The sequence below is a fragment of the Elgaria multicarinata genome, chromosome 1 (genome assembly GCF_023053635.1).
Source record: "Elgaria multicarinata webbii isolate HBS135686 ecotype San Diego chromosome 1, rElgMul1.1.pri, whole genome shotgun sequence".
Lineage (NCBI taxonomy): Eukaryota > Metazoa > Chordata > Lepidosauria > Squamata > Anguidae > Elgaria > Elgaria multicarinata.
In genome coordinates, this window is record NC_086171.1 from 100688760 (window position 1) to 100806600 (window position 117841).

Below are 117841 nucleotides of genomic sequence, written 5' to 3' on the forward strand. Positions count from 1 at the left end.
TTTTGGCATTGCAATTTATTTCCCTTCCAATTTGGTTCAAAGATACTGAGAAAATATCAGGCTAACGAACAACAGATTTAAGTTTTCAATCTAGATTTATCACAAAGTGTTAGAATTGTAGGGTTGGAAGGAATACAGTGAATCATCTAGTCTAATCTTACTCTGATTCAAAACATCATGTACATAAAATATCTAAACTTGTCTGGTGCTTGCCCAAAGATTATGCCCATGCTTTCTAAAGCATCCAGGCATAGGGCGGCTGCAGGTGCTGTGCCTCACACCCCACCCTACAGTTCTAGCTATTTATAAAACCAGCATGTCAAGTATATGGGCACGTTCAGGCGACACAGTAGCCAACCCTGCCCTCAGAGACCACTCCACAGATTACTATTTGCATAGCACACCTGGGCGACATGCAAATAAATCCTCCTTTGAGTAGGCCATAAGGGCAGCGTTGGCTATTGTTCTCTCCCCTCCCCCCTCCTCACGGAATGGCGGCGTTGGTTCCCCTTTACCTGATCAAGGTACTGCCATTCTGTGGGGAGGGGAGGAGGGAGAGAGGTTCTCCCTCCATCTTGCTGCAGGGGTGCCCGCAGGGTGTGTTCCTCTGTGGGCACCGCCGCAAGGACCGGCAAGCATATCTCCTCAGGAGGAAGTTGCCCCGCCTCCTATTTGCTGCAGCCAAAAGGAGGCAGGGCAGCTCCGACTGGGAAAGGATGCTGCACTATCAGATCATGCAGCATCCTTGGTTCCCCCCTCCTTCTGGCTGCAGTGGGCACCTATGGCGCCCGCATCAGCCGAAAGGAGGTGGGGAAGCTCCTGCCAGGGATGTACGGGCTGCGCGGAGCTTGAAACCTTTCACAGCCTGTGCCTCTCCCATTAGTTTTGATGCCGAGACCAAGAGGAGAGTTGCCACTGACAGCTCTATCCTTGATCTTGGGTGTCAAAACAAATGGGAGCTGCATGCAACGCGGAAGTTTACAAGCTCAGGGCTTGTAACCTTCCACGTTGCATACAGGTTCCATTTGTTTTGACGCCGAGATTGAGAGAAGAGCCATGGACGTCACCGGAGAAACCAGGAGCGGATGAGGCATCCCATCTCCTGTCAGGAGATGGGCTCAGATCAATGCTCTGGCAATGGTGGGTGAACTGGGTGGGGTTGCTCTCACCCAGCTCTGCCCTCCTGGGTACTCGGTGCAGCACCAGCACAGACTCGAGGGCCGGTGAGGGGGGGTTGCCGTGGTCTATAGGAATACAATCTCCCTCTCTAGGCTTCCTGTTCAGTCGAGTGCTGGTCTGGAGTGTTTGTACTGTGTGTTGGGTACTCGAGACAGATTAGGGATTCTGCTGGTGTACCGTCCACCCCGCTGCCCAACAGTCTCCCTGCCTGAGCTGACGGAGGTTGTCTCGGACCCGGTGTTGAGGACCCCCAGGATGGTGGTTCTGGGGGATCTCAACTTCCATGCCAAGGCTGCTGTATCCGGAGCGGCTCAGGACTTCATGGCTGCCATGACAACCATGGGGCTGTCTCAACATGTCATCGGCCCAACACATGCAAAGGGACACACACTTGATCTGGTTTTCTCGACTGGACAGGAGGATGGTGATCTGGAAGTGGGGGAACTAACATCTACCCCCTTGTCATGGTCGGATCACTTCCTACTGAGGTTTAGACTCTCGGCGGCCTTTCCCCTCTGCAAGGGTGGGGGGCCTATTAAAATGGTCCGCCCCCGGAGGCTAATGGACTCCGATGGATTCCAGAGGGCTCTGGGGGATTTTCCTGCTGATATGGCCGGTGCTCCTGTCGAAGCCCAGGTCGCTCTGTGGAATGCAGAGATGACTCGGGCGGTCGACACAATCGCGCCCAAGCGTCCTCTCCCTCTGAGCAGAGCCCGGTCAGCTCCTTGGTATACACCTGAGCTGAGGGCGATGAAGCAAGAGGGGAGACAGCTAGAACGCAGGTGGAGGAAAACTCGTGCTGGGTCTGATCGAACATGGGCTAGAGCTCACTATCGAGCCTACTCTGTGGCGGTGAGGGTGGCAAAGAGGCAGTTCTTTTCCACCAGCATTGCGTCTTCTCGGTGTCGTCCGGCGGAGCTTTTCCGAGTGGTTTGTGGCCTGTTACATTCTGGGCCAGGGCGTGAGATAGTTGAACCCTCGGTAGCACGGTGTGACGAGTTTGCACGGCACTTTGAAGATAAAGTCGCTCAGATTCGTCATGAATTGGACACCACACTTAATGCAGCACCACTAGTAGAGGCGTTCAGAGCGCCGTCCGGCTCAGTTTTATTGGATGAGTTTCACTTATTGAGGCCCAAGGATGTGGACAAGGTGCTTGGCCAAGTCCGGTCGACCACCTGTGTGCTTGACCCTTGCCCCTCGTGGCTCATTACATCAAATAAGGAGGGGATCGCCGGCTGGGTCCAGGAGGTTGTAAATGCCTCCTTGAGAGGGGGAGTGGTGCCGGCCTCTTTAAAAGAGGCGGTAATTAGACCACTCCTGAAGAAGCCTAATCTGGACCCGGAAGATGTTAACAACTACAGGCCGGTGGCTAATATCCCTTTCCTGGGCAAGGTGCTTGAGCGGGTGGTTGCAGGACAACTCCAGGCACTCTTGAATGAAACGGATTATCTAGATCCATTTCAATCGGGTTTCAGGCCTGGTTTTGGAACGGAAACTGCCTTGGTCGCCCTGTGGGATGACCTCTGTCGGGAGAGAGACAGGGGGAGTGCGACCCTGTTGGTTCTCCTGGACCTCTCAGCGGCCTTCGATACCATCGACCATGGTATCCTTCTGGATAGGTTGTCTGAACTGGGAGTTGGAGGTACTGCGTTGCAGTGGTTCCGCTCCTACTTGGATGGCCGATTCCAGAAGGTGGTGCTGGGGGATTATTGCTCTGTGCCGTGGCTCCTAAGCCATGGGGTTCCGCAGGGCTCTATTTTATCCCCTATGCTGTTTAACATATACATGAAGCCGCTGGGGGAGGTTATCCGGAGATGTGGACTGAGGTGTCATCAATATGCGGATGACACCCAGCTCTACCTTTCCTTTTCATCAAACCCAGGTGAGGCAGTGACTGTTCTGAACCAGTGCCTGGGCACGGTAATGGACTGGATGAGGGCTAACAAACTGAGACTCAATCCAGACAAGACGGAGGTACTGTTAGCGGGTGGTTCATTTGTCCGGCGAGGTGATGTTTGCCCTGTCCTGGACGGGGTTGCACTCTCCCTAAAGGATTGGGTCCATAGTTTGGGGGTGCTCTTGGATCCAGAACTGTCACTTGAGGCACAGGTGAACTCAGTGGCAAAGAGCACCTTTTATCAGCTTAGGCTGATATACCAACTGCGCCCTTATCTGGACAGTGATAGCCTAGCTACAGTTATCCATGCTCTGATAACCTCTCGTTTGGATTACTGCAATGCGTTATACGTGGGGCTGCCTTTGAAAACGGTCCAGAAGCTTCAGCTGGTACAAAACAGGGCAGCCCGTTTACTAACAGGGACTGGCTGGCGAGATCACATTACGCCAGTCCTTTTACAACTTCATTGGCTGCCAGTCCAGGTCCGGGCCCGATTCAAAGTGCTGGTATTGACATTTAAAGCCCTAAACGGTTTGGGGCCAGGTTATTTGAAGGAACGCCTCCTCCCATATGTACCTAGCCGGACCTTAAGATCATCTACAGGGGCCCTTCTCCGTGAGCCCCTGCCAAAGGAAGTGAGGCAGGTGGCTACTAGGAGAAGGGCTTTCTCCGCTGTGGCACCCCGGTTGAGGAACGAGCTCCCCAGAGAGGTCCGCCTGGCGCCTACACTGTACTGCTTTCGTCGCCAGCTGAAGACCTTTTTATTCACTCAGTATTTTAACACTTAATTTTAACTTAAATTTAAATTTTACTGTTTTAACTCTGTATTTTAACCTTATATCAATTTTGCTGCGTGGTTTTATCCTGGTTGTGCTTTTTATATTGTATTTTGTATTTGTATTTTTAAATTGTTGGTTGTTTTATGATGGTTTTAATTTTTGTGAACCGCCCAGAGAGCTTTGGCTATTGGGCGGTATAAAAATGTAATAAATAAATAAATAAATAATAAATAAATGGTCCCCACAGCAAGAACCAGTGGGCGGATCTCCTCCCCAGGGGAGGCGATCCGCCCACAGGTTCTTGCTGTGGCGTGCCGCCTCCTCCTTCCCTGATGGAGCCATAGCAACAGGGAAGGGGGCAGCTATAGCAACACCACCCGCTTCTTTGTCTCTATGGCCCTGTCAGGGAAGGAGGCATTGCAGAACACCTCCTTCCCCATTTGCTGCTTTTAAAAGAAACAATTTTAATGTGTTTTTAGACTGTTTTTATCTTATTTTATCTTGTACACCGCTCTGAAATTTTGAATGGGGAGTGGTATATAAATATGGTAAATAAATAAATAAATTTGTTCCTATGCTGAGGGTGGAGATAGACGCTAGCAGGAAAGTCCATCCTGACAGCATCCTCCTGCCCTTGGCATAGCAACAAATTGCGAATGGAGGGTGGGACACAGGAGGATGAACTCACTCTTCCTGTGCCCCACCTTCATTCGCCGCTAAGTGCTGGGGACAGGGAGCAGTGGCAGGAGTTAGTAGAACCCTCGTCCCCAGCACTTTGTGACAAACAAGGAGGGCGTGGCGGGAAAGATATCTTCTGCGGTTTGATGTTACCCATCAAGCCATGGGAGACATCCTTTCCCCCTTCCCTCCCCCCTGCCCTGAGAACCATTTGGAGATCAGCTGGAGGAGATGGAAGGAGCTCCTTCCATCCCCTTGAGCCGATATCCAGATGGATCATGTGGTGGGGCAGCAAGGGATGTGCATGTACCTGGGAACACCTGGGGCGCCGTGATCAGTGGTGCCCCACCCAGGGAAGGCATGTGCCCATCCTGGGAAGCGCATGAGATGCCACCGATTGTGGCACCCCACCAAAGGATGGCACGACTGGCGGCTCCCCAAGCACTTCCCAGGACAGATTATTTCCCATGCCTATAGAGCCACGCTGGGCAAGAGCACCAGGGGGTTCTGCTGCTCTTGCCTTGTGACTCTGTAAGCATGTGAAATAATCAACGCAGCCTGACACACAGGACAATAATCAGCAGTTGTGCACATAATCAACTCTGCAAACCGTTGGTTATTTCATGGAAATAACCAACTATAGCACGATTTCCGCCCCCAACAGATGACACAATAGTCAACAGGGAGCTATTTAAGCACAGTTGTTTAAATAGTTCACCATTGACTAATGTGTTGTCCGAACCAAGTCTATGAGTTCTTGGCTAGCCTTCTCCCTTTACTTCTTCACACAGTGCTGAGTTAAACTATGGAATTTGCTACAGACCAGACACCTGTTTGCATCCTCATTTGCTGTTTGTGAAAAGGTGTTTTTTTTAGTAGCAGAGATGTCTTCAAAATATTTTCAGTTCGGTTCACATGCTTTATTTAAAGAGTTTGCAAAGACCCTTAAACTAGATAATAAAAGTGAGGGGAAATTATGAATATCTAGCAGTCTCTTCCAAAGGGTACCAAACTTTCCATGAAGTCTTTGGTATACTCCCTAGTCCACCTATTTTAATTAAGCCTTGCAGATAAGGCTTTCATTGTGCTATTTCCTAGTCTCATTTATAGAAATGGTGTGTGTGTGTATGTGTGTGTGTGTGTGAGAGAGAGAGAGATTGTTATCTTCCATTTATAACCAAGTAATTTTTTCATTTTTTTCCCTTACTACAGAAAATGATTTAAGGAGGAAAGACCTGTACAATGCCTTTTGATTGTTAGCACTAAGAGCTGCCTGTCTGAAAGTATCCTTACATTTAACAGAGGGTGCTTTCAGATGGAGGGCTCCTAGAGCTAACAATCTAAAGACTTTGCGCAACTATTTCATTTTTTCTTCCTTTATGGTTTTTTTCTCATAAGAAAAAACATGGAAGCAGCACTGGGAAAATCATGGGACCATGTCTGGACGCCCATGTTTCCATGAATGAGGCAGGCCAATTGCACATTAAAAACCATGTCAGGAGGCAACCTGAAAAAAAGGATGCTTCCAGATAAGGTTTTTATTGTGCCGTTGCCCTGTCTCATTCACAGAATGTTACAGGGAGTCTAGACATCATCATCTCCCACTCATACCACTCCCATGTTTTCTCACCAATTTTCCCATCTTTTTTCTTAGTGCGGAAAATTTGTTATGGAGGAAGAAAATGGAATAGCTACACAATGCCTTTGGATTGCTAATGCTAGGACCCCTCTGTCTGATACCAACCTAAGTAAGTTAACTGAAATAATTGTCCATTCTTCCTTTTTACCTTTGCCTCCATTTCCCTTCCCTTTCTCTGTTGACACCCTTGTGTTGACATCTAGAAAGTAAGGGGTGCTTCCAGAAACCGTGCAGCTATTCATTCTTTCCATCCTTAAAAGATTGTTGGGGTTCTTCCACTCACAGAGCTTTACAGGATGCTCAAATTATGTTGGTATCTTCCATTTGTAACCATTAGTGCTTTTCTACTGCTTCCTCTGTCTTTTTCATATCACAAGAGGGCTTCTCTAAACAACCAATTTATAGCATGCTTGTGACTGGTCACTCACTGAAGTTTGTAGGTCTATTTCATGACATTGTCAACAGCCAGGATGTCTCTCACAGTTCTCTCCCTCCGTCCCCGGCATTCTGTTTTTAAAAAGATCAGAGATAAGCTGGAATAAACCCTTAATGGCATGAAACCGGCAGTGTGTAAAGCTGGCAAAGCACTATGAATTTGCTGAGGAAGGACTTTTGATTTTCCATGTGTGCAATCGGAGGGAGAAGCAGGTAAAATGCCTCCCTGTGACAAAGGGAGGTAGATCTGATACCCTGACCCCACCAAGAGCACCCCTTTAAATTCAATGGGGCTTATTCCCAAGCAAGTGTGCCTAGGGTTGCAGACTTACAGCACAATCTTACATCTACTCAGAAGTAAGTCCTGGCTTTCCTGGGGGCTGTGAGGAAACAGTACAGCACAAGTTAGCCAAAAGAAACAAAACTACCTCCCCATCTTTTGCACCCATGCCAGGGAGGGAGGAAGGCACTCCCTCTATTCAAACCCCATTTGACTGCCATATAAGAAGCCATCCTAATACTGCAAAAAACCCGAAAGCAGAAAGCCATGGTAAGGATGAGAGTTTTTTGCTTAATGTAGAGACACCCAGAAAATCCATGAAGAAGGAAAAGAATGGAAAGCTGCAAAATGCCTTTTGACTGGTAGTGCTAGGAGCTGTCTGTCTGGGGGTGCTTTCAGATGGAGCAATTAGTACTATTAATTAAAGGCATCCTGTCTTTTTCTCCTTAATGTATTCTCTGGGATAAGAGAAAAGATGGAAGAAGTGGTGGAAAAACTCAGGAGTGTTACAGACTGAAGACAATGACGTCTGGAAGCCCTGTAAAATTTCACGGATGAGGCAAGGCGATGGCACCAAAAAAGATACATCTGGAAGCATCCTCGAAATAATCCTTGTACTAAAGTGGGAAAAGACAGAAAAGTTACAAATGGAAGACAACAAGGTCGTCTGGACACCGTTCCCAACTCCCCAAAATTCTGTGAACGAGGCCTTCGATTGCACATTAAAAGCCTTCTCTGGGAGGCTTCTCTTTGTCTGGAAACAAAGCCCTATGAAGAGAGGCTGAAAGAACTGGGCATGTTTAGCCTGGAGAAGAGAAGACTGAGGGGAGACATGAGAGCACACTTCAAATACTCGTTTTTGTCTTAATTTTAGAATTTCTGTAAACCGCCCAGAGAGTCCTGGCTATGGGAGTGGTATATAAGTGTAATAATTAAATAAATAAATAATAAATCAATAAAAGGTTGTCACACAGAGGAGGGCCAGGATCTCTTCTCGATCCTCCCAGAGTGCAAGACACGGACTAATGGGCTCAAGTTAAAGGAAGCCAGATTCTGGCTGGACATCAGGAAAAACTTCCTGACTGTTAGAGCAGTACAACAATGGAACCAGTTACCTAGGGAGGTTGTGGGCTCTCCCACACTGGAGGCCTTCAAGAGGCAGCTGGACAGCCATCTGTCAGGGATGCTTTAGGGTGGATTCCTGCACTGAGCAGGGGGTTGGACTCGATGGCCTTAAAAGGCCCCTTCCAACTCTGCTGTTCTATGATTCTATCCTGGGCCCTTTGGAGGACCTGACTTCTCATTCTTCGCAAAGCGACGTCAATATGGATGGTGCTATATAAATAAGTTCCGGCTATTGGGCGGTATCGAAATGTAATAATAATAATAATAAAAAAAAAACCGAGAGTTTTGTCCCAAAGGACCAAACTGGAATAATTGGGAATCATATTATCCTACCTGGCCCTGTGGCGGGATTAGGGTTTAAAAACTCTCCCCCTCTTCCCCCTCCTCAGCCCGTTCAAACCAGACCTCGTTCTGGCCTCCTCCGCGCTCCCGGTCTCCATAGCAACGGCTTGAGTTAGCGAGGCCGGAACCTTGGCGTGGACGCTCGGAGTTGCTGCACGGAAAGCTAACGGAACGGGGCTACTTCCGGGTGGTGGCGAACACAGTGGGGGGGTGGGGGGCTGGCTATTGGCTGTTTCCGGGACCAATAATCGCTGCCAGAATCGTTGCGGTCGTAGAAGTCGTTCCTCTCCGCCGCCTCACAAGAATGATAGAGCCCCCGTCCGGCTATTTTACCCTTCAGCGGCCCCCAGCCTCATCGTGGAGGCTCCCTTAGAACCAGCGCCCCATCCCCACTGGGAGGTCAGTTTCCAGGGTCAGTCATAACGGTGGCGGGGAGAACTCGGGTTGTGGGTGGGGTAGGAGAGAATATGAAAGAAGCCATGGGTGGCAGAGAAGCGGGGCCGGAGCCTGGGGCCGAAAGACGTACTGGGGCCGAAACACTAGAAGAGCCCCTCTGGCCCGCGTCCTGTTTCCAGCAGTGGCCAGGCAGAGGCTCCCAAGGAACCTGCATGAAAGCAGAAGCCCTCAGCTCATCGTTTGTGCCCCTCCCAATACCTGCCGTTCAGGGCTGTACTGCCTCCATTTAGCAGTCATGGCTAATGGTTGTTGATGGACCTCCCACACTAGAGGCAGCTGGACAGCCACCTGTCAGGGATGCTTGAAGATGGATTCCTGCACTGAGCAGGGGGTTGGACTCGATGCCCTTAGAGGCGCCCTTCCAACTCTGCTATTCTACGATTCTACGACCTGTCCTCCATTAATATTTTGTATAATTCTCCTTCTCTCCCCTCTCCTCAAACACCCCCGTATAAAGATAAAGGCTATCCCTACGTTTTGTGGCAATGCCATAAGTTGATCTTTAGGTTAGAAAGTTGCGGGTCGGGGTGGGGTGGGGGAGAGAGAGTTGGGAGAGGTGTCTAAGCTGTGAGGAGGAGAGGGCTACCATGTGAGAAACATCTGGCAAAGGAAGCACTGGCTGTCAAGAGAGGCTTGAAATGAAGTCCATGGGATCAAAGGCAGGCTTTGGGAATGCATTAATTTTGAATTAGTAAAAGGTCTGCTGCCTTCCCTGCCTAACTTCTTCTCCAGTGATTTGCAGAGAAATCCTCTATGCTGGTCTACCCAAAAATAAGCCCCATTTAATCCATTGGGACTCTCAGGAAACTGGGAATAATAATAATAATAATAATAATAATAATAATAATAATAATAATACCCTATTTCTTCGATTCTAAGACACACTTTTTCCCCATATAAACATCTCTAAAAATGGGGTGCGTCTTAGAATCGCGGGTGTGTATTAGGGTTTTTTTTTCTGTTGGTGGTACTGAAATTAGTGTGCGTCTTACAATCGATGGCGTCTTACAATCGAAGAAATGCAGTAATAATATATTTATTTCTTACCCGCCTCTCCCTTTGGATCGAGGCAGGGAACAACATTAGAACAGAAATCAATACATCTTAAAAAAATTCTTGATTTAACATTGATCTGGATAGGCCTGCCGGAAAAGGCTAGTCTTTAAAGCTGCCTTAAAATCACACAGAGAGTTAATTTTACGAATCCCCTCCGGCAGGCCTATAGGATAGGATTGCCTGTGAATGTGCTCAGTTCTCTGGGATACTGAAATTCACTCTAGGTGTTCAGTATCATCATCGCTTGGGAATTATGTGATATATTTTGAAAAGCCTGAACAGAATTTTATTTCCGTGCTGGAAAAAGCACAAGTAGCTTATTTTGAGGGCAATATATTTAAGTGTAGGATATGGAAGACATTTCAAATACTTAAGTATTACAATTAAAATTTTAGGCATCAGGATTTTTTTTCCAGCCCTGCTGCTCTCAGTGGATAAAATGAGTTGAAGGCAGGGATTCTTGATGATTCAAGGCTTCTGACTGACTTCCACTTCATCACAGGGTGAGTGACTAAACATTTTTTTGTTTTTAAATTTACCCATCTCTTGTTTGTTTATTTATTTTTATAACCTTGAACATGGCATTTTTGCTTGGAATGTGTTGATGAATAAAATTAAATCATATTTGAGGAAGACTTTGTACAAAGGATTTGGCAGCTAGATAATTGGAGGATTTAAAGTTTTAAATTACTTTCATTTAATGTTATATTGTGCTTTTATAGTGAAAATAACATTCCAAATAACAAATGATTGCAAAACATTTGTTTACTTAAACATATTTCTATTTTAAAACACTCAAAGTTTCAAAATCGTATGTTAAAATTACAGAAAACAACAAAAACAATAAATTGTATATATCAGGTGCAGAATCTTTGCTACCAGACAGGGAATGCCCAAGCAAAGTCAGGTGTTTTTAATAGCTTTTGGAAGCTCACTACTGTTGGTGGCTCACGAATAACAGAGGGGAGGGGAGACACCACCACATAGAAGGCCTGTTTCTAGATTGCCACCAGATGAGATTCCGTTGATCATAACACAGTTGTCAAAGCCTCTCTGAAGATCTTAGAAATCTAAGTGGAAGGCAGTTCTCCAAGTAACCTGGACCTGAGCTCTTCAGGACTCAGCACGTTATTCATTATGTAGTCACAGTTAGAGGTTGAGTCTAGTAGTAATATTTTAACTCTACAAATTGATTGGCCCAGCGGTGTGAAACTTATTTTGATTAATGTATATTGCAACCCTCAGAACTCAAAGTACAAGGGTGTTTTTAGATGGTCTGATTTAGACCAAGTGCTCACATTTCTATTTGGCTCTTTGCACACTAGTAACACAACCTTGAACACGGCACAGTAGCTAATAGGCAGCCAGTGCAAGTCTTTCAGTGCAGGTGTAATATGTGCATGGCTGAGCAATCCACTCAATATCCTGGCTGCCACATTCTGCATCAGCTGCAGCTTCTGAGCCAATCTCAAGGGCAGCCCCACACACAGCACATTACAGTAATCCAATTGTGAGGTTACCAATGCATGAATTACAGTGGCTGGGTTATCCAGAAAAGGGCACACCTGTCATATCAACAAAAATTGGTAATGGGCACTTTTCAACACCAAGGTTACCTGAGCCTTTAGTGACAGAGCTGGATTCAGGAACACCAGAAGATGCATACCCATTCCTTCTGAGAGAGTGTAACCTAGTCCAGAATGGGTAAATACACCTCCATCCCAGACCTGGGAAATATTCAGCCACAGATTTTCTGTCGTATCAGTCTCAGTTTATTGGCCCTCATCCAACCCCTTATTGCATGGGTGGGGAACCTCAAGCCCATAGGCCAAAACTGACCCTCTGGGGTTCCCCATATTGCAGTGCCCCCTTTCCCCTGATCACTTTGTAGTTTCCAGCTTTTTGCATGTTTTTCTCCCATTGTAAAAAGTTGAAAGGCCTCTCCTGAGGCTTAGGGCCTAGCTAGACCTACCTGATAATCCGGTGGGGAGTCGGGGCGAGGCCACGCTGCAGCTAGCGCGGGCCATCGCCACTAGCTAGACATTTTTTTTACTAAAGGGCCATGTGCGCAGGAGCGCACCAACGGAAAGGTAAGGCTTTTTTTAAAAAAATAAAGGGTTCCCCGCTCCCCCTGCCCCCGATTCCCCCCAATGTCTGATGCCCCCCCTGCCTGCTCGCCCGTCCTCCCCCCGCTCGTCATGTCCGCCCCCTGCTCACTCATCCGTCCCTGCTCGCCATGCCCGCCCAATCGCCGGCCCGCCATGTCCAATGTCCCCTCCACGCACGCCCCGTCCGTGATCTCCTCACCTTGGCTCCGCTCTTCCCCCCCATCTCTCCTGCTGGGTCCGCTCTTTCCCCCCTTTTTCTCAGCCCGGGGCTGCGGAAAAACCAGGCCACAAGCGGATCTGGTTATCCCAGGTCAAGGGAGGATTTAGTCCAGCTTGCCCTTGGGATTCCCTGTGCATCATCTGCACGCACAGCAGGGAGCCCGGGCCTCGCACTGGGCTAAGTCCTCGTTTAGGAACAGCCCCAGTTACTGGAAGTAAGAACTTTACATTAAAATATGCTGGCATGTTTGATACGTTTGCCCACCTCTTTGCCTTTGCCCCTGCCCATTTGCCCACACCCACCACTAGAATACAGTCTCTGAAAGCTTCTCTGAAATTGAATTCATCCCTTGGGTTGAAAAAGGTTCTCCACCCCTGCATTACTGTATCTAGTAATCCGCTGTGGAGTAGGATTTAAAAACTTTTAAACAGGTTTCTGAGACTATTTCCTGAGCACTAATCAAGCACAATCTTAAACTGGTTTATTCAGAAATAAGTCACACTTCAGTGGAACTTACTCCCTAGTAAGTGGCTTATAATTGCAGCTTTAGGTGTATTGATGGCAGTGGTAAAACTATATCAGGCTTAGAGTGCCATTCAATGCATGTTAGTAAGAAATAAGTTTCCAGTAGGGCTTACTCTGTAGTAAGTGTATTTAGGATTGCAGCCTTAATTCCTAATTTCAAAGGTTGCAGCATTTGGAGAAAAGGCAACAGAAACCAAAAATTGAAAATTTGCTAGCATTCTGGCTTTCCATCTAAGCATTTATTTTGCTCCTACTGCAGATCTTTGAATCTAACTGTCGCATAACTATATGGAGTATGGCTCAGTAGGATGGATTGTTGCACAATCTTATTTTCCTTTTAGGATTGGCCCAGAAGTTTAAGCTGAAGACTTATCTTTGCGGTGCATGGACGGAAAGCCAATGCGCAGGTAAGACAGAGAAAGATAATATAAATGACTTTTTTCTTTCTAAACTTGCACAGGATTGCTGGTTTTCTAATTATAAGATGATACAGTCTGATGGGAGACTGTATAATATTAACTACATAGCATCAGTTCGTGGATACCCAATTGAACCTTCCTAACCCCAGAAACTGTTTAGGTGAATGGGGCTCTGTGTGGTAAAACACCCTTTGGGTGTTTCTAGCCATGAGTGGTTTCAACACTTGCAAACAATCTCTTTCCAGTTTGCTGGGTTCTCTCTCTGGTTGTTCGGCTGTTTACTACAGTCACCTAAAAGCCTTGCACCATGTGAAGTATTATTCATGGGCTGCAGAGTGAACTGGGGCTATAACACCGTGACTTTCCTTAATACAAATAATGAAGGAGAAGCCATTAATAATGAAAGAGGAGGCTCAAGAAAGAAAGAAAATTTATTGTGCTCTATGTGTTTCAGAGAGGATGTCTCCTTCAGGAGCTCTAAAACAAACAAATTAACCATAAGAGTAGTATCATATAGACAACACCCTCATTCTGTATGCCATTGTGAGATCTTAATGATATAGGGTGGGATACAAAAGTTTTAAATAAATAATAAATAATTATTTTTAACAAAGTTTTAGGGGCTTCTCAACATAAGAATACTACGTTTTCTTAAAATCTTTTAAATGATTTTAAAATAATAATAATAATAAATTCCCACTTCCCATGTTTTTTCTCTTAGCTGATTTTTAACAGTAGTGAAAACAATGCCTTTTTATAGTCACATATCACTTTCAACAAATACACTCCTTAAATGAACCATTATTCTCCCATTTCTACAAACATATACATGAGCCATTACCCTCCTAAGACCCCCAAAACATAAGCTAACCTGTTTGTAGTTCTTTTTGAAATTCCTTGACTACCAGAACAACAATATTTTCTTTTTTAGGTGCTTGTGAATGCTTTTTTTGAGCATTTATAACTTATAGCATTTATAACTCCTATATACCACAGCTGGTTCTTAAGTAGACTACACCCCATTTAAGCGCAGGCCCTGGTCCTGCTGTTACTTACAATCAGCATTCCGTGTCTGTGTTACCATTTATTTATTTATTTATTACATTTCTATACCGCCCAATAGCTGGAGCTCTCAATTGATGTTAAATATACATTGTATTTTCTATATTAGCCCAGAAAAATCTAAGTCCTCATTAAGCCCATTCGGACACATATTTTTTAAAGAAATAATCCAAAATAATTCTCTTTAGCTCAGTATTTTGTCATTCCTATTCTCCTTTTCAATCCCCCCAAAATGAAGTCATTTGGTTTATGATGTTATTCACTGAAGTGCTTGATCATGGCTCATGTATATGTTTGTGAAAATGGGAGAATAATGATTAATTTAAGGAGCATATTTGTTGAAAGTGATATGCGAATATAAAAAGGCATTTTTTTCACTACTGTTAAAAATCAGCTAAGAGAGAAAACATGGGAACAATGCATGTAACATTAGAAGTGGGATTTTATTATTATTTTAAAATCATTTTTAAAGTTTTTAAGAAAATGTAGTATTCTTACGTTGAAAAGCCCCTAAAACTTTATTAAAAAGAATGTGGGTGTTGTCTATATTATACTACTCTTATGGTTAATTAGTTTGTTTTAGAGCTCCTGAAGAAGGAGACATCTTCTCCAAAATGTGTGGAGCACAATAAATTGTCTTTCTTTCTCGAGCACTGGAGTTTGCCTTCTCCTTCATCATTAGTTTATGGTGCCTTTCCCTCCACATTTGTGCCTGTTTCCCTAATACAAAACAGAGACATGTGGTGTACTTGCACTTGTCCTTCGCCTATGGGTGAACAGTGCACTGGTGGTGGTGGTGGTGGGGTGGGGGGAATTGGCCCCTGTACAACTGAAGAATCTTCAGGGAGGAATACAAGAGAAGCAAAAATGTCTGAAAAGTCCAGCGTGGCTGATAGGGCAAGGTGAAGGTTCTTCTGGAGATAATCAGTTCAAAGATGAATTAATTGTACTATGCCTACTTATTTATTACATTTCTATACTGCTCAATAGCTCTCTACCTCTCTGGGCCATTCACAAAAATTAAAACCCTAAAATACACCATGTTAAAATGCAATATAAAATCTTCAGAAGTTTTAAAACAAAATAAAACCAAGTAAAAATCAGCAGTAGGGTAAAGATTTAAAAATGCAATAACACATTTAAAAACAAAAATACCATGAAGGACTAAAAAGCTCTTCCGCCAGCCCCGGAAAGTCTGTACTGTATGTGCCAGGCAAGCCTTTCTGGGGGGGACATTCCACAATTGCGGTCCCACCACTGAAACACCCTCTCCTTAGTAGCTACCCTTCTCACCTCATTTGGCAGAGGCATGTAGAGGAGGGCCTCCCAGGAGGATCTTAAGGTCTGGGGAGGTATAAATAGAAGAAGATAACCCTTCAGAGTATTGGGCCCAAGACGTTCAGGGCTTTTTTACTATAAGATGACTTGATGCAAAAGAATACAGTTCTCTTGAATAAAAAATAGCTATGTTAGAAGAACAGATTTTTAGCCAGTACAGCTTTTCTTACTCCAGTGATGTGATAAGCACCACCTACTAAAATTCCCCTTTCTACTCAGTTATTAAAGGTACAGGATCTTTGTCTTTCTTTGTGAGACTATGGATTGACTCTTTCAGCTCGGGTAAAACACCTGTCTTGAAACTACAGATCAGCCCACAAGCCAGGCTGTGGGCCCCCAAGTGTGAGGGAAGACTTCTGTCATTTCCTTGACATAAAACAACAAGTGGGGCTTCCCTTTCCTCAGAAGCAATGTTGAATATGATGTTATATTTGGGCAGGCTTAAATATAATCGTGACCTGAGAGGAGGGTTACTCATTATGATATAGCTCAATATTCCCTATCTGAAAAAGCACTCCCTGGAGTGCAAATATATCCCTGATGCCTCCTTAACTTAACTCTTATAAGAAACACAGTAACAAAAACCACATTGGAAAAAGCAAAAAGGATTATTTGTTTTGTTTTACAGCATCCCCTTTTCAGTGCTTTTAAAGCACAGTTGTAATGCCCAGCCTTCGTTCTAATTTACATTGCCTCAATTCCCCAAGGGTCTGCTTGACTATGGCCATAGCTAGACCTAAGGTTTATCCCTGGATCGTCCAGGGGTCAAACCTGTTCATCTAGGTGACACACAGGGGATCCAGTGCTCAGGCAGGGGCGAACCCTGGATGATCCCAGGATAAACTTTAGGTCTAGCTGTGGCCTGAATCTCCCTCTTCACATATAACACTTCTCTTCTGTCTCTTACTTGACTCTCATCTCTGCTGGAATGTTCAGAAACTTCTCAAACTCAAAAGTGAGACAGATGTCCAAGGCTTCCATCCTGTCTTCTGTACCTTGTAACTTGAGTCAGGCCTTTCTTTTCTTTATGTTTACTGCTGACATGAGCAATTCAGTTATTTTTCTGATTGACAGTTGCATCATAGGATGGTTTCTCCTTGAATTCATCCTTGAGTGTTTCCTTCCCCAGTATGGACAAACCAGTCTATTTCCAGTCCCATGTTACACATTTGTATGTGTTCCATCCTTTCCTGTTTCTACATTACTCAGAGAACTTAAAAAACTTTACGAAAATGTAACCATATTTTTAAACATATTTCCTCACAAATGATGTGTATCTAGACATTTATCAAAATAAGCATTTTAAAATACATTTTGATATGTGGCCCAGAATTGCTTCCCAATATGCAGAGAAGTTCAAAATCCAACGGATAGCTAAATTCTGATCTGTACATTAGTCCGGGAAGTGTGGGTCAGTTCAGGTCATATCGGAATTAAAAAAGATGGAATTCCTTGAGTAAGCCTTCAACCCAGTAGATGTACAGAGGATTGCATTCTTATCAGGAATGTGTGTGTACCCTGTGCTAAAAATACTTCAGTATTCTATGCCCAGACAATACAAATTCGGTGATGATAAATACTGAACCCTGCAAAAACATTTTGAAAATTAAGCATATTTGCGTAATTTTGCGGAGTTTTTTCTGGCTTTGCTAGTCATGAGAAGGTGCGCAGAGCAATGAGTTTCCAGCTGACATTAGCGGTGGCCCTGTCTGACCTGGCATAAGATAGTTTTCTGTGTCTCTGTGTACATGAAATGGTTTGAAGAGGATGTCCAAAGACTTGAGCAATGGTGCTGGGCCATTATGTGCTTTTGACATCCTGGTCTTAATCTTTCCAGTTAGATTGTGGAGATGAACTGGATGTGGGCAAATGAACTCAAGCTCTACCCAGACAAGTTGGAGTTAGTATTGTACTATAAAAAAACCTGATCTAGGATTAGGGTACAACCTGTTTTAGATGGCATTACATTCCTGCTTAAGAATCAGATTTGCATCTTGGAAGTGCTCCTGGCTCCATCACTGCTACTGGCTGCCCATTTAGTGGTCATGGTCAGGAATGTTTATTATTATAATAATAATAATAATAATAATAATAATAATAATAATAATTTATTTCTTACCCGCCTCTCCCTTTGGATTGAGGCGGGGAACAACATTAGAACAAGAATCAATACATCTTAAAAATTCTTGATTTTACATTGATCTGGATAGGCCAGCTGGAAAAGGCTAGTCTTTAAAGCTGCCTTAAAATTGCACAGAGAGTTAATTTTAACCATCTTGAGCTAGTATGCCAGTTCTTCCCTTTGCTGGAGAGGTGGGACCTGCCTTAGTAACATCCAGATTAGATTACTGTAACACTCTTTTGTAAGGGGCTGCCTTTGAAGGTGTTCAGAAACTTCAACTAGTTAAAAATGCAGTAATTGGGACTTCCCTCCCACTTTGATTCCAGGCCCATTTCAGAATGTTGCTTTTTACCTTTATTACTCTACAGTCTGGGACTGGGACATCTGAAGGACTGCTTTTTCCCATATCAACCTACCCATGCACTAGCTTGTCATCTGAGGCCCTGCTCTTTACTCACTTATCATGAACTGATGAAGGGAGACAACTGAAAGGGATTACGCTTAATCATATTATGACTGAAAAAGATGTGCTCATTTGGCAGGGAAACTGCTAAGAACAACCCACATCCCCAGAACAGGTAGTCATATTAGTCCATTAGAACAAACCTCACAGGGTTTAAAGATAATTGGGCATTATTCATAAACTTTGTGAGGAATAGATATGAATTGGATATTAACTGTTAAAATTCATTAAAAAAATTAAAATAGCTTTCATGAGAAATTACTGTTCAATTGTATTTTTATAATTTTGTATTATTACTTTATTATACATAATTTTATTTTAGTGTACTTTATTGTATTCAGTAATATTGTTTGGTGCTTTAATAGGTATGCTAGAATATATTTAGATAAAATATGAAGCTGGAATGGCATTGAAATGGTAAATTACAGATCTGGCCAAGTGTTTCAGTGTTGTGTTGACTATATAATTACTATCAGTGGCTTTTGAAATGTTATGCATAGATTATTTTATTGTTCTCCTTCTGTAACATGACATTTTATTTGCAGAGTTAGCTAAATGAAGTCTGTAGATTTTGAAATTTAAAAAAGAGAACTAAGTTCCTACATAGATCTTGTTCAGACAACATGCTAAACCACAGTGGTTTATTTATTTAATTTAATTTAATTTATTTATTACATTTTATACTGCCTATCAGCTGAAGCTCTCTGGGCAGTGCACAATTAAAAAACATAAAATATAACCTTTAAAACATTAAAGGTTAAAAAGCCAATATAAAAACCAGCTAAGTTAAAAAACCAGGGAAAGCCTGTGTGAAAAGGTATGTTTTCAGGAGGCGTATAAAAGATGTGACGTTTTCCGCCTCCTGAACTGCACAAGGGAGGGTTTCCCAGAGGGCGGGTGCCACTACAGGGAAGGCCCATCACCGAGGCTCTTTGTGGCGGCATTCTGTTCATTGCGCAATGGCCGGTAGGACCTCCTCTGAGGATTGTAGTTGTTCCCTCATAGAACAGAGAGCAAAAGTAAAGAATAACATGGTATTGCTTAAATTAGGAGGGCTGGTTATTAATTTAGAAAGCACACTTGGTCAACAGAAACCAAATTAGATTCTTCTGCTTATATTTTTGATTTGACGTTGAGATATTGCACCCCCTTGGACAAAGTCTGACAAGATTTGGGTGATCAGTATTAATTTTCTTTCTCCAGTTTGTAAGCTCCCTTCTTAGACAGATACTCTACATTTTAAGGAATAAATGTATAAAGATGGCCATAATGAACTGCCAGAACTTAAACAGAGGAAAAAATAATTTTTATGAGATTAAACCCCCCCCCCACAGTATTCAGTAATAAAGGAAATATAGATTTCTTTCTCACCAAAGATATTACTGCTCTTCTGCAATTCATATTCTGAATTTTGGATGCTTTTTCTCCTGGCTTTTGGATGCTTGAAGTTCATCTGGCCCTTTATCTTTTGGAGCTTTTGTTCTCTAACTATTGGTGTCACTGGTATATTCCCTTGCCAGGTGTACCAGTAATCGAGCAGGCGAAACCGGAATGGATGTAACAAGCCGCTGCACTCTTGGAGATCCCAACAAATTGCCAGAAGGAGTGCCGCAGCCTGCTCGCATGCCTTACATCTCAGACAAGCACCCTCGGCAAACACTGGAGGTCATCAACCTGTTGAGGAAGCACCGGGAGCTGTGTGATGTGGTGCTGGTTGTGGGGGCCAAGAAGATCTATGCCCACCGGGTGATCCTATCTGCCTGCAGCCCCTACTTCCGAGCGATGTTCACTGGGGAGCTTGCAGAGAGCCGGCAGACTGAGGTGGTGATAAGAGACATTGATGAAAGGGCCATGGAGCTGCTGATTGACTTTGCATACACTTCTCAAATCACAGTAGAAGAGGGCAACGTCCAGACTTTATTGCCAGCTGCCTGCCTCCTCCAGCTAGCTGAGATCCAGGAAGCCTGTTGTGAGTTCCTGAAAAGACAGTTAGATCCTTCTAATTGCCTTGGCATCCGAGCATTTGCTGATACCCACTCTTGCCGGGAACTTCTGAGAATCGCTGACAAATTCACCCAACATAACTTTCAAGAGGTAAGTAGCCCTGCATTTCTGAGGTCTGGTCTACACGTGCAATGGAACGAAATCCTCCACTGAAAGTGGAGGATTTTGAGATACTCCTTTGCATTTAAAAAAAACAACAACACCCACATCTCTCCCTGCAATTAGAAAATGAGTATAGCAGGGAGAAAGATAGGCTAGAACTTTTTTCCTTGATGTGCTTGGCGTTCTTTATTTTGCTTTTTTACTTAAGGGTTTTTTTATTTTTTTAACATGGGAAGCATTCAAAAATGGTATTTCTCAATTTTCAGGACGAAGTACAATCCCAAACTATCTTGCCAAATTTCCCCGCAAACCTAGCCACCTGATCTGCTCCATGTGGGACTCTAACTTAGTTTCTAGATATTACTTTTTGTATTTTCTTCGTGCTCTTTTTAAACAGTTGGCTGGCTGTCCTCTTTCTGATGGGATCTGATTGGTGATAGAAGAACATTTTATACATTAGCTGAATGGAAATTTAGAGATGAGCCCTTAAAACATTATCTCATGTGTGGTGCCATAAAAACTCTGTCTCTCAAGTTCTACCATGTCATTCTTGTGCATGTGAAGACCAACCCTGAAATGTCTTTGCAAACCTTCTCAGATTATGGTGAACTTCTTTTTCCTTTCTAACCAATGCTGATTATATATCAGTTGGAGCAGCATTTTCACTAAGAACTGTTGTAGATTATTGCTTTGTTTGGAGGTTCTTAGTCTCATGTGGCGCAGAGTGGTAAGCGGCGGTTACTGCAGCCAAAACTCTCCCCACGGCCTGAGTTCGATCCCAGCGGAAGCTGGTTCTCAGGCAGCTGGCTCAGGTCGACCTCAGCCTTCCATCCTTCCGAGGTCGGTAAAATGAGTACCCAGCTAGCTGGGGGAAAGGTAACCACAACTGGGGAAGGCAATTGCAAACCACCCCTCTACAAAGTCTGCCAAGAAAACGTCAGCGAAAGCAGGCATCCCTCTAGGAGTCAGTAATGACTCAAGTGCTTGCACGAGAGGGTCCTTTCCTTCCCTTGGAGGTTCTTGCTTTTGATCATCTGAGAGCTCAAGAGTGTACAGAACTGCATTTAATATGGCTTCGAGTGTACAGAACTGCATTTAATATGGCTTCTAATGTAAACTATACAATATAATACTTGTTAAAAAAACACTCAAGTACACTGGCGGAACACTAACTATTGAAAGCAAGCCTAGATTAAGAAGTCTGACAATTCTTCAGTAAATGTTCATGTCTCTTACCTTGGGAGAGATAATTCTGAAATTGTGAAGCAACTATCAAGAATGCCTCTCTGTACTCCCATGTGGCAGGGTTTTGTCCTGTGGCTTGCTGTGGTACCCAGATTGTGCATGGGTTGTTTCTGGAAGTGGGGTTCAGCATATAAGTAGTTATGTAGTTTGTTCGTTTTGCAGATGGCCACATATCAAGTAAAGCATTCAAAATCTCCACAAAGCCACCCCCTGTCTGCTTGGATTAGGCTGTTGGTTCATGCTCATATATAACACAGACCTGCATAGCTGTGACCCACCAAGTCGAATGCCTCCCACCACCTCCTTGCCAGGTGCTAAGCAGTTCCTCCTCCCCGTTTTTATGATGACAAGCAGACAGAAAAAGTAGTATATCCAGCAAGCCACTGTGTTTGGCTTGGTGGTTCACACATTTTCAGGTTTGTATAATGGAACAAAAGAAAACAAAAAAAGAGTAATGTGATTATTTCTACTACTTGGTAGAATACTTGTCAAAAGCTTTGAATAAAATGTTGACATTGCTACACAATTCTTAGAATAAACGTATTTAAAATGCACCATTTGCCCAATAAATAGTGCTTCCCAAAAAGAGTTGTAATGATATTTTGTTCCACAACAGTAAAACTGACCAGCTTTCTGATGAGACATTTATTTAAGATATACTGTATGCCCTTCATACAAATATATCCTATGTCAGATTACAATAAGAAATTTTAATAAAATACAATTACATTATTAAAATTCTACACACACACACCCCACACACAATTAAGGCAAAAGCACAAACATCGCCATCTTCTAGGATGCAATGCTGAAAAATGGGCAAACCTAAGCAATATGGATCTCTTTTGGAGCTGATTAAGGCAATACTTCACCTTGGAGGTTCTGCCTAGAGAATTGCTTGGAGCAGGGATGCATGCTCGTTCTCTCCTGGCCCTGTTCTAGCTTCCTCACCGTGGCACTAAGTGAATGGGGAAATAGAGCAGGTTTTGTCTCGCAGAGTCAAGTAAATGTTTTGTTCAAAAACTCAAAGATAAATGTAGGATTCCCTGATTTTCTCAGTAGTTTTGGTCAACGGACAGGGGAACAAACAAACCTGAGCCCACTCCCAATTTTCTCTTCTACAAAATCCCAGAAGAGACTTTATTGTAAAGATAAAAAATACTGCAGTAATACAATGTTTTATTTTTCCGAAACCTATGTTTATTAAGCCCTTGTTGGGCTGCCTGTGGATTGGTAGGTTGCAAGTTTTGCAAGATTTGTTCAATCCGTGCTGTGATCTGGTTTGGTATACTTACCCATGAAGTTGTATTAAAATTGCTTGTAATGTTAAAAACAAAAAAAAAGGGGGGGGGGAAGTAACTACAGCTTGGGAGGCTGCAGTGGGACAATTCAGTCCAGGTTGGACTCAATGGCCTTATGGGCCCCTTCCAACTCTACTATTCTATGATTCTATGATCAGGACCTTTTCTCTATTCTGAATGTGAGAAGAAGAGGAGTCTGAGTCCTCTCGTATCTTCTAAGAAAATTCCTTTCTATCCATAGAACAAATCTATTGACATGTTTGCAACTTGTCAGAGGCTTGTATTTCACATCAGCTTAGGCCTTGGCAGTTTTTAGGAGTCTCTAGTTCCCTGCAAAGTGCTTTTGCAGTCGTGGCCTCTGTGTATATATTTAGAGAAAGCAAATGAAAGTGGGGGTGGGATCAAATGAGTCCATGTTTTAGCCCTCAGACACTCCTGTCTTCTGCTGCAAACCAGGGCCAGGAAGTCTTTTTAGATTTATCTACAATACTCTGGGTAATTTGTTGGAGCCGCTGTGTTTTGGCTTTTGACTGTATTACAAACCCCTTTATTAGCTGGTTTTGCTCCTATTCAAATGTATTACGTTTTCACCCACTACTGAATATACTCTGTAAATTCAGAATATGGGTAATGAAAGACTTTAAATCAAGCAGTTCTTTAGTTCTTTTACCCTGAAAACTGTTTTAGGGTTGGTTGTCATTATTTCTAGGTTATAGATGGGAAAACCGAGGCTGCAATTATGTTCTTCCCAAGACCCCCTGAAACTTGTAGCTGGCAAGGATCTGAAATGAAGTCTTCCATATTCAGAGCAAACTTTGAACTATCATTGTTTAAAATTTGCCCAGTATGTTTTATGAGGCTTGTAAACTCCAATTGCCAAAATTTGTAAAAGTAGGAGGTGCCAGAGTGCTTCACTGAACAGAACTTCACTGCTGCATTTCAAAATGCTGTTGGTTGCTCTGAAAGGTTTTTGTGACTTTGTATTCTTGTATAGGTGATGGAAAGTGAGGAGTTCATGTTGCTTCCAGCCAATCAGCTCATTGACATCATATCCAGTGATGAACTGAATGTCCGGAGTGAGGAGCAGGTGTTCAGTGCAGTGATGGCTTGGGTAAAATACAGCATTCAAGAGAGGCGGCCCCAACTACCCCAGGTAACCCCTAGCTACTTTTCTTACATGACCATTTGTTTACAAAATGGCTTGGCCAGGATATGCATTTCTTTACTTACAAAAGAGACAGGCTGTTGCTAAAAGAAGCATACAATCTAAATTATGACAGTGAATGAAAGTGAGGGAGGAAGGAAAAGTATGTGTGATGGCGAAACTTCCGTCAGAGTTGCAGTTGTGGAGTTGGCACATTTTCTAAATGTCCAGTTTTTTAAAAAAGGTTGGTTTTTTTCTTAAGCCCTTTTATTTACAGAAGTATAAGGAAAGTATACAGGTAGTGTTTTGCCTATCAGAAGCAAGCCTGTTCCCGCCTTCCAGTATTCTGGCCAATGAGTACAAATGCATTGGAATTATTAATAAATATTTGGCAAAAAGCGGCATTTTCCCAAATTTTATTAAAATCAAATGTATATTTTATTAGTACTATTTAATTAAATAGTTTTATTCTCCCTTGTAGGAAGGACAGCTATAGTTGGGAAAGGTGCCACCTTTGGATCTGGATAGGCATTTTCACTTTTGAAAAGCAAGGGTGGGGGGAGACCTCTCCCTCCACTTCCAAGATGACTTACCTTTGTCACAGGAAGGTAGACTCCAGCAGACTCTTCATTTTCAAGGCAATCAAAACCATGTACACAGTGAATGAAGGAACAAGGCTAAGTCTAAATACGTAAAAAGAATCTTGCTCAATCAGACCAAAGATCCATTCATTCTAACTTTCTGTTTCCTTCAGTGGCCAAATAGATTCCTATAAATATATAAGTCCAGCATTCCGTCCCTATGGTGGTCAACCAGATGCCTTGTGGGCTTCCCATAGGCATCTGGTTGACCACCATAGGGACAGGATGCTGGACTAGATAGGCTTTTGGTCTGATTCAGCTCTTCATATATATATATAAAGTGATACAATTTGGCGCCTCCTGAAAACATCTTTATTCCAGGAAGCCTTTCCTTAATATGCAGCCTTGAATCTCTGTATTTGCTTCTTTTAAAATTTGTTTTAACTGTTTTATTCTGTTTTTATTTTTATTTTACCTTGTACACCACTCCAAATTTTTTCAATGGGGAGCGGTATATAAATATTCTAAATAAATAAATAAAATTGGCAGGGGGCGAACTGCACAAAATCCAAGAAAACACCAAATGATAGGTGGTTGGGAGGAAAGGGGCAGGGGCAGGGCCAACTGGGGATCCTTGGGGGTCTGAATTGGGGCCCCAGGAGGGCTGGATTCAGCTGCCAAACCTGGGGTTCTGCATCCCTGCCTTAGAATGTTACTGGAACCCCCTCCCTCAAACTGTTGGTTGACACCCAAGTTTGAGCCTCAAGCACTGACACAAACACTGGCAGGAATAAGCCATATGCAATCATGTCCTCTGCCATTCTTTCCACAGCCCCACCAGGGAGACAGGAGGTTCATTATACATTGCAGAGGGGGGCACTGGTGGATGGGGGCTTTAGAGAGAACAGAAATGGGGACTTCCTGGCTCAATGCCACTGTGTTGCATGGCAAGCCCCAGATATCTGCAGCTTACCATAGGACGAGGAGGCTACCTGAGCGCTGCTGCTGCTGCTTATTTATTTATTTATTTATTTATTTATTACATTTCTATACCGCCCAATAGCCGGAGCTCTCTGGGCGGTTCACAATAGCCGGAGCTCTCTGGGCTGCTTCTCTTCCCTCTTGTGAGCTTGGTTCACGGTAGCAGGTGTCTACTTACCACTCTCTCTTCTCAAGAAAGCGGGAGAAGGAGGTAGAGCCAGAAAGCAACACCCTGCATTTTCCATTGGGCAGGAGCAAGGGATGGGCAGCCACTGAAATGAAAGTGTTAGTGGCAGGCAATTGAAGACAGTAGCAGGCAGAAAGCAGAGACCACAGACTTTCGCCTCACAGTCTGGGCCTAGGGATGCTGCTTGAGTTCACTTGCCGGGGTTAAAATGCCGACTGCTCCGGCCCCAAAGATTCTCCACCTGCCAGTAGAATGCTGACATCAAGGATGCCATTCAGGTTTAGAAGCACAAACCACAGCTCGGGATGATGTCTGAATTGTGTGTGTTGCTTGTTGGCATGTGATAACCTGATTGATAGCTGAGTTGACTACATCAGAGAAAGCACTCCCATAACTGTGGGTGTATGCTAGTCCCCCTGCAGCTCTGTTGCAACCCATTTCTGACCCACTGTTCTTGACTCACAGGTGTTACAACATGTCCGCTTGCCATTGCTCAGTCCCAAGTTCCTGGTAGGCACAGTTGGTTCTGATCCACTCATTAAAAGTGATGAAGAATGTCGGTAAGTCAACACTGATGGTGAGAAGCATTTTACATTTTGGAAACCAAAAATTCTTTGTAAGTGAAATCCTGTACTCGAAGTCACTGTTTAGAAGCTTCACTATTTTTTATGTGTCAGTCTGCCATACTTCAAAAACAAATCCCAAAAAACACGCTGAAGTTTTTTTTTTCTTTTTACTCGTCAGGACTTGAAATGTTTTGAAAAAATATTTTCCAGGTCTAGAATTTACTGTCTAGGCAGAATCATACCATTTCAAAAGGTGGATCCCTGTGTATCCGTCTCTTTCCATTTCATCCGAGCATGAAACTTGTGATTTCCTTCTGCACAGGAGTGTCACATTATAGCAATCTTGAATGTATGGTGCTTTCTTTCCTAAAGAAAACTGGCTTATTAGAAAGTTAGAAAGGCTTTCCAGAAAATAAAATTTATCACACAGATATCTCCTGTTATTGGGATGGGAGATTCTTGGAAACATATATGCTTCTGGGTGCAGTATAAATAGATTATTCTTCATCTGTACAGTTGACAAACTTATATAGAACGATCTGTAGCATCTTTAAAGTAAGTCCCACCTGTTTAAAGTAAAATCCCACTTGTTCATTACCATGTACATTTAGGTACCCATACACAGGCAGCCAAATTTGCATGTTTTGTATCCTGACAGATTGACTAATCAAAAATTTTCAGTCTGGACAGATCCAATAAAGCTGACATGGCCTTGATGCTGTTGTTTTTTCAAGAAAGCTGAACTACTAGAATGTAAATTCTGAAAAGTACTATTCATGACAAAGTGACTTGCCACTCATAACTTGGATTCCCCTAGAAAAGATTGCCACCCATGTTAATGTTGCTAATTTTAACCAGAGTTTTCAGAATAAGTGGGATAGGTAGCCCAACTGATATGTTCAAGTATGTTTTGTCTGTCTTCATTGATTTGTTTTGAATTGGCTATCTGGTTTTGGAATAATGGCATAAGAGATTTGCTAAACGACGTGATCAGAATAACAAAATACTTGTGTTGATGTTTCCTCTGAAGGGACCTAGTAGATGAAGCTAAGAACTATCTGCTATTGCCCCAAGAGCGACCACTGATGCAGGGACCAAGAACTCGACCACGCAAACCCATCCGCTGTGGAGAAGTCCTCTTTGCAGGTATGCACATATGACCATACATTTTGTCAGTTAGGCAAGGAACTTAGGTAAGTTACTCAGCCAGAAAGATCATGTTATACTAGGTCAGGGGAAGGGAGGGAACATGGCCATATAAGCAGTAAAAGAAAAACAACGCAATCCATAAAAATGTACAGCTGCTTGGTTGTTCTTCAGTTAAACTGGGGTTTTAATTGGCATAGATGCCTGTGAATATAAGAAATTTATTTATTTATTTAAGGATTTTTATGCTGCCATTCAGCCAAAAAAGGCTCTAATGGCGGCTTACAAAAGTATTTCTTGACAGTCCCTGCCCACAGGCTTACAATCTAAAAGACATGACACAAAAAGAAAGGGGATTGGGAGGGAGGAGGAGGAGGGGGAAAAGGAAAGCAAATTCAGGCACTACAATCTTAGTTGCACGTTAGAAATGTTTTACTATTCAGATCAAAATTAATCTAGGCTAGCATTTTTCTCCAACAGTGTCCTTCTAGAAGTCGCTGGCAGCTCCGTGGTTGGAGGAGAGCAGTGGGGCCATCTGGGGAAACCCAGAGGGGTGGATTGGGGCTCCAGGAGGGCCTGAGGTTCTGCACCCCTGAATTGTACCCTGCCATTCCACTGTCTGTAACTTGATTTCCACAGTGGGCGGCTGGTGCAGCGGGGATGCAATTTCCAGTGTTGAGCGCTATGACCCTCAAACAAACGAGTGGCGAATGGTGGCTTCCATGAGCAAACGGCGGTGTGGTGTTGGAGTTAGTGTCTTGGACGATCTTCTTTATGCAGTGGGAGGACATGATGGTTCTTCCTATCTTAACAGTGTAGAAAGGTAAGCCCTTGTCTGACAAATTTTTAGCCTCTTTGTTGTTTAACTGCTTGTTGAGATGATTGCAATGGATAGCTAAAAGGCTCGATATCAGCTACCATTCATATTTATTTATTTAAAGTTTTCACACTCTAAATAGTTAAAAGCATAATACAAATTAGAAACCACTCTAACCAAGACATATACTCCTGCAGCAATGTGAGAACCATCCCTACCCGCTGATCATAACCATGACCCAGCATAACAAAACCTAAAAAGATTGATTGATACCCGAAGGCTTTCCCAAACATGTCCTCTTTAAATGTTTGTCCATATTGCATATAGTATGCATGGCTAATGTTTGCCAGGGGCAAATCCAGTCTAGCATTTGGATCTTTGAAAATAGCAGCACTTGCAATACCCTTTCTTTGATCTATGATCTGTTTGAAGCCGTGTGTGCATACTGCATTGGGCTCTCCTCCCTTGACTCTGACCCTCTTGTCTAACCTTTACATCCCTCCTACAGGGTTATTGCAGAAGGATTAAGAAGGGAGGGCACACCCCTCTCCTTTGGGTCTTAGACTGAGGGAGTGGCTGTATACGCTGTACAGCACCATGTACATTGATGGTGCTATATAAATAAATAATAATAATAATATACAGAATCTGGCTTTCCTCCTCCTCCTCCTCCTCCCCAGGCTCAGCATCTAGGCACGCAGCTGAGCTCTGAGAAAAGTCTCCTTGTCCAAGAGTCTGGTGGCTTTACATGCTGATTTCCAGCCAACACTTGCTTTCTCCCCATGTCCCTTGCGATTGCCATTTATCTTGTAAGACTAGAGAATGCCTCGCTGTCATCTACTAATGGGACCAGGCTGTCTCTGAAATTGCCTGGTGATGGAATGATCAGTTCCTGCCATGTCATCTCTCCTTAGTTAATAATTCTCCTTCAGCTTTGGCTCTCCACAGTGCCCTACTACCGTATTTCTTCGATTGTAAGACGCCATCGATTGTAAGACTCACACTAATTTCAGTACCACCAACAGAAAAAAAAAACCTAAGATACACCCGCGATTCTAAGACGCACCCCATTTTTAGAGATGTTTATATGGGGAAAAAAGTGTGTCTTAGAACCGAAGAAATAGGGTAATAAATAAATATTGGGCTTAGAATAAAGAATACAAGTTCAGCATGTTTACTCAAAATAAATGTATGAAACTAATTAATCTACTTTAATAGTTGATGTAGGCCCAAAACATGAGTTTTCAGATCATGGATTATGAACATGCTTTAGGAGGGGCCATCCATATAAGATTCCAGGAAGGAGACAGCCACAACAAAGATTTGAGTTGGTGGGCGGTAAGATTCACTGCAAGGTTCAAAGGCCTGCTTTTTTAATGTATTACAGATTAAGTCGTAACCCTCCCCACCCAAAAAACAAACAAACCCTCACAACAATCAGAAATAGATAAGTGGGACCTGCAACAAAATGTTGCAGTGTTGAGTTCTGCTCAGTATTCTAGACCGAGGTCCCCAAACCCTAGGTCTCAGACTGGTCCCGGTCCGTGGCCTGTTAGGAACCAGGCTCCACAGGTGAGCTGCTTTCACCCACCCACCCCACCCCCACCCCAGCGTACCTGGGCACGGAGCACCATCTCGCCTGCCCAGCCAAAGCGAAGCCAGAACGCTGTGGTGGGGTGGGGCGGCTTTGGAATGGAGCGCCCGGCCGGAAGCCACTCTGGAAGAGCGACTTCTGGGCGCGCTGTTCTGAAGCCGCCCGCCCACCTCAGCATCCTGGCTTTGCTTCGGCTGGGTGCCCACCCAGCCAAAGCGAAGCCAGAACACTGGAGTGGGGTGGGGTGGGGTGGCTTCCCAAAACCATCCCCTCAACCCCCCCCCCCCCCGGTCCGTGGAAAATTTGTCTTCCACAAAGCCGGTCCCTGGTGCCAAAAAGTTTGGGGACCGCTGTTCTAGACAGTCAACCATGCTTTCTTCTATGTTATACCATTCCATTCTCACACTCCATCCCAGTTTTTTGCCTCCCCCAACACACACACACCAGTTAGTGAGCATTCCATGCCCACTTAACATATTCAGTATTCATTGGGAGTTTTTTGTGTTCCCTTAGTGGTTTTTTTTTTTTTTTTAGCCTAAAATGTTTTTGCACTTCTGCATACCTTGGGGTTCTCTCCCCACCCCACCCCCCAGCCTGCCTTTACTTCTCTCTTGTGCATGGGTGACGCTGTTTTGGCAACATAAGGAATGGCACTCAGAGAACTGAGTGTTATTGGTATATATGATGATATGATGCCTCTTAACATTTATTTATTTATTTATACAGATTTTAGGCTAATGAAAGTTAATCTGAAAACAGTTCAGAATAATTGCTTAGTGTGTACCTACCATTTAATGAAACTTACATCTCTGAATATGTATTCAGGTTATATTAAAAAAATAATGAACTTCTACTAAAATGATGATTAAATGATGATTTAAACTTCAGCCTCATGGCAGTTGAACTGTGGGGTGCAACAGGGCACCATTCTTTCTCCAATGTTATTTAATATCTATATGAAGCCATTGGGAGCAGTCATCAGGAGATTTGGGGCAAGGTGTCACCAGTATGCTGATGACACCCAGCTCTTTTTCTCTTTGATATCTGAACTGGGAGCTCTTAATGACACACACTAGATGGATAAGTTTTGGGAAGAACAGTAAGTAGTGAGAAAATGCAAAACCTCTAAGAAATTTGGGGAGTTTATCATGAAGAAATGACGTTTGGCCTTTCCTAGATACGACCCAAAGACCAATCAGTGGAGCAGCGATGTGGCACCCACCAGCACGTGCAGGACCAGTGTTGGAGTGGCAGTTCTTGGTGGCTACCTTTATGCTGTGGGTGGCCAGGATGGTGTCTCCTGCCTCAATATTGTTGAAAGGTATCTCTACCTATAAAGTGGAAAGAATGTGTGTGTCACGTATGTCCCAAAATGTTTACGCACTTCCACATATGGTATTACCTTAATGCTGTTCACCCAGACAGGTCTTCGTGTACATGGATCAAAAAAACCCTAAAAACATGGTTTTTGGGGTTTAAAGTATTTTTAAAGAATTTAATAAAAACCTGGGTTTATGCCTACAACTCCCAGCATGCCTTGGGCAGAACTCCCAGCATGCCTTGGGTGGGAGGCCAGACTTACTGGCCTTTGGTGGCCATTGTGGTTCCTAAAGTCAGTCAACCCAATTCCACATAAAAGGAAACAACCCACATAAATGGGCTGCATCCATTTATGGTGCCTCCTCCCACCTGCCATGTGTGGTTTTAAAATCATAAATAGATACAACATTGTGACTTCAAGGTGGCCCTGGACAGGCGTTGAGAGAGAGAGAAGAAACTAATTTAATTTGTTTTAAAGTTACCTCATAGACCTAGGACTGGCCTACCTTGCAGGGTTGTCATGAGGGTAAGAGAGGAAAAAAAGAAATGAATTAAATTTTTTAAAGGTTAACTCACAGGCCTAGCACTGGCCTGCTACTTTAAGATTATTACCTCACAGACATGTATATCTTAGGGGACCCAAGTAACGTTGCATGGAAATTTACTAACTCAACCAAACTAAAAAAAACAACCAACCTAAAGCTGAATAAGTTGCAGAGAAATTTATTATTTATCAAATAAATATTTATTTATTTGTTGCGCTTATATTCTGCCTTTTTTCCTCCAAGGAACCAGTGTACATAATCCTCTTCCTCTCCATTTTTATCCTCACAACAACAACCCTGTGAGGTAGGTTGGGCTGAGAGTCTGTGACTGGCCCAAAGTCACCCAGTGGGTTTCCATGGCCGAGTGGGGACTAGCACCCAGATCTCCAGACTCCCAGTCCAACACTTTAGCCACTACACCACACTGGCTCTTACACCATACTGGCTTATAATATTTATAATAAATATTATAAACATTATTCATGGACCCGAGCAACTCCGGGCATATCAGCTAGTTTTTAAAAAGAGGGGAAAAAGAACCTGAGTGACCTCAGGAATGGGGTGGAATTAGTCATATTTGAAGTGAGATGCTCTTGGGGTTTTTTGTTTCAGGTATGACCCGAAAGAGAACAAATGGACCCGAGTGGCTTCTATGAGTACTAGGCGCCTTGGGGTGGCTGTGGCAGTGCTAGGGGGCTTCCTTTATGCTGTTGGAGGCTCTGATGGGACGTCACCTCTGAACACAGGTATTCCCACACAATGTGCCTGCTGTCATAATTGTTCCATCAGACTGTTGAAGTTTCACATGACTTATCTGAAGAAGTTGCTGATAAAACAATTGTGCCTGGTAGACAGCAGTGGAGACTAGCTCTGTATATTACCAAATTGTCATATTTCACTCATTCTATATTAAATAGACATCAGTACATTTCTGATAGGCAATTTCTCAAGATAAGTCAGTTAGGAGCTGGGACTGAAACATGTGTTGAAAACACTAGTCTTTCAATTTTATGATGCTTACGTAGGACAGATCTATCAATGGCTATTAGCCATGATAGTTAAACATCAGCTTTCTGGATTCTGGTAGAAAACGGGTAAGAGCTTTCATGTCCTGCTTATGTGTAACCTGGAAGCATCTGGCTGGCCACTCTTGGAAACAAGATATTGGACTTAGATGGACCCTTAGTCTGATCTAGCATGGCTTTGCTCATGTCCTTATGATGGAATAGAAATGGGAATTAACAAATGCTCACTTGCTTCACCCATTGATGTTTGGGAAGGGGGTTGGTTTTGTTAATTTGCCTTGATTTCTTTACAATTTGATCATTGTCATACAAATCCTCCACAGTGGAGCGCTACAACCCCCAGGAGAACCGTTGGCACACAATTGCACCCATGGGCACCCGACGTAAGCACCTAGGTTGTGCAGTATATCAAGATATGATCTATGCTGTGGGAGGCAGAGATGATACTACTGAACTTAGCAGTGCTGAGCGATACAACCCCAGAACCAACCAGTGGTCTCCTGTGGTAGCCATGACATCACGGCGTAGTGGGGTAAGCTTTATTTAACAGCTGCTGTTCCTGCTCAACTGTCACGATTAGACTGTCTGGCATGTTAGAGGTATTTCATTGAGACTAAGTGTGATAGGGAGGCCTTTATGACTTTAGGATGCCAAAGCTGCCAGTTAGAACTCTTAGAAGATAGTTACTTAACAGTTTTGGAATTTTGTTTTGGGGAATTGTGGATTCTATGCCTAGTCCAATGATGGCAGAACAAACCTGGAAGGCCAGCTCTTCGTTAGTATCTGCTCTACTAGTAATATAGCACCAATTGATGTAATATGGGGTACTGAAATAGAACGTTTCTAAACCATCTTAAACCAGTTTTTAAAAGAAAGGTAATCAGTTCCTTGGATTTAAGTAGCATTATGCACATAGGCCTGACTTGTGCAGTCACTACTATCTAAAATGGGTTTGTGCCTAAAGACATTGCAGATTAGGCTTATATGTATTGGACACTACATGCATAGACTCTATTTAGACACTGAGCCAGTTTGCATGATTGAACAGCGCGTACAGGTGGCCATTTTGAATATTCACTGCCCATCTGCAGCTTGTTATGTCATGCAGACCTGGGCAGTGGGAGTTGTGCTAGGATTAAACAATCCTCACATACCCCATGGCCTGTTCTCTCCCTTGCACAACTCAGGCCACCTGGGTTTACATGTCAGACAAGCTATGGCCAGGCAGTGAATATTCAAATCCTCTCCAGAATGTGCCTGAGCCCACTGTGGCTTAAATAAGCCATGGTGGGCTATTTTGATTGTGTGAACCAGGTCTGTGAAACAAGTTCAGAGTGGTAAAGCAGCAGTTTCTGCAGCTGAAACTCCCCACAGCCTGAGTTCGATCCCAGCGGAAGCTGGTTTCAGGCAGCTGGCTCGGGTCGACTCAGCCTTCCATCCTCCTGAGGTCGGTAAAATGTGTACCCAGTTAGCTGGGGGAAAGGTAATAACGGCCGGGGAAGGCAACAGCAAACCACCCCGCTATAAGGCCTGCCAAGAAAATGTCAACGAAAGCTGGCATCCCTCCAAGAGTCAGTAATGACTCAGTGCTTTCACGAGAAGTTCCTTTCCTTTTTCCAGCACAATCTTGTCTACTCTGGATTGTAGACTTTTTGCATATTGGGTGATGTGGCCTGATCAACAAATTAGTTAAGCCAAACTACCCTTATCCATATTATTCATTCCTAGCTGCTCTTCCACCAAGAGAAAAGTGTGTGTGCTGCATACCTGACCTCACTGAATACCCTTGTCTTTAGAACACTAGACTTCAAAAGTCAACCCATCTTACGCAAGTAACATAAGTTGTCATTATCATCTAGGTTGGCCTTGCTGTGGTGAATGGACAGCTAATGGCTGTGGGAGGTTTTGATGGCACAACATACTTGAAGACCATTGAAGTTTTTGATCCGGATGCCAACACATGGAGGTAAACAACTTAAAATAGCCTTCCCCAGCCTGGTGCCTTCAGACTTCAACTCCCATAGGTCCCAGCCAGCATAGCCAATGGTCAGGAATGCTAGAGTTTCTAGTTGAAAACATCTGGAGGGCACCAGGTTGGAGAAGGCTGACTTAAAAATCATGAGAGCAAATAGCACACCTTGGGCATAATTTGATTTGGCATTACATTAACGAATCCTGGCTTGTGCATTCCCTCTTCCCTCGGTGCACTCTGTTTCCTCCCAATCCTTCCTTCCTTCTGCAGCAAACTACATTTTTGCTTTCTACAGAGTGTTTATATTTGCCCATAAAATGGGACTAGAAGTGACCGTCAAACTATATTACAATTTGGTTTTGTTGACAAACTGGTTTGGGGGCATATAATGTTTGATTAGAGCCCTGTTGGATCAAATGAAAAAGCTACCTAGTCCATCATTCTGTTCCCACAGTGGCTAACCAGATGACTATTGTGCACCCAAGCAGGGCATAAGCTCAATATCACACACACACACACACACACACACACGTGTTTTCCAGTGACTTATATTGAGAAGCATACTGCCACTGATAGCCTTATCCTTCATTAATTTGCCTTTCAAATGTAAAAGCAAACAATGGTTTGTTTCAAAATCAGGGGAGGAAGAGAGCAGACAAGCACAGAGCTCAGTCATGTAACATAAGACTATGGTTTGACATAGTGCCTGAACCAGCTTCTTTATTATGCTCGTGAATGGATTACCAGAAACTCTAGGCAGCCAATGAAGTTCTCATTACAGAATTTCATAATCACCTCGTACTGTTTCTTCATTTTATCTATGTATTTTCTTAGAGTTATATTCCAATAAGTATTTCCAGGGCAGCTAAACAGTAAGTGGATGCAGAATTATTAAGGGATTAATCATAAGCAGAAGTGAAATTTTAAATGATCAGGGGTCTTGCAATCTTTTAGGAGTTTCCTTAAAGTCCCCTGAAACAGTAAGATTGGCATTTATATCTTAGTTAGTGAACATAGGGCATGTTCAGTGTTGCATTCTATGGAAAATTCCCAAGCCATTCTGTATTTGGGTACAAAGCAAGGAAAATGTAATGAATGAATGAGGCTGCACCACATTTATTTGAACAAAGTGGCTGTGTTTGGACAACACAATAGTCAACCGTGTTTTAACAGTCAACTCCATGGATGACTATTTGAAAGTACCCCTAACGCGACATAGTAAGTCAACCGTGGAGTTGACTATTAACACTTGGTTGAGTATTGTTCTCCCCCACCCCCTCTCCGCCCTCACCACTGAATTTTATTTTATTTATTACATTTTTATACCGCCCAATAGCCGAAGCTCTCTGGGCGGTTCACAAAAATTAAAACCATAATAAAAACAACCAACAGTTTAAAAACTGGTGGCGCTGGTTTCCGCTTTCCATATCGGGACACCGCGGAGAAAAATGCAGGAGAGCCGCCCGCCCCTTCAGCACAAGGAACGTTCCCCATCCCCAATTGCCATCACTTTCTGGCAAACGATGGGAAAGTGGTGGCAAATGGGCACAGGCTGTCAGGAGAGTGTCCTCCTCCACCACTCACTATACCTGCAAAGGATGCTCCTCCTGATAGCGTGTCAGGACAGCGTCCTCTTCCACCCCGCTCTCATTCACCAGAAAGTGGTGGCGAATGGGAACAGGGGACGCTGGGATCTCCTGCCATTATCAAGCTTGAGTGGCAGGAGATCCTAGCATCCCCCGTCCCCACATGCTACCACTTTCTGGAGAATGAGGGCAGGGCACCAAGCATCTCTAGCAGGCGATGCTTGCGTGTGCTGCCCCAATATCAGCGAAAGGATATCTTCCGGGGTTTGATGTTACACATCAAGCTGCGGAAGACATCGTTCGCACACCTCCCGCCCTGCTCCTTCCATCCCCTCGAACTGATATCCAAATGGATCGCAGGGTGAGTAGGGGGCAAAGAGACATGCACGTCCCAGGAAGCGCGTGTGGAGCCACCAATCGGCAGCTCTGCACCCTTTTCCTGGGACAGCTGACACATGCCCTTAGAGCCCCACTGAGCAAGAGTGGCAAGGGTTTGTTGCTCTTGCCTCTCAATTTTGTAGACATGTGAAATAGTCAATGTAGCCCAACACACGACACAATAATCAACAGTTAAGCAGATAGTCAACTCTGCACACCATTGATTATTTGCGTTGGTTATTTCTGGGAAATAACCAACTGTTGTGTGTAAAATGCTCAACAGACGACACAATAGTCAACGGTGGACTATTTAATCAACTGTTGACTATTGTATCGTCCGAACCCAGTCATTATCTCCCTAACTACCCAGTCTGTCTCTGAAAATAATATCAACTTTAAATTGGGTGGTCAGGAAGATACTATATTCCAGTAAATATAGATTACTTGATCATACCGTTCATACTCAATGTGATTTGTCACTGAATGTGGAGAATACGGATAGGGAGACATTTTTCTCCCTCTTTCATAATACTAGAACTCAACCATGAAGCTGATTGGTGGGAGATTCAGGACAGATAAAAGGAAGTACTTCTTCACACAGTGCACAGTTAAACTATGGAATTCACTACCACAAGATGCAGTGATTGCTTTAAAAGGGGGTTGGATAAATTCCTGGAGAAGGCTATTGATGGCTACTTGTCCTGATGGCTCTGTGCTACCACCAGTATCAGAGGCAGTAAGTATATGTACACCAGTTGCTGGGGAACATGGGCGGGAGGGTGTTGTTACATTCATGTCCTGCTTATGGGTTCCTGGTCAACATCTGGTTGGCCACTTGGTAAACAGAATACTGGACCAAATGGACCCTTGATCTGATCCCGCATGGCTCTTCTTTTGTTCTTATGGATGAAGAATTTGACATCTGCAGTTTCTGACAGAATAAAAGTAATTTTAAGAACACTGGTTTGACCAGAGTGAATACTGCTGGGTGAATTTTTGCAACGCTGGGGTAGGGGAAGGTTTCCAGTAAGAGTATGGGGGTTCAGTGTCATCCATAAGTTCTTTGTTTCTTGCTATAAACAGTAGAATAAATTATGAGAGGTATACATATAAATTTGCATAATTTATACAGGTTGCCAAATTCCACTTTTATTAACACACAGTGCGAACTGTTTGGTAAATTCTGATTTCAAGGATGTATATATGATTGTATTGTATTGGTCAAAGGCTGATTTGAATAGATCTAAATACAATTTGAATAGATCTAAATACAAAATACTTTCCACTCAATAGCGAGTGATTGAGATTCTCATATTGTTAATAGTGAAACTTTTCAAGCTTTCTAACTTTGAAGAAATCTTATCCACATTTATACTTGTCTGCATAGAGCCCTGGCATGTCTGCCATAGAATCCCTGTGTGTTTCAGAGCATTTGGGAACATATTCCAGAGCAGAGGTAGGCAGAAGGTAGATCTCCAGAGGTTTTGGACTTCATATCCCTTGCCAACATGGCCAATGTTCAGTTGCAGCCCCAAACTTCTGGAGATCTTTCCGCCCACCATTTCTAGAGCACCCATACTTGATTAACGCAAAGCACTGATTAGACCTGTTGGGTCTCACCATTACACTGTGGACTTGAGAATATGACTTAGAGCATCCCTAAATCCAAACAGTATATTATTTCCAGGTGCAAGGAATGGGAAAAAGTTATGTGATATCAAGGATTCATGAACTAGCACATTCACCTTTCCATGTTGAGATTCTTCCTCGGCAAGACTGACATTGCTTTTTTATTTTATTTTATCTAAATCTCTGCTACTTATAGAATCATAAAAGAGTCCAAACCCCTGCTCAATGCAGGAATCTTAGAAAGACAACAGAAAGGGTCTAGATGAATCATTATTCAAAAGAAGGTGTAAAGCCTAAGACAAATAGGGATCCTGTATTGGTGTATGCAGAGTGTATTTGTTCTACTTTAAATTTTCCAATAATCATTGTACATAAGAAAATTTGGGAACATGCAATAGACATAACTTTTCAGATTACACAAATAAGAGTTCCTATTAATCCGTTTATTTATAGTCTTGGTGTTATTTTGAAAGAACAAGTTAACTTGTTTCTCAACAGTAGCAAAAAGGGGGGGAAAGAACAAAATGGAAAACTAAGCATTTTCCTTTGATGGATTTACAACTCATAAGCAATATTTTAAAGGGCCTAGAAAGCGCTGCAGGCCTCAAATAATAAACCTCTTCTCCTGCCAGTGTCCCTGAAAATGTGGGCACGGGGGAAATGAGTTCAGGTGCTAACATAGTGGTCTATGTTTGTTACCTCTGCCCAATTTGGGGCAGTTCACTCATACTGTTCCCCATGTTGTTTAGTTGGGCCCCTTGATCCTCTGGAGAAGTTTTTCAGGGACGCAGATGGTTGAAAGGGGATGGGAAGCTTTCTTCACATGAACTTCCTTAAATGATGTTATCTTAGGATCCAAGCTGTGCAAATTGGCATGCTTGACTACGGCTTTTGCAAGCTTGGAATTTTATCTTCATAATTGGTAGGCGGCTCTAGGGGGAGAAAACGTCTGTGATAAGCTGCTATTACAAGCTGCTTTCCAGCACAATGGCCCTAAAGATCGTTTAAAGATAACTTCAATTTTCCTTTGCTACAGGATTCAGAATCAACCATATTTTTTACTCTTGCACTTTCTGTTCTGTAAGAATAGTGTCTAAATTGCAATAAAAATGTTTTTTCTTTGTAGACTGTATGGAGGAATGAACTATCGTCGGCTTGGAGGCGGTGTGGGAGTTATCAAAATGACACATTGCGAGTCCCATATATGGTAAAACTCCAATGGGAGAAATCCCCCTCTGTGTTCATTCCTATTGAAACTGGTTAGCTTGGTGAGTTCTGAGCTCTCTGAGGCTCTAGTAAAACGAGATCACACTTATATTCTTCGCTGGTGCCTCTTCTTATAGAACTGTAATGGATATTGCAAGCATACTTCCCCAGTTCAATTTCGGTTACAGAAGACCACACTAACTCCAGAAAACAATCTGGAACAGTTTTCCTTGTCTTTGTCTCCTCATCCCAATTTTACTCTTTCTGAAGAAACTGGAACCTAATGGTACTCTAAGCAGTGACCTAAGACCTCAAGGTGTATTTGGATACTGTCAAAGAGAGGAGTCCACTGAGTGGTAGATAAGGCATTTACCCAGCTGAAAGAACCACGTTTATCTGAAACATCATTTGGCCTTGTTTACAGAGGAAATGTTCAAATAGGATTGTTTTCTGCACCTGCCTCATTCAAATGAATGGGAGTCACATAGAGCCCATTCATTTCAATAAAGACTGGGCAGCAGATGTATTGATAGATTTTGCATAAAATTTACAGCACTGATTGCATTGGACAAACTTTTTCTGTATGCTGAAATTTGTTCCAGTTAATTTGTACCATATATTTTTGATACCATGATAAAATGTAATTTTTTTCCAGTTAAAATTCTGATTAGTGGCTGCATTACATGCAGATTTCTAGATGAAGTTGTTTGTGAGCTCTGGTGTAGTTGAGATATTTCAGAAAGTACAGAAATGTCCAATGTGTTACTGGAAAAACTGCAAAAAGAACAAAGGTTTAAAATCCATAGTGTTCTTCAGTTACTGCAACAAGGAATAGAAAAACAAGAAACATTGGGCAGAGCCCAACAGGATGTTCTTCTGCACAAGCCTCGTTGAATTTAATTGAACACCAGTACTCTTATGCTGCCTCTATTCAGTTCTGTGGGGCTTGTGCAGAGAAAGCTCCTGGTGGATTGTGTCCTTTGTATAACTTTCAGGCTTACAAATGTCATATGCTTTGTATTTCTCGTTGTCGGTATAGTGGGAGCATGAACTAGTATTCTCTAGTACATACTCACAAATCTGAGCTGTAATCTTACAGTTGCTTGGATTAAAAAAAGGGGGGAATATCCTATCAGAAGCAATTAATCTATTTTATCTTCGAATAATAATTCGTTCTTCAGAGCACTTGCCTCAGGTGGTATGCTTTGAATGGTGTCTAACTTTCTAGATTTCAAGGCATAAAGCGGCCTGGTTTATCAAGGAGTGGTTAGGATTACAATATAAACATTGTGACTTTTTTTAGACTGCCATCCTTAAAGCATAGTTCCATTCCCTGCAAGGGGATTTAGCCTTAAAAGCTCAACGGGTTGGTAACTCAAAATGGCTTCCACTGAAATTATGACACTGCTGTAGCTTAATTAGGGGGTTTAGGGGGAAAGAGCACTTACATAGGCCCCAACCAGCTGAATGCTGTGGCTTGTGGCTTGCCATGGCCCTGAGAGTGCCTGCGCCTGTAGTACCGCACAGGCAGCAGAAAGGGGAGCTAATAGGCTGCTTTGGGTTGTGGGTTACAAGCTTTGGAAAGAGGAATACACATGAGATTAAGTTGTGCTCCATCTTCTTTCTTAAGAAGTAGTTTTGTTTATAAACTTCATCTTCAGTGTCTTTTGGTAGATCCCAGGGGGAAAACAGTCAACACAAGTAGATTGTCAGGAAAGGTTACTAAGGTGATCAGCCCTTCCTTTTGCCCTAAAGGATGGCATTCTTGTGTTTACATTTTGAACATTTGCACCTTTACAAAGAAAAAGTATTCTGTAAACAGTTGTTTACATATCATTTATGCTTTTTCTAGCATGAGTTAACTTGTATAAATAGTGTTATCTCAATAAAAACTCAGTGTGTGCATTCTCTTCTCTCATGGCTCAACTGAAATAACCTAGTTGTGATTTACACTACATTTATAAAATAGTTTGCTTGCTGTACCTTCTAAGGCTCAAAACATTTGGCTGGTTATTCCAGATCAGTATGTGAGCAGTCAGTTATGTAGGGTTGCTATCGCCGTGTAGATTTCTCCTTTCCTTCTTAGCCTCCTCTGTCTATGTTCCTTCTCTTCCCCTTAATCACCTGAAACACTCCTCCCTCATCCTTTGTTTTCCTGGCTTGCTGCTGCTTTCATCCCCTATAGTACTGATGTTAGAGCCCTTGTTTGGAAAAAGTTGATATTCTACTACACACAGCAGCCAAAAATCCTGTGTATGTAAACTTAAAAATTGTAACAAAAACTGCTAGAAGTAGTTTGTTTTTCCTGTTTCCTCTGCATTTACACACTGCACTTTAAGGGGAAAGAGAATTGGGTAAGCTACTCCTAAAATCTTTCAACTGTATGATGTGTATCTGGTTCTTCAAAAGGAAAATCGGAGTTTCCTAGGTTTTAGCTTAAACTTATAGGAACTTTGCACTGCTGCTAGATTTATAAAAGTTTAGGAGCTGATGTCCAATCCTTCCAGCCCAATCCCTGCCAAAGCTGATTTTTTAAAATTAATCCACAAGTCTGCCCCTAGCCTCTTTTGTGACTTGGCCCCACTTAGTAAACTTTTAAATTCATTATCATAATCATGTTAATACATTTGTGTTTATTAATCTTTTACTACAGTTGTTGGACAACTTTTGAAAAACAAAAGGGGAAAAGACCCTACCAAGTATAATTACACAGGAAAAAAGGCAGCTTTCAATCCATTTCTGTGCTAGATATATTGTTGGTAGTGAAGGATGTGAGGTGTAACACTATCACAGTAACTTTGAAATTGCCAGTTCCGTCAGCAGTGCCAGAACTTTTATCAGATGTTGGGCATGGAAAATCTGTTAAAAATAATAGTTGCAGTCAGATTAAAGCAGCATATAAATACATCTTATTCAATTTTAAAAAAAACACCTAACAGTCAAGAACTCATTTTAACCTGTTTCCTGTAATTAACCTGCAATTTCTCAAACTAACCAGAACAGGCCAAACTCCCAAGACTTGAAGCTCAATAATGTATGTTCAATGCTTCAATTGGGGAAAGTTTCTTCCCACAATATAAGTGGCCTACTGTTAAGAATAGTTGCAGCCAGAACTCTGCAGTTTGGGGGTCATAAATAATGGCTGCTTCAATATTTGTTGGTAGTTCCATTCTGTATTGGTTTTGAGACAATGTATATGAAGCCTACAAAGCAAGATGTATGCCCCAAACATTTTTTTAGGATATCCAACTGCAGAATGTTCCCACTGCTTAGATTATTTATAGTTTGTTATTACCAGGAAGAAATCAACTTTGCATGTGATCAAACAGGTTCTAATATTGTTAGAGACAGTTCCTTCTGGGCAGTCTTCTTTAAAACAGACTCCCTTAAATAGTTGCTACATACCTTTATTTTCCCATCAGAATGGACAGAGGCTACAGCTGTAGAAACATTTACCAGTCTTGTAGCTGACAGGTGTATCTTGAAATGTCTATGAAAGTGCTTGTAAAGGCACTCCATGAATAAATCCACCTCATCTTGTCGGACTTCTCCTTGAGTGCTCTGGATTGAATCCCAGAGGACTTTTGCATCTTCAGGATGGATGGCATAGGAAATATCCAGAGGATAAGGAGTGCAAGGTACAGAAAAAGTCAGTTCTGTTGCAACCATATAATTGTCCATGTTACAACCCAACCACATTGCAACCATCCAGCTGAGACTGATAGGGCTGATATGCAAGGGACTGAAAAAACAGTCAAAAGTCTTTTCAAGCCAAGTTTCAACAAGATCCAAGAAACCCTTTGCCCCATTTACAAGGAACAAAGGCAAGCAAGTGAAATCCTCCATGACCTCCTCAAAAATGTCACCACCACCAGAACAACAGAAACAGCCCATCCACACTACTTTGTCTCCTGCATTTTTAGTTGCCACCTGAGGCCTTTGTGTGATCTAGAGGAAAAGGTGAACAATACATATGTTTGAACAATATAATATAGAATCTGAATAATTTGTTGTAATAAAAAATAATGAAAGATGTGCTTAGCAGAGTTATTCCCCCAATAATTCTTCAACAGAAAGTGTTTACAGCATCGATCACATTGATAGTCTTCTGTTCAGGCAATGTGAGCAGTGGATAGACCACAAACACTGTTAATTCCACTGAATTTAGAAGGACTTACTCCTAAAAAAGTTACTTAGGAGTGCAGTCTCAGACAGATGGCTTTAAAAATGTAAGCTCATGGCAGATAGCTAATAGGTCTATCAGTGGCAATATGGAACCTCCAGATTCAGAAGCCTGAACACCAGTTGCTGGTGGGTGGGTGGGTTTAATAATAGGGATAGGTTGTTTCCTTTATTCATGCTTCCGTTATTCATGCTTGGCTGGTTGCTGTGGGAAACAGGATGATAGACTTTTGGTCCAATCCAGTAAGTGTATGATCCCTATCCCCTTCCAGTCCATATAGCTTGACTGGACAGAGAAACTGAGTCTGTATCACTACTTCCCACACATTACATCAAAACTGTAGCTCTAACTGACCTTATAGGCTCACTTTTCCATCTAGTCCATCACTCTGTTCACACAGTGGCCAACCAGCTGTTGACCAGGGAACCACAAGGAACAACCCCCTCCTACTTACGTTCCTCAACAACGAGGTGTATACAGGCTTACTGCCTCTGATACTGGAGGTTGCACTTAGCCATCAGGACTAGTAGCCATAGATAGCCTTCTCCTCCAGGAATTTATCCAACTCTTTTAAAGCCATCCAAATTGGTGGCCATCATCACATCTTGTAATACTGAAATCCAGAGTTTAACTATGTGCTGTGTGAAGAAGTATTTCCTTTTATCTGTCCTGAATCTCCCACCAATCAGTTTCATGGGATGACCCCAGGTTCTAGTATTATGGGAAAGGAAGAAAAATGTCTCCCTATCCACATTCTCCACACCATGCATAGTTTTGTACACCTCTATCATGTATCCCCTCAGCCTCCTTTATTTATTTATTTTATTACATTTTTATATCGCTTAATAGCCGAAGCTCTCTGGGCGGTTTACAAAAATTAAAACCATGAAGAGCATAAAAACAACCAACAAATTTAAAACACAAATACAAAATACAGTATAAAAAGCTGAACAATCCCAGCAGCTGTATCCTTCCCTCATAGAGCTGGAAAAAGGGTAACTAAAATGGTCAAGGGGCTGGAGCATCTTCCAGCCCCTTGACCATTTTAGTTACCCTTTTTCCAGCTCTACAGTATATTTAGGCACGGTGACCAAAACTGTGTACAGTATTCTAAGTGTGGATGCACCATAGATTTGAATAAAGCCAGTACGGTACTGGCTTTATTCTCAATTCCTTTTCTAATAATGCCTAACATGGATTTTGCCTTCTTCATCGTGGCCTCACACTGAGTTGACATTTTCATCGAGCTGTCCACCACAACCCCAAGATCTCTTTCTTGGTCAGTCACCACCAGCTCAGATCCTGTCAAGTTATACTTCAAGTTGTTTTTTTTCTCTCCTAATGTGCATCACTTTATACTTGCTTGCATTGAACCGCATCTGCCATTTGGATGCCCACTCTTCCAGCTTGGAGAGATCCTTTTGGAGCTCCTAGCAATCCCTTTTTTTTTATCCACCTTAAATAATTTGGTGTCATTGTTCATTCAAGATGCAGTTTTTACCGCTACCAGGTAAGGCTTGGGTTTTCAACTGTTCTTGAAGGAATGGAACTATATATTTTGATTTAAGAGATGCTCTTTGTTGCAAGATTTCAGAACCCCTTCGTAAGAGAAATGTTTTAGATTAGAATATAGCATAATCAAAACTGGGTGCCAAACATCTGCTGATCCCTAGTGTCAAACAAATATAGTTCATTTAAGAATAGAGTGAGTGAAATAACATTGGTGCATCTCCTGACTGACCGACTTTTATAGTCTTTGTCTACAGTCATATCCTTCACAAGTGTTAAGACAAACTTATAGGTATTAGAAGATAGGGATTGCGCCACCTACCTGAATGAGAACAGCTACCTGTTCCTGTTCTGTGGTTTTCAAAGCTGGGAGTGAGAAGAGCTTCGCTTCAAAAGTAACATTGGATTCTGCTTCCACAGCAAACCTCTTTTGCCTTTCAGAAGCAATAAAGTGACTCAGTTGTCTAGAATATTCCTGCAGCTGTTCATAAGAGAATTTGTACAGAGGAGTGACGCTATATAAGGTCCATTGCTTACGGAGAAGGGCAGCTATCTGAGGATCAGAATTATCCTGGAATGGGAAGAAGAGCTTTAGTTTCAGTCTCCATTTTCCAATCACAATTCCTAAAGAAAAGGAAGCATTACTATGAAAAACTGCTATTTAGTATTCAGTATTTTTAGAGCCTTTGGTTCGTCCAACTTTGAGGACAGTGTCTGTGACTAACTAAATGATTGTTACAACGCACCCTCTAGATCACCAGGCTCAAGCTTTTCCCACACTACCATTTAAAGGTTCAGTTCCTTCCCTTTGCCACCTAAAACATGTATAGTAGAGGCTTTGCAGCACAGCAACTATAAGAAAACATATAAACCATAAGGGGGGAAATGGCAGGGCCTCCTACATTAAGTAGCAAATTAATGTAATGGGGCAGCATATATTATATAACCACATAAAAATAACTATCAAAAGCAGGAGTCCAAATAGTAAAATAAGCTTTGCATACATACTCAGCAACTGGGTGGTGCTAGACAAGCTGCTTTGAACCTCTGTCCTTCATGAACTATATAACTAAGACTGAAAATACTAACCAAGCTTATTGAGGGATTGTAAGATTTTTGAAAAGTCTATTATATGATATAAAGGCTAACTAATACTATAAAAACCCTAGTAATTGGAACAACACGAGTTTTTCAGGAGGTAGTATCAGTTTTTTAAACCCTGCATTCAAATGTTTTCAAATTCTCAAGGACCAATATCAATTAAACAGCAAGCTGAACCTATGGACATCAGTGAGTTTTCCATTTCTATACTGAGGAATAGACCTTGGAGGCCTTGAAGATCATTTATTCCATTATCACAATCTGCTAACCTCTACACAAGGGTTCAAAGATGACTTACGAGCCATATGTTATTTATGGTCATTAGCAATCAACCCTCATGCATCTTCTGGCATGCACTGAGGGCATGGAACAGAGCATAGGCTCCCCTCATTTGTGCTGGTAAGGAGAAGATAAGCAGGAGTCTCTCCTGCCATTTTTTATTTGTTCAAAAACTATAATGGAAATCAGAGGAAACTATAAAGGAAATCAGTCCTCTATGTGTCATTGTGCTGATCTGTGGATGCCTGGCTCAACAGCAGGGATGAGCAACTTCTAGATGTCCAGGGGGCATTTTCATCACTCAGATCCCTGCCACAGGCTGCACAGACCATGGGGCACCCCCCACAAAAGAAAAAAAGCCCCCAAAGTACAAGCTTGCCACTGAAATCCAGCAGCAAACTACTCCATAGTGGTAGAAAGCACTATGATGGCTAAATTTAGCTTGCTTGCAGACTACAGTAACTCTCCTGGCACTCCGTAGAAGCTCTGAAACGTCAAAAGGGTTAAATTTAGCTTGCAAATAATTAAATTTGTTCATTTGCTACAGATGGCATTTTGGGGACATTTGGGGAACAAAGAGGGCCACATGGGGGCTGCACATTATTTGCTCTTGCCCTTATTATTATTATTATTATTATTTATTTATATAGCACCATCAATGTACATGGTGCTGTACAGAGTAAAACAGTAAATAGCAAGACCCTGCCGCATAGGCTTACAATCTAATAAAATCATAGTAAAACAATAAGGAGGGGAAGAGAATGCAAACAGGTACAGGGTAGGGTAAGCAGGCACAGGGTAGGGAAAAACTAACAGTAGAAGTCTGCACAACATCAAGTTTTAAAAGCTTTAGGAAAAAGAAAAGTTTTTAGTTGAGCTTTAAAAGCTGTGGTTGAACTTGTAGTTCTCAAATGTTCTGGAAGAGCGTTCCAGGCGTAAGGGGCAGCAGACGAAAATGGACGAAGCCGAGCAAGGGAAGTAGAGGCCCTTGGGCAGGCGAGAAACATGGCATCAGAGGAGCGAAGAGCACGAGCGGGGCAATAGTGTGAGATGAGAGAGGAGAGATAGGAAGGAGCTAGACCGTGAAAAGCTTTGAAGGTTAACAGGAGAAGTTTATATTGGATTCTGAAGTGAATTGGAAGCCAATGAAGAGATTTCAGAAGCGGAGTAACATGGTCGGAGCGGCGAGCTAAGAAGATGATCTTTGCGGCAGAGTGGTGAACAGAAACCAACGGACTGATGTGAGAAGAAGGAAGGCCAGAGAGAAGAAGGTTGCAATAGTCCAACCGTGAAATAACCAGTGCATGAACAAGCGTCTTGGCAGAAGAGACAGACAAAAATGATCGAATCCTGGCAATATTATGCAGGAAAAATCGACAAGATTTAGCTACTGCCTCAATATGAGGAATAAAGGAGAGCGAGGAGTCGAAGATAAAGCCAAGGCTACGAGCTTCCTTGACCAGAGTAAGCGTAACATCATTGACAGTAAGAGAGAATGAGAGATGAGGAGAAGGTTTAGGAGGAAAAACAAGCAATTCAGTCTTTGCCATGTTAAGCTTCAAGCGACGATGAAGCAGCCAAGCTGAGATATCTGAAAGACATGCCGAGATACGATCGTGAACATCAGGAGAAAGTTCCGGAGATGACAGATATAGTTGTGTATCATCGGCGTACAGATGATATTGGAGGCCATGAGATTGAATAAGCTTGCCCAAGGGCAACATGTATAAGGAAAACAACAACGGGCCAAGCACCGAGCCTTGCGGAACCCCTACTGAAAGGGGAAAGGAGGAAGACGAGCTGCCATTAGTCAACACACTGAAAGAGCGACCCGCTAGATAGGAGGCAAACCAGTTATAGACAGAGCCACAAAATCCAAGGTCATGAAGGGAATCTAAGAGAAGATCATGATCAACCGTGTCAAAGGCTGCAGTTAGATCAAGGAGAATAAGAACGGAATAATGGCCTTTAGACTTGGCAGTAAGGAGATCATTGGTGATCTTAGTAAGGGCTGTTTCGGTGGAATGCAGAGGACGGAATCCAGATTGAAATGGATCCAAAGCAGAGTTACTAGAAAGAAAGTCAAGACAGCGAGAGTAGACCACACGCTCCAGGATCTTTGAAACAAACGGCCCTACAGATTAACTATCATTTATATCAGTGGGTTTCAAACTGTGAGGCTTCACAGAATCTCTGTTCAGTCCCACAAAGTTTTGTTGTCATTTCCACAAAAATTGTACAATAAACAGTAAAAAAAATTAATTCCTGCACAGTGATTAATGATAATTCATACCCATGTCTTTGTAACCATTCACACAGAGTGCAATATCACTGCAACTTCCTTTTTTTAAAACTAGTCTACGATGGCCAAGAACTTTCACCTTCTTGGTGAACTTTTGCAGATACCCTGGTTTTCTTCCCTGTACTTGAGGCTGAAACATCAGATCAAAAACAACTTCATTTTCAAGCACATGGCCACTAAAGCCTTACCTGCAGGTGAGGGGTTTGTGGAATCATTCTCCTAGCTGGGGTCTGACCAAACATGTTGCCTCTCCTGAGGGATATTACACCTCTTGAAACAAGTGCAGTGTTAGTGAAATTCACTCCGTGATCTGTAGTTTTTCCTCCAACAGCAGTCACTCTCCTGGAGTCACAAGTGCTAGTAGTATCCTTCACATACTGGTAGTTTAGCCATCAATACGCCATAAGGGGGGAGAAAAGTTTTTTATTTATAATAAGAAAATGTGTGTCTGCACCATAGCACCAAGACCATGAAACCTAGACACCTGAAACTTGACACACATACTACAGGGACCCTAGGCATGTGAACCTCCAGATTATTTTGTTTATGAAACACATTAATTTTTGTGTGTGATGTCTGCAGTTAACACTTTCAATTACTAGACAGCCTATAGTCTCTCAGTCAATACAGTTTGAAGTAGCAAGGCATAATCTGAGGGTCAGTTACACAACTCCCCCTCTCTCAGTTGAGCAGCCCCCTTCGGGTAAATGGAGTGGACAGACTCCTCTCTCAAAAGATATAGGGGTGTACCATGGCATGAGGCATGCATAGGGGTGCCAGCAGATGTGGATTCACTCAAGGCAGGCACAATGTGTCCAGCTCTGACAGCTGCATAAGTTTGCTTGAAGACGTTGTGGATCAAACTAAGGGCTATTCCAAACTGTGAGAAGCTGGGTCTGTTCGGTAGTACAAAACAAGAGAAAATCTGATGGTCACTCAGGGTTCATTCGGACAACACTTTAGTCCACAGAGTGTGAATAGACCATTCCATGGATGACTATTTGCATGCCGCACTTGGGTGACATGGAAGTAGTACTCCGTGGAGTAGAGTATTCACACTCTGTTGAGTAGTCGATTCTCCCCCCCCCCCCCCGAATGGCAGCGCTGGTTCCTGCTTACCTTATCAGGCCACTGCCATTCTGTGGGGAGGGGAGATGTAGCACAGCCTCTGCTAAAGTGGCGGTAGAGGCAGCACATTGATTCCACCTCTTGTCAGGAGGTGCGATGCCTCCACCACCGTTTCTTTCTCCAGCGATGGCCACAGTGTGTCTTTCAGTGTCCTTCAGGCTCGCACCTCCTGACAGGAGGTAGAATCAATGTGCTGTTGCTCCGGCGGCCATGGAGGGACAGGCAACAGGGATGTTGCTCAGCGTTGACGTGTCCTTCGCTGGTGGATGGATCCCATGCCGACACACAAGGAGACTGTTCTGCAGCTTCTTGCTTCTGCAGCAGTATGCAGAGAAACAGGACCCACCCCAACGGTGGAATGCCCTCCCCTTGGAGGCCCCATTGGCACCAACATTGATTTCATTTCGACGCCAAGTGAAAACATGGTTATTTAACAAAGCCTTGACGGTTAAACCCACTGGCACATTGTTTTAACTGTATCTATTGCTTTTAAATTATATATTGTTTTAACGTGGATCATAGTTTAATTTGTTTTTAACCGTGTCTATTTATTGTTTTATACTGCATGTTTTTATCTGTCCGCCGCCCTGAGATCTTAGCGATATAGGGCGGGATGTAAATATTGTGAAAGGGCAGGATCCACGCACAGAGGAAGAGAAGTCAGGGGAACATTGCGGGCGGTGTAGTAGCGCTGCTTCCTTCCTTCAGAGCCCGGTGTCTCGGTTTCTATCCTTGAGCCATGCGCGGGCTACGTCTAAATAATAATTTATTAATGATAATGAATAATAATTTATTGCATTTTTATACCGCCCAATAGCCGAAGCTCCCTGGGCGGTTCACAAAAACAAACAATTCAAAGTATAAAACACACAGTATAAAAACATGATATAAAATACACATTAAAACGTTGTATATAGCACAATGACAACTCTGAAATTTTCGGCGGGCGTGAGGGCACAGCTTCTCCTAATCGCTTAATGATAGGACAAGCTGAAGGATCGCCGCTCCTCTTTCTATGCGGAGAAGCAGAAAGCCCGCTTCTTCGTGGCGGGTGGTCTTGCTTTTTGGCCCGAATATGGAAGCGGGTGCAGCCCGGATACACACTTACCACCTCCATGAGCACGAAACCCGAGGATAAACCCCTCAGGACCTGACCTTACCCGTTGCCGAGCCTGCGCCATCAATAACAGCTGCGAAACGGCCGCCCCCCTCACAAGCGATTAACGGACAAACGCCTTTGACAAAACTGAGGCGGGCAAAACACCGGTTTTTAAAATGGCTCCCAGCAGCCCATTCGGCGTGGATTTGTCGTTACGTTTTGGTGCGCCGCCGCCATAGTTGATTCGGGCATAATAGCGGTGGCGACGGGCTGCTTCCTGCCCACGTTAATGATGGTGGTGTTGGCGGAGGAAGCGGCTGTGGTTGTGAAAGGGCAGGATCCACGCGAAGGGGAAGAGAAGTCGGGGGAACGTTGCGGGCGGTGGTAGTAGCGCTGCTTCCTTCCTTGCTTCACAGAGCCCGGGGTCTCGGTTTCCATCCTTGAGCCATGCGCGGGCTGCGTCTCCTTTACACCCCCTGGCCCTTATTTTGCCCCAGACGGGTAGCCAAGCCCTGGGGGAGGGCCGTCTCCAGCACGTCGGCGTTCAGGGCAGACGCGGCCCCGCCAGGTTTGTAACACTCGTGGGTGGGGAGGAGGCGAGAATAGCCGCCGGTGGAAAGAGCTCCTGCTGAAGACGTCGTCGCAGTTGTTAATTTAAGACTGGGTTTCCTAACGTCTCCCGGGAATGTCTTTTAACTCACTGCAGAAAGTTATTGCGGTTCTTTACGTGATTATACTATTGGAATTGATTATCTATTGTCATCAGTGGCCCCCTACTCAGGAATGCATCATTATACTGATTAGGTCTCATAGTTTGGATTGGAATCCGTATTCATTTATTTATTTTATTTATTTATTACATTTCTATACCGCCCAATAGCCGGAGCTCTCTGGGTGGTTCACAAAAATTAAAACCATTCAAAGTGTAAAACAAACAGTATAAAACCATAATATAAAATGCGATATAAATTTGTGCGCTTTCATAGTACTTACAGTATTTCTGCTCTGTTTCCTGTGTTGCTTGATCATAGAATCATAGAATAGCAGAGTTGGAAGGGGCCTATAAGGCCATCAAATCCAACCCCCTGCTCAATGCAGGAATCCACCCTAAAGCATCCCTGACAGATGGTTGTCCAGCTGCCTCTTGAAGGCCTCTAGGGTGGGAGAGCCCACAACCTCACCAGGCAACTGATTCCATTGTACTGCTCTAACAGTGAGGAAGTTTTTCCTGATGTCCAGCTGGAATCTGGCTTCCTTTAACTTGAGCCCGTTATTCCGTGTCCTGCACTCTGGGAGGATGAGAAGAGATCCTGGCCCTCCTCTGTGTGACAACCTTTCAAGTATTTGAAGAGTGCTATCATGTCTCCCCTCAATCTTCTCTTCTCCAGGCTAAACATGCCCAGTTCTTTCAGTCTCTCTTCATAGGGCTTTGTTTCCAGACCCCTGATCATCCTGGTTGCCCTCCTCTGAACACGATCTTTGCTCTTCAACTTGTAAAAAACCCCAAATGTGTTTCTTTAGCTCAGGGGTAGAGATGTGAAGGCCCGGAAAAAAACCGGAAAAATTGTGTTTTCCCCGTTTTCCCCGAAGCCTTTTTTGGGTGTTTTCCTCGAAAAATTGAAAAAAATGAAGAAAAACCAGATTACGGGATGTTTTATTTTACCATGATGAATAAAATATTTAAGAGACATTAAATGTTTAAGAGACAGATATTTACTTCTCCAAATGATTTCTAAAAACTGTACAGTATCAGATTATTACAGTGTCTGTGCACCAAGGACAAGCAAGTCCTAGGTTGCAAACAGACTACAGCTTTCAAATGCAAGAGCAAGATGCATTTCTGCCTCTAGGGGGCAGCACTGCCATGGAAGCAGAGATTGAAACAAATACTGATAGCTATAGGTCAGAAAATGAGTCTGATTAAATTTCATGCATATTCATTGAACCTTGGTGTGTCCCCCCCCATTTTTCTCAGTTCTTTTTATGGGAATGGGGGCTTTATGTCTTGACACTGGAGGACTAGTGGAGACATAAATAATTTTCGTTGTTACTAATGTTGGTGGTTTCTTCAGTTCTTTTTTAAAATTGTTTTTTGCCTGCTGCTCATAAACTGGCAGAACCAAAGAGGTTCCTTACAGTTCAGGTGTTCCTAACAGTTCAGGAGCTTGTAGCTCCATTTGTTACCTGAAAAAAGTAAAAAAAAGTAAATTAAATTTGTAATAATTGTTTGAATACACTAGTTTTAATATACCAAATGTAATAATCTTATGCCAAACCAACTTGGACATAATTACATTTTATGTTCCTAAAGTAACAAAGTGACTTTCAATCTGTAAAAAGTGCTAATATTGCATTATTTCAATTTTTCCGAAAATTTCCGTTTCCCCCCGAAAAAAAATGGAAAAAACCCGGGTTTTTTCCATGGCTTCAAAATTTCCGGAAATTTTACATCTCTACTCGGGGTGAGTGTGTTTATGCATGCACACCTACTCAGAGGACCATTTTGTGTATCTGATGAAGATTTCTGCCACAACATATATGTTAGCGGTACTTCCTGAGGAGGCTTTTAACATGCAGTCACCCTGCCTCATTCCACAGAATTTTAGAGGGGGGTGGGGCAGATGACATTGTCTTCCACGTGTAACTTTCCTGTGTTTTCTCACTGCTTTTTCCATCTTTTTCTTTCCCCAAAAAGTCTGCTAAAAAGTCTGCTAAGGAGGGAAAGACAAAATAATTGCAAATGTCTTCTGATGAGTAGTACTACAAGCTATGTAGAAGTGCAAGTCTTTAAAGTGCTCCAAGGCCCTTTGTTTTTATTGTAGCAGCCTAATGTGTCAAACCTGCAAAATGACAGATCAGCCAAAAGAAAGTCCTAAAAATTTAAATAAGTACTAGTTGACAGGAGATGGGGGAATCTAGTGTTGCTTTTCCTGAGTCTATAGTTTCTTTTCTATTCTATTTTTTGAAGTGTAACACATAACATAACTCTTCAATCAAAACAATTAATTAAGGTGCAGTCTCTTCTGGCTGCGAAGAAAATATTTCCAGAGGCACTTTAGCTAGAGCTGCCTGTAAAGCTTGTAACCATGTACCTCTATTTCAGTTTAGAAGGAGTTACAACTTCCTTGCTATGAAGTTTCTCCTTTTAACAGAACAGTGCTTTTTCATTATTCTAAGGTCTTAGCCATTATTTGGTTCATCCACTCAACAGTGGATCAAAGGAATGATTGTGACTTAAAGCAAGAGCCAAAGTATTCCAGGAGTGATTGCAGCTAGAGAAGTAGTTCTAAAGAAAATTAAGAAAGGAATGGAAAATGTCAAGTCCAATTTGGGTAATGTAAAATCATTGGGGAAATGTAGTGTATTTTGGCTAGATTACTTGTGGCACAAGATTACTTGTGGCACAATATATTATCCAGACACCTTGTGCAATTTTATTTTTTAATTCTACAGATAACATATACAGTGTCCCCTTAATATCACTCTTGCCTGTAACTGACACACACACACACGCACACACACATTTGTCTTTATGATTTTGGATACACTAATGAAACTTTTATTTTAGCTTTTATACTTATAAACTTCATTATATTTGATTTTTCTCTTCCAAAGATGTCAATAGTTTTGTTGCTCGGACCAAAACCTGTGGAGAATTGCGCTCTGCTCATATAGGTCAAGAGGTCACCCTGTGCGGATGGATTCAGTATCAGAGGTAAATAGAAGGTTAATGTACTCAGGTGGCATTAAGACAACTTTTAAATCCATCAAGAGCATAAAAATTGCCTTGCTACGTCATACCTAGCGTCCATCTAGTCTGGTATCCATTTTCCAACAAAGGCCAGTGAGATGCTTCTGGGAAGCCTACGAAAAGGATTTGGGCAACAGTCCTCCACCGTTGTTTACCTCCAAAATTTGGTATTCAAAAGTTTACTGCAGTTATTGTGATTATTGGCTTTTGCTTTGATGAAGAAATTTAATCCCTCTAAATAATCAACTTTGTTCCTCATTTTTTTTAATCATGATTTTCAAAATTTAATCTCATTTTTTTTAATCATGATTTTCAAAATTACCACAATCACCTTTCATTTTGTTATTTGTGTATAGTATCCCAGACAGCAGACTGGGTAGGGAACTGGGTAGGTATATATTATTACTAGGTTACAGTCTGATCTAGTTGAGTTAATTTCCAAATGTGTACTTTGGACCTCAGCTTTTATTATTATCAGTTTTTTGAGGAGAAATGCAATAGGTTTATTACTTGTAGTTTTGACAAGCATGTGCAGAAGCCTCTAACATGGTGGTTGGGCAATATTCCAGGAAACTTCTTTAAACACAATTCTCTGGAAAGTTCTCCTACATGGACACTAAGGGAAAAAATGGCAGCTACCCCAGTAGCTTTTGAATTACTGTTAACTATAGTAGCTCTTGTGCAGTAATATATGCAAGATCAGCAGTATTTTTTATAGGAGAACGTCCTGGTGTATGGAAGCTAGCATATCAGGGAGACAGGCCTAGCTTTCTCCCTTATTTGCAGTTCGAAGCACAGGGAATGAAATGTTACAGTCCAAAACCTCTGTACCACATTATTTATCTGTATATGTAAGCTGGATTTAATGCAGATGTTTAATTTGAAGTGGTATAAACATATCAGTATGTTTGTGTCTATTGTGGTTAGACAGGGGCAGTTCATAGTTTTGAGAGACTTCCAAGGACTCACCCAGATTATTATTCCCCAGGATGAGGTAAGCACTGTTAAGGATGGTTTCTGTCATTGTATTGTTCATTGTCATCTGTAATGGGCACAGTGAGTCTGGTATTTAATCAAATTAACACATTGTGCAAGTTTTATCATTCTGTCTAAGATGGATTCCTTGGATTTCATATGCCATTTAAAAAGAAAAGCAAGACTTTCATCCTCATGGGTGTGAGGAAATGTTTAAAAACATGCAGATAGTGTTTAAGGGCTTCAGAGTTCTTGTGGAAGAGCTTTTGTGCCATGAATGGCTGCCTGTTTCCAAAACACTGATCCATTTTATTCTGCCCCACGTATTCATACATATCTCTCATTTTCATATGTTCATAGTACTGGAACATGAATGTTGTAATAAAACATTGTCCCCAAACCTCAATTAGCTTTAACCCACCACATAATTTTTTAACTCATGACATTTTTATCCTGTTCTTCCTCCAAGGAACTCAGGGCAGCTTTCATGGTTTTCTCTTCAACGCACATATTTTAATCCTCACAACAATTCTCTGAGGGTAGGCTAGGCTGAGAGTGTGACTTGCCCAATAAACCTCATGAATGGGAATTTGAACCCAGTGCCATTTTCACTCACATGTTTATAGTGCTGGATGGAACAAAGAGCAGATTATCCACAGAGCTGTTCCTGCCCATTGGTTCTTATCATTTTTGTTCCTTCCAGAAGAAGCCAGAATAGGGCTATAAACTCAGACTGCATTTACAAATTAAAATAAGTTTAAATTAATACCTACTAATTTACAAGGAGGTGGAAACTTTACTAGATAAAGAATTAAGCACCTCCACCCCAATCTGTGATGTTTATGTTGTTTTAAGAAATATGGCACAAAATAAAATGTCCACTAACTGTTTAAAACCAGAACATCTTTCTAGAGAATGCTAAATTCTCCATTTAGTAAGGTCTTTATAAAAAAAGGAATCTTCTGATGTTGTTCATAAAGGTTAGTGGACATTTCATTTTGCTACATGTTTATAGCAGATCATCCGTAATTCACTTACAGGTGGCCTGTTCTTAAGAGCTTGCAGTAGAATAAAATACCCACCAATTCCTGGTTTTATTTTCAAAACTGTGAACTCAGCATATGCCCCAGCATATGCCTACCAAATATTTATGATTTTGTATTCAAAAGCTCTGGCGTGGGCTGGTCCATGAAGTCACAAAGAGTCAGAAGCGACTGAACGAATAAACAACAAATTCATAAGCCTGCATCAAAATAAAATATCCCTAACTTTTGAAAACAACAAGAATGTGTCAATATTTGTTAAATGCCCTTTCCCACCAAAGCAGTAATCCATCCAGCCATGTATTTAGGATTAAAGGGTTATAGTTTCCACATTCGCAGTTACCTATTCAAAGAGAGGGACCCATTAATGGTCTCCTGGTCAGCACCCACAAAAATCTGGGGCAAGCCCTCAACCTATCCCCTGGTGATTGCTGAGATTCTTTCAAAGAACATTGGTCAAGGTAGAATTTGATCTGATCCGAGAAGGCACTTTTTACGTTCTTAAGTGAGAGTTCATCCACAGGAACACTCTGGAACCTAGGTTAGATATGTCTTAAATCTTAAGTTCCAGACTATGCCTGCAAATTTAGAACATATTGGTGGACTATGGAGATTTTAGTTTTAAAAACAAAATTGGACTGCAAGACTGAGTTGCTTCATAACCAAGATAGATAATCTAAATCAAATCTCATTTGAAAGCACTCCCAGATTATACACATGTGCATTCTGATGCATTATTTCCTGCTTTCCACAGGCTGCTTCTCATCTGAAGAAAATCTTGTGTGACATTCCTGTTGAATCTGTTGTGAGAGTGACTGGGACTGTGGTCCCCCGGCCTCCAGGACAGGCAAACCCCGTGAGTGCTTTAGGGAGAATCCCCTTCTATTCTTTTCTGAGTGTAATTTGGCTACTTCAGGACAACCAGAATGGTGTCCTAGAAACTAAAATGGCATCTTTCACATGAGACAAAAGTTGCATCTGGATTTATATCCCTTTGCCGCTTATTCATATATTTGATGTTAAAGAGCTCTGTAACCTGAATTCAGTTTGACTTAAAAGCCCAGAAACCAATGTACCTAAGCCTGAGCAAATGCAACTGAAACAGCTATCTTTTGCTTCCGTGCTTACCCCTGAATCCTCTTCCTCTGTTGTTTCCCCTGTGTAAAATATTAAATTGTAAGTTCTCTGGGGTAGGTATTCTGTAAAGTAGGGTGTGCAAGCCTTGGGTGTTGAATTCAGAAATCCGAATAATGGAAGCCGTTTTATGACAGATACGCCATTTTCTTGCATGGTCCTGGCCTCCATGGGCAAGTTACAGCCTACAACTCCCAGCATGCAGTGCCTGGGAGGGCTGCACTTGCTACTGCCGCAGTCGCCCGCTTCTTGGTATGATCGCCTCCTCCTTGGCGTGTTCACTGCCTCCTCAGCGCAGTCAGCTGCTGTTGGGGTCCCCTCCAGAGTCACTGGAGTTTTCTGGATTGCAGCAGCAGCCAATCACGCAGAGGAGGCGGTGAACTTGCAGAGGAGTGGGTGATTGCGCCAAGAGGGAACAGCAATTGCGCTGAGAAGTGGGCGATTGTGGCGATGGCGCGGACATATGTACCCACCGTTCCTGGGCCCCGGTAAGTGTAGCCCTCCCAGGCACTGCGTGCTGGGAGATGTAGGCTGTAACTTACTATTGTTCTATTATCAGGGCTGTGTGTAAAACTTGTGCGACTCTTGTTTTAACCATCCCTTTCTTTGCCATTTTAGAGAATACCAACAGGTAATATTGAAGTGAAGGTGGAAACAGCAGAGGTCCTGAACCCCTGCAAGAAACTACCCTTTGAAATGAAAGACTTCACCAAGGTGACTGCTCCCATCTTATTTCTATGTGATAGGCTATCTGGTACTATCCAGGTCTCTCTGGAATTTATCTAAGGCTTATTTTATTTATTTATTTATTACATTTCTATACCGCCCAATAGCCGAAGCTCTCTGGGCGGTTCACAAAAATTAAAACCATAGTAAGACAACCAACAGGTTAAAAACACAAATACACAATACAATATAAAAAGCACAACCAGAATAAAAACCACGCAGCAAAATTGATATAAAATTAAAATACAGAGTTAAAACAGTAAAATTTAAATTTAAGTTAAAATTAAGTGTTAAAATACTGAGAGACTAAAAAGGTCTTCAGCTGGCGACGAAAGGAGTACAGTGTAGGCGCCAGGCAGACCTCTCTGGGGAGCTCATTCCACAACCGGGGTGCCACAGCGGAGAAAGCAGAAGGCTTTGCTCTTCCGCTTTCAAAACTTATCGTAACAATTAGCAATAGCTTGAGAGCAAAGGAGATAATGTAGGAATTGATGCTCAGGATTCAGGAATACTGCTATGTGTAAGGGCAGGAACATTTGTTCTCTGCTTTAAAAAATAAATTGAATGTCTGTCTATACCCAAGCAATCTGAATTCTGCACCAAGAATTGTTTTTTTGTTTCCAAATCACTATCAAAATTTATAAACCAAGAAGGTGTGTTGGAGGATTGACTCTCTAAGACATGTAATCTTCCACTCCTGCTCAGATGACTTCCTTGGAATATAGCAGGTTGGAAGGGGAAGATTAGGAATGGATCATTTATTAATTATATCTAGGGTGACCGTATGGAAAGGATGACAGGGCTCCTATATCTTTAACAGTTGTCAACCTGCATCTTCATCAGGTGTCATTTGTATGCATACAGCACCAGGTGAGATTCCCTCTTCATCAAAACAGTTAAAGCTGCATGAGCCCTGCCCTCTTTTGTATCTGGGTCACTCTAGTATAGCTCCTACAGCTTTAACTGTTGTGATGAAGAAGGAATTTCGCCGGGTGCTGCTGAAATTCCCTTTTTAATACAACTGTTAAAGATACAGGAACCCTGTCCTCCTTTCCATATGGTCACCCTCATCATATCAAATCCTTTGATATTGTCCTCCTGCAGGAGACTTGGGCTTGTGAACAGATAATGTTCAATAGGTCCTTCTTAGTCATTTAGAAGGGCAATTCAAGCTTTTTATGTCTATGATTGTACAGATAGTGATCACTATCCATTTGTGACAATTAAACCTCCCTTAAAGATTCATTTGCCTACTGGGTCTCCATTATTGGACTCCTCTCTGTCTTCTTGTATGAGCAGGATTAAATGGACTAATAGGGCAGAGGGTAAGTTTTATAGAATCCTCTGCCTAACTCCAATTCTATCAAAATATTTTAGCCTCTATTGGTGAAGAGAAGCTGTATCATTATGAGGCACTCATTTTTGATATACAAAGGACTCTAGTGGCAAATAGTTCTATTGTAGCAACAAAAGTTGGTTTGACCAAGATTGTATGTTGCTTAAGAATCAGATCAGAGCAATCCTAAGGTCTCATGGAGAGAGAGTGTCCCAAGGGATTCCCCCTCCCAAGGCCTTATTATTATTATTATTATTTATTTATTTATTTATTTATTTATTTGTATCCTGCCTCAAATATAGTCACTCATATCACCTCAGATTGTTCCCCTTCCTCTATTCCCTTGCAGCTGCCATGAAAAGGAGCAGAGTGGCTGCTCTTCATGGTTACAACAATGACGTCAGGGAGGGAGGAAAGGGGGCATTCCAGGGGGAGGGGAGAAGAGAGGTTAGGATCTGCACGATCTTATAGCCTCTCCATTGCTTGTCTTTATTTATTATTATTATTATTTATTTAGAATATTTATATACCGCTCCCCATTGAAAAATTTCGGAGCGGTGTACAAGGTAAAATGAAAATAAAAACAGAATAAAAGTTAAAACAAAATTTAAAAAGAAGCAAAGGCTTTATCCGCTGCTCAGAGGCCCATCTAGCTGACTTCTTTCTCTTGAGGAGGAACAGGAAGCAAAATGGCTTCCGTCATTCCTCCCTCTCCTCTCCTGTCTCTTGACGATACAGCATAGGTTAGATGGAGGGTTCTGATCCCCAAAATCATATGATTTAACTAATTTAATTAAAATCCAGATTTTACAAAGTCATTCTCTTTTTTTTTAGGTTTTATTATGCGTTTCCAATGTTGCTCAAAGGGAAGCTGAACATGATATATCGTATTTCTTCAATTCTAAGACACACTTTTTTCCCCATATAGACATCTCTAAAAACGGGGTGCATCTTAGAATCGCAGGTGCATTTATTATTTCTTAGAATCAAAGCTTTTCTTCTGTTGTTGGTACTGAAATTAGTGTGCGTCTTACAATCGATGGCGTCTTACAATCGAAGAAATATGGTATATATATAGCACTAATTGCCTTTCTTTTGCATAATTATGCATTTTAAAAACCAACCATAAAGGCTAGAAACGTACTTTAAATAAAAAATGCTGAGAATGTCTGGAATCTAAACCTTGTGCCCAATACCCCATTCTGTGCTGCCATAGAGTGGGAGCATACACCTAGCCCATGAGCGCAGTATTCAGACAAATAGGTAGTGGAGCACTTCAGGCAAGTTCAGAGAAACATGATAAAATTTACAGTTGATCACATGCTAAGCTATAGGAATTGCTTGTTTGGGGTGAAGGTTCTGCTGCTGTTGCAGGTTATTCAGTATTAAATCATTTTCAGTTGCCTCTTGGGGGCTATGAGCCAACATAGCATTTTGCACTTCCTCTTTCTTTCTCTTTCATGAATTTGGAAACTAATTTGATGCCTCTCCTTTGTGATTCCACACCCTTCTCCCTTTCTACTCAGAAAAATGAGGCCTTGCGAATGCAGTATCGCTATTTGGACCTGCGCAGTGCACAGATGCAGTACAACCTACGGCTGAGATCCCGGATGGTGATGAGAATGCGGGAATACCTCTGCAATCATTATGGTGAGATAAGTGCAGAGAATTGTTGCCCCGTTGTGTAGTAATTTCTTTTTTCCTTTCATTTTGTTGACAAATATGTCAAACCTTGTTTTAGGGTTTGTGGATGTAGAAACTCCAACACTATTCAAGAAGACTCCTGGGGTAGGTATGCTAATATGTCTTTTTTATCTATATAGTGTTTTGTTAAAGTTTTACTTGTCCCACAGCTTTGATTCAGAAAGCATTTAGATGAGGCAGCCCGAAACATCTAGGATGAAGACAGATATGAGACTTTAAAAGTAGCAGAGATGATTTGAAATCACCGTTGCTTCCTTAAAGCAAATATATTTTTCTCACTCATGTAGACTTAGGTGGCATAATGTTTCAGGTTCATTACTTCAGACATCCACAGCAGTGTGTGGAGGGGAGTGAAGGGTCAATGGAGCAGAACCCCACAGCCCCTTTAATCATTTGATACCCCTTCACACAAGTAACACATGAAGGGAATTATAATTTCAGGTTGATTTTTTTTTTAAAAAAAAACTAGTCTTCTTTTAAAGCTAATGGGTGTGATGTGCTGCAATAGGGTAGTATTTATGACATCAGATTCCATCTCTTTCCTTCCCTGAAACAGTTTGGGTTTAAAGACAAAAATGGGTTCTGGGCTCCACGATTCAAGAAGGATGCAGACAAGCTGGAGCGTGTTCAGAGGAGGGCAACCAGGATGATCAGGGGTCTGGAAACAAAGCCCTATGAGGAGAGACTGAAACAACTGGGCATATTTAGCCTGGAGAAGAGAAGAGAGCACTCTTCAAATATTTAAAAGGTTGTCACACAGAGGAGGGCCAGGATCTCTTCTCGATCATCCCAGAGTGCAGGACATGGAATAACGGGCTGAAGTTACAGGAAGCTAGATTCCGGCTGGACATCAGGAAAAGAAAAACTTCCTGACTGTTAGAGCAGTACGACAATGGAATCAGTTACCTAGGGAGGTGGTGGGCTCTCCCACACTAGAGGCCTTCAAGAAGCAGCTGGACAGCCATCTGTCAGGGATGCTTTAGGATGGATTCCTGCATTGAGCAGGGGGTTGGACTCGATGGCCTTATAGGCCCCTTCCAACTCTAGTATTCTATGATTCTATGAGATGAAGGATAACTGGAAATACACATGTGCCAAAAAAACAACCCCCACAGAGCCCATCTGACTTACAAGGGGAGGGGGGCAAAAATAAGGACTCATGCAGCAGCTGCATCGCTGGTTGTGTGCTACTTGTACCACCAGTTGAGAAGCCACCTTTTATACTGCAGATGCTTGACTGCTGAAAAGAAATACTACATTTTTCTTCACTCCTAATGTGCTGCAGGAACCCTTACGAGTATTGTAAAGCTAGGAATCCATTTCTTGTGGCATGATGACTGACTGGAAATACATGTTCTATGACAAGAGCAACGCAGTGCAGAGGACACATTTGGGTTTGGTGGGCAAAGACACATTAGCAGGTTTTCACTTCTTAGGTAAGGGAGGGTGTTGAACTTTTCAAGGGAGAGTGTGATAAAATGAAATGTTTGGGTACCTTAGTTGTAGCTTACTGATCTGAACTAGAAGTTTCTGCGCTTTATACAAAGACCAACTGAAGTCAGTGGAATACCTGCTTTGCATTACCCCCTTCTTTTAATACCAGGGTGCGAAGGAATTTGTGATCCCCTCACGGGAGGCTGGGAAGTTTTACTCGCTGCCCCAGAGTCCTCAGCAGTTTAAACAGCTACTGATGGTAGGAGGTCTGGACAGGTGAGTTTTTTGAGCCCCTATTCACAATAGGAATGTTTTCAGGGGAGTTTTTCTTCCTACAGTAGGGAATGGGAACTCAGTTCTTCAGACAGTGGGTGGGGTAGCCTCAGAGGTATGTACGTTGTCACACAAACTGACCCCCTCACGAGTAGTTAAGTTCCATAATAAAGCTGGTGCTATCTAGTAGTCAACATGCTCATGATTCTTTGCCAAAGGGGTCATGCTCAGTGCACCATGATGCCTCCCTTGTTCTCTTGAGATGGGGTACTAGTTTCCCACGTTGCACCTCAGCAGTACGGAGCCAAGAAAAACAGCATGAGAGACTCAAATGTGAGAAGTACAACAGAGAGGCCTGATTCGCACTTCAAAACAGCCTATGGTTTATCCGTGGGTGGTTGCCTTACCAAGGGTTAACCCATAATTTCGCTGCCAGACGATCAAGCAAACTGCTGTTTGTTTGGTCAGTTCCTGGGATGTTTGATTTCCACTCCTTCTACCATTCCCTTCCTGTATCCCAAATGCCTTTGTAGCACTGCAGTAGTGGCAGAGTAGTTTTTTGGTTTTTTTTTTTTTACCATTTTTGTCCTCCATCTCTGTAGCATGGTGAAATAACCCATGAACAACTCAGAGTTTTGGGTTCGCAGATAAGCTATGGCTTAAACAACTCAGAGTTTATAGCCCAACAACAGACCATGGGTTCTCTTCATGGTTGTTCATGGTTAACAACCCAGAGTTCCAGGTTCACATGTAAGGACAACCAATGATTCAACAACCCATAGTATGGGTAGTTGTTGTCTTTTGAATAAGACAACTCTTATTCAAAATTTGTTTAATTAAACCAAAGTGTATATATTTTTCTTACATATCTACATATCAAGCTTATTGAGGTTTTATTTCATAGTTTTGCTCAGTAGTTGTTAAGTGAAAATGTTAAGTTCACTTTTGACCTTGAATAATACAGTGTCACGCCTCAAATAATTCCTAGAGCCAAATGATAGGTATTTCTTCCGTTATTCCATGTCCTGCCAAATAGATTTCATAAGAATACATTGTGAATTTGTTTGTGTCTTCCTTTTCTTTAATGCAATCCCTATTTTTTACTATTTACATTTTCAAATTGTTCTTTATTAAGCATTTTCATTTTTTTACTTGGCATTGGAAGGTGTGTTAAAGATTTCCCAGTAGCCTTCCTAGCAATTCCACTGAGACTCCTTAAAATCCTTGACATTCGCCAGAGGCTCTTCCCTAGCTTCCATTCTTTGCCCACCAACCTCAATCTCATTCCTGATTGTGGAAAAAGCTGTTCTTTAGAGCTGTCTTTGGATAAGATACCTTTAATACAGTCTACTTTGTAACTAGGATATAAATTTGGTGACCTTCAATTCCAATGGCAGGTACTTCCAAGTTGCCCGGTGTTACCGAGATGAAGGTTCAAAGCCAGACAGGCAGCCTGAATTCACACAGGTAGGTTTGTTTCTATCACCATATATTTTTTTATAAACCAGAAGCAAATATTAGACTGTGCTCTTAACTGCACATGATAGGCACAGGCTGTCCAGCCAAGATGAGACTTGATCTTCCTTTAACAGAAATTGTTCTTTACTATAGTTTTGGAATCGAAAATTTGTAATATCCCAAATGCATTTGCTGGCACTAAGGACAAACTTTAAAATACGTCAAAGCAAATTGCAGTGGTGGCATTATTTGGGCAAAATAATCCCATGGCACTGATCCTGTTCGGAAGCCACTTTTACTTTCCGTTAGCGACTTATGAGTGCTCTATTCATAGGTTGTTTCCATGATGTCCAAACCTTTGTGGCTTAAATAACCCCATGTTAACCCAAGAACAGCCCATGGGTTAACTTAATTAACACACAAATTGCCGCATAAAGCCACCGTTACGTCCATCCTAGGTGCATATGTGCATCTTTCAGAGGCTGATTTTTACTGTGAACTTTGCCAGAAACAAATAGGGATGGCCAAGTGGTTGCCAACTCAATGTGGTTACTTGCAGGATTGCCCCAGTATTTGAGCAAGTCCCAGGATGTTGTCCATTTGTGCTGCTGTAGTTCAGCACTACTACAGGGTAGTGGCTGTTACATGGCCAATAAGTGATAGGACAGGTGCAGGAATAGAGGGATGATAGTATTCAAAATGCCCTTTGGCCAACCTGGAGTCAGTTATAGGGGCAGAACATTCTACATAAACTATTTCAGTGGCACTGATGGGAAGCTGAGCAAGACAGACATTGCATCCCTTTGCTTTGCATACATTTGTCCTGTAGCTATTAATGCAGGCCATTTATTTATTTATTTATTTATTACATTTATATACTGCCCCACAGCCGAAGCTCTCTGGGCGGTTTACAACAATTAAAAATAGTGAACATTAAAAGTATCCAAAAATTTAAAAAACATAAAAACAGTATAAAAACAGCAGTATCCATTTAAAAACAACAATTCTGGGGTCCATTAAAAACAAACTTAACGTTGTTAAATGCTGTTAAAATGCTGTTAAAATGCCTGGGAGAAGAGAAAAGTCTTGACCTGGTGCCGAAAAGATAACAACGTTGGCGCCAGGTGAGCCTCATCGGGAAGATCATTCCACAGTCAGGGGGCAACCACTGAGAAGGCCCTCTCCCTTGTTGCCATCCGCCGAGCTTCCCTCGGAGTAGGCACTTGGAGGAGGACCTTAGATGTTGAGCGCAGTGTACGGGTAAGTTCATGTCGGGAGAGGCGTTCCATCAGGTATTGTGGTCCCAAGCCATGTAGGGCTTTATAGGTTAAGACCAGCACCTTGAATTGGGCTTGGAAACATATATGCAGCCAATGTAAGCGGGCCAGAATCGGTGTTATATGCTCAAACCTCCCTGTTCCAGCTATCAATCTGGCCGCCGCATTTTGCACAAGCTGCAGCTTCCGGACCGTCTTTAAAGGCTGCCCCATGTAGAGGGCATTGCAGTAATCTAATTTGGAAGTTACCAGAATATGGACAACTGAAGCTAGGTTATCCCTGTCCAGATAGGGCCACCAGCCGGAGTTGGTAGAAAGCACTCCGTGCCACCGAGGCCACCTGAGCCTCAAGTGACGAAGATGGTTCTAGGAGAACCCCCAAGCTACGAACCTGCTCCTTCAGGGGCAGTGCAACCCCATCCAGAACCGGTTGAACGCCCCCCATCCGATCATAGGAACCACCCACCAGCAGCATCTCAGTCTTGTCTGGATTGAGTTTCAGTTTATTAGCCCTCATCCAGTCCATTGTCGCAGCCAAGCACCGGTTCAGCACATCCACAGCCACACCTGATGAGGATGAAAAGGAGAAGTAGAGCTGCGTGTCGTCAGCGTACTGATGACAGCGCACTCCAAAACTCCGGATGACCGCACCCAATGGTTTCATGTACATGTTAAATAGCATGGGGGACAAGACCGACCCCTGCGGAACCCCATACTGGAGAGTCCACAGGGCCGAGCAATGTCCCCCAAGCACCACCTTCTGGAGCCGTCCTGCTAAGTAGGAGCGGAACCACTGCAATGCAGTGCCCCCCACTCCCAACTCAGCCAGACGTTCCAGAAGGATACCATGGTTGATGGTATCGAAAGCCGCTGAGAGGTCGAGGAGAATCAACAGAGTCACACTCCCCCTGTCTTTCTCCCGACATAGGTCATCATACAGGGCGACCAAGGCTGTTTCCGTGCCAAAACCGGGCCTGAAGCCCGACTGAAATGGATCCAGATAATCAGTCTCGTCCAAGAGTGTCTGGAGCTGGCCCGCTACCACTCGTTCAAGGACCTTGCCCAGGAATGGAACATTTGCTACCGGCCTGTAGTTACTAAGATTTTCCAGGTCCAAGGAAGTTTTCTTCAGGAGTGGTCTCACTGCCGCCTCTTTCAGATGGTCTGGGACCACTCCCTCTCGTAGAGCGGCATTAATCACCTCCTTGGCCCAGCCGGCTGTTCCATCCCTACTAGCTTTTATTAGCCAAGAGGGGCAAGGATCCAGTACAGAGGTGGTCGCGTGGACCTGTCCAAGCACCTTGTCAACATCCTCGAGCTGTACCAACTGAAATTCATCCAAGATACCAGGACAAGCCTGCGCTCTGGACACCTCACTAGATTCAACTGCTGTAACACTGGTGTCTAAGTCCTGGCGGATGCAAAAGATTTTGTTCTGGAAGTGCCTAGCAAATTCATTACAGCGGGCCTCAGATGATTCTACCATGTCCTTGGGGCCAGCATGTAATAGCCCCCGGACAACTCTAAAAAGCTCCGCTGGGCGGCAAATTGAAGATTTAATAGTGGCAGCAAAGTGTTGTTTTTTTGCTGCCCTCAGTGCCCCTGAATATGCCTTACTATAGGCACTTACCAATATTTGATTGCATCCACTAGGAGTTCGTCTCCACCTGCCCTCAAGCCGTCTCCTATTTTGTTTCATCGCTCTCAGCTCTGGGGTATACCACGGAGCCGTACGAGCTCTACTCAGGAGAGGGCGCTCGGGAGCAATCCTGTCAACCGCCCGGGTCATTTCTGCATTCCACAGATCAACCAGGGTTTCGACAGGAGAGCCAGCCCTATCAGCCGGAAAACTCCCCAGAGCCCTTTGGAAACCATCCGGATCCATTAGTCTCTGGGGGCGGACCATCTTAATAGGTCCCCCACCCTTGCAGAGGGGAAAAGCTGCTGTAAGTCTAAACCTCAGCAAGCAGTGATCCGACCATGACAAAGGGACTGATGTAAGGTCCCCCACTTCCAGATCACCATTTCCATGTCCAGTTGTGAAAACCAGGTCAAGAGTGTGCCCCGCTACATGTGTTGGGCCGATGACATGTTGGGACAGTCCCATGGTTGTCATGGAGACCATGAAATCCTGAGCCGCCCTGGATAAGGCACCCTCGGCATGAATGTTGACATCCCCCAGAACCAACAGTCTGGGGGATCTCAACAGTGCAGCCGAGACCACCTCCGTCAGCTCACCTAGGGAGTCTGTTGAGCAGCAGGGTGGACGGTACACCAACAGAATCCCTAATCTGTCCTGCTGACCCAACACAAGGTGCAAACACTCCAGACCAGTAGTCACATGGTCAGGGAGCCTGCAGAGGGAGATAGAATTCCTATAGACCACAGCAACCCCCCTCCCCGGCCCTCAGGTCTACCCTGATGCTGAACCAGGTAGCCCGGTGGGCATAGCTGGGAGAGACTGACTCCTCCCTGCTGACCCACCCAGGTCTCGGTTATACATGCCAGATCGGCTGCCTCATCCACAATTAAGTCGTGGATGAGGGAGATCTTATTATGCACCGATCTGGCATTTAAGAGCAGCATCAGGAGGCCCAAGGGCTGGCTGATAGAGCAACCAACAAACCTGTGGGTGCAAGGGGGACTGGAACATGGCACAGCCATTAATTGTCTGGGCCGCGTTCCCCTTACCTGGCACATCCTCCTCACAACACCATATCTCCCTCTACCCGTCACTACACTAATTGGGGCACCCTCAGATCCCCCCACCTGGCTCTGTATCCTCCCTCCCAGGGAGGGGATATTACAGCAATACTCATCTTTGTGACTGAGTTCCACATTCTTTTATCGAGGTTCCACACTCTGCTCATTAGGTTTTTGCTTCTGAAGAGGAACATTCACTTTGCTGATTTTCAAGCTTGCCTTGAACTGTTAATTTGCTAGTTGATTTATTATCTACCAGTCAGTATCTATGTCTATAAAATGCTAAGGCAATGCATGGCACGTAGCAGTGCGTGGCAAGCTGGAGGTTCTGAGCTCAGAACTTTGTGTTGCTTAGCAACAGGTTATATAAACACAGCTGAGAACTGGGGGGGGGGACAGGAGGTGCCTGGGAGTGGGGGGAGTCTAATGGGTGGCCACAGAAAAGCTGGAAAAGAATGATACTGAGCAACAAAGTACTAGCATGCAGATGCTCAAGCTAGTTTCTATATACTAGCTGTACCCGGTGTTACATACACCATTGTAGCATATCTTAAAGTTGCGGGCTGCTTGGAGGCTGCTGATACAGCGCCGTTTGGCAGACCTGAGGGGCCGGGAGGGCGGGGGGAGGGGGAGCAGGTGTCCCCCTCTCCCTGGGGTTCCTGTCAGCCTTGGGCTGGCCGCCCAGCTTGCATAAGATTAGGTCGGGGCCGGGGCTCGCAGCAGGCGAGCGGCCTCCCACTCGGCCACAAGGGGCCCCGCCGTGCCTTGCTCATGATCCGGACCGTGGCGCTGCCCCCTTCGTGGGGGGGGGGGGAGCAAAGAGGCAGAAAGGTGGGTAGGATTACCTTGGAAAGCCCGGAGGAGTCAGGCAAGAGCCTCAGCAACCTGTATCAGCTGACATTACACATTGTTACTGTTGCTTAGCAACCTGTATCAGCTGACATTACACAGTGTTACTGTTGCTTAGCAACCTGTATCAACTGAAGCTTGTACAGAAACATACCTAAGCGTTTTATATAGAGAGAGACTGCACCATTGCCAAAGCAGTATTTGGATGGGTGACTATTTCCATGTATGGTGCCCTGCCTATGAGTTTCCCAGAAGGATATGTCTGGTTACTGTTGGAAACAAGGTGCTGGGCTATATTGGACCTTGGTGTAATCTAGTAAGGCAGTTATTATGTCTTCAGTATATAAACATCGCTCCTGTTCAGACGACGCACTAAGCCATGGTGGTTAAGCATTTTGAGCTAAATATTATGGCTTAGCATGTCATGTTAACCATGACACACTAAACCGCCCAGAGAGCTTCGGCTATTGGGTGGTATAGAAATGAAATGAAATAAATAAATAAATAAAAATGACTTAGTGTATCATGTGAACCATTCCAAACCATGGTGGCTACATAACAACAGTTTAAACATTTTTATTTATTTATTACATTTTTATACCACCCAATAGCCAAAGCGCTCTGGGTGGTTCACAAAAATTAAAACCATGAGGAACGCAATAAAACAACCAACAATCTAAAAACCCAAATACAAAATACAATATAAAAAGCACAACCAGGAGAAAACCACACAGCAGAAATTGATATAGGATTAAAATACGGAATTAAAACAGCAAAATTTAAATTTAAGTTAAATTAGGTGTTAAAATACTGAGAAAATAAAAAGTTCTTCAGCTGGCGACGAAAAGAATACAGTGTAGGCGCCAGGCGGACCTCTCTGGGGAGCTCGTTCCACAGCCGGGCTGCCACAACACAACCTGGGTGCCACAACATGCTCAATAACCATTTGCTGCAAAAGGGTCCTATCCATGGCTTAGCGAGTTGTCTGAACAGGTCCATTGTTTTATGATGTATGTGGTCCATCTAAAGTTATGCTACCAATAAAACAAGCAGCAATAGTTTTAGTAAACAATCAAGACTTAAAAGTGGTCTGTTGCCAAAAATCTGCACCACCAAAAAATTCAGAGTCTACAGTCCAAAAAACCATGTAGGCCAGTGCAATATTTATAGACGTGGGTGGGTGGTAGGAGTTGAACAGGCAAGTTCTGTAAGCAGTTATTGAGCTGAACATAATTTCCATTTTTAAAGAATTTCCATTACAAGAGTAGCGTAATGCAGGAGAGCAGGTAACGCTTAGGGCTTTCTGTGGATTAGATTCCACTTCATCAGATGTGTCAGATAAAGTGGACTCTAGACCATAAAAGCATTTGCCATAACGTGTTGGCCGTTGAGGCCTACCGAGACGTTCTGTTGTGTTTGCTGCAATAGACTAACATCGCTCACCTTCTGGAAATTATTATAGTGGAAGGTATTGATACTAGATAAGCAAAATTCTGATGGAAAGGGAATTGGACTGAAAAGTCATGAAGGAGTGATGGCATCATTATATTTTGAACACGTCTCCCAAGCAGGAGTATATCGAAACGCTTCAGTTAGAAATGCGAGCTGAAGATCTGTATTCCCCAAAAAGTCACTTGAAGCCTTTCCATTCGAATGTAATTCTGTTTCATTCCTAAATATTGAGAGTCCTTTGTAAGAATTTTAGATAGGGAGATACTGGTGATTTTATCATGCCTGCAATTGTTATTTATTTCCCCCTTTTTACTCTCTCTCCCCCCCCCCCCAAAGATTGATATTGAGATGTCATTTGTAGACCAAGCTGGGGTTCAGGCTTTAATAGAGGGCTTGCTCCAGTACTCCTGGCCTGAGGAAAAGGGACCCATCACAGTACCCTTCCCTTCCCTAAGCTATGATGAGGCATTGGCCGTTTATGGGACCGATAAGCCAGACACACGTTTTGGAATGCAGGTATGTTCTTATCCACCCAAGTTATCCAGTTTTGCAGCTACCTTCTGTGTTGACGTTGTTTTGAAGCCCCACTGCTGCAACGGATTTTATGATATATCAAAATGCCTAGACATTGCAGGTGAACTCCTGATATTTCCAAGAGTGAGTGTTTCTAAGCTGAATTAAATTTGCACATCTTTGGGTATCATCTACCTTACAATAATTCTTCTGGTCCACATTTCACAAGTCTTACTTGGCCTAATTCCCATAGTTGATTCTCACTTAGCACGTGAGTGCCTTAGGGGCTTTTGCTAGATCCATGGTCTGGCAGTTTGAATTAATTCATGCCTCTGCAAATTCACAAAGGAGCAGAGATTTGCACCATCGTGGCAAGCCCTCAAAAGGGTCTGAAAAAATCAGAGGTCAAGTGCACAAGGGGCGGCACCAGTTCCCTGAAATAGTGCCACCACATAGGCAGTGCCTGACTGTAAGCTTGCCACCAGCTCCCCAACCCATGCTTTTAAGACACTAGTGTGAGGGCCGCTGAAAGTGTTAACTGGCCCATGTATTTAAGCAGTTTGGAGGATGGATGCACTTGACACAGGAGGTTATGTGCAGGTTGCCTCATATGGCAAGTAATTTGTGTGAAGCGGCTTCCTGTGCAGTTCTCGCAGTCTTTTTTAAGACATCATATAAAAAACAAGTGTTGCCACAGTATTGTGTGAGCCGTAAGTTACGTAAAAACAGTCGTGTTAGTTCTTACAGTACTACAAATGTAACTTTGTAAGATGCATCATAGAATCATAGAATCGCAGAGTTGGAAGGGGCCTACAAGGCCATCGAGTCCAACCCCCTGCTCAATGCAGAAATCCACCCTAAAGCATCCCTGACAGATGCTTGTCCAGCTGCCTCTTGAAGGCCTCTAGTGTGGGAGAGCCCACAACCTCCCTAGGTAACTGATTCTATTGTCGTACTGCTCTAACAGTCAGGAAGTTTTTCCTGATGTTCAGCTGGAATCTGGCTTCCTTTAACTTGAGCCCTTTTGTGGGCCAGGACCCATCAGTTGGTCCTGGCCCACAAAAGCTTATGTCACAATTAAATAGTTTGTTCTTAAGATATCACTAGACTTTGTTGCAGTGCTTCAATTACAATGAGGCTGTGCCCCTTAGCTATTGTTTTAGAAAGCTACAGGAGGACCATGATTTGGCAAAAAATGGGGTGATAGATGTAATGAAATTGCTCCGTTTGACTTAGCAATTCCCCGGCTGGAGAAAGTGGGGGGTCTGACTCAGCCAGCCCAGACACACGCCCCTTCACTGCTGCTTGTTAACCCTTTGCAGTCTAGGTTCTCAAGGAAACCACGCCACACTCCAGAAATAGGGACCCAACGCTTTTATTCTTGACACTACACACTTTCATAAGGGTCCACACATTAAGGTTAACACTTAAGAGGTTTGGGGGGAAAATACGGACAAAGGAATGACACACATAGGACAGTAGGGACTAATACCTCACCCTTCCCCTTCATACGCTCAAGCCTAATAGAATTCGCACCCACTCCCCACTTAACCACCCCCACCAGCCGTAACTCCGGCAAGGTTCCTTGCCCAAATTGTACCCAAACCTATTCCAAAACAAAACACTTAACTCTGCGACTCAACGTTTGTTGCTCACCCTGACTCGGCTTTACGTCACTCGAACTAGGACTCCTTCCCTCAGTGGCCGCGTGGGGCCTCTGCCATCCAGCTGGCCCAGTTTGGATGCTCTGACTCACCACACACACGCTGGACTCCTGACACCCACAGGAAAGAGACCCTTAGGTGCCTAAGCCTTTTATCCCTTTTCTGGGACCTGCTTGTCACCAGACCCACCCTGACCAATAGAAACTCCATAGCAACCCACACCTCTCTTGAAGGGAGGGAGGAATGCTCCCAGACTTTGCACAGCGGCAACTTGTTACTCTCCCCCCCCCCCCCCACTGGTACCAGCCCAGGGAGGTGTTATCAGATGCCAGGCGCTTCTCGCCCAGCGCGGCCTTGGCATTTCGCTTGCTACTCCCTTTTCAGACACAAAGAAAGCCCTCTCCCTCTCCCTGGGATGAAGCAAAAGATGTTCTCTTAAAGGGACCATGGGCTCAACCCATGACAATAGATTTCATTAAAGCCCCATACTTTCCCTGCCATTCAACACAGCTGGAACTTGAGGTGCGTAAGGGTGAGACCTCTGTCAAAGCTGTTGTTGCCATTCGTGTGTGTGTGTGTTTTAAGCTTTTTCCTTTTCCTTGACTTGTGGAGAAGTCAGCAGCTGTCATGCATAAGTGCTGGGGAGAGTCTGTGGGATATGAGGCTATGCTTGGGTGCAAGGAGAAGTCCTTAGTGGCCACATTAAATCACATACAAACACACACGCACGCACGCCCTGGTTACCAGTTGCCTTTGGCTATTTTTACAGTGCTTGGAACAGAGGCTTCTGCTGCCTGTTTCTCTTATTCTTTATCTGTCATGTGCTTTTCATAATGGGTTTCCCCCCCCCCATTCTTACTTCCAATGCTCAGATTATTGATATCAGCAATGTATTCAGGAACTTCGAAGTTGGATTCTTGCAGAAATCCCTCAATGAGCCCCAGGCCACAGTCAAAGCTATTTGTATTCCCCAGGGAATGGTGAGTGATGCTGTTCTCTGTTTTGATAAAGGGGGGGGGGGTGATGAGTGATGAGTTTTGGTAGGGGGAACGTCTTTTTTTCTCAGATGTTCTCATTTCTGTTGCTGTTTATAAATCAGCCCTTTCAGCCCTGCAAATAAGTTGTAGGGCTGCATAGAAATTGATAAAAGTATAACCAAACAACAAGGGAAAGGAGAGCAGAACTGAAGCACTTATTTTTTCAGTGAGGGGAGATATATTTAAACTTTTTAATAAAGATTCAAGAATATATGAAACCAATGTATTATTGCAGTAGATTCTTCTAACCTGGTTTTACAGCATGCACTTAAACAATGGTTATGCCAGAAAAACGGAAGTTTACAGGAATTGGTAGAATCAGTTTGCAGAGAAGTCTTATACTGCAATAATAAAATACCTGATAAAGTGCATTTTTGGATAAGGGGATTAATTGACAATTATCTTTCTCTTTTGCACCATGTGTCTAAATCATAGAAATATTTTTGCAAAATCTAGAAGTCAACTAGATTTTCTAGGACCCAGCTTGGTCACACAGAGAGAGGCCAAAATGCTCCAGTGAGAGGAGAGAAGACTTTTTTTTTTTTTTACTGAACTTGTTCCTTCCCCTCTTTCTTTCTGCACCACCCTGGCCATTTTGAATATTCAAGCCATGGCTTTTGCCATCCAAACTTGGGTGGCGGGGGTTGTACGAGGGTTAAACAAGCCTCTCATAACCAGTGGCCTGTTGTTTAACCCTTGGAATGACCCTAACACAACCCTCACCGCCTAGGTTCAGATGACACAAGTTGCAACTTGAATATTCAAAAACCACTTGGAATGCACTAGCACACCCTATAGCTTACTGTTGCTTAACAAAACATGGTGGGCAGCAGTGATTGTGTGAACTGTATCAGTGTATCCTCATAAATACATTTTTTTATTGCCACCTACACCCTGCAACCCAGGCTTAATGATCTTCCTTAGAGAGTGGTATAGTATGTGAAAAATGTTTACGAAAATATGGAGCAATTTTTGAAAGTCAGCATTATTATTATTATTTATTTATATAACATCAACAATGTACTTCTGAAACAAAGGATTCAGTGCATAAAATAACACAGCGCATAGAATGTCTGTTGGAATATAACAGACCTAATTTAGTGATCTGTGCTTCTCTGTTATGGTTTCTCTAGAAATATCTCCAGAATAAAGATTTGGAATCATTAAATGAATTGGCGAAATCTCAGTTTAACCAGGTAAGGCACAAGATTTTGAACCAATGAGCACCTTCTGACAGGAATTTCTCCCGAGCTGTGTTAGACATCACTTTGCACGGGTCCCATTCCTTTCAGTAAAACTGGAACAGTAAGAATTTCCTGTGCATTGTACAACAGTTCATCTTAATTTGGAAAGGGAAAAATAGAAAGTGGATGTAAATGTGTGCATTTGGTTGGCCATGGTGGGAAACAGGATGCTGGACTAGGTAGGTCTTTGGTCTGATCCTCTTGTGAACCATCCAGTGAGCTTCAGCTACTGGGCGGTATAAAAATGTAATAAATAAATTATGTTCTTATGAGATACAAACAAACATTAAGGAGGTCAATCAATACCTATTATCCATAATAGTCAAATGGATTCTTCATATGCAGAGCCGTTGAGTATTTGACGCTGGGGGTTAGGGATGGCCACCGCCACCATTTTGCCTCCCTGCACATGGACTTCCAGAAGTGTCCATCTGGCTGCTGTTGGAGATGGAATGCTTGATTAGGTGGATTTTAATCTGATCCAGTAAGGAAGTTCTTAATGTCCCCCATTTTGGGGTGCATTCAGTTAGTTAATTTATAATGCCCGCTTGCATTGGCTGCCTATACGTTTCCAAGACTAATTCAAGGTGCTGGTTTTAACTTATAAAGCCTTGGACTTCCGGCTGCCGGTGCTATGAGTTGCAGCTTGTGCTCTGCAAGCTCTGCAAGAATGCTAAACTTTTAACTTCAAAATCCTTATCTACCAAGCTTTGCAAACACCGAACACCAAACAGTAAGATTGTTTGAGTATGCTTATTTTATTTTATTAACTTATTTTCTCTCGGGTTAAAAGCTCAAAAGAGCATATTCTCGAGAATGAATCAGCTTTAATTACACAACAAACTTCAGCTGAAGTAAACCGATCTGTAACTGTTCCAACAAAGAATTTAGAAGACAAACTAACAAACCAACAACCTCCTTGAAGCTTTAGCTTATCAGCGGTCTCTTTTAATAGTTTATCAGTGTGTCTGTACTGTCGACTCATTTTGGCAAGTCCTGGTGGAACTGTTTGGAAAACAAATGCGAGCAGCAATTCTGGAAGCATGAAAGAGCTAGTTTGAAACAATTTATGCTGCCGCTACAAGCTTGCCTTGACAATTCTGATTAAGTTTTAAGTGATATTTTAAATATAACAGTTTTATTACGGTGACCTTTTATTATAAGTTTTTATTTTTTGTGCCATGGTTTTCACCAGAGAACGCTACAAACAGTTGGGCCTGGAGCCTGTGACCGAGGATGTCAGGTCCTTTGTTAAGGCGCACAAGCAATTTAAAATTACTGATTTTTTCTGCCCTTCTGCGGAGGAATTAGAAGAGTCAGAATGTAAATCAAACCCAGCTGCTGGAGGCGCTGTAGGGGCTGAAGGGGTTTTAGACTGGTCCATGGATCTGAAATGCCCGCTGATGTTTATGGAACTAGGAACTCAGATGGGTGGCAGGGACAGTCTAGCTGCAGAATTGACATCTGCAGGGGCCGCCCATTACAGTCCAAGATTTTCACCTCATCATCCAGAAAGCACTGGCCCGAGCCCTAAAAGTATCAACATTTTGACCCCACCACGTAACTCTATAAACAGGAATGGCTCTGCATCAGTAGAGCAATCTGCTTTTCACAGGCCGAATGCCACTATTACAACAGATGAATGTTATTCTGAAAAGCAGCTGTTTATCTACCAGCAAGACCTGCTTAGAAGACTTTTCTCCTACTGGTCAGAAGACTTATCCCTGATAAAGACATTCTTAACTGAGTGTAAGGAACTTCTGTCCACTTTAGTGAACTTTGTGCTGGTTAATTTAAAAGGAGGGGGAATACCCTCTCATAATGTGAGCTACACGCGGGCGTCAGGCAATAAGTCTAAGTTAAACGATGACGGCATAATCAAATCTTCTCGAGTGTCCTATAACAGGAAGGATGGAAAAATTCTGTGCAGGAGAGATAAGGATAAAAAGAACAAAATTACACTGCTGAGAAACAAGACACACAGATTCAAAGTTGCCAAAGCTACAGATAAATGCAAAAAGGAATCAAAAGTCAAGGAAGCCTCAGCAAACATCGAGAGCCCAAACAAAACGGAATATAATTCTCTAGTTGAGCTCTTAGAGGCATTGACCATGATCATGAAGGCGAATCATTTGAATCATTTGAATCTCAATCACCCAGCGAGCATAGCCTATCCTGCAAGGGCAGAAGGAAAAATGGAACCAACTACAGGCAAAACTGAAGGTGTACAATCTAATAACAAACGATCCGTCTTCCCTCAATTCCCTCAGCCTTCAACTACCACAGTTCATGACAAGGGACCCACCTCATTTTTGACGCCTCCCTCGAAAGAACACGGGGTGACTCCGTTTATGGCAAATAACTCTTGGCAGCTACAACTTATAAAGCAAAACCTGGTCTTCTCCAATTACCCTAAGCCCAAGGGTCAGCTGACTCAGCTGGAACGCACAAATCATTTTGTGCAGCTCATATACGATCTCTTAGAGATCAAGATCGACTCTGATTCTATTCAGAAGGTTGAATACCTTTTTTATAACTACACCAATGTCCGAGCTGTAGTAACCTTCGATTCCTGTGTCACTGCTGCAAAAATCTTAAGTGCCAGAGAAGCGTTACTTAATAAGAATATAATTGTAAACAGACATTTTGTCAACACAATCCCGGCCTCCTATGTATGAGACCCGAGAGGAGGTACTAATCTTGTTAACGCACGTAGCGCAGAACCACCTGTTGGAGACCTAATTGATCTCAGCACGTCCTCAGATCCTCCTGTTAATTTCCTCCCCCAGTTTTCTAAGGACACTCTAAATCACGGAACACTCCACACATTTACAACCGTTGAGAATCCACCAATATTCAACACCAATGCCCTTCTTGGTGAGGAGAGATCACTGATTGAGAGCTTTGGAGCCCTTCCGGCGATGGAACAGAATGCGATCATGTCCAGACTATCAGCTCTGACAACTTTATTATCGAACAGCCTTCAACAGGGCCATGAGCACACTCAACCCAACAACTGTCATTCCACCACCGATCCCTCAAAAGAGAAGCAAAATATCTGGGCCAAGATGGGGTGCACAATCTGTGCAGAAAATTCCTTAGACAACCATCAGAGGAACCTCAAGGGGACCTTAGTTCTAAATCCTGAGATCATAGTTAAACCTCCAACAAAGACTGGTCAGCTGTCCGCTCCTTCTAACCCTGAAGGGTGCGGGTTTCCGTCCACCACATCTGGGAACACTTTTACAGAAGCAGGACCTTCTCCCTCAAAGCAGAAATGCTCTAGCCACAACACCCTGGACTGGATTGCCATGCAGTCTCTGGACCCTAAAGAGATTGGTTCGCCAAAGACCAAAAATTCTGCTAGGCAAATTGCCTCATCCTCCAACAGCCACGCTTTTACATCCAATTGTTGTGTTCTGGGAGATCAGAAGGAAGGGCTGGACACAATTTTTGAACTAGATTGACTATGCTTAGGGCACGTCAACAGCCCACTCAAAATCCTGTCCTGGAACATTGCTGGCTGGAAATCCAAAAGTAGAGACCCAGATTTCCTAACATACCTTAACAACTTTGACATTGTCTTGTTTCAGGAGACTTGGTGCGATGACCATATCTACGTAAACGGTTTTGTGTCCTATTGCCTCCCCGCACTGCCAAACAAGGGCAAGGGCAGAGCCAGAGAGGGTTTAAGTATCCTGGTGTCTTCTTCCCTTGACACCAGGATAAGAGAACTCCCTAAATACTCCTCATCCATCCAGGCTCTGGTCTTGGAATTGGGAGATGTTGGGCTGACTTTGCTAATATTTAATGTTTACTTTTCTCCGACAGCATGTAAAGAGACTGTACAGGCCAGATGGCTTCAAGCCGAAGGCTTTTTCTTAGAGCAGTCAGCTAAATTCCCTTCAGCCTATTCCATAATTGCAGGTGATTTTAATGCAAGAACTGGGACTCATCTCCTGGACACTTCCAGGAGCGGTAGTCTTTACACGCTGGGCAACAACAAACTCAGAGCTGGCCAGCGTAACTCCAAAGACTCCTTTGTCAATTCTGCTGGAGTCTGTTTGCTTCAGTTTGTCTCCAGAAACAACTTATGTATCCTGAATGGTTCCAGTGCTGATGACGTCAGGGGTGAATTTACCTACGTTTCTTCTAGGGGAGCAAGCACAGTGGACTACATTTTAGTACACCCACAGCTTAAATCATGGGGATGTAATCTAAAAGTAGCAGTTCGTTCTGACAGTGATCACCTCCCACTGGAGCTTTCTCTTGACAACTTAGGCTCCTCAAAACTGTCCATTCATCCCTATCCTTCCCCTGGTTCTCTAAAAGTAAATTCTAACAGGATTAAATGGTCTCATAAAACCGGTATGGTTTTTAATAGGCTAATCAAATCTCCCTGTCTTTTGGATGCTATTGATTTAATTTCCATAACCGCCCCTCCTAAACAGGGCATTCTAGCTTTTGAAAAGGTCATACAGGTTTTGAGTTCCTCCCTTCAAAATTCTGTCACCACAGTGACACGCCCAAGAACCAGTAGAAATAATTGGTTCGACCGGGAGTGTATTAATCTCGGAGTTGTATTCAAGCAGCTTACTCTGCTTATCGCATGAGTAATGATGGCCAACTCCCACACTCGTATTTTGTGCTTAGGAGAGAGTATAAGAAATTGTTACACCGCAAAAAGACTGAAGCAACCCAAGAGGCATGGCAAATGTTGTTGGCTGCTTCTGTAACCCGTAGCTGTAAAACCTTTTGGCAGCTTGTATCGGGCGCCCTAAGTAACAGAGGTGATAGTCCAGAATGTTACATTCCAGCTAGTATCTGGGAAAACCACTTTCGTACTGTTTTTAGTGACAGCAGTGATACATTACCCCACCCCTATCTATCTTCCGCTGCCCCGGAATGGCCCCCAGTTGACTCTGCCACTGTGGAAGACTTAATCCATCAGCTTAAGCCTGGTAAGGCTCCCGGCCCTGATGGTATACCATCGGAGCTGATTCAAAGTAACATCAGCTGGTGGGCCCCCTTGTTGGCCTCTTTATTCTCTTTAATTAACCAATCAGGCATTATTCCTGCTGTTTGGCTGAAAGCTTTTATAATTCCAATATATAAAAAAGGCCGCAAAGATGATCCATCTAATTATCGCCCTATTAGTTTGTTATCGATAGTGGGGAAGATCTATGCCAGTTATTTAGGCCTCAAACTAAAGGCATGGGCCATTGAGCATGACATACTGGGTGTTGAGCAGATCGGTTTTAAACCCGGCTGCTCAACCCTTGACCACTGTCTGGTCTTGACTCACCTGGCCCACAAATATTCTGCCCCTAAAGGCGGCAAACTTTTTGCAGCCTTCATTGATTTAAAATCGGCTTTTGATTCTATATCACGCCTGCGTCTGTGGAACAAATTGGAACAGCTTTCTATGGATAAGAGACTCCTGTTTTTGATTCAATCTCTTTACTATAACACCACTGCTCAGGTTCGGTGCAGCCCATCAGGTCACTACACAAAAGAGATTGCTGCTTCATGTGGGGTTAGACAAGGCTGTGTGCTCGCACCTCTATTATTTAATCTGTATTTGTCAGACCTCCCCCACGCATTGGAGCCCTTCCCGTCCCACCCACCTAAGATACTGAACACTAAAGTTTCTCTGCTTCTGTATGCAGACGATGCAGTTCTGATCTCTCAGACTAGGGTGGGCCTCAAGAGATTGCTATGCGGCTTTGTAAACTATTGCTCAGAAAACTTGCTTTGTATTAATTATACTAAATCTAAGGTTTTGGTGTTTTCCAAACGCAAGGTTAGATTTTCTTGGACCATGGAGAATTCCACGATTGAGCAAGTGGGCTCCTATAAATACTTGGGTATATGGTTCCATGAAACCATCTCTTGGAAAGAACAGGGAAAACTCTCTAAGACTAAAGCTGAACGACACCTAGGTGCAATTACTCGCTTCTTTTTTACAAGGGGCGGGCAATTCATTCCGGCAGCTGTCCAGGTTTTCAAAGCCAAAATCATCCCTCAGATTTTATATGGGGCTCCAATTTAGTTCCCATGCTTTAAATCCTCCCTTGAGGGTATTCAGTCTTCTTTTCTTAGAATGTTATTTGGTGTTCCCAAGTGTGTTTCTGGAGCTGCTCTTAAACTAGAAGTCGGTCTGAATTCTGTTAATTGCCTGGCCTGGATTCATGTTATCCATTTTTGGCTTCGCTGTAACATGGCACCTCCATCTAATTCTCTAGTATCTAAGATTCTGTTAGACCATTTTGAATCCCCTTGGGCAAAGGCCATGACTAGTAAAATCAAGTCAGTAGGCCTATCCCCCCAAAAGCTACTATCAAGGGATTTAGCTAGTGCCAAATCAGTAGTGAAACAGAGACTGCTTGATATAGATATGCAAGTCCTTCAGAGTGCTGCACGGGGCCCATGCTCCCCCCTGTCCCTAGGACTACCAGCCTCCTTTTGTAAAGATGGGATGCCTTATCTACGCTGGTTGTCTATTCCTAAATACAGGAGAGCATTCTCATTAGCCAGACTTAATGTTCTTCCCTCCAAACTTTTGGAGGGCAGATTTAATAAAATTCCAGTGCTCAACAGATGCTGCCCCTGCAACAATAGTGAAGTGGAAACTGTATCTCATGTTTTACTGTTTTGCAGATTTTATCTAGGGGCTAGAAATGATCTTCTAAACCCTATTTTACAATTTTATCCTGGTCACCCAACTGAATTCTTAACGTCTCTTTTACTTTGTAATATAGACAAATCAACCACTGAGCAAGTGGCCAAGTTTGTGAACCTGGCCATTTCTTTTATATCTTCTATGATCGCCTGACTTTTAATAGTTAATAGTTAATGGTATGTTCAGTTTGCTGTATGTAAAATTTTTATCTGCTGGAATGGTCTATTGACCGCAATAAACTGTTGTTGGGCTTATAAAGCCTTGCACAGCTTGGGACCACAATACCTGATGGAACGCCTCTCCCGACATGAACCTACCTGTACATTGCGCTCAACATCTGAGTGCCTACTCCAAGGGAAGCTCGGAGGATGGCAACAAGGGAGAGGGACTTTTCAGTGGTGGCCCCCCCAATTATGGAATGATCTCCCCGATGAGGCTCGCCTGGCGCCAACATTGTTATCTTTTCGGCGCCAGGTCAAGACCTTTCTCTTCTCCCAGGCATTTAACAGCATTTAACAACATATGCTAAGTTTGTTTGTTTTTTGATGGACCCCAGAACTGTTGTTTTTTAAAATGGATACTGTATACTGTTTTTATATTTTTTGATGGTTTTTAATTTTTGTATACTTTTAATGTCCACTGTTTTTTTTTAACTTTTGTAAAGCGCCCAGATAGCTTCGGCTATGGAGTGGTATATTTATTTAATAAATAAATAAATGAGAATAAAAAAGTCAAACTTATTAAATCATCCACATCATGCCACCAACCACAGGACAATAAGAACAGGCAGTGGACGTGCATCGGGGAGGACTCTGCCAAAGCTTCTATGGCAGGGTGGGGGGCTCTGTGTAACAGGGTTACAGAGTTCTTGTCACTTGGCTTGTGCGAAAGTTAACAGCAGAAGGGGGGTTGGTGGGGGGGGGGAATGGGATTTGAGGCTGAGTTGAGGAGTCAGATTGAGCCAGCCAAGGCCTACCCCTTCTGTACCATCTCTGCTGTTTGGGAAATCCTAAAGTGCTTGAAAACTATGTTTCTCCTGCCAGTATTTCCCATTCCTGCTTCTCATGTTGTAATGGTAAATGTCAGTAATGTATTCAGGAATGCAGCTGGCTTTTTTGCAGAACTTGATTACAAAAAAAACCACCCAGATTTTATATAGTCAAGAAACTCTGATCAGTTGTGTTCATTGCTAGATGTGGTTTAAGCGCCTGACTTTTCTATCTCTCTGCTGAACAGAAACTGTTGCACTTGATTTTGAGGTCTGACGGCAGTGTGAAGTCTCGACTTGGTAAGTTCCTGAATGAGGAGCAAATCTTGGAGCTTGTCAGAGCAGTTCAGGCCAACGTGGATGATGTGGTGTTCCTGGCAGCTGGAGAGCATGAGAAAGTGGTAAGGCGGGCATTGCCCCATGAGTCTTCTTTGTCTTACCAGTTACCATAGAGTTCTCTCTATTGTCATACAGAGGAGGGCCAGGATCTCTTCTCGATCCTCCCAGAGTGCAGGACACGGAATAACTCAAGTTAAAGGAAGCCAGATTCCAGCTGGACATCAGGAAAAACTTCCTGACTGTTAGAGCAGTATGACAATGGAATCAGTTACCTAGGGAGGTTGTGGGCTCTCCCACACTCGAGGCCTTCAAGAGGCAGCTGGACAAGCATCTGTCAGGGATGCTTTAGGGTGGATCCCTGCATTGAGCAGGGGTTGGACTCGATGGCCTTGTAGGCCCCTTCCAACTCTGCTATTCTATGATTCTCTAGCTGGAGATCAGGACTCTTCTCTCTGAAGAAGTTGGTGTTTAGATATCATGTTTGTATTTAATAAATGTGCTTTAGTTAAGCCAATCTACTGTATTACCATTCTGTATTGTTCAAAAAGCACTAAGGACTGCCACCCTTTCATGAACAGTTAAGTAAATAATATAACTTGAAAGTAGAACTGTAGAATAGAATAGAGCCCTCTTACGCTTTCTCCTGGCATCACCGCCTCTCTACCTCCTTTGTTTTCAGTGCTCTGCATTGGGAAAGGTGCGCTTGGAGAGCGCTGCCCTTCTGGAAGCACGAGGCCTGCCACTTCGTAATCCTTCTGCTTTTCACTTTCTGTGGGTGGTGGATTTCCCACTTTTCCTCCCCAAAGAAGAAAACCCCGGGGAACTGGAATCTGCTCACCATCCCTTCACTGCCCCCAGGTCCTCCGATGAGCACCTCCTCTACACAGACCCTGCAAAGGTGACTTTGTGTCTTTATTTTCTAGCAGGTTTTTGTGTGTATGCAGAGACATCAGGCAGGTTTAGAAGAGGAAAAGCCAAGCAGCCCTTCGTGAACTGCTTGGCTTAGGCAAGCCTAGGCTGCCCTTGGGCAGGGTTCCTACTCAGTCAGGATCTCCTTTGGAGAGAAAAACGGAGCATCATTTAAAAACCCTACTTTTGCTGCAACAGTTTTCAAGAACCAGGGCTAAACCAGGTTTATATTTGCTGTGAGTATAATTCAGCCAAAATTAAATACTTTTTTTAAAAATAAAAAAAGTTCATGTATTCGACATAAGCTTTTCCTTCAAGGAAAGTATGACCCCAATGCACAGGTAGATCCACAACTTCCTGGATCCCTTTGCCTCCCACTATAAGCACCTGTACCCTTGTAATCTGTGTGAAAAACAAGTATTTTCTTATTCTCTTTCTCTTCTCTCCAGGTCCATGGTCAGCACTATGATCTAGTGCTGAATGGTAGTGAGATTGGAGGTGGCTCAATTCGAATTCACAATGCAAGGCAGCAACGTTTCATTCTTGAGACAGTGCTGAAGGTAATGACAAAGCACTTCTGCATGCTATGGCCAATTTGGTAGGCTGCACTCTTAGTTATGGCATTATATTTACTCCAGCAGATGAGAGAATAAGGTTTAATTTATGCAGGATGGAGATAACAGGTAATATTATGTAAATGTTACTTACGAACATATACACACAGTCATGTTTAAAATGGCTTGGCATGTGCTGCTCTACTCACACGTAGAGCCCAGTGCTCTACAACATTTTTATGAATGATTTGGACGAGGAGGTGCAGGGAACGCTGATCAAATTTGCAGATGACACAAAATTGGGTGGGATAGCTAATACCCTGGAAGACAGAAACAAACTTCAAAGTGATCTTGATAGGCTGGAGCGCTGGGCTGAAAACAACAGAATGAAATTTAATAGGGATAAATGCCAAGTTCTACACCTAGGAAACAGAAACCAAATGCACAGTTACAAGATGGGGGATACTTGGCTCAGCAATACTACAAACGAGAAGGATCTTGGAATTGTAGATTACAAGCTGAATATGAGCCAACTGCGATGTGGCTGCAAGAAAGGCAAATGCTATTTTGGGCTGCATTAATAGAAGTATAGCTTCCAAATCGTGTGAGGTACTGGTTCCTCCCTATTCAGCCCTGGTTAGGCCTCATCTAGAGTATTGCGTTCAGTTCTTGGCACCACACTTCAAGAAGGACGCAGACAAGCTGGAGCGTGTTCAGAGGAGGGCAACCAGGACGATCAGGGGTCTGGAAACAAAGCCCTATGAAGAGAGACTGAAAGAACTGGGCATGTTTAGCCTTGGGAAGAGAAGATTGAGGGGAGACATGATAGCACTCTTCAAATACTTAAAAGGTTGTCACACAGAGGAGGGCCAGGATCTCTTCTCGATCCTCCCAGAGTGCAGGACTCGGAATAACGGGCTCAAGTTACAGGAAACCAGATTCCAGCTGGACATCAGGAAAAACTTCCTGACTGTTAGAGCAGTACGACAATAGAATCAGTTACCTAGGGAGGTTGTGGGCTCTCCCACACTAGAGGCCTTCAAGAGGCAGCTGGACAAGCATCTGTCAGGGATGCTTTAGGGTGGATTCCTGCATTGAGCAGGGGGTTGGACTTGATGGCCTTGTAGGCCCCTTCCAACTCTACTATTCTATGATTCTATGAATTAGCATGTTATTGGCCCAGGTAGGTAGGTACACTATTGATGTGTTAACATTATACCCAAATGGGCCAGCACATGTGTAAACTGCATTTAAAACTGACCTGGTAGGCATCCTAAGTTCCCTTCTCTGCCACCAACAGGTCAGCACATATTATTTTCATCTTGTAGATCTCGAGGTTATGGACAGGATATCTGGAGCAGCAGGGGCTACTACCCTCAACTTTTGCCCTTCTTGGGTAAAAGCTGGACTGATGCCATGGCTAAGTGAGGAGGTTAATGCCTCCTTGTATGTGGTGGAGGGTAGGGTCCTTTCTCGCTTAAAAGGGGCAGTAATAAAAAAAACAGGCACTTGACTGTAAATGAACCAGGATTTGAACCCAGTTTTACCAAGTCCAGCACGTTATCTTCTAGGCTGTGCTGTGCTACTTATTAACATTACACTTTTGTTGTAGGAGGACACCGAACTGCTTTTTCATCTTCTTGAAGCTCTGGACAGTGGAGCACCCCCTCATGGAGGAATCGCATTAGGTCAGTGTCACAAAGAACTAGAAGTTGCAGTGCTAAAAAAAATTGAAAGTTTTAACCTTTGTTTCCACCCAGTCAACAGGGCCTTTAATGTTCCTTCCTGCACTTCCTCTTGAATGGCCAATCAGGATTGGCCTTTTGTTTACTCTTGCCAGTAGCCTCTGATGCACTTTGTCAATTTGCTAATGTTTGTCAAAGTGGTCTTCTAACAAAACTAGCCGTAAATGGAGCAAGGCCATCTAGTTCAGCCCCCTGGCGCAGCAAAGCCAGTAATTGTAATTTATGACTTTCAAAAGTGCCTAATATGTGCTTGGCTCTAGACCCTGATTGCAAGCAAAAATCACCTGCTGAGTTTCTCCAAAGGAAATGTTGACTGCAGGTCCACGCCATGTGCTATCTTTGCGGGGAGCCAACTCCGATGCCCAAGAAATGAGGTGGAAATCTCACAAATTTTTCATAGTGGGGTGTCACCACTTTTATGGACTGTTGTGGAGGAACATTGAACACAAGTTCCCTAATATTTCTCCAGTTTTGTGTAAAGATGCCCAGTCAGTTCTTTGCTCCCACAACACTTCCAGTATTTTAAAGCTCAGTCTTTGCGGCTGGAGACAGAGCAGCAACTGGGCACCATCCAGCGGGGCACAACTGCTAACATAAATCAACTACTCTAGCATAATACCAATAGCGTTTGCTGGTGGACTGATTTCCCTGGGAAATCGGTGCACCAGCTAATGCTATTGGTATTATGCTAGAGTAGTTGATTTATGTTAGCAGTTGTGCCCCGTTGGATGGTGCCCTTGGGTCCTAAGTTAGTTTTTGTTAACTTAAGGTCATGTATCTGCTGACAGTCATACTTTCCAAAAGTGAATACTATTCCTATAGCCAGTATTATGCAAATGGGTACAGTGATTTACCTGCACAATGTTTTACTGATGTTCCTGTGTGTACTGTGTTACAACTAACTTTAGACACTTTTTTCTGTAGCGGGTTGGATTATACCATTAATAATTAGTATCTTTGTCTTCTAGGACTTGACAGACTGATCTGTCTCCTTGTTGGAGCTCCAAGTATTCGAGATGTCATTGCCTTCCCTAAATCCTTCAAAGGAAGAGACCTGATGAGCAACGCTCCCAATTACGTGGCCCCAGAAGAGCTTGAGCCCTACCATGTCCAGGTCACGTGGCCTTTGACGCAAGCCAAGGCCAGCACAGATTACAGCTAACTGGTTTTGTTACAGGCTGCACTCCATTTTTGTACTGCATTTCTGGAGTCTGCTATATCCAGCAGTGAACCCGCCACTGGATTTCTGTAACTGGGGGATAGGGAATGATTTATCTGTAATTATTATCACGTGACAGACTTCAAGGGCCTTTTTACATTGCAGTGTTCTGCTGGGCCTCTCCCCTTCTGAGGGAGGAAGAAGTGTTTTGCCTTGTAAATACAAGATGGATATTTGACCACGAGATTAGTCAGCTGAAGAAACAAAGATATTGTAGATAGCTGGAACCCATTAGAATAGGGTTTAAGTTTCATTAGATGGGTGATCAGTACATTTTGATCTGTCAATATACCTTGCCGATGTTCCTGAAATGTGAAAATGCTAGTGAATGGAAAAGATAAAAAGTAGCATCCTGTACTACCAATATTGCAATAACTAAAGCAGACACTACTTGGCACCCCCAGATACCTCCAATGGCACCCAAGGAGAATCCATTTACGCTGGCCATTTGTTAATTTCCATGAAGCAGGTAAATAATTTAAGAGTGTGTGCAACTGCGAATATTAAAACCCGTTCCAGTACAAAATTCATTTTGTAATAGTCTCCTTCCCAAAAGAAGCAATTGCTGAACAGTGCCAAAATACATTTAAAAGAAGCATTAGCTGTATTGCACCACAAGCAATTAGCCCATCTCTTCTTAAAGACACATTGCAATGTTCAATAGGCACAGAAGTTTTTGCTGAATAAGCTGCAGCCGAAGATGCAACAGGCAGACGCCGAAACAGCAATGCACTGACTAGGCATTTTGTGATGGTGCTTACAGCACAAGTCTCGATTTCCCAAATGTGCTCATGAGTCCAAAAGGATTGGGGACCCCTACTTCATTTCTCAATCAGCTCCAGGTGTCTTATGCAAGTTACAAATGGAAATTAGAGCAGGATTTTGTGGCATTTTGGTTGGTACTAATACAGGTATTAATAGATTATCTTGGTTCATAGAGCAGACTATGACCTTCAGTTGTAGAAGAGTTTGAGCTAGATCTCACACATTGCTTTTCTAATAAGAGTCAGTGTGTGTGAAAATACCTTGATCATAAAAAATGCAACTTTCAGGGCCAACCTGTGTATATATTCCATTCACGTAACAGGTTTGCACAGGTCTAGTTGTCATCTGCTACCTAAAATTTGTTAATACGGGAAGGTGCCTTTGATTAAATAGTTTTAGATATAACTTCTTTAATTAACGGTTAGAAGTTTCACAGAAGAGCCTTCAGCTTATTTGCTTCTATGAGATGAGAAAGCCATAAAGAAACATGGAATGTATTTAGGCTGGTGTAGGTAAGACCCACCCTGCTAGTGCATAGAATCTGAATGTTTCCAAGTGGTCCAAAGTCAATTTTCACACAGAGGAAGGGGAATTGTTGGTTTGCTGCTGAAGTTCAGATAGCTGCATTTTAAAAAATGGCACTACTGAAGCGCTAAGTGTTGCCCATCCCTATCCAGCAGAATGAATTTAATATGCGGCCAGAATTTTTTTTTTTTGTCCTAGTACAAGGAGACTGTACAGTGGTTTCTTCTCCACACCCCAAGGTGGAATCCGAGAGGATTACTGTTGATGTTTCCCTAGATGTATTTACAACTATTCACCCGCATAGCATTTGATATTTAAAGCGAACTGAAACAAATTCCAAAAATGTCTTGTTTGAGCTCCTGGGCCAGGCAATGTATTTTTTTGTTTGATGGGGAAAGAGATTAAATCCTGCAGCCAAACGTTTTATCTGGGTATCTTTATCCAAGTGGAGCCCGGACTGGTAGTACCACTGGAAGGGGGGCTAAACATGAGAAGCTGCGAGTGTATAGATCCTCGACAGCAATTGTGTTAATATTCTGAATGTGGGTATTGTATACAATCTAAAGCTTTCCTGAGCACTATTTTAACTTTTGTAATATCACCACCTCAATCTTCCAGGCATTACATCTTCAGCTATTTAGAAATGTTGAGGGTTATCCCTGCATCATTAGGTAGCAGCCAACTGACCAGAGTAAATAAATTCATCATTGGTAGGCAGGTGTTGCAGGCATCTAATTAGACCTAATGCATTCTGGGGGAGAGGCAATGTTTCCACTTGAGATAAAACAGCAGACCTCAGGGCGACATCCGATGTGATGGGAAATGTGGAGAACTCAAAACTTTGGACCACTTTTAATTGCTGCCATCAAAATAAAACCTAAGATTGATACCGCTACAGCAGGCCACCTTTCAAAATGAACAAAAAGTAAAGGGAAATGCTTACATGAGAATACAATGTCACTTCAAGTTGAGATTGCTTAAAATTTCTTAAATATGCTTTATTACTATCCCCAGCTAAATAAATTTAGTAGCTTTTCCTTCAGACCAGATTCCCTAAACACCAAATTTCTCACAAGCAAGAACAAATGCTTTTTCTGCTGCTTTCAGATTCTAGGATGAAAGGAAACATTAATTTCCCCAAAAACTTGAAAATAAACCTAATCCTCACCACACACATGGCTTCAAAATTTCCAGAAAGGTTTACTTCTTTGGCAAGCTGTTAATTCAAGATTTCTTAGGGAAGTAACTTCACTGCTACCTTCCCTCCCTCATCTTTCCTCTTGGCATCCGTCAATACTACTCATCAGGCATGCAATGCAGCCTTTGCTCTCAAAAGCTGCCACTTTTCCTTATGCAATATTGCAGGTGTTTTCTTATCATTTCTGCTTTAACTGCTCGGTCAAAGCCTCTGCCACATAAATGGGACTTACACACTAAAAGGTGTAGCTATACTTCATGTTATTCAACCACCCAAACAGATTTTTCAATAAATTGGCTGTGACTGGACTGTAATACTTCAGTCCTTTTTTAAATTTCACTTTAAAACTGTTAAGTCCCAGCATACTGTAGGTTAAAGCTTAGTCCCAGCAACTAAGCCTTTGGAGAAGCACTTTGACCTTTTAAAATGGGAGAGGCCACCGCACAAGAGTCAGAAAACCATGAATCTGGTTGGGGGAAAGGGGTCCTGGATGGTCTGACTGGCCCCCAAGGAGGGACTGGATTGGGACTCCTGGGGCTGAGGTCCCCCCCTACCCTTGCTTTATATTGCAAAGAGAACCAATAAAGAAATGGACACAATTTAAAGAACCACTTTATTATGTAGATATCACAGAAGTTACATTCCTCTTTTCCTCTTCCAGTATTTGAAATTAACCATCTCTTCTGGAGACTGTAGCTTCTTAAGTCTGGGATGGGGTAAAAAAAGAAGAAAAGTGTCAACCACTGCACTCCTCTCACAAGTACTGCACATGTTGGAAGGTGAATAGATCAGACCTTGGATAGTCCATCACAAAATCAGAGAGAGAGTTCAAGGCAAGGTTATCATCATTTTTCTATCCCCACAAAAACAAATTTTGTATTTGAAATACAAGAATGGTACCTACCCTTCAAAGTCAACAGTCAGTTCAAGCTTTAGTGACCTAGGAGTTGAGAATGATATTAGTATACAAGTGGATAGGGAGCAGAGAAAGAGATGCAGGTGTTATAACACAATATGGATTGAATCATTATTTATTTAGAATATTTATATACCGCTCCCCATTGAAAAATTTTGGAGCAGCGTACAAGATAAAATGAAAATAAAAACAGAATAAAACAGTTAAAGGGGCTAACTCAATATTTTTCACAAAACTGACTTCCAGACAGAGCTTTTACCAAAAAAATTCTTGCCTGCACTGAGAGTTGCATTTAGAACACAATTCGTCCCAGAATTTGTCCAAACCTATTCTACCACACATCAATTACAGCTAAGTGGAGGTCAAACCACTGAAAATGTACAGGACAAGTATACTTTTTCAGAGAGCCAAGTGGCAAAATTTAAATCTCATTTTTTTTCAATAGCTGTTAACTATCATTTATCAGTGAGGGAGGAAGCAGCAGCCAGGTACCTCTCCACCGTGCCTGGGTCCAGCTCCAGCTGAGAGCCCCCTCCCTCCTGCTGTCAACTGTCTCTGCAGAGGCCACCAGTGAGGGAGGAAGCAGCAGCCAGGCACCTCTCCATCAGGCCTGGGTCCAGCTCCAGCTGTGACCCCTCCCTCCTGCTGTCAACTGTCTCTGCAGAGGCCACCAGTGAGGGAGGAAGCAGCAGCCAGGCACCTCTCCATCAGGCCTGGGTCCAGCTCCAGCTGAGAGACCCCTCCCTCCTGCTGTCAACTGTCTCTGCAGAGGCCACCAGTGAGGGAGGAAGCAGCAGCCAGGCACCTCTCCACCGTGCCTGGGTCCAGCTCCAGCTGAGAGACCCCTCCCTCCTGCTGTCAACTGTAACTGCTGAACTTTCCAACTAAGACTGTAGTGCCTGAATTTGCTTTCCTTTTCCCCCTCCTCCCTCCCAATTCTCTTTCCTTTTGTGTCATGTCTTTTAGATTGTAAGCCTGTGGGCAGGGACTGTCAAGAAATACTTTTGTAAGCCGCCATGAGAGCCTTTTTTGGCTGAATGGCGGCATAAAAATCCTTAAATAAATAAATAAATAAATTTAAAACGGGTTTAACATCAATACAACTCCAGCAGCCTCAGATTTGTCTTAAGCTGTAAGAGTCACCACAGAACATGTGAATATAAGCCATTTAGTAGCCTTAAGAGCTGTGTTGCCAGATACATCAGATAGGAGCGAAAGACAGTTCATCACTGTTCCATCTGCTGAACTATGTGATCATCATTGTATCTGTTTTGATTCTTATACTCCTTTAAGCTCTTGCTTCTAGAGAGAAAATGAATAATGGACTGGCAGCTTTTGAGAGAAATAGGCACTATCCAAAGGTGGGTTTATCTCTTAATACTAACTAGTGCAACACCTAAACCAGGGTGGGCAACTTCGGAGGTCTGGGGGCCATTTTCACACACCCTGGACATACATATCCTACAACCAATCCACAGGGTGCCTGGGGGGAAAACACACCACTGATTATCACAGCAAACCAGTAAGCATGCCTAAAGCAGCAAAGTCTTCATTGTTTTCAAGAATAGCTATGGAAGCCTAGAAGGGCCAAATCTCACTTGAAAAAAAGTATTGAGTTGCTTAGTGGTTTGCTGCCAAAAATGGTTGCAAACTGGTAATATTTTTTCCGCCACTGCAAATTTTGGCAGTGGTTGCAGAGGGATTGCCCACACCTGACTTACATACTAAGTACATTGACTTTTTTAAAAAAAAAATCAAACCAAAGCATGTAATACTTACCGAAGACAGCCAGAAGAACAATTCCAGGACATTTGCCAACTTAATCTGTAATAAAGTAACTTAATCTTACAAATAGGAGCTTGCACAACAATTTGAATATTAGAAGGCAGTACTATTTCCGTACTGTTTCAGTGTAAACATCTCTTCATTACCTTTCAGAGAGATTCCCATTGTTTCAAACTATTTCATCATTAACAGTACATGAAATAAGTTATCTTTTTAAAACATTTAGTTTTATTTCTAATGGCACTTTTAAACTGCCCAATAACCCAAGTTCTCTATATTTAAAAACAAAATATAAAAAGTAAAACGAATTTAAACATTTTATGTGAGTTAACATTTTTGACAAGTCTTGGCCAACGCTGAAAAAAGAAATTTAAAAGCTAGAAGCTGTGCAGCTCCATAGAAAGAACTAATGATACAGCAACCATCACTTGAACAAGAATCTCAGCAGATTGGGCAATACTAAAGGATTTTTCTATGCTTTCGTATGACTGGGTTTTATCAATAGTTCAAGATACATTTGTGGGAGTGGCACATACTTTTATATTATTGGAATGGGGTAGCCTCAGAGGAGCAGGAGCCTACTGACAGTGGTACATTAGTGGCTTGCCTGACTTTTGAGATCTATTGCCTCTTTTGAGCTTACCAATATGCTGTGAAATTCATGCCAGTCCTGTCCATTCATTTCCAGTCTCTAAAAAAAAATTTAAGCATCATTGTTATTGGATACTGAAAGAGATCTAAAGGAAAAGTTCTCATCTTGAGCTATTTACAAGTCCCCTGCACAAATTGCTGGTGACATTTATCAGCTACATACACCCTTTCACCCCAAAAGCCTCAGTGTAAAGGTTTTCAGAAACCTGTTCTGTCCACTACTCTTAAAACATCATTGGCTTTTTCCTTGCTTTTTTCTGGTGGTGCGTTTTATTTTATAAGGAGTGGAATATGTAAAATATGTGAAATGTCAAAGCATTGGTCTATTTAACCCAGTACTGTTTACTTCATGCTGTCTTCTTTAAACTGGAGACACCAGGAATGGAACCTGGACCTTCTGCATACGGTGTTTTCTGTTTATTTAAATACTGATACACCACTTTCTGGACCAAGTCCAAGCAAAATAGTTCTGATTCACAGCCCTCCAAGGTAGAACACAAATTTCTAGAAACACCTAACTTCAGTCTAGAGGATAATTTTAACCTTCTGGCTAATTAAAAGATTACATCGTAACTTACTAACCTCTTTCAATAGACGAATTAATACTGGAGAGTCATCTTCTATCAGTACTTTTTAAAAAAGAAAAAAGTTGTTATAAAATTTCAACAGAAGCTCTTGTTAAGAGATGAGCAAGGCTTGGCTCATAAATACTTAAGTACCAATTATTTTTATAATTCTTACTTCAACCATGTATAGGCAACATATTTACTGCAAGGAACCAATGAAAAGACAGAACTAAATGCTGGTGTAGATGGATCACTAACACAAGAGCTTAATATTGGGGAGCTTCTTGTACTTAACATATTCCCATAAATGCAAGTGGTGAGCTTGGAAATTGATCCCTACTGTCTCACAGTACCTAAATTTTAGTAACCATAGGACAATGTAACCTCAGAAAATGGAACGGAATGGTGTTGATATCATGAACACTCATCTGGCAGAATCTAATTTCATCATTGGTTACAAGTGCATTCTAAACAGCCTTGAGTAAGGAATTCCTATGGGGACAAATAAAAATAGGTTCTTACCTTAAGTTAGTAATTCCACAGTCAGCACCTACATAAGATGTAAAGAGTTAGTTTCCAGTTCATATGCAAAGCTTAAGATGGTAGGAATGCAATGCTACAAAAAGCGCAACTTTGCAGGGTTTTTCAGTACAAGAATTAATCCACATGCTGATTTCAGATCAGACATTTACTCATCATTTTGAACCCTGCTAGTTTTATTCTAAGATTCCTTAGCGAAGTAATCCTAATAGGGATAGTAGTACGTTCTGTAGAATAATTCCATGAACTGGATCCCTAGTAGGACTAGGCCTCAAAATCAGCGTACAAGTCTTTCTAAGCCATGGTGTCTAGGCATAAACAGCTACAAGTTCCATAGACTTTAGTAACCGAAGAGTTAACCAAAAATTACAGCCATGATGTCTAGGCATAAATATAGTTACAAGCTCCATAGACTTTAGTAACCGAGGAGTTAACCAAAAATTGAAGATATGTCGCAACACAACCAGACAGTTGTTATATTTCTATATTGCATCTCCCTTCAGGTGCTGCCATTTAAGGTCCTACCACTGAAGCAGACACTTTTGGACTATAGAGATGTAGTCAACTGCCTGAAATAGTTTTAAGACCATCCTAGCTAGAAGATATTCCATGTAACTGCTGGCAAGCCACCCACTTATTCACCTTATTGCTTGATCCAATGTCACTGATGGTACTTCTGTGCTCCGTGAATTTCACTCATGCAGATGTCCTGCAACGATTTACCATTATCAGGAGTATAACTCCTAAGAGCTCTTCATAGTTGCCCTAAGGCCTGAAAAGGACATTTTAAAACAACCCTCAGAAAGCTAGATGTAAGACAAGGAAAATGCAAGCAGATGCCTAAAGTCAGGTAGAGCTAATTACCAACCTTCATTATTTAAGTCAGTTTTATTGGCTTTTCATCACATAGGCTGCTTGCATTAAGTGACTAAGTAAAAGGCATAGACTAAAGAACCTTATTGTACATTATCAAATCACCTTCAAAAGGAACCAGCCAGTGATGCATGTTCAAAACAGAGCCAGAAGATACTGTTCAAGGTTTTCCTTTGAAGGTTCAGGCAACTCTTAGGGAAGTGTGCATTGTTGATGTGCTCTTATTAATTGCTGTGTTGGAAAATGCTGGGACCCATAATTTGAAGGGTTTGACAAAGGTGCAATTGGTCATCACTTAACTGAAGTAGAGGTACCTAACCTAGCATCCTCTAGATTTTTGGACAACTACCAACAGCCTCAGCCAGCATGGCCAATTGTCAGGACAAGAGCTTTATCCAGAACATCTAGTGGGCACAGATTTACCTATCCCTAAATTAAAATCATCCAAAAATCTTCTGGAAAAGCTCCATAGCTTAAGAAACATTTCTCACATTGTTCAGTATTAAAACTAGGTGGGCATCGTGATGTCACCCTCATGTTACCGAAACCCACCTTTTCTTTTTGCTTCAGCATTAAGCGATCCAATTGCTTATATTTCAACCTAGCCATCATGAAGGCCTGTAGAGAGACAACTGCTTTTTAGACATGCATTCAGCTTCAGTTTATTTTAAAAGCTACAATGATCTACTGTATCAGTGTAGATTCAAATATCTTCATTTGGATCAGAGACCTGATTCAGCATCATGTACAGCAGATTAACTTGTTCCCATTAACACTATGCCACCAAACCAATGATTTAAGCATCAACTGCTACAGTAACACAGCTGGAGCAATTCTATTCAAGTATTTGCACTGGCAAATTTACTTTGTTTTTGAGCAACAGAACTGTAGAAGAATAAAAGAAAGACAAACAACCCAACAAGACCAAACACTATTTGGAGCACAAGTATTCAGGACCATTCTTCTCAAGACTATGGCCCAAGATTTCAAATAACACCTTATAATAGTAATATTTCTTACCCACCTCTCCCTTTGGATTGAGGCAGTGAACATTAGTACAACAAATCAACACATCTTAAAAATTCTTGGTTTCACATTTATCCGGGTAGGCCTGCCGGAAAAGGCTAGTCTTTAAAGCTATCTTAAGTTCAGAGAGAGTTAAGTTTACAAATCTTCTCTGGCAGGCCATTCCAGAGTCTGGGGTTGACAGAAGAAAAGGTCCTCTGGGTAAGAGTTGTCAGCCTAGTTTTGGCTGACTAAGTTCTCCCCAGAGGACTTGAGTGTGTGGGGCGGACTGTATGGGAGAAGGTGATCCCGCAGCTAATCTGGACCCAAACTATGTAGGGCTTTAAAGGTAATGACCAACACTTTGTACTTTGCCCAGAAACTAATTGGCAGCCAGTGGAGTGATTTTAACATTAGGGTAATATGCTCACCCCAGATTTATTTATTTATTTCATTTTTATACCGCCCAATAGCCGAAGCTAGTGACCAACCTAGATGTACTGGTGACCAACCTAGCTGTCAGATTTTAAACTAATTGAAGTTTCCAAACTAGGTACAATGGTAACCCTATATACAGCACATTGCAGAAGCCTTGAGGTTACCAGCACATGCACTACTGTCTTTAGGTCTTCCAACTCTACAGAAAAACACAGCTGGCACAACAGCCGAAGCTGATAGTAGGCACTCCTGGCCGTCGCATCTATCTGGGCTGTCATTTGCAGCCCCAGATCCAGAAGCACCCCTAAGCTGCGAACGCAATCTTTCAGGGGGAGTGCAGCCCCATCCAGAACTGGTTGACACACCTCAAACGCAGGTCAGAGCCCCGGACAGCAAGGCTGGTAGAGAAGTTAAACGGATTCCAAACTAAAGGCAAAGCTTAATAACCACTGACAGACTAACAGTGCTAAAGCAGCCAAAGTGCTTGGTTACCTGGGAATTTGAAATATGCCGTTTCCTACCAGTATAGCATAAGTTGGGCATGCGAACATGCTCCAAGACTAGATCATTACAGCAAAGTACAACTAAGTGCACTTGTTAGTAATGCAACATAGAATGGAAATACAACGAAGAGAACTTGGAATAGCCTAAGAATGCTGTGGTCACATGGCCATTGCTCATAATAAGTGATGCCTTGTCAATGTTACAAGCCCTCTTTGTCATCATCACATATTCAGCTATCTGCAACATACCTGTTTGGTTATCCAAGGTCAATCCATGCTAGAGAACCTGTAGACAGAGGCAAACAGAAGTTTATGACACAGCAGCTAGCCCATATTGTGCTACACACTAATCTTGCTGCAAGCGCAAGCAGACAATCTATATTAAGTTTTAATTCAGTTATAAAAAGTTTATGACCTGAATAATGGGGGGAGGGGATGCCATCAAATTGATTCAAACTAAATTTAGACTGAACCTGGAAATATATTTTCATTTGTAATGACATTAACTTAACATTCGAGAGTTAAGATGCTGCTACTCATCACTGGAAATCTGGAAAATGCTAAATGCTAGGGAATAGACTAAGTTTTGTTCTCATTTGTTCGAAGTTAAAAGGCACAACGTAAAGCGAAAGTATCTATGTCAATAACTGGCAATCATTGACCTGATGGAAGACAAACTCAAATCCCAACAAGTATGCATCAGATAGGAGCGAAAGACATCAGAATTCATCAAAGATTATCTGCTGAACTATGTTGTCATCATTTGCATTTTTGTTGGCAATGGATTAAGAAACCCTATGTTTCATTTGATGCTAACTACTGAATTACGTACCATCCCCTTTAATCATGCAAATACAACAGCAAGTAAAAATCTGATTCAGTGATGTAGTCTAAACAGATCAATCCCAAAATTCTAAAGTTTATGCCCAGACAAACAGACCATTCAACCTTTTGTAGAATTCTTACCGATATATCTTCCTCCCATAACTACTGTTCCATTTGTGAAACCTGTAAGAAAAACAGCAAATGGTCAAAAGCAATCTGAAGATGCAATATACATTTTAAGAGCATTTACTGTGCCTCAGGCTTGAAACAAAGGTGGTTAAGCATTCTCATCATTCTCCTGGTCAAGAGTAGCAAATAAATGTCATCATTGTGGCACAATGTAAGCTCTCATTTAAACTTTAGTAGTATTTTGAAACAGCGGAAACCATTTCTCTACATATATAAAAAGAAAAAAAATACCTTTACAGATACGATGAACTTGACCTTCTGAACCTAGAAAAAAAAAGTTAAGAGCTTTTTCAGACAGCTAGAACATTTTAAAATAAAATAGGACTCCATAACAAAATGTTGCAGTATTTTTGGCTGGTGACATAGATCAGCCTCAATTTTGACCTCCAATATTAACAGTGGGCTACATTGCAGACATGAGCTACTCTTCCAGCAGTCCCACAACCTGCAATAGGGTGTATCAGTGACTATAAAGCAGGGTTGCTGTTCAATTCTTTCAGTTTAATATGTAAATTGGGGACAAAAGCAATGTGCAACACTGCTTTCAGCTTCAGCCCAACCTGAAATAGGGGTACAATATCTCTGGACCACATTGGACAGCTGTTGTGAATCACTCAATGTCTGAATTTGACCTGGAGTATTCCGTATGAACTACACCTAAGCCAGAGCCCCTTTGAACCTGTAATGTGCCAACTATAAAATGCTTTCAAATTTGGACCGGCAGGACAAATTAATGTTTCACACCAAGGCCAGAGTAAAGACTAATCCTCCATGCTCAAGGATCCTACATTCAAACCAAAGGATAGGAAGAGGGGTAACATTCAAAACCAAGAGCAAATCCAAGTTCCTTCTTGAAATGCCAGTAGACTCAAGAGAAATAGTATTACTCCAGGCCTTCTATATTAGTTAGGACAAGAAAGCATTTTATATGTTATCTGTACTCCTGGTTTATGTTAACTAGCTCTAAGGCTCTTGTGGACTAAGGAGGAAATGCTCAAGGAAGTTGGAGATAAGCAATTATGAATACATCCAAGCCCCAGTCCTGCTCAGAGATGTTGGTATTCATCATTTTCTCAGATGTCCCTACCAACATCATTTATCATCATGTGCAGGTACAGAGATGGCAAGTTCATCTTAAATCAGGAAGCTACACGGAGAGATTCCCTACAGTGCCATGCAGCTTGAGATGGTGAGAGTTGCAGCCCGACACATCAGAGCATCAGGTAAGAGGCGGCTGTAGAACAGAGGGGAGATTCTGCAATCTAATTCAGTCTTTGGGGCAGCTCACATTTTGTTGGAGGCTTTCCTGAGGCAATTGCCCCACCCCACCCCACTCTGAACAGTCTAGATTAGTGGTCTTCAACTGTCCAGACCCACCTCGGACTCCCAATCTGCAACATGGGACCCACTTTCACAATTGCCCAACATTGCAGCAACAGATTTGCCGTGACCCACCTGGACTGATCTCACGACCCACTTTTGGGTTGCAACCCACCAGCTGAAGACCACTATAGATGTAATAGATACTTTCCTCATAAGTATGTATCTTTTACACAAATGGGAAACTGTTCTATACACGACTAACAAGCAGCAGCTACAGCACCCCACCCACATTGCATGCTATTTCCAAGTTCCTATAGTTGTTTCTATATTTCATGTTTTTATACTGTTTGTTTTATACTTCGAATTGTTTGTTTCTGTGAACCACCCAGGGAGCTTCGGCTATTGGGCAGTATAAAAATGCAATAAATAATACTCACAAAAGGAGCCAATTAAGACACACCTTGCCTATTTTGCCACCCCAGAAAAACTGACCACAGTAAGTGCTAGATTCTTAGTATTAAGCATCTTTTAGCTCAACTTCTAAAATTAAAAACTCTTTAAAAAAGAAATTCCATTATTAAGTTTGTAATTCTTGTCTGAACAAACTATACTTTTAAATTCAATATACCAACACTCACAATTTTGAGCAAATAAGTTATACATAATACTTTTTATGTTCCTAACATAACCTTAATGATTGCACATCTGCAGAGTGCTATAAATACATATTTAAATTTCCCTCCATTATTTTCCCGTGTTTTCCCTATTGTTCCAAAAAAAACACAACCACGGGTATTTTAAGTTTCTGCAAATATTTTTACTCTGTACAGCACCATGTACATTGATGGTGCTATATAAATAAATAATAATAATAATAATAATAATAATATTTCCCTTCCATTTTTGAGCTTTTAACATCTGGCCTACAGAACAGTTCCATTAAAGTCAAGACCCGCACACTACGTTGCAATGTAGATGCTAGTGAAGTTTTTGTTTTACTACCGCTGTGAGGAGCAGACAGACATGATAACCTACGCTTTTCATTGGTATTTTCCCGGGAGGCAGGCGCCTGCCCGTTATTCCCCTCGCTTAAGCCCACCCGCCATATTCCACGAGCGGCCCTTTGGGCGCCATCAAGGCCCGAACATCCCACGGAAAAGGAAGGCCGCGGGGGGGGGGAATGATAATCCATATCCATCCATCCTCCCCCAAAACTATACAGCATAAGCCATATATCTTAAAGACCGTACGCTCTCCATAAATACCCTCAAGAACTTTATTTTCCGGAAAGAACCCCACAACTCACCATGGCGACCCCAAACCTCCTTCGGGAAGCGCGGCTAGAAAAGGGAGAGCAAGGCGGAGCCGCTCGAGTTATATACGGACACGCGTGCCCTGGAATCACGTGACATATATTTGCATGTCCCCTCCCCTTTCCCCGCCCTAGGGAAAATGGTCCCCGCCCACAAGGTCCACACACACACTCTCCCGCACCACAAGTACACTGGCGGTCATAAGGCGCAGGTTCCACCCTCCGGTCCCTCCCTATGGTGGGCTCTTTCCTGTGGGTGTGGCTACCTGACGTGAAAACTGTTTCGCTACGGCGGGGGGGGGGCTAGTCAATCAAGGAACAGTGGGGAGGGGATGTTCTTCCGGGGCGTGACTCATCTGGGGTTTCGCTTCCGGAAGGGTGTTCGGGCTCGTCCCACCCCCCCCTGGAGGTACGTAGACGGTGTATTTCGGTCCCCTCGGGAAAGGGAAGAAGGCTTAGCGAGCTCTGACCTCCCGTTTCTTCCGCCCCCCTCGCAGATGAACCCCAGGAAAGTCTCCCTGGGGTGGCCTAAAGTATCCCTGAAATGAAGGGAGCAGCTTCCACCCGGCCCCCAATTTCTAGCCCCACTTACTCCCCTGCCTGTATCTTAGCAACGGAGTTTGTTCCCCTAAAAGCTTTCTTGTGTAAAAAATTGTGTCCCCCTTGCTTAACCTCACGCACCCCCGATTAGGCGAAGGCTGTCAGTTTTTAATTATTCCCCTTTTCATCCCCTCTCCATTCTTCCTTGTATCTTGCTATTTTAATTATCCATTATCTCAATATAATGCCTTTTAGTGTACAAAACGTTTATACTCTGTTCTAGTATGTTAGGTACGAGGAAAGGGGTTGTGTGAGTGTTGTGCCTCCTACTTAAATAAGAGTATTTTTTTATAAGAAAGAGGGCGAAGCATGAGAGCTAGGATTGGGGAAGTGCTTTAAATACTGCTACAAAGCCTGATCCTCTGCATGTTTACTTAGAAGTAGCCCCAACTGCTTTCAGTGGAACTTACTGCCAAATAAGTGTGCATAGGATTGCAGTCTTCAACATGTGGGGCTGTAACGTTCTTGGTTGTTCCTGAGAGGAGATTTGGTAGACATTTATAAAGTCATGCGTGGTGTGGAGAAAGTGGACATGTGAGGTTTGGCTTGAAAAGATAGAAAAGCCTGTTTCTTCATCTTCTTTGGATGTTGGAGATAATTTTCCCCCACTCAGTCCTAACATGATGTTACCCAATGCAATTGATTGGTAGTAGATTCAGGACAAAGCAAAGGAAATGTTTCTTCGCACAATGTGCAACTGATATATGGAATTTATTGGCAGACGTAGTAATAGCCACCAGCACAGATGACTTTAAAGGGGGAATAGGCATGGAAGAGAGGTCTATCAACTGCAACAGGTTCCGAGATAATATGCCACTGATCACAGTTCTGAGGGGCAACAACAAAGAAGGGTTGTTGCTTCCATGCTCTGCTTGTGGGCTTCCTGGAAGCATCTGGATGCACACAATTGAAAACAGAATGCTGGAACTTTGGTCTGTTCCAGTGGAGCTCTTATGATTTGGGGGTCAGATAATTTTGTACCAGAGTATGAGAACAGGAGTAGACAAGGAAAAAAGGGAAAGGGGCAATGGAGTAAGGCGAATTCACACACACACGCACACATAAGAAAAGGATTCTGATGTGTCATGTGTTTAAGCTTTATCTACACAGCTCTTAAAAATATTTTCAAATCATAATAAAGTGCTTTACAGCCACTGTCTTGTCCATCCTCATAATCGTGTTAGATGTAGCACTGACCATTTCTTATAAGCATCTATTGCAAAGATGCTGCCTGTCTACCTTTGTAGTTAATTTAAGATTGTAGAGATGTGGTGAAGGCAGAGCAGCAAGAGGAGTTTCTTCCAATTTTTCAACCCCACTGTTTCCACAGTTTCTATGAGTTTGTGTTTAAGATTATATGCTGCGAATTCATTAGCTTTTTACACTTGATAGTGTTTGCCCTTCAGTGCAAGTTTCTGCAGATTAGCCATTTCAGTCTGCATTAGTAATTATGAATGCGGAAACAATTAACATAGAATTAGCATTGCCACCTATGTTGCCATTTCATCACCCAGCCATTATGTACTATTAAAAGTCTTGATACAACTGTATTTTATTCCATTCTAATGTTGGACATCTTTTTACTGCTGCTTCCCTTTTGCCTCCATTTGTCCTTTCCTTAATCACAGTGCAAATGGCTAGTCTGTGCTCACCATTTGGAGGGAGTATGCAGGATAGTATCAGCCAGCAAATAATCAGTTGATTTTTGTTCCAACTTAAACTTATTTTGGAATGCTGGTGTTAAATAATTTTACCTAAGGAAAATGAAGAATACGATAGCTAGAAGATTATGATACACATTTATTAAAGGTATGCCTAGTCCCCCTGAAAGTCTCAGTTAGCCTGACCCCCATTATTGACTGCAGGAAGTGTGAAGTAGGAAGTAAAAGTCATGGAAGAATGGAATGCCATAAAACATCTGCCAGCACCTTCAATTCTGAATAAGTTGTAAAGGCCCATGTACAAAGACCATAGAAGTGATTGGAAGGTATGGTATCCTGAATCAACATCTCTGCCCCTTTGGTTAAGGCAGCATGCTTCAATGTTAGCCACAAATTAACTGGGTTCATACAATCATCACAGCCTGCTGTGGCTTGTTTCAGCTACAGCTTAGTTGCAATGTGTGCTGCCCACCCTTTTGAATATTCAAGTCTTAGTGTTCAGTCGCCATGGCTTATTGAGTTGTGTGAACCCAATGAGGGTGACTTTTGTGAGGGTAAACATCCCTTACATAACCCATCGGGTGTTTTAGAGATCCTCACTGCGTCTGCACAAATCGATAAGCCATAGAGCCCACCTGCTCCAGCTTGAATATTCAAAATTGACACCGCTTTGCTGTGCAACCCACCATGACTTAAATGAGCAACAGTGAGCTGTGGTGACCATATGAACCACACCACTAAGTATCCCACATCACACAGATCATTGGCTCTGAGCTACTGAGTTGGAACTCGCATCATGCCCCAGCTAAATTGGTTGGCATCACTTTTTTTAAAGAGGAAAACAGACTGAGAAACTGAGAAGGTATTACCAGAGGCAAAGAAGCTCAGAACTTTTTTTGCCTTTAATAATTGTATACAAGAAGCAATTTAGACAGGTAAAGCTTTTCTCATCCTTTTATGACAAGTTTATTTATTTTATTACATTTATATACCACCCCATAGCCGAAGCTCTCTGGGTGGTTTACAAAAGTTAAAAACAAGTTCAGTTGAACTTGCGAAATTCCATTTTCTCCCTTGATTGAAGGAACAGGAGTCTCAACAGTCTTGTCTTCTGTTCACCATAGCGGGAAACGTAGAAAGACAAATATATGCAGTAAAAAATTAAAAGTGGTACCCATTTAAGAAGGGTTCCTTCCCTGAAAAAAAATTAGAACTACAGATCACATTATAATGCATTGGTAATATAAAGCTGGAGCAAACATAACACACCTTGTCAAAAGTGGCAGATGAATGATGGGTTTTTTATACAAGCCCTAGTTACAGACTATCCTTGCCATACCCACAATGCTTTATCAGCATAAACTGCTTCTAGATCCATGAATCTCTGCATCACAGAAGTGAACATGAAGCCCACCACACTGCCTTCTGGGATATCATTTCCAGAAATACCTGTTTTCAGAATTCGTATAGCAGGCAGCAGATCTATTCAGTCAGGTAACACTAAGAACCCAGTTGTCACAGAGTGTGATTTCAGATCAGTGAAATCATAAAGCACAATAAGCTATTTTTCTGTGTGATTAAGAAGAAAGAAGACTTGTTTGGGGGAAAGGGTGTGGCTTCCCAACCCGGAGTATCTTTCTATAGTAGCGTTGGGGAGTTTTTCATTTCCATTCTATTCCTAGAGTACATTATGGCCTCTGCACACAATGACATCATGATGCATGAGCATCAGTACCCTGCTGCCACGGCTAAGTTTAAGTACCTTGGGTTCTATACTAGGCTTCTAGTGGTACCACACAGGTTGGACAGACACCAGTAAATAGTTTTGTGGACAGTATTTGTCCACTCAACTCTTTGAACTTCATAAAGATTTTTCATCTTGTTCTGAGTTATGCTTATTAGTCGGAAGGATAGCAAACGTTATTGCGCTAGCTTTGTCCTCTTGTTAAGCACTTTCTAATTGGTCCAAAAAGTTTGTATAGCTTTATTGCTACATTCTTCAGAAGGCTACAAAGTACTTGTTTCTTCCCCCTTCCCATTAACTGCTAGAGCAGCGGTTCTCAACCTGTGGGTCGGGACCCCTTTGGGGGTCGAATGACCCTTTCACAGGGGTCGCCTAAGACCATCGGAAAACACATATTTCTGATGGTTTAGGAAACTGTATTGTCTGAACTATGTCATGTATCATCTTTTGTATTATTAAAGCTATTGTTATGTATTATTTTCATTAGCAAACCATCCCATGACAATGGATCGTGTAGAGAAGAACGAAAATAATTTTATGGTTGGGGGTCACCACAACATGAGGAACTGTATTAAAGGGTCGCGGCATTAGGAAGGTTGAGAACCACTGTGCTAGAGGAAAGGGCTGAAAGTCCTACAGGTCTCATGAAATATTATCTCAGTTCAATTTGCTAGTGTGTGGCTAGGCAGCTGCAATATTGTTTGGCTAATCTAAAATATTAAGTGGGTGATATAATGGCCAGACACTGAAGGCCATTTTCTGTAATCTGAACAATGTCCTTTAAATGCTCCTTACCATCATCCACTCTAATGTTTTAGGAGATGCAATCTAGAAATGAGGTTTGAGCATGCCCTTTTGAAAGGAATGTCAGCTGTGCAAGATCTGTTCTTGTGCCTGAACCATTCTTATCAGCATGCCAAGAGAATGAAATGGTAGTCATGTAGAGTCTACTTATATATTTGTAGTAGATGGTGATTACCTAATACACATGGGAAAAGGGAGAATTGTTAGAATTAAAGCTAAATGTTGTGAGGTGGTATTAGCTTAGGTTAATATATCAACTGCGTCCTTATCTGGACATAGATAGCCTAACTACAGTTATCCATGGTTTGATAATCTCTCTTCTGCAATTACTGCAATGTTATATATGGCGCTGCCATTGAAAATAGTCCGGAAATTCAGCTGGTTCAAAATAGAGAAGCGAGTTTGTTAATGGAGACTGGCCAATGTGGTTATATCATGCCAGTAGTTTTCCATCTGCACTGACTGCCAGTCCATTTCCAGGCCCAATTCAAATTCCTAAACAGCTTGGTACCAGGTTACCTGAAGGATCGCCTCTTCCCATATACACCTGCCCATACCCTAAAATCATCTCCAATGGTACTTCTCTGGGAGCCCCTGCCAAAGGAATTAAGGTAGGTGGCTACTAAGAAGAGGGCCTTTTCTGTTGTGGCACCCCAGTTGTGGAATGAGCTTCCCAGAGAGGTTCTCCTGGTACATACGTTGTGCTACTTTCGGCACCAGGGGAAGATCTTTTTATTTTCCCAGGCATTTTAGTTTTTAGTTTCTGTTTTAAAACTGGTATTGTATTTTAAATCTATCTGTTAGCTTCTATTTGATTTTGATTTTTTATACTATATAGCAATGTAATAAATAGCCCAACAATATCTGCGGGGCCACAGGTTCCATATCCCTGTTTGGGCCATGTACTGTCCAAAGTTCTAGGTAGTGTGTGTGTGTGTGTGTGTGTGTGTGTGTGTGTAATTTTGTGAGCTGTCTAGAGAGTTTTGGCTATTGGATAGTATATAAATGAAATGAACATAGATACCAATCTTAATAGCTTTACAGCTGTTTTTCCCCATATAGCTGTTTTAAACTAATTTTGACCAGCATGTTTGCTGAGGGGATTACATTTTATCAAATGTGAGCCAGACACATATTCACAAATACATGCAAACATAATGGCCTAACTCTTAATGTATTGTTAAGCAGAAGAAATTGCTGCAGTAGCAGAGTTCCGATGCTCTTTCCGTTGTGCAAGCAGTTGATCTAGCGCTAGTGGGCCACATTGTAAACCTAAGATCTGCAAGTGAAACTTTAGTTGCATTCTTCCCTTGCACATAGTTCAGAAGTTGTTTTCTGCTAACACAACACCATTTGCTCTAGCTGAATGACACCATTGGATACCCTCCATTATGTGAGAACTGACCATTTTTTAACCCTATTGACTTCTTCATGTAGTATAAGAAGCAGGCATAAAGATAAGTCTTTTCTAATGCTACCTGTGGTGCCATTTTCCTTTGTTAGGGTTGCTCCACCTGCAACTGGAGCCGTCATGGAGAAAAGTGGGAACATTCAGTTGGAGATTCCTGACTTCAGCAATTCTGTTCTGAGCCACCTCAATCAGCTGCGCATGCAGGGCCGGCTATGTGACATTGTGGTTAATGTTCAGGGCCAAGCCTTCAGGGCACACAAGGTAGTCCTGGCTGCTAGCTCGCCTTACTTTCGGGACCACATGTCACTCAACGAGATGAGCACAGTCTCCATCTCTGTCATCAAGAACCCCACTGTGTTTGAGCAGCTCCTCTCTTTTTGTTACACTGGGAGAATATGCCTCCAGCTGGCCGATATCATAAGCTATCTGACTGCAGCCAGTTTCCTGCAGATGCAACACATTATAGACAAATGTACACAGATCTTGGAGGGCATTCATTTTAAGATCAATGTGGCTGAGGTTGAAGCGGAACTGAGCCAAACAAGGGCAAAGCATCAAGAAAGGCCTCCAGAATCTCATCGGGCTTCTCCGTCTTTGAATCGTTCTCTGAGCCCACACCACAGCACTCCAAAAGGAAGCCGTATGGGCCAAGTCAGCACAGTGCTGGACATTCGGGAACTGAGTCCTCCTGAGGAGTCTACAAGCCCTCAGATAATTGAGCAGAGCTCAGATGTGGAGAGCAGGGAGCCTATACTGAGGATTAATAGGGCAGGCCAGTGGTATGTGGAGACAGGAGTGGCAGATCATGGTGGGCAGGGTGATGATGATGTCAAAGTCCTTGGAGCAGTACGTATCAAAACGGAGAACTTGGAGGAGTGGTTGGGGACAGAGAATCAGCCATCTGGAGAAGACGGGAGCAGTGCTGAGGAAGTCACCGCCATGGTGATTGATACCACAGGCCATGGATCCATGGGACAAGAAAGTTACACCTTAGGCTCATCAGGAGCAAAAGTGGCAAGGCCAACCAGCACTGAGATTGACAGGTAAGACTGACAAGTATTATTATTATTATTGCACTGATTCATGTCCAAGAGTGTTCTGGGCATTGTACAAGTAACCTTAAGGACAGGACTTGATTAAAGTGGCCGATAGGGTGGTGGCTTAGACAATATTAACAGCAGAAGTTGTAGAAATTGTGAGCTTGGCAGTCAGAGAGCCCAGTAGAATATGGTGATGAACTCCCATTCCTTAACTAGGAGAAATTTCACAAAACCTTTAAATGGGACTTAATCTATGCCTGGCAAGGAACTGTAATCCACTCCCTAAGGTATCATTATGGGATAAATCAGATGCTATGAAAGGTTTGTGTTCTTCAGCAACAGTGGGCATTAGCAATTTTCTGAAACAGAAAAAGTCTCTTTAACGTTCACTGATCGATCACATGCCCCTTTTCAGGATGTGGAGAGAATGACAACTTCTATACACATTCTAATGCACTTTTTTGAGTTGTCTCTCATATCTGTCTGGCTTCCCTAGCACTAGTATTTATTATTTTGCTGTATTTGATCAAAATTAATCATTGCGTTGAATTAACCTGTTTAATTTGTATATAGCAGGGGTGGGTAACACGCAACCCATGGGGTGCATGAGACCCCCACTGTCCTGGAATATGGTAAAAAGATTTTTTATTTTCAGTGCCCATGGGTAGAGTGGGGGATGTGGCATGAAATGGCCTCCAGATTTGCTGCAGTTGCATATCTCTAGTGTATAGCATGCCCTATCTTGAAGGCTCAGAGATATTAACAGTAAATTTAAAGTATATACATATCTAAAATAAATCTGAACTGATTAAAGATATTAAATATGCTCATCCCGGCATATTTAATATGTACTTTAAGGCACCTTTTTCCCAGCCAAAAACGTCGCACAGTGGTTCTGAAAGATGCACAGGACTGGACTGGGCAGATTACTAAAGTAAGGGAATACCTATCATTGATTCAGTTCAGACATCAGGCCAATCTACGTTTTGCCCTAAGCCAGTGGTGAGAAACTTTTTTCAGTCCGAGACCCAGATTGCATTTTGAAGAAGTTCTCAGACCACATTCTGCTGGTGGGTGAGACTGCAGGCAAAACTGGGCAGGGCTGGAAAATCCAACCCCCACCCTAAATTCCGTTGTTACCAATTTAAAGCTGCTCATAAATAAGTAACTTTTTGTTACCAGTTGTTACCAGTTTAAAGCCATTGTTACCAATTTAAAGCTACTCATAAATAAGTGGGAGAAGCCTCTGCATCATTACTCAGAAGTAAGCAAGGCAGAGTCACTCAGCAGCACTTTCAAATAGCATTTCTACTCGGAAGTAAGAATGAGTATTATGTCTACTCAAAAGTAAACATAGCAAGCTTCCACATGGCCACTAAGCAGGACCAAATCACTCAGCAGCTTCCAATTCCCGCCCTATCTTCCACGGTAGGAAAAGCTCTTATCTGCTGTCAGTAGCTGATTGCAGGTAAGGGCTTTCTTCTGCTAAGCACTGAGAAAGGGAGCCTTTGACAATGTTAAGCAGGAGGAAGCGCCTATCTCCAATCAGCTGCTAATCTATGATAAGAGCATTTTGCTCCATGGTCGAAGGGACACAGCTTCGGGGAGAAGCTTCCAGGCCAAATGGAGAAAAAAACCCGCTCGTGGGTAATCAGGCCTGTGTTCTGGAGGTTCCCTATCTCTGTTCTTATAGTTCATTAGAACCGAATCCATGGTTTGCGCTTCCAAATAATCGGACAAATAGTTTCAATCTGCTTGCCCACTTTCATATTCTGTTTGCTTAGCACTCCCATCTCTACATATAGTGGTGTCTGAAGGTGGAACAATGGCTGTAAGCATGGTTTGTCTATTTAGAGGTTATTGTGAACTGTCCAAAGTTAAGCTTCCTTAACCATAGTTTGGCATGAAGTCTGAATTGAGCATTTTAGTTTGCATTTGTTTGTATTATTTGAAGCACAAATGGTAGTAAGCGAGCGCTTTTGGTTGCTTTTGTAGAGGAAGTGGTCACTGAGGCTAATGTGTCAGATGCAACTTGCTTTTGTTGTGTGTACTGCTGTGTGTTTGTATTCTTCTATTTGACTTCTCTTCCCCAGTCCTCTTTGGAGGATGGGAGTGTTGCTGCTTTTAAATGGTGGAATGTGCATCAACTGGATATGTTAAACAGTCTGTAAATGCTCCAGAAGCTAAAGTTCAAAGAACACGTCTGACCTAGGCTAATTTGCCTGCTAGGGTTTCTCAATACCCAGCGTCTGTGATCCTTCTGCTTTGGTGAGCTGGCCTGAGGTAGTGTTCATCCTGTCTTCTCATCCTAATCAGTTTCCTTGCCCCAGGGACTAAAGTCGCTTCATAAAGCTTCTAGGTACTTTACTTAATTCCTGGACTGTCTTAATTTACTTCCATTGGCAACTCAGAATCAATCAAGTTCCCTTAAAAAAAATCACCATCCACTTTACACTTTGTCCAATCTATTATTATTATTATTATTATTATTATTATTATTATTTATATTTATATACCGTCCCACAGCCAAAGCGCTACCCCCTGCACCCCATGTTATCTACTAGTGATGGAGCAGAAGTTCAGTTATTTCTCATGTCTTTCTATATTGCACAAATAGCCATTAATCTCTATTTCCATCTGCAGATTTAGCCCTTCTGGTAGTGTGGTTACTGTAAATGAGCGGTACAGGTCAAAAAGCGAATCTCCATGGCGGATGGATGAACCTAAACAGCCTAGTTCCCAGGTGGGTGTCCCTTGCTGGGGCTTAATTACTATTCTTATTCATAGAAAAATCCACAGCTAGGCACTTTGCATTTGGGGGGAAAGTCGGCCCCCAACATTAGACCCTTCAAATAGGTCACTGCTCTTGTGGAAGGGAGTGGTCACTGTGCAGGCCTAAAGCTCACAAGGAAGTGATCTAACTGCAAAGGGAGCCACTGAGAGGTTCCCCATTCTCAGATCACCATCCACCTGCCCAGTCAAGAACTCATGGTCTAGTATGTGACCTGCCACTTTTGATGGACTGAAAATATGTTGGGAGAGTCCTACGATTGTCATGGCAGCCGTAAAACCCAGAGTCATCCCTAATAAGGTGCCTCAGCATAGATGTTGATGTCCTTGAACCTGTAACTATGGGAGCCTTCAATACAATGTCTGAAACCCTTCTGTCAGCAAAGGCAGGAACAAAAAAGGAGGAAGCATTCAAGGTGCACTGGAAATAATATAGTTTATTAGGCACAATATATTTTGAGATGAGACTCTTGAGATATGTGCAATGATAACATGTGGAGCAGAACAGCAGCTTCAGTGTGAGCTGTTAAGAAGGCAGTTGGATGCAGGTTGTGTATATTGCAAGTTCATAATTATTTATTTATTTAGTGACTTAGTTTGTTATTGCATTTCTATACCACCCAATTGTGGACGCTCTCTGGATGGTTCACAAAAATTATAAAAATTAAGAACCTATAAGGACGTATTCTTTTTTTCAGTCGTGTTCACCACAGAGAATACATGCTAAAACAGCTCACCACCTGCTGCATGACCCATCTGGTGTATTCTTTTAATGTCTTTGTGAGAAATTATGCATTGGTCAAACTTCATGAGCTCTCGAGACACACGTAGGAGAACACAGCAGTAATATTTGCGAAGATTTGGTGTGCTCCCCTTGTATAATAGAGAAATTATATAAGCATGTTGTGAAAATGTTATTATTGAACTTTGTACAGTTCAACATCCAGAAGCTTCAACAAGGAACTGAGTTTCCTCCCTTTTTAACAACACATTCCCTTTCATTTCTGCTACAGTTAAGCTATTTGTAATTAAGTTTATCCCAGTCTATAGGTTTTAAATAATTGTTTTATTTGTATTTATTACTTAATAGTTTCAACTGTGTTATTGAAATTATTCAAAGTATATATATATGAATTTTTTTATTCTTTCCTTGATGAAAAGCACTCGAAATGTGTTAGACCTAATAAACTACATATTTCCAGTGCACCTGGATGCCTTCTTCTTTGGTTGCTTTTTTGTATTGGTGCCCTCCTGCCTTCTCTCCTTAGCTAAGGCAAGAAGACTACTAGGCGAGAAGTGATCAGTGTACTAACACCAGGGATGATGTTAGCACCTGATATCCGCGGGCAGCTAGCTGCCAGACTCCACTGGTGGCTTTGGGGGCCCTTAATTGTTTTGCGGCCTGACACACTGAGTAGCCCAAGGCAGCTGGATCTAGTCACACATTTGATTTCCCACAGTGCTGCTGATCTAGTGCTACTCTGGGAGGCTATACTCCCAGAGTAGCACCACCACCGCCTGATAAACCAGCCAGGGGGCCCTGGCAGAGGAGGGGCCCCACTAGAGGAATGTTTGCCCAGGGTCCCCTCAAAATTTGAGCCAGTCCTGATTAACAGAATCTCTAATCTGCCCCAATTTGCTCAATATCAGGTAATAACAAACAAAACCAGGACTTACCCAGACAGACAAAGAGAGAGAGAGAGTGGGGAGATGGTATACCCCCTTCCCTGTCCTCCTGTCTATATTAGTCTTGCATCTAGAAACTGCAGGCAAAGGTGAAAGAGAGCAACTCTCCCCGTCATTTCCCGCAGCTTCACCACCCTTGGTCTTGGTACTATAAACCAGGTGCCCCCCCCCCACACACACACATTTAAGTTCAGATTCTGGATTATAGTTGTTTTATTATTCATTAAACTATTTTCAGACTATCAACCATAATAATAGATCTCTGAGAAGAATACAGTCTTTAAAAATAATTCAACACAAAATATAAAACAATCCACAATCCAGTATATAAACTCAGAAATGGCAAACAAAACCGAGCTATAATTAATGAAATGCAAAAACTTGGGTAAATATCCAGGTGGTGAAGTGAAGCCAATGTCGGTGCCAGCTGGACCTCCAAGGGACGGGCATTCTGTAACCAGGGTGCCACAGCCAAGAAGGTCCTCTTTTATGTCTCCACATAATGGCCATTTTCCCTTGCCTGGGCATGCTCTGAGATGTGATTTCGGTATAGAGGTCGCCATAGACCAACTATTTCCTCTGAGCAAAGTGTCATCTTGGTTATGTGGGTTTTATCCTGATATTGACACACAGAAATTATTTTACAGGACTCTGAGATCAGGCTTTTCTTTCCATCTTTTACTTCAAAATCTCAAACACTCTTCACATGATAAGAAGATATGGTATGTGAGCATAGAACATATACAAAAATACAAAGTGGTTGTAACAAGCAAAACATTTTTCAAAAAGCTTTCTAAGAATTGTTCCGGGAGCATGTCTTCCTTAAAAAAAGAGTAAAATATCTTACCCATATGACATTTCTGAGCTGACTCCAAAAGGATAGAGAAGTCAAGATAAGGACAGATATTGTCATCTTCAAATTTCTCAGCTGTGTCCCTAATATTTATATGATTCCCGGGAAGCTGGTTGAATATAATGCTTAGCAAAGAAAGGGACCTAAGCTCAGCACTCATTGTTATTATTTTATTAAAATTCCAATTATGATCTATGAGTAATATATTTATTTCATTGAAAACAATGCTGCAAACAGATTTCCTGTAAGTTCGCAAAACAAGAAACTTGATTTTAAATCTCATCTGAGTTCACTTTCTCGACCTTTGTTGTATTTGGACTAGCTTAAACCTGAACTGTTTTGAATTCTGTTGACTTCCCAAAGTATTTCATGTCATTTTCATTTATGTCATAAGAAGAAAATTTTTACAATATTATCTTTACTTCCTAACCAGACATTCTTCCTTCCAACTTTTTATATGAAGCACATGTTATTCCCCCCCCCTCAGATTCAGTAGAAAAAGTTCATCCTCTTTTGTGAATTGTCACTTACATTAAAAGCAATAGACTTTTAACAATAGTAGCTTTTAACAATAGCTTAACAATAGTAGGCTAAGAGGTCAGAGGAGAAATACACCGGGCCTGTTTAGACAACACTGTAGGCCATGGTTAGGCCGCTAACCCTTTTGCAGCCAATGGTTAGTGAGCCTGTTTAAACTGTGCTTATGTAGCCACCATGATTAGGAATTGTTCCCATGACACACTAAGCCATAATGGGCCCATTCAGATGACACACTAAGCCATGGTTAGGCAGCTGACTCTTTTGCAGCAAATGGTTAGTACACGTGTTTAAACCATGGTTATGTAGCCACCATGGTTAGGAATGGTTCACATGACACACTATCCCATAATGTTTAGCTTAAAATGCTTAACTACCATGGCTCAGCATGTTTAGCTCCAGATGCTTAACCACTATGGCTTGGCTTGTTGTCTGAACAGTATAGTATGTCAGAGTAATGCATTTGCAAAAATTAAAATGATTCAAGCTTAGAACATGAGTGTATCTAATATTTCACATGTTTATGAGAGATATAGAGAACCAAATATTTAGTCATATTTGAATATTTGACAAGCTTCTAGTAGTAAGATTCACAATAAAATATCTTTGGTGGATCTTAAATGTTAATAGTTGGGCAGGTGTATACAGGTACTCTGCCACTATGGGACAATCTGGCATTTAACTAAGCACCACAAAGTTCAAGGGCAAGTTGGCTCTGGTCATCTTGGTTGAAGGAAGGACTGGAAAGTGGGACATGTTTTACAAATCTGAATCCATTTCCCCATATCTATTCCCATCATTATATCCCCCCCCCAAACTTGGCTAAAACCACTTGGATCATAGTGCTCTCCATGGGATATTACCACAATTGTCCCGGTACAGAAGTCTGGACAATTGTAATATCCCGTGGAGGGCACATGAGTTAGGGAGGGGATGTACCTGGCTGCCTTCTAGAGCTCCCCCGATGAGGAATATTGCTAATTTAATTCTGCCTGGCCCTGGCCACTACTAGGATAGGAGATCAATAGCATAGCTTTATTTATTTATTTATTGCATTTCTATACCGCCCAATAGCCGAAGCTCTCTGGGTGGTTTACAAAATTAAGACAATTCAAGTATAAAACAACAGTATAAAACCATAATATACCACTCTGAGCTGCTTAGAAGATTATCAGGATACAAATGTTTCAAATCAAAACAATGAACCTGTGACAAATTAGAGAACTGTTAAGAGTTTTAATCCTGCTTTTCCTCCAAGGAACTCAGAGTGGCATACAGAGTGCTCTCGCCGTCCCCTGCCCCTTCATAACAAGCGATGAGGTCGTTAGGTTGAGAGAGAGAGTGTGATTGCTTCAACGTCGCCCAGTGGCAGCTTCATGATTGTGGATCAAACTGGTTGTGACCGTGGAAGCCATGTTTGTTTTTCATACATCTGTCCCCTTCACGTGTAAACTCCATCGAATGGGGCAGATGCTTGGATAATCAAGTGTAGCTGCCTATGTCACATCTAGTTTAGCCCTGAGAGGGGAACTGAATGCAGTTCTTCTAAAGTGCCTCACTACTGCCACATCACACCGATGCTCTTACCTTTTTTGGATCCAGAGAGCCTTAGAAGAATGAAATTATTCTTTTCTCACGTACAAACTAGCTAACTATGCTTCCTCTTTCTCCATAATGTTTCTGCTTTAGGTGGAAGAGTCTGCTATAGTTGGAGTGAGTGGCTACGTTGAATATCTCCGTGAACAGGAAGTATCTGAGCGGTGGTTTCGCTACAACCCACGTCTCACTTGTATCTATTGTGCTAAATCTTTCAACCAGAAGGGCAGCCTGGACCGGCACATGCGGCTCCACATGGGCATCACGCCTTTTGTTTGCCGTATGTGTGGCAAAAAATATACCCGCAAGGATCAGCTGGAGTACCACATCCGCAAACACACGGGCAACAAGCCCTTTCACTGCCACGTCTGTGGGAAGAGCTTTCCCTTCCAGGCCATCCTCAACCAGCACTTTCGAAAAAATCACCCTGGCTGCATGCCTCTGGAAGGGCCACACAGCATCTCCCCAGAGACCACCGTCACGTCAAGAGGACAAGGGGAGGAAGAATCTCCTCTTCGGGAAGAAGCCGGCATGGCGGGGGAGACAGCACAGGGATCTGTGTCCACCACGGGGCCAGATTGAAGCAGAGTGCTCAATGGGTGAGGGGGATCCTCTCCAGCTGTAAGCCAACCCCACTGAGATGGCGAGCCCGTGTTGTCATTCGTGCAATGTCGCTGCTGGACAGACATGCTCCTGAGATGTTGCCAAAATAGAAAAGATAAGATAACAAAGTGCTAAAAGTCCCCCCTTCTTTTCCTCATCTCCTTGGGGAGGGGGAAACAAAAACTGGGTCAACTAACCTCTGATTCAGGGATTGACAGCTTTTGGGGGTCTTTTAAAGGAATAATAATGATTCAATAGCGATCAAGGAGGGAGAGCTTTTTTATTTTATTTTTTGCAAGAGACCCTGTAGTCCTGTGGGCTATGAGGCATAGCTGTGGCCAGTGCAGAGCATCAGCACCTGTATTCATCACAGTGGTACCGCCGTAGGAGTCATGTGGTCAAGAGCTGGCTAGTCTCCCTTTTGTGCCCCCTGCCCCAAACCTCCCAGGTAATTCTCTTTTGAGAAGAGTGGCTGTCTTGGTAGAACCTACCTTGCCTGACTGTATTTTATCTCATTTTATTTTGATGTGTCTTTTTAAAAATTGACCCATTACTTAAGGGCTGTGGGGGGTGGGGGCTTGCCCATTTAAGGTGCATGGCCTTGCCTGTTTGTTATGAGGCTAGCAACCTTCTGAGCAGTATTTTAGAGTTGTTACAATATTTAAGTAACTAAGCTACTGAAAAAGAGGGAACTGGCTGTGAGGCTCTGCTGTGGGCGGGGGTGATATTTTCATTGGTGAAACGTGGATCACGCAGAACACTTTGCAGTCTCTGCGCACTGAAAAAATGGGGTGAGGTTTCCAGTCATGATGAATTGTTAAGACCGTGGCTTTGCCCCAAAGGTCATCCCTTGCACTTGATCTAATATAACAGCAATATTTGTATATCAAGATAGTCAAATCCCAATGGGGAAAGAAATCACGATTTGTCTGTCTGTGAGTGTCTCCCTGTTTGGTATTTTTATATGAAAAAATGCAAAAAAAAATGTTACCCACATTAGTAATAATTTAGGAGGGTCCAATTTCCTACAAGCAATG

General features: G+C 42.6%; 4 protein-coding genes, 1 long non-coding RNA gene and 9 other non-coding genes across 18 annotated transcripts; 3 read left to right on the plus strand and 11 right to left on the minus strand.

Moving 5' to 3' along the window:
• The first annotated feature begins 8635 nt into the window (after positions 1–8635).
• On the plus strand, positions 8636–40888 carry KLHL20 (kelch like family member 20). 2 transcript variants are annotated; one of them, XM_063133914.1, is made up of 13 exons: positions 8636–8756; positions 10265–10372; positions 13064–13129; positions 19647–20220; positions 23773–23931; positions 26137–26231; positions 27268–27383; positions 28023–28206; positions 30972–31115; positions 32272–32405; positions 33008–33216; positions 34544–34650; positions 39376–40888. In XM_063133914.1, exons 3-13 carry the CDS (start codon positions 13107–13109, stop codon positions 39458–39460), a joined length of 1830 nt encoding a protein of 609 aa, XP_062989984.1. In that variant the 5' UTR covers positions 8636–8756; positions 10265–10372; positions 13064–13106; the 3' UTR covers positions 39461–40888. The 2 variants fall into 2 exon arrangements, with proteins under 2 accessions (XP_062989984.1, XP_062989993.1); XM_063133923.1 differs by having other exon boundaries at positions 10286–10372.
• Positions 40889–42068: 1180 nt separating this feature from the next.
• CENPL (centromere protein L) lies at positions 42069–51204 on the minus strand. Its single transcript, XM_063133958.1, has 5 exons — positions 51118–51204; positions 49018–49206; positions 45470–45718; positions 42861–43403; positions 42069–42314 (listed from the first exon to the last, which is right to left on the minus strand). Exons 1-5 carry the CDS (start codon positions 51136–51138, stop codon positions 42243–42245), a joined length of 1074 nt encoding a protein of 357 aa, XP_062990028.1. The 5' UTR covers positions 51139–51204; the 3' UTR covers positions 42069–42242.
• A 158-nt stretch (positions 51205–51362) lies between these two features.
• DARS2 (aspartyl-tRNA synthetase 2, mitochondrial) lies at positions 51363–91162 on the plus strand. Its single transcript, XM_063133902.1, has 17 exons — positions 51363–51624; positions 54672–54771; positions 55735–55801; positions 57580–57681; positions 58578–58673; positions 61548–61671; positions 61763–61809; positions 63329–63435; positions 64830–64899; positions 71508–71687; positions 74221–74328; positions 75519–75581; positions 83548–83700; positions 84318–84536; positions 84997–85107; positions 86714–86789; positions 87815–91162. Exons 1-17 carry the CDS (start codon positions 51504–51506, stop codon positions 88006–88008), a joined length of 1938 nt encoding a protein of 645 aa, XP_062989972.1. The 5' UTR covers positions 51363–51503; the 3' UTR covers positions 88009–91162.
• On the minus strand, positions 91153–101507 carry LOC134403651 (uncharacterized). Of its 3 annotated transcripts, none has more exons than XR_010025827.1 (12): positions 101474–101507; positions 99076–99108; positions 98797–98838; positions 98080–98116; positions 96437–96502; positions 95654–95720; positions 94994–95021; positions 94488–94534; positions 93898–93945; positions 93249–93293; positions 91458–91493; positions 91153–91259 (listed from the first exon to the last, which is right to left on the minus strand). It is a non-coding gene; the product is annotated as an uncharacterized LOC134403651 (long non-coding RNA). The 3 variants fall into 3 exon arrangements; XR_010025826.1 differs by having other exon boundaries at positions 95654–95783; XR_010025828.1 differs by having other exon boundaries at positions 91153–91347; positions 95654–95783.
• On the minus strand, positions 91335–91412 carry LOC134413483 (small nucleolar RNA SNORD81). Its single transcript, XR_010026491.1, has one exon. It is a non-coding gene; the product is annotated as a small nucleolar RNA SNORD81 (small nucleolar RNA).
• LOC134413501 (small nucleolar RNA snR60/Z15/Z230/Z193/J17) lies at positions 92663–92738 on the minus strand. The gene has a single exon (XR_010026508.1). It is a non-coding gene; the product is annotated as a small nucleolar RNA snR60/Z15/Z230/Z193/J17 (small nucleolar RNA).
• Positions 93370–93448, minus strand: LOC134413485 (small nucleolar RNA SNORD79). The gene has a single exon (XR_010026493.1). It is a non-coding gene; the product is annotated as a small nucleolar RNA SNORD79 (small nucleolar RNA).
• Positions 94085–94146, minus strand: LOC134413516 (small nucleolar RNA SNORD75). Its single transcript, XR_010026522.1, has one exon. It is a non-coding gene; the product is annotated as a small nucleolar RNA SNORD75 (small nucleolar RNA).
• LOC134413497 (small nucleolar RNA SNORD47) lies at positions 94853–94927 on the minus strand. The gene has a single exon (XR_010026504.1). It is a non-coding gene; the product is annotated as a small nucleolar RNA SNORD47 (small nucleolar RNA).
• Positions 95113–95175, minus strand: LOC134413514 (small nucleolar RNA SNORD78). Its single transcript, XR_010026520.1, has one exon. It is a non-coding gene; the product is annotated as a small nucleolar RNA SNORD78 (small nucleolar RNA).
• LOC134413499 (small nucleolar RNA SNORD44) lies at positions 95856–95922 on the minus strand. The gene has a single exon (XR_010026506.1). It is a non-coding gene; the product is annotated as a small nucleolar RNA SNORD44 (small nucleolar RNA).
• LOC134413500 (small nucleolar RNA snR60/Z15/Z230/Z193/J17) lies at positions 98522–98602 on the minus strand. The gene has a single exon (XR_010026507.1). It is a non-coding gene; the product is annotated as a small nucleolar RNA snR60/Z15/Z230/Z193/J17 (small nucleolar RNA).
• On the minus strand, positions 99883–99961 carry LOC134413498 (small nucleolar RNA SNORD74). The gene has a single exon (XR_010026505.1). It is a non-coding gene; the product is annotated as a small nucleolar RNA SNORD74 (small nucleolar RNA).
• Positions 101508–101852: 345 nt separating the features above from the next.
• Positions 101853–117622, plus strand: ZBTB37 (zinc finger and BTB domain containing 37). Of its 2 annotated transcripts, none has more exons than XM_063117028.1 (4): positions 101853–101888; positions 107792–108742; positions 111383–111482; positions 116295–117622. In XM_063117028.1, exons 2-4 carry the CDS (start codon positions 107820–107822, stop codon positions 116781–116783), a joined length of 1512 nt encoding a protein of 503 aa, XP_062973098.1. In that variant the 5' UTR covers positions 101853–101888; positions 107792–107819; the 3' UTR covers positions 116784–117622. The 2 variants fall into 2 exon arrangements, with proteins under 2 accessions (XP_062973098.1, XP_062973105.1); XM_063117035.1 differs by lacking the exon at positions 116295–117622 and adding an exon at positions 112228–112575.
• Positions 117623–117841: the final 219 nt, after the last annotated feature.

Coding starts and splice junctions, on each gene's coding strand:
- KLHL20 (XM_063133914.1), top strand. CDS start 13,107: ATGGACGGAAAGCCAATGCGCAG. Junction 26,232..27,267: donor AAAAGTGATGAAGAATGTCG/GTAAGTCAACAC, acceptor TTTCCTCTGAAG/GGACCTAGTAGATGAAGCTA. Junction 34,651..39,375: donor CCGGATGCCAACACATGGAG/GTAAACAACTTA, acceptor TTTTCTTTGTAG/ACTGTATGGAGGAATGAACT.
- CENPL (XM_063133958.1), bottom strand. CDS start 51,138: ATGGCGCAGGCTCGGCAACGG. Junction 43,404..45,469: donor AGGTAGCTGTTCTCATTCAG/GTAGGTGGCGCA, acceptor CTTTTCCTCTAG/ATCACACAAAGGCCTCAGGT. Junction 42,315..42,860: donor ATTCTGATGGGAAAATAAAG/GTATGTAGCAAC, acceptor TATTTTTAACAG/ATTTTCCATGCCCAACATCT.
- DARS2 (XM_063133902.1), top strand. CDS start 51,504: ATGCGCGGGCTGCGTCTCCTTTACACCCCCTGGCCCTTATTTTGCCCC. Junction 51,625..54,671: donor GGCAGACGCGGCCCCGCCAG/GTTTGTAACACT, acceptor TCTCTTCCAAAG/ATGTCAATAGTTTTGTTGCT. Junction 57,682..58,577: donor CTCCAGGACAGGCAAACCCC/GTGAGTGCTTTA, acceptor TTGCCATTTTAG/AGAATACCAACAGGTAATAT.
- ZBTB37 (XM_063117028.1), top strand. CDS start 107,820: ATGGAGAAAAGTGGGAACATTCAGTTGGAGATTCCTGACTTCAGCAAT. Junction 108,743..111,382: donor ACCAGCACTGAGATTGACAG/GTAAGACTGACA, acceptor TTCCATCTGCAG/ATTTAGCCCTTCTGGTAGTG. Junction 111,483..116,294: donor CTAAACAGCCTAGTTCCCAG/GTGGGTGTCCCT, acceptor TTTCTGCTTTAG/GTGGAAGAGTCTGCTATAGT.